This window comes from Bos taurus, chromosome 9 (genome assembly GCF_002263795.3).
Source record: "Bos taurus isolate L1 Dominette 01449 registration number 42190680 breed Hereford chromosome 9, ARS-UCD2.0, whole genome shotgun sequence".
In the NCBI taxonomy this organism is placed as follows: domain Eukaryota; kingdom Metazoa; phylum Chordata; class Mammalia; order Artiodactyla; family Bovidae; genus Bos; species Bos taurus.
Genome location: NC_037336.1, coordinates 24085597 through 24229775, shown reverse-complemented (window position 1 = coordinate 24229775; position 144179 = coordinate 24085597). Strand labels below are relative to the sequence as shown.

Sequence of the window (144179 nt, the reverse complement as noted above, 5' to 3'; positions counted from 1 at the left end):
TTTATCCATAAGATGAAATTACTGGGCTAGATATTCTCTAAGACCCCTTCCAATTCTAACATTCTCTGCATCTCCATCGTGTAACCACTTCACTGAACAACTCACTTAATTTTTTCCTTGCTGGCAAAGCAAGGTTTTAAAATGAGTCCTTTGACTGATACTTTGAGGGCGTGAGGGCTTCCCAGGTGGCTCTCGTGATAAAGAACTCGCCTCCAATGCAGGAAACATAAGAGATATGGGTTTGATCCCTGCTTCAGGAAGATCCCCTGGAAGAGGACACAGCAACTCACTCCAGTATTCTTGCCTGGAGAATTTCATGGACAGAGCAGCTTGACAGGCTATAGTCCATAGGGTGCCAAAGAGTCAGACAGGACTAAAGAGACAGCACACATGCCTGAGTCCCCGATCTTCCTTAACTTGCGTTTCTTTCATTTAAAAATGTATCCTTTATTTAGTATATGAAAGTGAAAGAAAGTGTTAGTCGCTCAGTCATTTCTGACTCTGCAACCCCATAGACTGTAGCCTGCCAGGTTCCTCTATCCATGGAATTCTCCAGGCAAGAATATTGGAGTGGATTGCCATTCCCTTCTCCAGGGGATCTTCCTGACTCAGGGATCGAACCCGGATCTTCTGCATTGCAGACAGATTCTTTACCACCCAATCCACCAGGGAAGCCCTATTTAGGATATATGTCATATTTAATTTGTAAAAATTCCCTATCTGAATCTTTGCCTGTTCTTTGAAAAGTACTAGCAGGTTAGACATTAAATGAAAAATGATCCAGATGGTAACGAATATATGTTGGGAAATTCAGGTGATATTTTCTCTTTTATTTACTCCATTGGTGTAGAATACTCAAAGTGTGCTTTAAGAGTTCTGCATTCTGCAGCAAAATTTCTAAAACATCTATAGAAATGTGGAGTTTGAATAAAGTTGAGATTCTACCTTAATCATTTCATTTTATAGGTGGAATAACCAAGGCCCAGAAACATAAAAGCAATAGAGTATTCAGTAAACACACGAACTTCGGAATGACACAGCCAAGACTAAATCTTGGCTCCTAATAGCAATGGTTTCTCAGACTCAGTCTTGGTCTGATTCTCAGATAATTATCTATAAAATGAGGATAATTTTAGTATCTACCTGATAGAGTGAGTAGTTGAGATGATTACATAATTTAACATATATAAAGCCATAGTGCCTGACCTAGGATGACTGCTCAATTAAAAGTTTTTGTTATTCCTACTATCACCTTCATTATCACAACACTGTTAGTATCCGCGGCAGCAGCCTTGTTATTCAGGGCTAGTCAGAGGCAAAGCTTGAACCTAGGTCTCATGAGTCCTATCTCAGTATTCTTTCACTTGAGTTTCAAGCTACTCCACAGAATTCTAAGTTAATAACATTGCATAAAACTGCTTTAAAAATGCCTTCTTCTTGGATACCTCTCTCAAAACTGGCAATTCTGTTTCAGTAAACATTACTATATATGTACTTTCCCCAATCCTGCCCTGACCATGGCCAATTAGGATGAATGTCCTGATAAAAAGCAATAACAAATAAATCTTCATCACAAATGCAAATAGCAATATTACAGAGCTGAGACAATGAAATGCATAATCACTGAGTGACAACATGAAGTTGACATTTTTCATCAGTCTGGCTGTCTGTGGCACAACTCTTCTCTAATTGTCCCACATTCTTCAGATGGTAGAATCTTTGCATAGAGATATATAGTTTTTAGAAAAGTTTTCAACTCATATCTTCCCATTTGAATCTCATTATTCCATTTTACAAGTGAGGATAGTGAAGCTAAGTGACTTGTATATTACCATATGTGAAATAGATCACCAGTCCAAGTTCGATGCATGAAACAGGGCACTCAAAGCTGGTGCACTGGGATGACCCTGAGAGATGGGATGGGGAGGGAGGTAGAGGGTGTTCAGGATGGGGGACACATGTACACCCATAGCTGATTCATGTCAATGTATGGCAAAACCCACTACAATATTGTAAAGTAATTAGCCTCCAATTAAAATAAATAAAATTTTTTTTAAAAAATGACTTGTTCTAGGTGATCCAGTTGGTAAGCAGCTGAGCCTTCACTGAAACCCTGAAATTCTGACCACAAGTGCATATATGCCCTTCAGTTAGAAAGTACTCTCCCTTTAGCTTGATTTCGTACATAGACAATGATTTGTCAGACCATCAAAACGAGAGGCTTCCCCAGTGGCTCAGCGGTACAGAATCTGCCGGCAATGCAGGAGCCACAGGAGACATGGGTGTGATCCCTGTGTTGGGAAGACTCCCTGGAGAAGGAAATGGCAACCCACTCCAGTATTCTTGCCTGGAGAATCCCATGGACAGAGGAGCCTGGCAGGCTACAGTCCATGGGGTCTCAAAGAGTTGAACATGACTGAAGCAATTTAGCATGCACACAAAATGGGATTTCTGTTTTCAGACCAGGTCTCAAGTATAGAGTTGCCAAGCATGTTCTTAGAGTAACTGAAAGATACTAGCATCCTACAAAATAAGTTAGTCCTAAACAGACAGAAATATTAGTATGGTTTTCTGAGGGGTTTGTAGCTGTACTCCTTCCAGACAGAACTAGATACCTGTGAAGATAAACTTATGAATCTTTCTCTAAAGCCTGGACACATACATAGTAACCTTTCCAATGAAAAGAAAAGAAACTTAACAGAGCAAGCAAGCAATGGCCATCTTTCTAAGTTGTTATCAAGACTTCCGTGCAACATCTGATTCTGCACTCTGTCACTGCCCAAAGCCAAGAAATAAAGAGACAGTGGGAGTCAAGTCCTTTGTAGAAATTAGTGGAGTTGTTGGGGGCTTTGTTCCCTTCCTTCTGCCAAATGGGATGGGACTCTGGCAGCAAAACTTTATAAATCGCGAAAACAGTTCTAAGGGCCAAGAAATTACTTCATAAGGGAGAGGGAAGGCGATGAAGAAGGAGATGCTGGATCCCTGGAGCAATCAACTTATGTGCTGCGATATGAAGTTTGATTATCTTTATCTGATTTTTATTACTTCAAATGCTATTGGTCACCAAATACCTTGCATTTTTAGGATCACTGATTCACTTTTTAGCCTGGTGACCTGTCTCTACATCCTGGGTATGTGTTCAGTTTTTCCCAAGCAGTTCAGTTTGCAATACCTCCACACTCCCTGAGGGTATTATCTTGTCTTTTGTTAACTGGCATTGATTTTCATTTTTTATTCTTTGATTCTAATTCATTTTTCAATATGAAGCTAAAATAATCACAGCAGGTTATCATGGGGAAAATGCTGAATTTAATGTAGGGAGGCTTGAATTGAGGTCCTGGTTTTGTTATTAATTGTATGACTGTGTTAAGCTTAATTGTATCAAGCTATCTTTAACCCTCAGGAGCTCAGTTTTCTCTTTCATTCAGGAAAAAAAAAAAAAGTTTCTTTCTAATTTCTAAGGCATTAGTACATTCTATAATTCTACAAATTTCTGAGTTCCAAACAATCCATAGAAATTTCTATGTAGCCAAACACTGAGGCAGTATTTCTAAGTAAAATACACTCTCCTCCCACTCCAGTAGGAGACTAGAATTTATAGGCTACAGCACATATAGCTAAGGCCACATTTTATTCTAAAATATATCTGTCTAGGTAAATTAAATAAGCAGATACAAAAGCAGTTAAGATTTTATGTATTTGTTCATATCTTGTTTTAACTTGTAACTTTAAAATACATATAATAATATGGAAATATTAACATTGAAGAATTAAAATAAGGAAAATTCAAGTTGAACAGAAGATCAAGACCATAATGGTAGACAGAAAACAGTGTGTGTGGATTGACAAGGTCTTTAATTGTTATTAACATTGATCTTCATGTCAGTCCTCACTCTATGTTTTCCCCTTGGGGCAACGAAGTTAATGTTCATTATTTCTGAAGTCAAACACATTTAAATATTTGTGGTCTTTCCTTACAAAATATCTATCTCATTCTGAAAAAACTCTGTCTCATACCATATTTCATAGGTCCCAGATCATATCTGAAGCACTCAGGATTGGACAATTTTACCTGTCTTATGAAAATAATGTGTTCTTGATGTTTTTTACAGTATATATATCTGATCCATACTTAAATAGGTTTTAAATCCAAGGTCTGGATCTTTATTGAAATGGTTTTCAAGATATACCTCCCAGTTATACATTACTATTTGATTCTTTCAACCCCACTGTCAACCCAGAATATACACACGGAGTAAAAGCTTGATGACCATCTGGTAGGGATCTTACAAAGAGTGTTCATGTTTTGGGCAGAGTCTGGCTTCTTTTCATAAAAGCTGGTGAAAAGTGGGTATGGACTTCAAGCCTGTGGACTAGTTCTCAGGAATGAGATAGAATCTTGGAGGCCTGGCTAGAAGAGATCTGTTTTGCAGAGTACTGGACAGCAGATATAAAACAAGGAGTAAGCACTAGTTTTATCACAAGGATTATCAGGCACTATTGGAAGAATTTTATTAAACAGAAGATCCAAGAAACAAATGTAAAGACACAGACAAGAAATAAGGCAAAACTCAGGACCTAAAGAGATCATGAGCAAGTCAGAAATCAGAGTGAATGCTGCCATAGAGTGAAATGTTTATGATAAATGCTATCTTGTCCACAAACAAATGAAGCAAGGCTGCCAGGACCTTTTTTGGGAGGGATAATGGTACAGGGGATGGTAAATAGATTAGTCAGCTTAAAAGAGCATTATGTTAGATATATACATATATATACTTCCACCTCCCCCAAGCCCCCACAGCTACCCAGTAGAGAAGACAAAAGTGTCAAACTCTCTTCAAACATTCTGGACCCTCCACAGCCACCTTAGTGCCATTTGCCCTAGGAAACTAAATGTAATAGGCCTTTCAGATCACTCAATAGTTTAAGTGCAAGATATCTAGAGGATAAGCACATTTTTGTCAAATTTTGTTTGAGGACAGAGTTCTCCACGAGCCTCTTCCATTCTTCCACATCTTGGGAGCAGAGGCAGTTTCTATTGTTCTTACAGACTATCTTTTCAAGGATATTTGTATAACAAAGAGCCTTTGGAAAATAAAGACAGGTTACACACCAGAGCAAAGGGCAGGTCTGTCCATTGTCCCGTAGAATAAAAAGTGTGTCCCTTTTCAGACTAAAGAGCAGGAATGGTTACTGTCCATTATAAAAGATTCGGGTTTCCTAATCTTAGGACCTTTCTCCTTTAATACAACTCACTGCATGGACAGGTATTACCTAATCTTTTGTACTGTCCAATAAGAATGGTGTGTGGGGAAACAGCACAAGAAAATGCTTGATACTCTGGCTTTGGTATTATTGATAATAAGGTCCTTTGTCTCAGAAGCAGGAATCCTGTGTCATCTGCCAGCATCTATGAAAGTATAGCAGGTTAGCTTAATTTGCAAGGAGTACAAAATCTCAAACAGAATAAAGATTAATTTAAAATAATTTGCTTATAAAAGAATTATCTCTGTTAACTGCCTCCAGGCGAAAAGTGATTCTTTACCATAAGCTCTGAAGAGTTTGAAAGCTTAAACTAACCACTGTATGTACTTTATGTGATAGTTATCTATTATATTTTATACACCAAAAATACTGGCTTTATATAACTTTACTTCAAGAGGCCTATGCATAACTACGGAAAAGAAACCCATTTATACCTAAAGAAACATTGAGTACATTCTATCTAATGTACTAAACAAGATTTCCTATTAATTGATAAAACTTAGATTTAAAAAGGGGCTTCCCTGGTGGCTCAGATGGTAAAGAATCTGCCTGCATGCAGGAGACCCGGGTTCAATCCCTGGGTTGGGAAGATTCCCTGGAGAAGAGAATGGCAACCTACTCCAGTATCCTTGCTTAAAGAATTCTTCTCCATGGAAAGAAGAGCCCAAATCCTATGACTTTTCCCCCTTGAGTTTCACCTCAGTTATTCTTGATCTCTACTCCAATTTGCACTGAATCTTTATTTATGTCTTTAATATATTCAGTACATTTGCAAGGCTCAAATGGTAATCATTTATAATTATACCAACCTGTTGTTTTCCAGTTATCACATCTACAACATTATTGGTCCAGGTCAGTCCTGTAAGCCTTTCCTTAAAAACTGGAGGAAAAATGAACTATATCTACGTGGCACTCTTTTCTTTTTTCTTTTAACATGGTACTCTTTACAAAGGTCCCTTGGAATTTTTTAACTCATTTTTTATATGTTTTTGGCATTATGGCTAGATTGGGTCAGTCATCCTGGAATATAGTTGGAGAAAGATACAGTGCAACCAGAGAGAATGAAGGATCGTACTATATAAATAGAAAGGAAGAAACAAAATGTAAGGAATTACAATGAATTTTGGTCAAAGAGGTCAGTAAATTCAAAAGGAGTCCAGGAGGGGAGGAGATAGAAGGAATGGAGGTAACGGGACAGGTTGTGTCCTGAGGCAAACATGTGAGTGCATCCCAAGCTTAGATTGTTTTATCACTTCCTTGTCCCAAACAATTCCATCCATACAAATGTACCACCCTATTCACTTCAGCAAAGCTTGCCAACACTCAGTAAGTTTCAGTTTAAACACATCACACAGATGTTTACATTCAGCAGAGAAATTTGAGAATTTTCATCAGGATATACAAAAATTGAGTCTGGAAGTCTGTGGTCTAAAAAGTCCTCCTACTTAAAGGCATTATGGCTAAAAAGGCTGTTGATGAGGGGACAGAAGGACTGAGAGGTTTTACAGACAATGGGAAATATCACACTCATCCCAACTACTTTGTGTTATGAATCAAGTCATCTTTCTAGCCACACCAAATTATCCAAGACCAGATTTCTGTGTTTCCTCGAATTTAGTGTCATAAAAAAAAGAGGAACTGTTTATTTCAAACACTACACAATGGAATTCATGGCTTTGGTTTTTTCAGGAATGCATGCTAGGACCCTGAGTAAGCAGGTCTCTTATTTCTATCAATGGAAGTTTTCCCCTAGAATATAAGTTCTAAATTGTCATTTCCCTTTTAGTTTCTAATTTTTCACTTTCTGCTATTTATGCAATAAAAGTCATTGATGACCTACTATATTTAAAGCATTTCACTCAGCACAGAGTACCCAATGATGAATAAAACAAAATCTTTGCCCTTAAGGAACTTAAAGTAGACAGTTATCTTTGGAAACAGACCATCATAGAAACAAACACATACTGCCTTGCCAACAAAAATATTTAGGTTGTGAGTTGGTTTAACTTGCCACATTTATTAAGTGATTTCACCTATCAGAATAAAATGCTTTATATTACATGTATTTACATGTATATAAAATTGTTACTATACTTTTATAAAGTTGGAAGTGACGCAAAATCACAAGTGGCTAGGCTCATTCTTGTCATGCATTTCTATTAAATAGTAAGGTAGTAGAAATACAAAAACTAGCTTGAATTAAAATATAGTAACAATAATGACTTGTGGTTTTTCTATAACCACTACAATCCCCAGTCTCCAGTCATGAATCCAGCATTTGGTCACTCTTTTTACCTGTGTAAAGGAGCAGCTGGGTCATTCTTATCTTATTGTGAATTCACTGCCATCATGAAGTTTGCTTTTTTTTGTTAAGTAAGTCCAAAGAAAGTAATCCAAGGAAAGTTTCAGATAGCATGGTCAGAACAGAGATAATACAGGCATTGAAGACCCATCCTATAGCCATCAATCAGCATCACATAGTCATCTGATAAACTTACTGTTTGGGTTTAGCCTTTTAGCAGCCACCTCTGCTTTTGCACACAAGACAATTACTACATTGACATCTATGGGCTTCCCAGGTGGCTCGGTGCTAAAAAGTCCGCTTGCCAATGCAGGAAATGCAGGTTCAATCCCTGGGTCAGAAAGATCCCCTGGAGGAAGAAATGGCAACCCATTCTGGCCTGGAGAATAACATGGACAGAGGAGCCTGGTGGGCTGCTGTCCATAGGGTCACGGAGAGTTGGACACAACTGAGAGACTCACCATGCACACAGAGGCTCTACAGAAACTGCAGCTAAGAAGTCTATATGAGATCTATTAGGAAACAAGGACAAAAATTGAATAATCATTTTCTCCAATGTCCTTCTATCCTAACACCCTCTGCATCAGAGAGTAAAGCCACCTTGCTGCTAAGTCGCTTCAGTCGTGTTCGACTCTGTGCGACCCCATAGACGGAAGCCCACCAGGCTCCCCCATCCCTGGGATTCTCCAGGCAAGAACACTGAGTGGATTGCCATTTCCTTCTCCAATGCACGAAAGTGAAAAGTGAAAGTGAGGCAAGAGTACTGGAGTGGGGTTCCATTGCCTTCTCTGAAAGCCACCTTATGTTCAGTCATATATGGTCTGTACTTAATATCTGGAGCAGCAGCCCTAGAGGAGGAGAGAATAAGCAACTAAAATCTAAACACAAAAATCTGCACTATTGATACTATGTACAAAATAGGTAACTAATGACAACCTATTGTATACTTTAGGGAACCCTACTCAATGCTCTGTGGTGACTTAAATGGGAAGGAAATTCAAAAAAGAGGGGATATATACATATAGCTGATCCATTTTGCTGTACAGTAGAAATTTAACAAAGGCTTCCCCAGTGGCTCAGTGGTTAAGAATCCACCTGCAATGCACAGCCCTCTTCTCTGTAATCCTCTTATGAATGTTCCAGTTTTGCCATTTTGGGTTAAAACTGTGAATGTATTCTACTAACTCGTCTTTCTTCCTCAACCTCACTTCTTATCAATGCTCCTGCCATGGTGATACCAGAGCAATGTTTCTAAAACACACATAGGTAATTCAGTATGAAACGGCTAGAAGTCTGATAAATCTCACCATTCACCACCTAAAAGAAATGAAAAGTTGAATACACTGGGAATTAAGACTGACAGTGAACTAACTCCAGACTTTAGGAAGCACTGGGGAAGAATCTTAAAAGGAAAGCTGATGGCACTATGGCACTGCCCACCACAAGGAGAGAAAAGAATACTTATTTGTTGAGTACCTCAGTTCAGTTCAGTTCAGTCTCTCAGTTGTGTCTGACTCTTTGCAACCGGATGGACTGCAGCATGCCAGGCATCCCTGTCCATCACCAACTCCCGGAGCTTGCTCAAACTCATGTCCATCAAGTCGGTGATGCCATCCGACCATTTCATCCTCTGTTGTTCCCTTTTCCTCCTGCCTTTCCCAGCATCAGGATTTTTTCAAATGAGTCACTTCTTCACATCAGGTGGCCAAAGTATTGAAGCTTCAGCATCCTTCCAATGAATATTCTGGACTGATTTCCTTTAGGATTAATTGGTTGGATCTCCTTGCAGTCCAAGGGACTCTCAAGAGTCTTCTCCAACACCACAGTTCAAAAGCATCAATTCTTCTGCACTCAGCTTTCTTTATAGTCCAACTCTCACATCCATACATGACTACTGGAAAAACTATAGCTTTGACTAGACAGACCTTTGTCACCAAAGTAATGTCTCTGCTTTTTAATATGCTGTCTAGGTTGGTCATAGCTTTTCTTCCAAGGAGCAAGTGTCTTTTAATTTCATGGTTGCGGTCACCATCTGCAGTGATTTTGGAGCCCAAAAAATAAAGTCTTTCACTGTTTCCATTGTTTCCCAATCTATTTGCCATGAAGTGATGGGATTGAATGCCATGATCTTAGTTTTCTGAATGTTGAGCTTTAAGCCAAATTTTTCACTCTCCTCTTTCATTTTCATCAAGCTCTTCAGTTCCTCTTCACTTTCTGCCGTAAAGGTGGTATCATCTGCATGTCTGAAGTTATTGATATTTCTCCCGGCAATCTTGATTCCAGCTTGTGCTTTATCCATCCTGGCATTTCGCATGATGTACTCGTCATATAAGTTAAATAAGCAGGGAGACAAAATACAGCCTTGACGCACTCCTTTCCCGATTTGGAACCAGTCTGTTGTTCCATGTCCAGTTCTAACTATTGGTTCTTGACCTGCATACAGATTTCTCATGCTTTCTCATACAGATTTCTTATATTGAGTACCTACCATGTGTCAAATCATCTAGTGGGTCTTTAGACAGGAATTCAATTCATCACAATCCACTGGATTTGAAGTGTACGAGTTGGACTGTGAAGAAAACTGAGTGCTGAAGAATTGATGCTTTTGAACTGTGGTGTTGGAGAAGACTCTTGAGAGTCCCTTGGACTGCAAGGAGATCTAACCAGTCCATTCTGAAGGAGATCAGCCCTAGTATTTCTTTGGAAGGAATGATGCTAAAGCTGAAACTCCAGTACTTTGGCCACCTCATGCAAAGGTGGACTCATTAGAAAAGACTCTGATGCTGGGAGGGATTGGGGGCAGGAGGAGAAGGGGACGACAGAGGATTAGATGACTGGATGGTATCACTGACTCAATGGACATGAGTCTGAGTGAACTCCGGGAGTTGGTGATGGACAGGGAGGCCTGGCATGCTGTGATTCATGGGGTCGCAAAGAGTCGGACACGACTGAGTGACTGAACTGAACTGAACTGATCCAAAAGGAAGACCTAAATATCCCTGGTGGTGTGTGCTAAGTTGCTTCCATCCTGTCGACTCTTTGCAACCCCCTGGACTGTAGACCACCAGGCTCCTCTGTCCATGCCATTCTCCAGGCAAGACTACTGAAGTGGGTTGCCATGCCCTCCTCCATGGGATCTTTCTGACCCAGGGATCAAAACTGCATCTCTTATGTCTCCTGGAAGGGAGGTTCTTTACCACTAGCCCCACCTGGGAAGCCCATCCCGAGTGGTAGGTGCAGGTTTTTGAAGTAGGCAAGGGGCTTCTTCCCACTTCCACTTCCCAAACCACCAGAGACCTCCCTTTCTACATCTTGGTCTAATCCCACAAACTCTAGAAAAGCTGGGTAGGGATAGAATGTAAACACAGTAGTAATGGCATACTTATTTCTAGAAAAGATAATTCTTACAAATAAGATATTCTTACATTTTAGACATAGGTACAGACAAGAGCATATTCAAAAGCAGAGCATTACTTTGTCAACAAAGGTCCATCTAGTCAAGGCTATGGTTTTTCCAGTAGTCATGTATGGATGTGAGAGTTGGACTGTGAAGAAAGCTGAGCGCTGAAGAATTGATGCTTTTGAACTGTGGTGTTGGAGAAGACTCTTGACAGTCCCTTGGACTGCAAGGAGATCCAACCAGTCCATCCTAAAGAAGATCAGTCCTGGGTGTTCATTGAAAGGACTGATGTTGAAGCTGAAACTCCAATATTTTGGCCACCTGATGCAAAGAGCTGACTCATCTGAAAAGACCCTGATGCTGGGAAAGATTGAGGGCAGGAGGGAAAGGGGACAACAGAGGATGAGATGGTTGGATGGCATCACCAACTCAGTGGACATGGGTTTGGGTAGACTCTGGCAGTTAGTAATGGACAGGGAGGTCTGGCATGCTGCGGTTCACGGGGTCGCAAAGAGTTGGACACCACTGAGCGACTGAACTGAACTGAACTGGACAAGATTTGTGTATACTGAAGATTGTAGTTTTTAATGTCCTCATGTGTTCAAAATGACATATAGCAGGCAGTGGAATATAAAGACAGATCAAATTTTTTATAGTGACACTAGATAAACAGTTGCAGTTAGTGAAAATTGAGAAAGAATTCCCTGTACTAACCAGCCATTAAGGCCAGAAGTCTGAGAAGTAGACTTAGCCATCACTAAAGTAAATCGACTCTGAAGCCCAAGGGCAATGTAGACAGCCAGTGTGTTAGCAAATACCAAGAGTAAATAAATAGAAAAATAAAACAAAAATAAAGAAAGCAAACTGGACTTCTGGAGAAAAATAAAAAGCAATGGCAACCTGGGAGAAGTTACATCAAGTTTAAGGCCCAGTGAAAGAAAGAGAACTTTGAAAAAATATATTTAAGATGTACATGTTTGGTACTTTCTTTAAGACTCAAGGACTTAGAACATTTATGAAACGGAGGAGAAATCCATAAGGGAGAGATGGAAAACCAGCAGAATATGAAAAACAAAGAAATAGGTAAGAAGAGATCACTTTCTTAAGCTAAAATGTAATAACAGAATTTAAATTCACATTGGAAGACATAAATTATGATATTAGCACTGTGAGAAGTCAAATCAGTGATGTCATATACATACCTGAAGCAGTCTTCCAAAATACTTTGAAAAAAATGAAGACTACATGGTGGTGTGTAGACAAAGTAACAAATATCTAAAACATGCAGAGAAACTTTCAAAGCACTTTACATGCATTCCGCTTTCTCAGTTCTCTCAACAACCCATTCCATAGTTATACACTTAGCAATTGAGAGAAACAATGACTAGCCCAAGATCACAAAGCAAATAGGGAAAGCCTTCCAACTGAGGCCATTTGACATCAAAGTCTGCTGTTTATTAGTTGGTATGCCATAATATCCAGGGGGAAAAAGTCACATAAAAAAGAGAATTTAACTGATAAGGGATTTGAAAAGTTATATGTGGACTTATTACCCATACAGATAAACCTAGACAAGAAATTTACATGATGACTACAAAGAAAAGGAATAGCTGATATAAATTTTTTTTCTGTAACAATAACTGGCAAAAAGATCTAAGGGAAAACTTCTTGTCTAATAATTTAATATTCAGACAAGTTAGTATTCATCTGTGAAGGCAACTGAAGACATTCAAAGGTTCAGAAGTGTTACCTTCCTTGTAACACTTATAAAAAAATATATTGACATGTTTAAGAACATCATACAATTGTGGCAAAAGTAAATTATAAAATAACAGGTATTATATGTCATTTTAAAATATATGTATCATTATAGACATATTCACTGAAAATATTTTAAAAGTTATATAACAAAATATTAACATATATGAAAGTGTTTTTTATCCTTGTGAATTTCCATATTTGTAGTTTATAATTGCTTGTGTCATAAAATAATAATAAATGTTGAAGTTTAAAAAGATTTCTGAAAGCTAAAAATCAAAACTTCGTAAGTAATCGTATTATTTAGAAAGATTGTAAATGCTGAACTCTGTTAAGGACAGGCAGGAAGTTAGCTGAGAGCAACAAGAGTTGGCCCCTTCAGCTAACTGTCCAAGAGCTACCTAATCCCACCAAGCAATTTGCAAGCCCCACCCTTAACATGCCCTTGCCAGCACTCCAAAAATAGTCAGAGAAGGCATAAAAACCAGACCCAACATCTTCACTGGCAGGACTTTCCCCACTCTAGCACATGCGCAAACCTCACACTATTCTGTACCAAAATAACCTTTGGTGGCCATTGGACTCATTCAGTTCAATTCAGTTCAGTCGCTCAGTCGTGTCTGACTCTTTGAGACCCCATGAATCGCAACACGCCGGGCCTCCCTGTCCATCACAAACTCCCGGAGTTCACTCAGACTCATGTCCATCGAGTCAATGATGCCATCCAGCCATCTCATCCTCTGTCGTCCCCTTCTCCTCCTGCCCCCAATCCCTCCCAGCATCAAGGTCTTTTCCAATGAGTCAAATCTTCGCATGAGGTGGCCAAAGTACTGGAGTTTCAGCTTTAGCATCATTCCTTCCAAAGAAATCCCAGGGCTGATCTCCTTCAGAATGGACTGATTGGATCTCCTTGCAGTCCAAGGGACTCTCAAGAGTCTTCTCCAACACCACAGTTCAAAAGCATCAGTTCTTCCGCACTCAGCCTTCTTCACAGTCCAACTCTCACATCCATACATGACCACAGGAAAAACCATAGCCTTGACTAGACGAACCTTTGTTGGCAAAGTAATGTCTGCTTTTGAATATGTTATCTAAGTTGGTCACAACTTTCCTTCCAAGGAGTAAGTGTCTTTTAATTTCATGGCTGCAGTCACCAACTGCAGTGATTTTGGAGCCCAGAAAAATAAAGTCTGACACTGTTTGCACTGTTTCCCCATCTATTTCCCATGAAGTGATGGGACCGCATTAACTGCTCATAATTATTCCATGAGTACATACATCTAATTATAACAGACTGAATTATGGGAAGGACATCCAGAGTAGAGCATCTTGTTGTATAACCTGCAGTGGTCAATCAAGGCTGTCAATCAACAAGCCCCTGGATTATGCAAATAACCTTGCCTTAACAACTCTGTACCCCAGCCCTCCAGCGCCATTTGACTCCCTTGGCGTGGTCTACCTCTCTCTTGCAGTGTTCTCTTTGTTCTTTCTCTGTGTCTGCTCAGTCACTTGGTCCTGTCCAACTCTTTGCAACCTATTCTTTCTTTCCTTATTGTTAATGAACTTACTTGCAAGGGCTAAGACTGTAGATTCTTCTTTGTGTCCTAAACAAGAACCAATGCCAGCAGGAAGAAGGGTCTTCAGACTGTCCTTCTGCTAACAGAATCAAACTGAAATATTTGATAATAAAACCTAATGAGAAACTACATGAAAAAATAGTAATTTGCTAATCATCTTACATAAAAGTCAGTATTTATGAAAAATAAGTACCTCAGTAGCAGGAAAGGCTGAAGAGTTAAATATTCCATAACACTTCATAACACATGTGGGCCCAAAAGCTATCAAGAGGAAAGAATAAAAGCAGGCACTTTTAGAAGAAGCCATTTTAGTGGCTGGGAAAACATGGGAAGCTATTTGTCTTCTTTAATTAGGCAAATATAAATTAAAAGAACAATGAAATTTTTTTCACATATGGGCTTGGCATAAAGACTTATATTATCCAGCACTGTTGAGTTTGAAAATTGTTGAAGTTGATCACAGTAAAAATATGTGCAGATGATGGAAGATGTGGGATTTGGGAGTAACAAGTAAAATTTACAATGTGCATGACATTCATCTCCAGCAATCTCACTCAGAACTTCTGTATCCCAGAGAAATATGTGAACATGGACACATAGCACGTAGAAGCACCTGCAAAATATTTATTGCAACATTATGTGTAACAGCGAAAAAATGGGAAGCATGTAAACATAAGTTAAAAGGGAATGGCTTAGACCTTTAGGTTCATCCATACTGTGGAATACTGTGTTTAAAGGAATGATATAGAACACGATGTACTGGCATACAACAATGTCCAAAAATCATGGCTTTATGAAAAGACCAAATCTCAGGAAAATGTATCCAAGATTATTTCATTTCTTACAAAACTCCACAGAGAGAAAAAATAAATAAAATATATATATATATATATGTATGTATTACCATCTGTTCTAAGTATATGAAAATGTTTACTAAAAATCTGGAAAAGTGGGCCTTCCTTGATGGCTCAGTGGTAAAAAATCCACCTGCCAATGCAGGAGACACCAAGTCGATCCCTGACCTGGGAAGAACCCACATGCCTCTGAGTAACTCAGCCCCAGCACCATGACTACTGAGCCTGTGCTCTAGAGCCCGTGAACGGCTGCTACTGAGCCTGCACGTAGCAACTGCTGAAGCCCACGTGCCTGAGAGCTCATGCTCCACTAGAGGAGAGACCACCACAGGGAGAAGCCCCACACCAAGACCAGAAAGTGGCCCCTGCTCATCACGACTAGACAAAAGCCTTCACAGCAACAAAGACTCAGGACAGACAAAAACAAGTAAATAAGTACACACAAAAAATTTTTTTAACTAAATGTTAAAAAAAGAAAGAACCCTTACAACTCAATAATAGAATAAATAGCCCAATTTTTTTAAAAATCTAGAAAATGAAAAAAAAACAGGAATTATTTTTTTAATTCCTACATTTTTATATTTCAATATAGGGCTTAATTTAAAACAAATATATATCTGTCAAAACCAGGATTTCCTATAAACAGAGGCTAAGTTAAAGATTAAGTCTTAATAGCTTCACTTGGGAAAAGAATGCAATCAGTGGCTCCAAGAATGAATGAGAGAAACCAGCAGAGGAGACAAGGAAGCAAGGAAGCAGAAACAACATGGGACTGGCACAACTTCACAGGAAAGCGTGGCTGGGGCCGTGTCCTGGCAGGCCACATGGAACGTCCGTTCGCACGCTGCAGTAGTTGGGGATGAGATGGGGGTGAACTAGAGAATCAGCTCTCTCTCATCTCCTCTTCCTCACTGGTCAACTATCCCTTCACAAGTTAACTCCTCTGTCCTGCTGGCTTGTATTAGTCATCACATCTGAAGAGTCTTTGGGAAAGGCATGTCTCATGCCCAATGCTCAGTGGAAAGCAGAACCAGTGGGAAGAGGAAAAGTTGTCGTGCATTTAGCCAGGTTGAGCCTGCTTTACCTGCTGCTGTAGTTCTCCTCCATCAGGTGCAGTAAAATCTGCCATCTTGCCAGGGGAATCTGCGACAACAAGTGATATTTGGGAACAAGGCAACACTATAGTGTAATGGTCAAAGATCTCCACTGAGCAAACAGCCAAGACCCCGGAAGTACATGGCATCAGGTGAATGTGAGAAGATGCAGGAATGTTTAATTCGACCACAGATACATTAATGATGTAAATATACTAATTACAGAAATAAAAATAAGTAACCTAAACAAATGAGTTATTAATATATGTTTACCTTCAATATAAGACACACTAATAAACTAAAGCATTTTTGAAAGTATTTTAATTCTACTAGTTAAGCAGGAGTAAAATTTAAAATGGGATGCTTACTTTCCAAATTCCTAGACAAGTCAAAACCAAAATATAACTCATCATTAGTAAAAGGAGACTCCAAGGGAGCACAAAAGTCAGGAAATATCAAACAGAATACTAAAAAAGAAAGATTTAAATTATGCTAAATGGTCAACCTCCCTATTAAAAGGCAAAAATACACAGTATTAAAGCAAACAAATCAATACCCAAATATTTATTGGAAAAACATTCCTCATCAGTTCTGAGACCTCTCAGAACACATGGATGAAAAGATATTTATTTTATTCAATGTAAAATATCTCCAACTGTCAATAGAAAAAGTTAGCCCCCAAATGAGTAGATGAATACAGATGTCTACGCATAAAATCTAATGGCCAGAACTAATTCAGAAGTTTGAATCTAAATGCTTTACTTATTTTTAATGGAATGTATCTTGTCTATAGTAGTAGAAACATGGTTACATTGCCTTGTTTTCTAATATGAAAAAAATCGTCATTTTACAAATCATGGAAACCACAGTGGCATGGAGATGTTTTGATGGGGTGAGGAGAGACAAAGCACAGGAAGAGTGCGAATCCTCAGGCTTATGGAGAAGATCGTTTGAGAGCTTGACTTCCCTATATGTTTTGCATTTTTAAAAGTCTTGGCATAAAGCTGAACAGAAGTATAAAGGCAACAAGAGAAATCTACCAGTAATAATTCAGATAAGATTTTTAAGAGAGTTCATTATGATTAAGATAAGTTCCTTATTTCTGTGCCTCTGCTCCAACATAACTTTTTTTCCCTATAAATATTTTACATATTTTTCTGCATTATTGTAAATGAAACTTAATCTTTTTTTCTTCCCTACTTCAAAGACTTTAAGTGGGTTTCCCAAAGCCATATCTAAATGTTTGAGATAATTGCTGCACTGCAGAAATTTACATATGTTGTCCAAGTCCTTACCATTTACCCTCAGGAAATTTTGCAGTTAAAAGATAGTTTTTTCTGTGTCATCATGCTATCCTTGATATAAGCTGCACCCCAAAACATAAAATATGAAGGATAAAAAACCATATATGCAGGACAAAAGCCAAGACTTATGACTCTAAGTAATGCATAGGTTACTATGAAGACTACTCTTCTGACACATTTTTTCCCAAGGAATGATCTTGGCACTGCCTCTTTATATATCTTTACAGATAAACACATTAGCCATGATGTGTTTAGTTCTAGATTCTGAACATTTTTATGATATTAGTGTCTTTCTTCCAAGATATTCAAGCACTAGCTTTATCAGTCATTCATTTTAAGAGTTTCAAAAAAGGCTTGGGTCCAGGACACACGAACACATCAGTTTGTCAGTTAATCTATACTTTTCAGCCATTAAAAAGAAATGAAGAAGGAGCAAAAGAAAGAAGGGAGATGATGACACAAATCTAAAATCCTGAAATATTGAGAGCAGTTCAATGCTATGACAACATCATAAAATTTATGTTCACTTTATCAATATTGGCCATACATACGTTATACTTTACCAGCAACTTATATCATTATCAACAGCATGAAGTGCCAGCCTGAAATCCAAGTCAGCTCTGAAACCAAGAGAAGAGAATGATACCAACCACCTTATGAGGGCAGAGAACCAGCTGTTCCTTAGTAGAGTCACAATGGCTTTAATACTCAAAAGATTCCTCTATCATTTAAAGGCACACCTTAAACTGCAAAAGGAATCATCAAAGAAGACACAGAAACTAAGCCTCTAAAATCATAGATGATACTATCTCTATTATGAAATTCTGTTCAGAGTTTTGATGTAAAGGGTAAAAATATGTTTTGTTTTCTGCCATATCAATAGTTTGATTTTTAAATGAAAACATCTTCCTTCTACAAGGAAGACCTAGAAATTAACCTGGAATATAAGTTATCACAAAGCCTCTGCAATCTATGTTAGACATTGCACACTCCATACTGCTCAGCCTTCTGGAATGCCAAAAAAAAAAAAATCAGTTGAACAAAACATCAATCCAAGGGACAGAACTCAAATACAGAATGCCATGAACTCCTACCAGAGCTCATCTTTGCAAATGGCATTTATCCTCTTTAATACTGTTTCAACCTGGCCTTTAACATCAATCTTTTTGACACTTCTGATTCTAGTATATGATATTACCATTAATATAAGATGTAATTTTCTAATACATATTTAAATGGAGATAAAGTTTTCATACCCTGGTCATCACACCAGTCCAGAAGAGGCACAAAGAACTGTGGCAGAAGGATGAGATAGGAATTAAAAAGAATAGATAAGAACTCTGCCTTCAGCCCTGCACTGAGCTCAGAGGTGAGGAGGCTTAAGTGAAAGACATTCAACATCAGGGTAGAAGGAAGAACACTCTGCCACACCCACTGATAAAGCCATAAATGTTCATGGTATGATAACGTGAAGGACATGATGATACACAAGGCCCTCAGGTCCAGAAATCTCAACCCTGCCACTCAATATTTTATCATCAGGGATTTATGCCTTTGCAATTACCAAGGGAGGGGATCCCACAGTGTAAGCTGATGGCCAACAGGAATGAAATGGTAGCCACTTGAAGAAAATACAGAAGAGCTAAAATACAGGATGAAAAGTTTGTGATGAAAAAGGCCACTGAGAGGGCAAGTAATTTTGCAAGTTACCGAAAAAAAAAAAGACAAATTCTACACGCATGACTCGTTTCCCTGGATAAAATTCCACTCCCTAGTAGAGGAAAATGACCAGTAAGAATAAAAACAAATAAAACATGTATTGAAAACCTAGTATATAAATGTCTTGTCATAACTGGGCTGTAAGGAAGAAACAAAATGTGGAAATCAAAACAGGAAGAAGAGAAGGAGGCATAATAACAGAAATCAAAGTTGCAATGATTAAGAAACTGTGAAGCAAAAGTCTATATGCATTTTGTACTAAATATAAGAATTTCTAATTTCACATCCAGTTCTACTTGGAGATGTGATCCTGTTATGATATGGAAATAAATTGGTATCTGATGAGAAAAATGCTGGCTACTCCTCATCCCTAAGGGCTACATTTACAAGAATGAACTACATGAAAATGTTTTGCAGATCTTAAAAGCATTCATACAAAATCTGCTTTGAGTAATACCAACTTATAGCTGCCAGAGAATAAAATCGAAACTATAATTTCTTAGAAATAAATATATAAAGTACACTAGAAAAAAGATATTCAAAATAATTTTTCCTCCCTTGATCCCTAAAGAGAGAATTTCCTAAAACTATTTCCTCAAAAAATATAGGAGCTGTCTCAGCATTCAAGGAGGAAGTGTGAAGAATTGCAATTAGTGATACTAAAATGGACTCCATGTCTCCTTATAAGTTTCTAAAACTAGGTGTGTTTTTTTTTATTAAGTAGCATTCTTTTTATTCATGTTTGAATAAATATTTGAGCATATCCTATGAGCAAGTCATGCTACTTAAAATGAAGAACATAATCAGAAAAGTTATGACCAACCTAGATAGCATACTCAAAAGCAGAGACATTACTTTGCAAACAAAGGTCCGTCTAGTCAAGGCTACGGTTTTTCCAGTGGTCATGTATGGATGTGAGAGTTGGACTGTGAAGAAGGCTGAGCACCGAAGAATTGATGCTTTTGAAATGTGGTGTTGGAGAAGACTCTTGAGAGTCCCTTGGACTGCAAGGAGATCCAACCAGTCCATTCTGAAGATCAGCCCTGGGATTTCTTTGGAGGGAATGATGCTGAAGCTGAAACTCCAGTACTTTGGCCACCTCACGTGAAGAGTTGAGTCATTGGAAAAGACTCTGATGCTGGGAGGGATTGGGGGCAGGAGGAGAAGGGGATGACAGAGGATGAGATGGCTGGATGGCATCACTGACTCGATGGACGTGAGTTTGAGTGAACTCCGGGAGTTGGTGATGGACAGGGAGGCCTGGCATGCTGCGATTCATGGGGTCGCAAAGAGTCAGACATGACTGAGCGACTGAACTGAACTGAATCAGATCTACACTTAAGGAGCTTTAAGATGTGCTGAAGATCCCTGGGTAGGGAAGATCCCATGGACTAGGAAATGGCACCTCACCCCATTATTCTTGCCTGGAAAATCCCATGGACAGAGGATCCTGGTGGGCTACAGTCCACGTGACCACAAAGAGTCGGACACAACTGAGCACAAAGAGGTAAGCCACATCCAAAAAACAATTATGAGGCAAGATAAAAAATGATAATGCCAGAAGAAAAATGAAAGCAAAATGCCAAGAAAGTTCAGAGGAAGCAGAAATCATTCCCATAATGTTGGAAGGTACAAGGTGTTTTTCATGGAGCACACATCAACTGAGTAGGGCCTTGAAGAACACATAGGATTTCTATAGTTGCAGAGAGCAGCTGGAGGAATTCCAGATGAAAAAAAAAAAGCCATAAAAGGAGAAAAGAGCCCAATAAGTGTTTAGGAGAAGAACATGTAGTCCAGTTATGTATGTTCAGTGATGGTCCAAGTATTTTAAGAACAAAACACTGGACATCCACAATTTATCTAGAAGTTCCTGGCTCCTTCTCAGATTTTCAAGGCAGGCTTTTATACAAATGGTAAACTATCTTCTGTTGAAATAATATCATAAAATTTAGATCTGGATCTTTCTAACTCAACGCTCTATTTTAGCAGAATTGGAAAACTGACTTTCCAAGAGGATAATGGCATCTCCAACTTCATATAGCTAATTAAAGGCAATGTTAAGACTCATAGTGGAGCTTATATTTTTATCTGGAAGGAAGAATTTCCCTGATTCATAAACACTTTCTCACTCCACTCTTTACCTCCCCATACATGCCAAAACATGCTTTGGTTCACAGGCTGACCCATGCAGTCTGTAACGAAGGACAGGATATTTTCTCTGTAAGATGCTACCTGGTTCGTATAGGGAGTCAGTCCCCACTTTGGCCTCATTAGCTCCAGGTTCTCATCACCTCCTGGACTGAACCTTTATTAACTAAGAGGACCAAACAACAATGTCACCAAAAAAAGGAATTTCTAAAAAGAACCAATAGCAGTTGAAATGCAGGAAGTATAACTTTCTTAGATTTGACTCCCTCTAGAGTATGTTGGAGGAAAAGACTTGATCCAGTGAATTATTTTTCAGTACATATTTTAAAACAGGAAAAGCTATTGATACAATATTCCCCTTCCCCCACAAAATCTACGAAGTTTCTTAAAGAAGAAAAGCCATAACAATTCCGTTATTCTTAATGGATAGAGCCAAAATGTTTCTGCTGAGTAAACTATTGATTTATATCTCTAACCTGCTGGTACCAGGACAAGAGATCTCTAAAGTCAAGTCATTAAATACTGGCTTTGTGATTTATAGTATTAAAATTCCAAATTCCCAATAATAGCTTTAGTGTGAGGCAGCTAGTGGTTTTTTCCAATGCGCTAGCATTTAATAAATGCTATCAAATAAACCTACCATGAAGCCTTTATTTCTACAAATTAAAGTTCACTAACCAAATTCAAATATATTCAGCTTTTTCACATGTATAATGAACATAGAGTTACTTGTAAATGTGAAAATGTTATGCATTTTATTATGGCAAGATATATATGTATTAGTTCCATGCTGCAAAAACAAAAATCAGGGACTTGCTTAATTCTCCTAATATCTTAACATTTGGATACCTTTAAGAAATTTCTTTCACCTGTTCTGCATTTTCAAACTCAAGTAGGCTTATTAAACAGAGAAATTTTCTCAAGGTCATTGAAACATTAAGTATCATACATTGATAACAATCGACATAACTATGAAACCCCTCAAAGGAATAATACTTACGCTGCTGCTGCTAAGTTGCTTCAGTCATGTCCGACTCTGTGCGACCCCATTGATGGAAGCCCACCAGGCTCCCCAGTCCCTGGGATTCTCCAGGCAAGAACACTGGAGTGGGTTGCTATATCCTTCTCCAATGCATGAAAGTGAAAAGTGAAAGGGAAGTCACTCAGTCATGTCTGACTCTTCGCGATCCCATGGACTGCAGCCTACCAGGCCGCTCCGTCCATGGGATTTTCCAGGCAAGAGTACTGGAGTGGGGTGCCATTGCCTTCTCCGATTCTTATGGTAGGATAATCAAATTACATCTAACCATTTTTGTTCTTTATAGCAGGATACCTACATAAAGTGCATCTATATATGTGTGTGTGTGTGTGCTTAGTCTCTTCAGTCCTGTCTGACTCTTTGTGACCATATGGACTATAGCTCACCAGGCTCCTCTGTCCATGGGATTCTCCAGGCAAGAATACTGGAGTGGTTGCCATTGCCTTTTCCAGGGGATCTTCCTGATTCAGGGATTGAACCCAGTCTCCTGCATTGCCAGACTGATTCTTTAAAACTGAGCCATCAAGGAAGCCTATTATGGATATAGATGGATATTTTAGTGACCTGTTTAGTGAACTTCTGCTATTCTAGGTTGGTAAATCCTATTTTAATTTTATTTTATTATCTACCAACCCAAAATTTAAATAGTGCATTTGAAGGGGCGGGGGGGGGCAGCACGCGTGCAGGGAGCGTGTGTGCAGCTTGCCAGATCTTAGTTCCCAGACCAGGGATCAAACCCAGGCCCAAACCCAGGCCCTGGTAGTGAAATGGAGAAGGCAGTGGCAACCCACTCCGGTACTCTTGCCTGGAAAATCCCATGAACGGAGGAGCCTGGTGGGCTGCAGTCCATGGTGTCGTTAGGAGTCGGACACGACTGAGCAACTTCATTTTCACTTTTCATTTTCATGCATTGGAGAAGGAAATGGCAACCCACTCCAGTGTTCTTGCCTGGAGAATTCCAGGGACGGGGGAGCCTGGTGGGCTGCCGTCTATGGGGTCACACAGAGTCGGACACGACTGAAGCGACTTAGCAGCAGCAGGTAGTGAAAGCATGGAGTCCCAAGCACTGGACTGCCAGGGAATTCCTGAAGAAACCATAAAATCTTAATTGGAAAATGCCTTAATATTCATCCGAATTTACTTAGAAATTCTACTCTGCAGGAAAACATATTCCACTTTAGGCAACTCTCATGATTCAAAGCAACCCTTAAGTTCTTCTCTCTCAACAAAGCTCCTATCAGTAAAGAAATCTCTTCTTAGGCCTTGGGTCTCTGGCTACTAGTTAGTAAAGTACTAGTTAGTAAAGTACTTTGGCCTGTCAACTAATATTAATAATTAACTTGATTGATTAATATACATTAAAGAGGCAGAGGAAAGTCATGCTGGTGGGAACCTGTACGAACTGGTTATTTATTTGATCACTACAGTACATTAAGAGTTCATTTTGACTTCATTGAATATTGCAAAGCAGATAACTGCTCACTTTCTGCAGGATTTAGAGGGGGAAAAAGTTTTTTTTGGTAAGTTGCAAAATGCAGTGACTAATCTTTATTATATTGTATTACACAGTTGTGTGATCACTCCTGATGTCAATAGACCATTTCCCATTCCACAGACTGGACTCACTTGACTTTCTGTTTATTTAAGTGACACTTTTGTTTGAAATTCTGGGTGCTTCTTATCCCTTTGAGTCACATACCGCATCTGGGAGCCTCTGCTCTGGCACTTTTTAGCACCTCATTAATTACTAATTGTAGCAAAGTCCTGCTGTTTTGCAACTCCTCTGCCTTTGTTGGGAAATCACAACCCCTTGCTAGGAGGAGAAGGCAGGACAATAGTTATCTGCAAAATGTCCAGTTTGGAAGCATATTACAAAGGCTAATTATCTTAAGGTCTTGTAACTTCCCTAGATATTCAAGCTTAGCAAGATAACTCATTGTGTCTCTGAAGTACCTTAAAACTTAGCGCCAGGGACACACCTAAGAAACCTTTGCATTCAGCTAACTGTTTTTAAGAAAAGTTAAATAATTATTAAAGCTCTAAGTGAGAAAAAGTGATGAAATAGAATAAGTCTCTGAGTTCACACATCTTTTAGAGGGAGAAGCCCAAAGCATAATATCCACAAACGTAAGAGAACCCCCAGTGGGTTCTCTTCCCTGTCCATTAGCACTTGTCTGAATCTCCCATTTGGCTTTCAATGTGTGCTCTGCTTCACAGTTGTTTATGTTTTGGGGCATACAAGTTCTGACCATCCCACTCCCCCTATTTCCAATAAATTTTAAGCCCTTCAGAGGCAGGAGTGGTATCCTTTAATATTCTTTTCATCTGCAGCACCTAGCAGAGTACTCTGCACATTTCTCTATGTAGGTATTTAAAATACACAGTATTTTCCTACTACAAAAATAAAACAAATAAAACCTAAATAGTTCCATAAATGAGTGCAAGGTCTTGAATGACAACTAACAATTTTATGAAGGATTCATCTTAGATATCAATTTGGTGCTGTATGTCAAGATGGTTGATGTATTGAACGAATGCAAGGATCATATCCACACCACTATTAGAAAAGTGTTGTTGCCCTTTGTGTCAGCAATAAAAAGACTACACATTTTTGAAATCAGTATTCCTCAACTTGGGGACAAAATAGTAAAAGAAATCCACAGAATAGCTTTCCACAGTACTGAAGAACGCCTACTCATTCCTTTCCTATTGACTCTGAAGACTCTCAATCATATTATCCATTCTGATTTGCTCTCTGTCTTCCCCTAAATACTCTGGTTATCTTCTCTGAAATGTTACCTTCAGCACCACCCCTTTCCCAAACAAAGAGATTCAGAATTGTTGAAAATCATTCACTGACCTAGGTGCACCAATGACTCTTGATTAAGATAAGGGGATGCAAACTGATTTGAGCCCCACCCACCTCCACCTCTGCTTCAGTTCATTTCAGCTCAGTTCAGTCGCTCAGTCCTGTCCGACTCTTTGTGACCCCATGGACTGCAGAACGCCAGGTTTTCCGGTCCATCACTAACTCCCGGAGTTTACGCAAACTCATGTCCATTGAGTAGGTGATGCCATCCAACGATCTCATCCTCTGTTGTCCCCTTCTCCTCCTGCCTTCAATCTTTCCCAGCATCAGGGTCTTTTCCAATGAGTCAGCTCTTCGCATCAGATGGCCAAAGTATTGAAATTTCAGCTTCAGCATCAGTCCTTCCAATGAATATTCAGGACTGATCTCCTTTAGGATGGACTGGTTGGATCTCTTTGCAGTCCAAGAGACTCTCAACGGTCTTCTCCAACATCACAGTTCAAAAGCATCAGTTCTTCAGTGCTCAGCTTTCTTTATAGTCCAACTCTCACATCCATACATGACTACTGGAAAAACCATAGCTTTGACTAGATGGACATTTGTTGGCAAAGTAATATCTCTGGTTTATAATAGGCTGTCTAGGTTGGTCATAGCTTTTCTTCCAAGGAGCACGCGTCTTTTAATTTCATGGCTGTAGTCACCATCTGCAGTGATTTTGGAGCCCAAGAAAATAAAGCCTCTCACTGTTTCCATTGTTTCCCCATCTATTTGCCATAAAGTGATGGGACTGGATGTCATGATCTTAGTTTTCTGAATGTTGAGTTTTAAGCCAGCTTTTTCACTCTCCTCTTTCACTTTCATCAAAAGGCTCTTTAGTTCTTGTTCACTTTCTGCCATAAGGGTGGGGTCACCTGCATATCTGAGGTTATTGATATTTCTCCCAGCAATCTTGATTCCAGCTTGTCCTTCATCCAGCCCAACATGTCACATGACGTACTTTGCATATAAGTTAAATAAGCAAGGTGACAGTATATAGCCTTGACTGACTTCCCCAATTTGGAACCAGTCTGTTGTCCCATGTACAGTACTAACTGTTGCTTCTTGACATGCATACAGATTTCTCAGGAGGCAGGTCAAGTGGTCTGGTATTCCCAACTCTTGAAGAATTTTCCACAGTTTATTGTGATCCACACAGTTAAAGGCTTTGGCATAGTCAATAAAGCAAATGTGAAAGAAAGTGAAGTCGCTCAGTCGTGTCCGACTCTTTGCGACCCCATGGACTGTAGCCCACCAGGCTCCTCAGTCCATGGAATTTTCCAGGCAAGAGTACTGGAGTGGGTTGCCATTTTCTTCTCCAGGGGATCTTCCCAACCCAGGGATCGAACCCAGGTCTCCCGCACTGCAGGCAGATGCTTTACCGTCTGAGCCACAGCAAAAGTAGATGTTTTTCTGGAACTCTTTTGCTTTTTCTATGATTCACAAGATGTTGGCAATTTGATCTCTGGCTCCTCTGCCTTTTCTAAATCCAGCTTGAACATCTGGAAGTTCATGGTTCACGTACTGCTGAAGCCTGGCTCAGAGAATTTTGAGCATTACTTTGCTAGCATGTGAGATGAGTGCAATTGTGTGGTAGTTTGAACATTCTTTGGCATTGCCTTTCTTTGGGATTGGAATGAAAATTGACCTTTTCTAGTCCTGTGGTCACCGCTGAGTTTTCCAAATTTGCTGACATATTGAATGCAGCACTTTCACAGCATCATCTTTTAGGATTTGAAATAGTTCAACTGGAACTCCATCACCTCCACTAGCTTTGTTCGTAGTGATGCTTTCTAAGGCCCACTTGACTTCACATTCCAGGATGTCTGGCTCTAGGTCAGTGATCACACCATCATGATTATCTGGGTCATGAAGATTTTTTTTGTATATCTCTGCTTAGACCCTATAAGATACTTTGAAACACATACCTTATCCTATATTCTCTCTTTCCCATGTTTACCTCCCTGCTTTGTGGGTCTGTCTTGTCATCTGGTAAAAGGATGTAGGGGCACTGACTAGAAGAAGGGCAATGCCAAAGAATGCTTGAACTACCACACAACTGCACTCATTTCACATGCTAGCAAGATTACGCTCAAAATCCTTCAAGCTAAGCTTCAGCAGTACATGAAACAAGAACTTACAGATGTAGCAGCTAGGTTTAGAAAAGGCAGAGGAACCAGAGATCAAATTGCCAACATTTGTTGGATCCTGGAGAAAGCAAGGGAATTCCAGAAAAATACCTACTTGTGCTTTATTGACTACACAAAAGTCTTTGACTGTGTGGATCACAAAAAAACTTCAGAAAATTCTTAAAGAGATAGGAATACCAGATCACCTTACCTGTCTCCAGTCAGTTGTTCCATATCTGGTTCTAACTGTATATGAGTCAAGAAGCAACAGTTAGAACTGGATGTGGAACAACTAACTGGTTCCAAATTGGGAAAGGAGTACAACAAAGCTGTATATTGTTACCCAGCTTGTTTAACTTCTATGCAGAATACATCATGCGAAATGTTGGGCTGGATGAAGCACAAGCTGGAATCAAGATTGCCAAGAGAAATATCAACAGCCTCAGATATGCAGATGATATCACTCTAATGGCAGAAAGTGAAGAGGAACTGAAGAACCTCTTGATGACAGTGAAAGAGGAGGGTGAAAAAGCTGGCTTACAACTAAACATTCAAAAAACTAAGATCATGACAGCCGGTCCCATCACTTCATGGCAAATAGAAGGAGAAAAAGTGGAAGCAGTGACAGATCTTATTTTCTTGGGCTCCAAAATAACTGTGGATGTGACTGCAGCCATGAAATTAAAAGACTCTTGCTCCTTGGAAGAAAAGCTAGACAAACCTAGACAGCATATTAAAAAGCAGAGACATTACTTTGCTGACAAAGTTCTTTATAGTCAAGGCTGTGGTTTTTCCAGTAGTCATGTACAGATGTGAGAGTTGACCATAAAGAAGGCTGAGTGCAGAAGAACTGAATTGTGCTTTTGAATTGTGGTGCTGGAGAGGACTCTTGAGGATTCCTTGGACTGCAAGGAGATCAAACCAGTCAATCCTAAAGGAAATCAACTTTGAATATTCACTGGAAAGACTGATGCTGAAGCTTCAATACTTTGTCCACCTGCTGTGATGATCCGACTCATTGGAAAAGACCCTGACACTGGGCAAGATTGAAGGCAAAAGAACAGGGGAGCAGTGGATGAGATGGTTAGATAGCATCACCGACTCAATGGACATGAATTTGAGCAAAGTTCGAGAGATAGTGACAGAAGTGCCTGGTGTACTGCAGTCCATGGGGTCACAAAGAGCTGGACATGACTTAGCAACTGAAAGAAGCACTGACTAGAACCTCCCGGGAAATGTTTCAATCATACAGATGCCTAGTCACCAGAGATTCTGATTTAACTATGTTGAAATAGAGCTCACTAATTAGTACTTTGAAAGCGTGTTAGTTGCTCAGTCATTTCTGACTCTTGGTGACCCCAGAGACTGTAGCTTGCTAGGCTCCTCTGACCATGGATTCTTCTGGCAAGAATACTTGAGTGTGTTGACATTCCCTCCTCCAGGAGATCTTCCCAATGCAGGGATAGAACTCAGGTTTCCTGGATTGCAGGCTGATTCTTTACTATCTGAGCTACCAGGGAAGTACCTTGAAAAGCTCCCTTAAATGACTATATTGGGAAGCAGCTTCTTAACCCTGAATGTGCATGCAAATCACCTAGGAAAATGGTTGAACTGATTCAGTAGACTGCTTCAGCAGATCTCAGGTGGGGCCTGAGATTTGGCATTTCTAATAAGGTGGACTCTGGGGTGCTGTCTGTGGACCACGTATGAGCAGAAAGGCCTATTAAATTGACATCTTCGGGAACAGAGTGAGAGCTAGAGCTAGGGCTTAGTCACCGCCTCTCCTTCCCTTCTCCCTCTCCCTACACACATCACTTATATATTTTAGATTCCAGTGGTGGGTAAGACTAATAGCATGGAGGGGAAGATTGAGAATAACCTGCCTCCATGGAAAAACAATTAGGTGAACGAATGTGACAACATGCCAGAGCGCTTTACATGGTTAGTGGAACTGAGCTCTCAGGAATTGCTGCTGAAAGGGAACCTGAGCATTCTGAAGGAGCGGGTGCACAGACTGGGACATTCAGTTAGTCTTAAAGGAGAGAGAGAAAAATTCAAGCCCAAGTGTTTCCTTTGAACAGTGAGAACATCAGCACCTGAACTACCCTCTCCCTATATCTTCATCAGGTTTGTTTCAAAATCTGGCTTAACACCCAAATCTTCAAACACTGACACGTTGACTGACTGACCTAGTGTTTCTCATTTCTCTGTAGTCCAAAGAGTAACCTTTTTCTAGGGATAAGAATATATCAAGAGCATAAGATTTTCATGGTTCTTATATTTCTTTATGTCTTCTTCATAACTAAATTATGAGTTCCTGTGGACCTATGTCCATAATTTCTTTGGTATAATTTTCACAAGAGTAATAAATTCATGTTTATTGCTCACATGGCAGACACAGTATTCTCACTAATCAGCAGTGGGAAAGCAGAATCCAAGTGACTTTTTTATACATGAACTAATTTGAAAATAAATGACAATTTCATCAGTACAAGTATAGGGTAATACATGGAATAAATACATGGCCTTATTTAACTGTGGAAGTTATACTTTTTTTTTCCTTAAGTGCAACTGAAAAAACAGGGCCACTTGTATAGCAAATTCATATTGGAATCCTATATTACAAAAACAAATATGGGCCTCAGGAAAATAAAAACAGAAATATTAGATCTCCCTTCTATTATATTCGGAATTCATCTGACCCTAGATTTTGCAAAAACAAGTAAATGAAAGTCTGTGAGGAATTATTCAAAGAATCAGAATTAAAGTGTTAAACCCAAAGAAATTGGTAAATTCGTACTATTTTCTGTATGAAGAGTTCTTCCTTTGGAAAAGGATGGTAATGAGGATCAATACAATTTCCAAAGAAGGTAGTAAAGGAGTGTTGGATAAATGGGAGTACACAAAAAAATGAACTAGTTAATGAATGTGCTGTTCTGACCCTATTGATGTGAAACAAAAAAATACAAATTTCTAAAATAGTGATGAATACTGAATTCTAAATGAAACTACATGCAGAATCTTGGTGTGGTCAAAAATATCCTAAAAATGAGAGGGATTGGGCTTTAGTCTCAGCTTTGCCAGTGTGATTTTGGGCAGGTCATCTAATCTTTCAGGTCTCAGTTTCCTCATCTATAAAACAAAATAATATACACTAGGTGATCTCTAGGAGCACTACCAGTTCTAGAACTCCATGAATTTTGCAAGTCAAATTAAACTGAAACTTACATTAAGAACTGGAAGTTTTACCAGCTTCTGGGCAGTTTTTGGTTTGTTTTTGAAATTGCAATTCAGGACAGAAACCTTATGCTGGCATAAGTGGCATTAGTGTTAGTCGCTCAGTCGTATCCGACTCTTTGCGACCCCATGGACCGCAGCCCTCCAGGCTCCCCTATCCATGGGATTTTCAAGGCAAGAATTCTTGAGTGGGTTGAATTCCTCCTCCAGGGGATCATCCCACCCAGGGATCTAACTTACCTCTCTTTTGTCTCCTACACTAGGAGGTGGATTCTTTATCACTAGCACCAGCTGGGAAGCCCATAAGCTGCATTAGAGTGAAGTAAAATTTGTTCTGTACTTTTTTAAGCTTGCAAAGAAGACTGGAAATCCCTCCCGCCAAGGTGTTTAACAGCAGTGCAGTCTCAGGGATTCCTTAAGCATTCTGCCTCAGGTTCTGGTGCCAACAGGTTTCCCTATTGTATTCCAGCTCTAAAGGCAGTCATAGCATGGTGCCCTGTATACACAATAATCCTGAAGCCCCTTAGGGCTTGGTGTTCCAAAGGGCCACAATCACAGTGAATGAGTGCACTTCAGAGGGCGGGAGTTGGAGCATCAGAGTGAAATATTTGCCAATATGAAAAATTAGAGTAACTACCACTCCCTTCAAATTCTCTAAAACGTGTATATAGCAAACATATCCTACTTCAGGGAATCAGCTATACAATCTTTCAGTTAATTTTGCCCATTATCAGTAAGAAACTATTGAATCTTACCTTGTAAATGATCCATTATTATTATTTTTATGGAAATTGCCTATTTTAATTCTCTAATTTATTCTCCTTCTGCACACTTATTTTCATTCACATATGCTAGGACCTATGTTGACTGAAGGAATAAAAATCTGACTTTAGGGAAATCTTAGTAGCCCACTAACTACAAAGATTTGTTTCTCTTTCCTGCTGCATGTCCAACACAGCCATCAATAGGTAGAGAGTAAGAGGGCTGGCCACCATAGTCCCCCAGGGACCTAGTCTGATGAAGGCTTCATTTTGTTAAAATTATTTTTAGGACAATCCATTGTGAAGACCTACAAGACCTTTTAGAACTAACACCCAAAAAAGATGTCCTTTTCATTATAGGGGACTGGAATGCAAAAGTAGGAAGTCAAGAAACACCGGGAGTAACAGGCAAATTTGGTCTTGGAATACGGAATGAAGCAGGGCAAAGACTAATAGAGTTTTGCCAAGAAAATGCACTGGTCATAACAAACACCCTCTTCCAACAACACAAGAGAAGACTCTATACACGGACATCACCATGTCATGATGTCACGGTCATGGTCAACACCGAAATCAGATTGATTATATTCTTTGCAGCCAAAGATGGAGAAGCTCTATACAGTCAGCAAAAACAAGACCAGGAGCTGACTGTGGCTCAGACCATGAACTCCTTATTGCCAAATTCAGACTGAAATTGAAGAAAGTAGGGAAAACCACTAGACCATTCAGGTATGACCTAAATCAAATCCCTTATGATTATACAGTGGAAGTGAGAAATAGATTTAAGGGCCTAGATCTGATAGAGTGCCTGATGAACTACGGAATGAGGTTCGTGACATTGTACAGGAGACAGGGATCAAGACCATTCCCATAGAAAAGAAATGCAAAAAAGCAAAATGGCTGTCTGGGGAGGCCTTACAAATAGCTGTGAAAAGAAGAGAAGCGAAAAGCAAAGGAGAAAAGGAAAGATATAAACATCTGAATGCAGAGTTCCAAAGAATAGCAAGAAGAGATAAGAAAGCCTTCTTCAGTGATCACTGCAAAGAAATAGAGGAAAACAACCGAATGGGAAAGACTAGGGATATCTTCAAGAAAATCAGAGATACCAAAGGAACATTTCATGCAAAGATGAGCTCAATAAAGGACAGAAATGGTATGGACCTAACAGAAGCAGAAGATATTAAGAATAGATGGCAAGAATACACAGAAGAACTTCACAAAAAAGATCTTCACGACCCAGATAGTCACGATGGTGTGATCACTGACCTAGAGCCAGACATCCTGGAATGTGAAGTCAAGTGGGCCTTAGAAAGCATCACTACGAACAAAGCTAGTGGAGGTGATGGAGTTCCAGTTGAACTATTTCAAATCCTGAAAGATGATGCAGTGAAAGTGTTGCACTCAATATGCCAGCAAATTTGGAAAACTCAGCAGTGGCCACAGGACTGGAAAAGGTCAGTTTTCATTCCAATCCCAAAGAAAGGCAATGCCAAAGAATGCTCAAGCTACCACACAAGTGCACTCATCTCACACGCTAGTAAAGTAATGCTCAAAATTCTCCAAGCCAGGCTTCAGCAATCTGTGAACCGTGAACTTCCTGATGTTCAAGCTGGTTTTAGAAAAGGCAGAGGAACCAGAGATCAAATTGCCAACATCTGCTGGATCATAGAAAAAGCAAGAGAGTTCCAAAAAAACATCTATTTCTGCTTTATTGACTATGCCAAAGCCTTTGACTGTGTGGATCACAATAAACTGTGGACAATTCTGAAAGAGATGGGAATACCAGAACACCTGATCTGCCTCTTGAGAAACCTATATGTAGGTCAGGAAGCAACAGTTAGAACTGGACATGGAACAACAGACTGGTTCCAAATAAGAAAAGGAGTTCGTCAAGGCTGTATATTGTCACCCTGTTTATTTAACTTATATGCAGAGTACATCATGAGAAATGCTGGACTGGAAGAAACACAAGCTGGAATCAAGATTGCCGGGAGAAATATCAATAACCTCAGGTGTGCAGATGACACCACCCTTATGGCAGAAAGTGAAGAGAAACTCAAAAGCCTCTTGATGAAAGTGAAAGTGGAGAGTGAAAAAGTTGGCTTAAAGCTCAACGTTCAGAAAACGAAGATCATGGCATCCAGTCCCACCACTTCATGGGAAATAGATGGGGAAACAGTGGAAACAGTGTCAGACTTTATTTTTCTGGGCTCCAAAATCACTACAGATGGTGACTGCAGTTATGAAATTAAAAGACGCTTACTCCTTGGAAGGAAAGTTATGACCAACCTAGATAGCATATTCAAAAACAGAGACATTACTTTGCCAACAAAGGTTCGTCTACTCAAGGCTATGGTTTTTCCTGTGGTCATGTATGGATGTGAGAGTTGGACTGTGAAGAAGGCTGAGCACTGAAGAATTGATGCTTTTGAACTGTGGTGTTGGAGAAGACTCTTGAGAGTCCCTTGGACTGCAAGGAGATCCAACCAGTCCATTCTGAAGGAGATCAGCCCTGGGATTTCTTTGGAAGGAATGATGCTAAAGCTGAAACTCCAGTACTTTGGCCACCTCATGCAAAGAGTTGACTCATTGGAAAAGACTCTGATGCTGGGAGGGATTGGGGGCAGGAGGAGAAGGGGAGGACAGAGGATGAGATGGCTGGATGGCATCTCTGACTCGATGGACGTGAGTCTGAGTGAACTCCGGGAGTTGGTGATGGACAGGGAGGCCTGGCGTGCTGTGATTCATGGGGTCGCAGAGAGTCGGACACAACTGAGCGACTGATCTGATCTCTGATTGTTTAATCTTTGACACAATCTTCTCCTATGATAAGGGAATTGCAAGAAGGTGTCTAACTTAAATTTTCATTAATGCTTCATTTGCTCACCTCCAGAAAACTAAGTTCATCCTTGAAACAGTCACATCTCCCCTCTGCTGCTTTTTCTTGCAGCTTCTGTTTCTGTCCTTATTTTTCAACCTCCCATAGTCACTGAGCATCCTTATTAGACACATCTCCCACACACTCACATTTCATAATGCCCTGCACACGCTGATCTTCCCTTGCCACATGTCAGAGATCTGTTAAGAAAAAACAACCTAATTAAAATAGTTCACCTGTTCTTAACTTTCTTGGGGGTATGTGCATTTAAACTTAATTTTTAATTATGATGATTTCAAGTAGTATACATAATGTTGTGAACAATTTCAGCAATGGGATTAAACAGGTGAAAAAAATATATAGTCATGAGCGCACATAAAGGAAAAGGTAAAGCAAGCTGTATATACTAATATAATTACTTGAGAGAGACATCCTCAGGTTATTACTTATCTATTAGAAGCTGAGCTGGCATCAAATTTCTAACTACTATACCACATGTCTTTAACAAAAACATGAAAGACACCATATTTTACATAAATTATGATGCTACTAAAAATATTAATTCTTATGACCACAGATGATGAAAATTCACCGTAAAGTCAGGCAAAATCACTGTGCCATTCTTAAGTCAGAGAATCAATGAATACTGAGGGAGTAAAGATCGTGGCTTCACCTTATTAAATTCCTTATGTTCCTGTGCACGAAAATGATAAGTCCATTTGTCAGTGTTGGTAGGCAAAAGAAAGGCTCTCAGGAAGAAGGCATTTAAACAGTAGTTCTTTTTAATGAAGAGCTCTCTATGCTGTATTCACAAATCTTAAGTCACACTTATCTTAGCCCATGAAACAAGAAAGAAAGGAAGGGAAATAACAGGCTCGAGTTACCTCCATATAGAGAAGCTCTTATGACTTCTCCCAAGACTACAATGCCCCAACAAGTTTTTCCTCCATGAGTTCCAAATGACAACAGCTCTCTACTTTTAGACTTAAGTCCAGAACTTTGTCCTACAAGTGTCCTGGAACTCTGTTGCTCTTGTTCAGTGGCTAGGTCGTGTCCAACTCTTTGCAACCCCATGGACTGCACCATGCCAGGCTTCCCTGCCCTCCACTAGCTCCCCCACCTGCCAAATGGGAAAAAGTCAAAAGCAGGCTAGCATCCACATGCCAGAACCACCAGCAAACCAGAAACTTTTCTATTCCTTATACAGGCTTTAAAATCCCTATACCTGGGGCATACCCCCCAGACCAATGTGAAATCAAAATATGTTTCTAGAAAGAAAGGCTTCTGTGAGGGAAGAGAAGAAGGAGACAGTGACAGAGCTAAGTCAATTCTTTATCACTAATGTGTGAATTAGACTTTGGTTTCAGAGTAGGGCGCTTCTAAAGCGGGGGAGGGTTAGATCAACCAGTGGATGAGACTCAGCAGGGGACGTTTGGGCAAGGTTGGGTGACCAACACTGTCTGAGAGAACATGTTGCAAAGAAATACTTGAATATGTATGGAATGGTGGAACGTGGGGGTGGGGCAGGAGAATGAGAGCAGCCAGACACCAAGCAAGACTGACTTTCATTTTTTGTTGTTGTTGGTTATTAGAAATATATTCAAAATACTTATAAGAAACTGGAGAAACGAAATGTCATTTTTCTCACATGAGTGGAATCCACCCACAGTGCAGCTATAATAAACCGGTCAAATCATTAACCCACAAAGACCCCTGCATAGGTATCAGCCATTAACAACACTCCCACATAGTCAATACTGAGCCACATTGAATTGCTGGAAGAGGAGGCCTGATACCACTTCAGGGGTATGGCCTCCTCCCTAGCAAGCAGGCAGCCAACCTTGACCACCGACCTTCACACAGCAAAAGAGAAGGAGAGCTTATCCCTCCACTCTGAGTTAGGGCCAGTCTAAGCAAGGGAAGGAATCCTTCCTTATCTGCATTAAGATTCACTATTAGTCCTTTAAATGTTGCCCATCTTAGACACAGAGCTTATCACACCCCACCTTCCCCCAAAGCATTGTTCCTCTTTCCTCTTCCCACAACACGGCACCAGCCTTATCACACAGCATTTATCTCCTGGAAGCTTTCATGGTGTATGTGGCTCTCTCCCTCACTAAGGGGCTTCCCGATGGCTCAGTAGAAAAGAATCTGCCTGCAAAGCAGGGAACTGCAGGAGACAGTGGCTCAAGTTTGATCCCTGGGTCAGGAAGATCCCCTGGAGAAAGGAATGGCAACCCACTCCAATACTCTTGCCTGGAGAATCCCATGGGCAGAGGAGCCTGGCAGGCTACAGTCCCTGGGGTCGCAAAGAGTCAGACACAACTGAAGCGACTTAGCACACACACTCCTTCACTGAGCGTTCTCTACTTGAGGGCAAGGTCCTAGTCTTCAGAGTTTTGTATCTCTAGAGCCAAGCATGGTGCTTACCATATGTTCAGTGAATGCTGAAATAAGGGTGACCAGTTGACCAAAACCAGCTACCTAAATGTATTGGGTAACAACCAATGTAAACCAGAAGCAACAGGTAAATATATAGATGGAGAGAGATTGTTTTTGTTCTATTGTTTTGCTTTTTAATAGAGTTGCTCAGATGAGATATTTCCTTAAAGCTTGTTGAACATGCCCTAATGTATCTCTCCATGCCATTTTATTTCTGTCATAAACCATCATATTGTTTCTAACCAGAATGCCAATACAACCTACACAGCCATCACTTCCACATTCTTGTCTTAAAGACCATGCATGAACCTCTGTCTCCTTGTCCAGCCTGGTGTCCTTCACAGGAGGCACCATCAACATACACTTGCGGAACAAATGAGTACCTGATTTACCTTTCCTGTGTAATCACCTTATTTCTGATGCCCAGTATAATTTTGTACATGAATTTCACTTTGCTCATTGCCATTCTGATTCTAGTTATTCACTCTGGTTTAACCCACAACTTTGCTCCAGAATCTGTTGTATGCCTGCTTGTTTACATCAGAAGCCTTCCTGGCTTGGAACCCTGCAACTTCCCCTATTATCTGCCCCTTTACCCATCTCAGTGTTAGTCAGAGTACATTCCTCTGGATAGGGCTGATGACATGGTAGAAAAAGCACTGACTAAGTCAGATGACCTAGTTTCCAGTCTCAGCTCTGACACTTATGTGTCACTTGGGGAGGGACCTTACAAGACTTTTTGAATAGGTGGTGTGTTTTTTTGTTTGTTTGTTTCTTTTTTTAAAAGGATTATTTATTTGGCTGCATCGGGTCTTAGTCATGGCATGCAGGAACATTTAATCACATCAGGTGAACTCTTAGTTGCAGTATGTGGGATCTAGTTCCCTGACCAGGGATCGAGCCTGGGCCCCCTGCATTGGGAGCACAGAGTCTCAACCACTGGACCACCAGGGAAGTCTGGAACCCCACAAGAATTTTTGGAACATACTTTTACAAAAAGGACTATTTATGATAGCACAAAGTAAAGGGAAACAACAGGAGATGTTAAGGCACCCAGGAACTAGCCATTTTAACTCCTAGGTAAATAAGCAGGGAGAGTCAATGGTGTTATTGAAACCTGGTTAAGAACTAGGGCCATAGAAATGGGGCTGCTTGACAGAGCTGTGGTCACCCCCATGGATACAGCCACTTCTAGAATGATGCTGAAGCTGAGAAGGAGCAGAATCACTCTTTCCTCCCATATTCTGATCTCCTCCTGGTGGTCCCATTGACCGAACTGAATCAGGAACCAGAGGAAGAAAGTTCTGGTGACTACTCCATAGAAATCAACAACTTGGGGGTCAGGGAGAGCAGAGAACATAGCTCTTGAGGGTGACATAACCAAAAAGTGTCTATATAAGTTTAGGCAAACGATTTTATCTTTCTGACTTTATGTTGTCTCATCTATGAAATCATGTGCTTTGAGGCTGTTTTGAGATAACACATTCAAGAGCAGTTGTTAACATGTTAACACATGCAAAAAAAGTTGTTCATTTAAATTATCATGTAGCCTTGCCCACGACATCTTATAGGATTTGAATGTCATTGACAGTAATCCTTCCACCTAAATCTGTGACCACTGCCACTCAAGCTTCACCGTTAACTTCCTGGAGCATTTCCTGGGACAAACGAGACATGGATATCAGTCCTCATCCAAAGACAGGAGTAGGAAAAAGAAAGGAATAACACAGAATAAAAGGAAAGGCCACACACTCAGTGAAATCCATGTGCCTTCCCCACTTACAATTCCTAAAAACAAAAAGAGATTGAGTAGTATCTCCATGAGGCACAGAAGTCCTTTTCCCTAATCTCTCTGGGCATGTGCCCAGAATCCAGGATTAAAATTTGTTCCTCTTTGTCCCCAAGTCTAGAGACATCTAGACAGATGAAACTAGTCCTGGATCTGACTTGCCAGGCCAGTCATCTAGGATTCTTGTAAGAGCTTAGGCATTTCCAGAAAATCAACACATTTACAGGCAGATTTCTAAATCTGGACCTATTCAGTTAAACATAATTCTGTGAGTGAAAGCTGTGATGTCACATAACTAGAAATAGCGTTGACATTTGCAATTACAAGCATGTCTTTCTTTTCTGGATATATTGCCATTATTTTCAGAGCTAAAAGGGACTCTGCAGATGATTGGATTCCCTCATTTTTCAGATAAAGAAACCTGAAACACAATCACAAATTCAGAACAAGGACTCACCTTGATCCCTAGATTTCTTGCCCTTCTTATCACAACACACAGCCTCTTTCTATTAATACTCTGTAGTCAAACAAAATTTTCTGAGGTAGTAAATAATTTATATTAAGTACTACCAGACATTCACTATTTAAATGAGCTCAGTAATCAACTGACTTGTGAAAGGTTTTTAAAAACAGGCACACCAGACAGTGAGTGTGCGCTCAATTGTGTCTGAGTCTTTGTGGCCCCAGGGGACTGTAGCCCACCAGCCTCCACTGTCCATGGAATTTTCCAGGCAAGAATACTGGAGGAGCATTGCCATTTCCTACTCCAGGGGATCTTTCTGACCCAGGGGTCGAACTGGAATCTCTCATATCTCCTGCATTGGCAGGCAGGTTCTTTACCACTGTGCCACCTGGGAAGCCCTTACACCAGATGGTGCTCACCACAACTTTCTAAGTGTCCCATAACTTCATCTGGGAGGAAGAACATTCTTTCTCATTGACAGAAAGTAATGCATCATGGGTCTTGATTTTCTCATGTTCTTAATGCTATATAACGATTTAATCATTTTTTAAATTGCTATAATAATTCTGTCTCCTCTGTTACTCTCTCTAAAAATAGTCATTTCCTTCATCTACTCATTTCAATAGCTTTTAAATACTGCTGTCTGCTCTCTGTTTCAGGAGTGACTTCCAGCTGCATCAGTTACACAGACCCCACCCGCAGTACCCTGCTTGACTTAACTCACTCAGATGCCTCCAGATCTGAGTAACTGGAGAGCTGAGCGTTTTCAGGGTCTGCATGTTAGCTTTGTGGTATAATGACTGATGTCAGCCCAAACTTTGCCAAACATCTCTCATCACTACCAGTGATGTCCCATTCCAAACTCTTGGGCTTGCTCTCTCTTTCTGCAGCACGCCTCCACCACCACCGCCACTCCCACCCCCTTCACATATTTGCAGTATGGATTCAACAATATGACAATCATTTTCTTTCCTTAAAGTGCCACTGCTGCAAGGGACAAAAATAACGTGTTACTGTTGTCACTGCCTGGTGGGGGAAGTAAAGAAAGGAGAGATGAGAAATTGCAGTAACTAGTCTGGATGTGTTTAACCCTCTATCTTTGTCCAAAACTCTTCTGTCCTCATGGTCTGACTCAAACTCCTGGTTATCTAAACTCCCTGGAACTTTAATGTTTTCTGGAGAAAAACAGACAGCAAGCAAAAATTGACTTCTAGGCTAAGCCTATGGCTTTTAACTTGTTTTAGGCTTGGGCCCTAGAATCCATCAGCAGCCACATGCTTTTGTGAGCATCGTTTCCTTGATTTAAAAAAAAAAAAAAAGGACTATGTTGCACAAAATAGGCCATGGCAAGCTTTCCATAAGCTGCAAGGACAGTGGAGGGGACGTAAGACTCAGCCAGGAAAGAAAATACGCATTTAATAGTATGATAACATGGATCAGGAGAAAGTTATTCTAACACATAGTGTCAAGAGAGAAAGAATACACTAGCCATTTATTTAATGTTTTCCTTATGTTTCCTCAGAGCAGCTCCTTGACAAGCTTTTCCTGCCCACTGCATCTTTTCTGGGATGGCTCAGGAACCGTAGCTTCTCACTGTTTGTTTATTTATTGACAGGGCCATTCCTGCCCTCATCCAAATGAACGTATGTCTGCACAACACACAGTGAAAAGTAAATGTCTTTCTTTGTGTTTATTTCCCTGAACTTGTTCGCCAAATTGCTTTTTTACATCCCCTTTTTGCAACCTCACCCCATCCGGCTCAAGTATCTAGGATTAGAAAAGCCCTCTCTGGAGTCCTTTTCAAAGGGAGCCTCCCACAGCCTTTAAATCCCCACGTTTTATGGTGCAGATATTCAGGATCTGAGGCATTAAGAAGGAAAGCAAGGCTGGCCCAGAGGGGCACAGAAAACTAGAGTAGCTTCTTCCTTGGACAATCAGTATTGGAATTGTCCTGTTATCTGCAACTTTTCTGGTTCAAAGTAACAGACTCAGTCATTTGGAACAGGACATTATGCAACAGATTAAGGAAGGGAGTGTGTGTGTGTGTGATGTATAGAAAATACAGCTCCACCATAGAAAGAGAAATGTTGCAAATGCCAATCTTTAAAATAAGCCCCAAAGGATAATCTTGATGGGTTGTTTTCTGCAGAATAAAGAAGCTAAAGAAAACTATTTCTACTTTCAAAATCCCCATACAGGTATGCAAAGTAATAGATGATATTTAATTAAGGAATTCACAAGGAAAGGCAAGTCTCTCAGATTCTAATTTTTAGCACCTTCACAGCAGAGTTTATTTCATGTTTCCTTCCTATTGCTTCCAGGCCATTTCATCTCCTTACTTTGGGGATGAATAACAGCTACATCTTCATAGACACACAACAATTTGAATGAAGCATTGCAAGCTTGTAAAATGTGATGAATAGAAGCAATCACTTTTTTTTTTCCTCCTCTCATTCATCAACATATAAATTAAGGCAAACCAGTAAGAAAGATTACAAATGGATAAAAGAAGGGAAAAGACAGATCTTACTGTTTTTCTGCAAGGCTTTAGCTATTTTCTAAACCTGAATTTTTGAGCATAAGCATTAGCAAGCTGTCTATGAATCAGGGACTTTTTCAAAGCCACCTCTAAGAAGCCTGGGGCTGTGTAAAGTTGTAAGGCCATAGAGCAGAACCCTGGAGACAGACTGAGTAATACAGCACAGAGGACAAATTTACATTAAAATCACTTCGGGGGCTTGTGACTTTCAGTTTCTTCAGTAAGTACTGGAAGCTCTTCCGACTTGTGGTACTGGAGAAAAGAGATGGGAAGCTACCACTGAGTAATAAGAGCCTGGGTGTACCCTGCTCTGAAGGGCCAGCCCTCAACTTTCCCACCTCGGACGGAGGTGGGGCGTAGGAGGGGGGCGAAGGTTCGGGAGAACAACGAACCTTATTTTCCACTGCCAAGGACCCCCTACTTGCACTGGGAACAGGAATAGCGGACCTTCTCCTCCTCCCCCAGCCCAAACCGGGAAAAAGCTTTCCCAAGATCATTCCCAATCCCCCAGATGAGAAACCAAATTGCACACGAGATCTTCTCGAGAAGATTGAGAGAGAGAGAGAACGGCTCAGAGCGAGGGCGAGCTGACTGTGGAGGGAACTGCCCGAGGGGAGGAGGAATCTTCCAGAGCCCCGGCAGAGACTCCCTTTAGGAGAAAGTCGCAGCACAGTTGAACTTCCAAACTGTGTGAGGGCACACACCTCTGAGTCCGACCCGCGTCGGGCAGGTAACGGGCGGTCCGGCTGACCGCCAGTGTCCACCGAAATTCCTCCGGACCACCCGCCCTGCGCCGGACCAACTGCAGCGACTTTTATTGAAAAGAAAGAAAGGAAAGGAGAGAAGCAACAGAGGAGGGGCTCGAGAAGACGGGGAAGGAGTCCGTAGCCAGAAACCCTCCAGCTATCTGCCCCGGAGGGCGAGGAGCGAGCTGCCGTGGGGCCGGGGTTGCGCGCGGGCTCCGGGAGCCGAGGCGCTAGGGAGCCGGGACGCTCGGCCCCCGGGAGGAGCGGAGCGCGCCCGGCCTCTGGCGGCGGAGACCCGCCCAACTCGGGAGTCGGCCCTGGGGGGCGGGGGGGGGGGCGGTGCGGGGAAGGGGGGCGAGGGGCGGGGTGGTCTCGCGGCCGCGGGACCTTCCACCTCCACACTCGCAGCCGGAGCGCGCCCACCTCTCCCCGCGAGAGCCGCCCTTCGGAGGGGTTCCACTGCGCTCGCAGTGCCTCCTCGGCTCCCCCCGCCCCGGGCTCGCGTTCTCCCGCCTTCTTCGCCGCGTCCAGAGATGCTCCGCCGCAGACCCGAGACCCCTTAGGCGCCTCTTCCCGTCCCTCTGCCAAATCGCGACGCCTGTACTTTTCCAGCTCCTTCTTTCACTCTTGAAATTGAAAGTTATTGAGGTCGCTCGGGGTTGTTGCTCCAGCAGTTTCCTTCCCCGCCCCCAAGCTCCCCCCGCCCCCCGCGGCCGTCCCCCTCCCCCTCCCTCGCCCTGTCCCTCCCTCGCGGCCTCCCTTCTTCCCTCCCTCCACCAGTGGAGCCGCTCCTGCTTGCGAACGGCAGAAGCAGCTCGGGGTCTCTCCGCCGCCCCTTGGCCATGGCCGCGGTGCCCACGGCGCCCGCTCCCCTCCGCTCCCGGGACCCCCGCCGCTGCCTCCGCCACCTCTAAAGCCCCAGGGGCCGCCACCGTCGCCACCGCCCGCCCGGATCCCGCGCAGCCGCGGCGCACCATGCTACCTGCGGCCACCCTGGCGAGGCCGCTCGCTGCTTCTGGAACCCTCACTCGCGGCATTGACAGCCACCGCACGGGAGCCCCCGCAGCTCAGGGCTCGGACAGTTTGAAAGTACAATAGTTGGTTTCCCTGACCACCCGACCCCGCTGCGTTTGCCATCCCGGCTCGCCTGTCGGATCTGAGTGGAGAAGTTGTCCGCAGCTGGGGTTAGCGCTTGCTCTCTCCATACGCCTAACACCTACGTGTATTTCTGAAACAGTCAATCTTAATTAACAATCAAAAGAAAAAAAAAAGGAGCAAAGGAAGGGAAACATTATTGGGTTACTATGCACTTGCGACTGATTTCTTGGTTTTTTATCATTTTGAACTTTATGGAATACATCGGCAGCCAAAACGCCTCCCGGGGAAGGCGCCAGCGAAGAAGTAAGTGCAGGCTTTTTTACGCATTTGCTCCCTCCCGCCGCGTTCACCTGTCGGGTCGCTTTTCCTTAACTTGAGTCGGCTCACAGCGGCGGCAGTCCTCCCACCCAACACCCCACGCCTGGAGAAGAGGTAACAGTTGAGGCTCCTGTGTTTCACGCCTTCTTTTCGGCCGCTCCTCTCTTGCCCCGCATCTTCCTGGGTGCCATAGTCCGGCGGACCCGGCGCTCCTGTGCCTCCCGCGCCCCCATAACCGCAGGTTAGCGGAAAAGTTCGCTCCTTCTTTAAGACCAGCTCAAGGGATGTGTGCTTTCCCCCCAAGACTGGGACAGGAGCCTCCAGCCCCCAGGCGTCGCGGACGCCCGGCTAGCGGGATGCCCCTGACCCACTGAGTGCCCGCCGGGGGAGGCGCGGCCGCGGCACCCGCTCACCTTGCGTCGCCACCTCGCGTGGGGAGACCTCGCGGGGTCCTCCCTCGGCGCAGGGGTCGCGAAGAGCTCTGTCGCCCCTCGGGAAACCGAGAGCCAGCGCCTGCGCGGCCGCTACCCTCAGCCACGCGCGAGTGGAGGTAGGGCGCGCCGGGCGCTCTGGGTTCGCTTGCCTACGCGCTGGCGGAGCCGCTCTGCGTACCCCTCCGGGGATCGCGAGAGATGCAGAGCCAGCCGCTGGGAGCCAAGGGTGCCAGGTTTCCAGTGACAATCTTGCCTGTCACCCAGGAGGGCTTTTACCGTCTCAGGCCCTTTCAAGTGGGTCCCCTGGGGGCAGACACATACCGAGGGTGGGGTTCCCCTAAAGACTCTGGCTCGCCTCCTCGCTTCCCCTTATCCTGACTCCAGTTACTCGGAAGGTTGGCTGGTGTAGCCTTCCTAGGACTGTGCCGTAGCTGGGATGAAACGGGTATCCCGAAGGGCACCCCCATCGCGGCTTGGTCTGTTTCAAGGTGGAGTCTTCCATAGATGAGGAGACAAACCCGATAAAGGCACCTCTCCTTGCTGCCGGGAAGGCTGGCGCGCTGGGCGCTCTGGCTTCTGTGCAGAAGTGGGGAGTCCCTTCTTCGCAGATAGAGCCGGAGCGACCCGGGCTCCAGTGTAGGGAGCGCTGGCGGGGACCCGGAGGGAAAAAGCTTCCCGGGGCGCAGAGAACGATGCTATTGCCTTGACCAACTCAGTCCGCCGCCGCCCGGGAGTCAATGACGCTTGGCGGCGCCTGCTCCGGCGCGCAGAGCCAGCTCCCAGCGCTGGCCCGCGAAGCCCCTCGGGGTAAGCGTGGGTAACAGCGCAGAAGACACAGCATGGGCTTGTGTGAGATGGAGATTTAGTAATCGCTTCTCCGCCGCTATTTGTGCCCTGTCCCTGGACGTGAGGGTCCCCTGAAAGCCCCCTTTGTGCCGCTTGCCTAAAGCAGACAAGGTCTGATTCACCTGAAAATTGTCTTTAAAAAACATAACTGAACCAAAGCGCCAGGGGCTCCTGCCCAGCCTCACTGCCTCTAGGATCGCGTAGCAAGGGGCAGGAGGGCCTAATCTAAACATGTCAGGGCATCCAATTTATTTTTCTTGGCCTCTGAATGGTTGTAGTCTTCAAAACTCTTCCACCTACCCTTCCACTCGAGCCTTGTGGCTGCCTCATGCGGCTGCCTCACAAAACAAATGGCTTGGGACTCGAGGCTTGCCCTGGTTCCTGGCAGTCCCCAGGTCACCTTTTTGCAAAGTCTGGCTCTAGGGCACTGAGTGTCTCCTGCAGGTCGATGGCGAGAAAGAGAGATGCTAGGCACAAGCGCAGCCTCCTGCCTTCCCATCCCATATTCCAGCCAGTACCCAACCCGGCGCCCGTGGCTCACACCCTCTTTCACGCTACCGAGGATCCCAGGGCCAGGAGCCCCACAATTGCAGGGGAAGGACAGGGTCTTGCATGTCTGTTAGAGTTGTCTCCGATTCCGGGGTGGGGGTTGGGGGAGGGCTGTTTGCGATGAAAGACACCGGCAAGAAAGCTGACCACCCATTGGTTCTCACTTCCCTGGTGAGGACAGCGGTGCAGGAAGCTGCCCAGTGGTGCTGCCGCAAGTCTTCTGGGAGCAGAGGGGGATGATGCACTCTGGGCTTGGACTGGAGAGGATTTACAGAGTCTAAAGACGAGCTGCTTTTTGATCTGCCTTCATCGTCTCAAGGCCAAGTCAAAGGCGCCCTCTTGTTGTGCAGCGGGGATGAGAGACGGAGTGGGTGAAACTGTGTTGAAATTCCGAATGTAATGTGGGTGTGAGGCGGGAGAGAATTCCCCTAGCAGGGGATGCTCCTTGCTCCTTCACGCTTGAGTCTTGCCTTTGCTACTGGGGTTTGCTGGTGCAATTATGGGAGAGGGGCGACCCCTTGCGTTCTCTGAGGAGACAGATTCTCTTGGCAGGTGTAGCATGGGGCTTGTTCGTTTATTTTGAGAATGGGGAAGGGGTAAGAGGGTAAAGAGAGAGATTTGTTCAAAAATCCAGAAATTCTAGGTCAGATTGCATGTTCACATACTCATTGTTTGGGAAATCTCTGAGGGGAAGAGTTTTCTCAAATAGGGAATGCGAAAAAGTTGTTTAAATGAAAAATAAGGTAGTAGAGGTATTCTAGAAAGAAAGTCTTTCTTCTTTATTCTTCAAGAGACAATTAAAGTATTTAAGGGTATCCATTTTGTCCTTAGAGTTAAATAGCTTCACTATCCTAAACTTTAAAATCTTAACTAATGATAGAAAATTGAGGTGCAAGAAATATTTTTCAAAAATTTTAAAGCGGTTTTGGGGGAAAATGTTTTGGTGGAAAAGTTTCTTGCAAAAAAAAATTTATTTGCAGTGTTAAATATTATCAAGTATAAGGAGCCATGACTAATCCTGAGATAAAGGAGATAAAGCTATATCAGTAATCCTGGTTTCCCTCAGGCAACTGGTATACCATTTATCTCTACTTTGTTGCAAACTAGTTTCTTGTTTCCTTTTATAAAAGAAACAGCATTTTAAACAGGAGTTTGATACTTTAAAAAATACTTATTGGGTTATGGATAAGGATCTACCTGCAGTGTAGGAGGTGTGGGTTCCAGCAGGGGTCAGGAAGGTCCCCTGAAGAAGGAAATGGCAACCCCACTCCAGTATTCTTGCCTGGAAAATCCCATAGACAGAGGAGTCCGGTGGGCTACAGTCCATAACGTGACAAGAGTCAGACACAACTTAGCAACTGAACCACCACCACCATGGCGTTATGGATGAAAAAATACCCAATAACTGTATTATCTACTTGGATTCATATACAGCTCCTAGAGTTGACTAAGTTGAATTTACTTAAGATGAACATGGAATGCAATCCTCATTCAACAGTCCTCAACCAGAAATGTTTTCAGAGGATGTTACATAAAGAATCCTTAATCCAGTTTTAAAATCATTTCCCACTCAGCCTTTGCTACTTGACAGAGTTAGCTTCTGAATTCTAGATTATCTGCTAATAAAAGTAAAGGTTGTGTTTGCCATAATAACCACAGTATCTTACAATTGCACCACACTTTAACTTGAGTTATTTGCTAGGGACCCTGTATAGCCACTTGAGGTATAGAGGCCAGTATTAATATACCCATTTTACAGGGAAAGAACCCAAGAAACAGAGGCTAAGTAATATATACAAAGCTGTAAAATACTGGATGGAACTTGTCTCCTGCTATTTATGCTATATGCTAATCCATGTCTGTGAGTAGATGTCAGGAGTATTAGATAATAAATCTGATTGTCTCCAAACCATCATTTATCCTGTGTTTGGAGAATAAGCTCTTATGGTTGACTGGACATTTTTGAACTGTTCTTTCTAATGTATTATATATTAATGATTGGTGTCAAAGAGTTAAATACCTGATAGTTTGCTAAGTATAATATACTATTTGGTTATTAGGAAGACATTGTGGGTTCATATTATGCCAGAATGCTATTGTGAGAAACATCAGATGCCATTACGGTATCCTTTTTATTTGATGCCATCTGTTAATTCATGTTTAATTGCTTGGGTTACAGACAGATCCAGGTTTTGACAAGCCATTGTATGCATCATAATTACCAAGCTCCCATTGCACAATCTATAAAATTTTTTAAAATATTTCATAAAGATGTTTGAAATAAAGGAGTAAGAACACAAGAGAAATTATTTTCATGGTGACGAACTGAAAAATGATGAATACAGTGGCCGCTGCTCATGATATCTTGGTTGTTGAGCCATTCTCTGAAATTATGATACACTCTTGATGATTATATAACTACCTGGGAAAACAGGTTAACTGTAAGACAGAAAAATCATTCATTCTGCTATACATTTTGTAATATTAACTTTAATGAAAGTGTGTCTGGTTTGGATACTGACTACAGTGCATTTTTTCCACTTGTCTACTTTGTCGCAGTCTACCTTGTTTTTGAGAGAAACACTGTTTAATGGATGGAGATACGAGTAAAATTTGCTAGAGAAAACATATTCTGCAACATATCATATGATATCTTCATGAATCAAAGCCCCAAATTCAGGCTCTTAAGTAAGCAGTGATGGCAACATCTAAATATAAGCAAAGATCTATTTTTGTGAATTCTAATTTAATCATTATTACACTATCAAAGTTGTTTCTTAAAATATCTCTTTGTCATACTATTTTAACCCTTTATCACTTCAGTAGAATGATTTTACTAAGAGCATTAAGAATGATAGTTTTGTCTTTTTAGTCCCAAGTTATTCTATGTAAAGTCATTGACAATATAGTAGGCATAAAATTGATCAATGTCATTAATTCAGCATTTTTTAAGCATGAAATATGAACGGCCTTTTAGCTTGTAAGTAAGTAAATAAGTTTCGTTCAATCGTTTCTCCATTAAATATTTCCTGGAATTTAATATTTTACAAATTAGGTCCCCAGAAAGTGATGAATGGGGAATTACAACATGTAGTTAATTTTGATTTTCAAATTATGGAGAAACTCTCGCCACACTACTGCAAAACAAGTTTATTAGTCATCTGATCACTTGAGGCTATTTTAATTAGAACAGAGATCTCCAGATTGCTACTATTTCAAATATTTCTAGTTAAATGGTTAATCTTTTTTTAAAAAAATGCAATCGTTCTTTTAAATTCTATGTATTATTGATAGAACACTGTATGCTGTCAGATCCCTACGTAGAGTTAAGACAACATGATCCCTCTGCAATTACAAGAATAAACTATCAAAAAATAAAACTATTCCACATACAACAGTTTTCTAAATCATCTTCCCCCTGCTTTATCTCTATGCAAATGTTTCATTTTGGACATTGTCCTAACCTCTCTTCCCACTTCCTCACTATTCACTCTCCCCAGCCCCCAAAATATTTTTTTCCAAGTAGTGAATTCTTGAAATGCCATCAGAGTGGGTATTGTGTTTCATGAAATGTAAGAATCAACTTTGGTTACCATTAGGAAAACATCATTCAGTTTTGAGAGCATGGTAAGGATCATGTAAGACAGTGTGTTGAAATTATATGTTTTACTTAGTTAGGACTTTTTCTTCTCTGAACAGCACATTGTACACTGGCATTCTTTTGAGAATGATCATTTGTAAAAATGTTGCATCATAAATTATATAGATTTTTTTTTGCCTTGCTTTTGATTTTGAGGAAAGATGTGGGTTGCTTTCTTGATTGTGAATTTTTTCGTAAGATTTAAAATGATTGGATTATCTTAAATTTACCATATGTTGGCCAACCTAGTAAGTTTGAAACGCTTTGTAACTATATCTTAGCAAACATATAGCATATAAACATATAAAGTATAAAATACATATCTGTAAAAGATGCTGTCCATTTTTTCTATTTATTTAGTTCTGTCCATCAGATGTTTCCCATTCAGGATTATTACTAGTATTCTGATTAAAGTAGTTATCCAACACTGCTGAAAAGAATGGAATGTTCCATTCTCAAGGATTGTGGGGTGCTGAAGATGCCATTGAGTATTAAGAAATCCCACTTTTCTGCTTCCAGGGTATCTCAGCAACATGAAACTTTTAAGCAAAAGACCTGAATTCTTTTTACCTAACTTCTCTTCCCACTTCCTCACTATTCACAATTATTCAAACCATAAAAAGTTTGAATAATTTAAAAAATTCATTTTAAAAAAGACATGTTTGCAGGTGCCTCTTATCTGATGAGAATGTTTCTGCCTTATTTGTAATCTTGGCGAAGGAGCTAGTTACCATCTGCTGTCACTAAAATTCTTCAGAAAGTTTTTAAAGAAAATTTAATGGTACTAAAGGATATGATTGCCTAATTAAATACATATTTAATAAGCTTTAACTATCTTTATGCTTTATGCCTTATGCAAGCATCCAACCCAGTCTTCAAATTACTACTTTATTAGGCTTCCCTCTGACCTTAATAATTTGGTGGATAACAGCAAACATACATAAATCCATGGTAGTGCCTGAGACCTAAGACATCACTGAGGGAGAATTCCAAGTGTGTTTTGGGAAAAGTAGACTGAGAAGTAGAAGTCCTGGGTGCTAGGTCCAGTGCTGCTTGTAATATCTGAATAACCCAGACAAGCCCTTATACCACACAAAGCTTCAGTTCCTCATCTGTGAAGTGAGGTGGTTGGTTAAAATTTTAGAGCTACATGATTCTTATAGTCTCTTCAACCTTTAATCTTTTGGTATAAGAGCATGAAGCATGAGCAGAAGTGGGGAGTTATTTCTTCTAAACTTAGCTATCTTATTTAACTCAGTTTAGTAGATGAAGAATATAAATGAATATAAGAAGTATCCATTTATTGTAAGTAAAATGTAAATTCATCATATAAAGATTAATAAGTAACTTATCAACATAGAGACTGAATTAATTATGATATCCCACACACCCCCCGCCCCCATCACAATTTCTAGTCCCAGAAGACCATAGCCGTAGCATCAGTCCACACACTCCATCTTCAGCAAGTTCATTGTGTCCTTAGATGTAAGAGTCACAGGGAACTGGTTTGGAATCCCAACCAGAGAGATGCTTCAGAACTCCCTTACATGTCAGGCTTTTAGAAGTGGCCTGTGCTGGGGGTGGAAGTGGCAATTGCAGTGGCCCAGGTTTAAGTTATAAGACCCTGTGTTATGATAGTAACTGAGCAGGAGAGTGCATATGAAGGAAAAGAGGAAGAGAGCCATATTTGTCACCACACTTTGGAGTATAAGGACTCAGGTCTGGTGAAAAGCAAGGCACTTCATCTGGGCTTCCCTCGTGGCTCAGCTGGTAAAGAATCTGCCTGCAATGTGGGAGACCTGGGTTCAATTCATGGGTTGGGAAGATTCCCCTGGATAAGGGAACACTACCCACTTCAGCATTCTGGCCTGGAGAATTCCATGGACTATATAGTCCATGGGGTTGCAAAGAGTCGGACACGACTGAGCCACTTTCACTTCACTTCACTTCACCTGTTTTAAGGAGCCTAGTATATCATTCTCAACTGTGGTTTCTCATTTTTATAGCCCTTTTTGTGCACATAAGAGAGCAGTCATTGGTATCAGGAGCTTTAATTTTACATTGCCAAGACTTCCAACTGAAAATCATACTTGAAAGTCTCATCAACTGTGGAACTGTATTAGTTTGCCACAGATCTTAGGAGACCTAAAAAAGTTTATAGTAAGGCAAGATGTTTCCTTAAAGTATAAAAGTGATTTTTTTATATCATTCCACTTGGATCTAGCATCTACTCATAGCATTCTACTTTCAAGCAGATTTTTCAAAGTACCCTCTCTTAAAATAAGAAATTCTCCAGTGGGCAAGAATGGAGGGAAGGATAGTTAGGGACTTTGGGATGGTAATGTACACACTGCTATATTTAAGATGGATAACCAACAAGGACCTACTGTATAGCACATGGAATTCTGCTCAATGTTACCTGGCAGCCTAGATGGGAGGGGAGTCTGGGGGAAAATGGATACATGTATATGTAAGGCTGAATTCCTTCATTGTTCACATGAAACTATCACAGCAGTGTTAATCGATTATATCCCAATAAAGAGTTTAAAAATAAAATAAAATAACACAAATTCTCAGAATGTATTGAAACGAAGGAATTCAGTCCATCTATATAGAACATGAACTACTTCTGCAACATGCCCACCAAGTAATTGTCTAGCCTCAGTTACAACCAGTTAGGGCTTCTCTGGTAGCTCAGAGGGTAAAGAATCTGCCTGCAATGCAGGAGACCTGGATTCGATCACTGGATTGGGAAGATCCCCTAGAGAAGGGGATGGCAACCCACTCCAGTGTTCTTGCCTGGAGAATCCCAAGGACAGAGGAGCTTGGTTGGCTACAGTCCATGGGGTCGCAGAGTCGGACATGACTGAGTGACTAGCACTACTACTCAATAACAACCGGATCCCATGCCTTTACTTGCTTCTCCTAGTCAAGTTGGGTCTTCTGTATCAGGAAGCAGGGTATATTTTCTAGCATGCCTGTTCTCCTTCTTCTGAGCAACTGACAGGGGCATGAGATTGAGATTTAGTTACCTTAAAACTTCCTTCTAAAATGAATACACAATAATTCAGTGCACCATATTCACTCCCAAAAATTGCCCTTCGAAAACTAGCTGGTAAGCACATTTATAATTATACCCCAATACAAAGCACATTCCTGAGAGTAAGTGGTAAAGCAGCCCCCATTTTATAACCACATAATACAAGCCACCACCACACAATATAAAATCACATAATTTGTGAAATGCTTATTTTAGAACACCATTTTCTTAACATATGCTTGATTATAAGAAAAGGAGCAGCTATTTTCCCACTGTTATGTACCCTCATACAATGGGACCTCACATATGTGAACACGGTCATCTCGTCAAAGGCTGTCCTGTAAGAAGAGGCAGAGTCAGTCACATTTAGATGATAGGAAAGAGGTGAAATGTTATGACAAAGTGTGTATAGATACCTCGTGGCAGCTGTAGTTTTATAGTTCTCAGAACCACTGTTATATTCACATGCATTCTATCTGAATGTGCATTTGTATTCATTTATTAAAGTGAGTAATGTGATGATGATGATTTAAATAGGTGCTGTGTTTTAATCACCCGTGGGTGCCAGACTCTGTACTTGATGTTTTTGCAAATATTATCTCACTGAGTGCTCACACTTAACCTATAAGACAGGTGCCAGTAGTCTCATATCAGTTGCCTGAGGTCACTTGAGTAAGATGTGGTACCTGGGATTCCAGCCCAGGACTGACTTCAAAACTCATGGCCTTCCTTGATTTTTTCATGTCACTTCAACTGTTGGGGTTGGAGTACTTGAAGCAATCATGGCGGGGGATGGGACAGGGGCTCTCAAACCCTACCCTATTTTTCTCTTTCCCTTACTCTCATTGCTTAGTATCTCTTCCTCCTCATTTAACAAACCACAAGCCTCCTTCAGACTTTTACTCCCGAGGTTGCTTCTGGTATTCTAATACTCTTTCCCACATCTCTTTCCTTTCTTGGTTGTTTTTCCTCTCCTTTCTTAAACCTGTCCTACTGATAGTTTTTAAACATAGAAAGTTGCTTAGAAGCAATAGAATAGCACAGTTGATATGAAGTACTTGAAGATTATTCTTCCCATCTATGGTGTGTAATTCAAGAGAAGACTGACTAAGGCATGAGAATGTGGGCAAAGTCTGTAATTTTGCAGTTAAATATCAAAATCCTTCTATGTAATTTATAACCACAATAGATACTTCACTGGCTAGTGTTTGTTATCCAGAAGAGTTATCTTTATGGTGCTTCATAAAGTCTTATTTATATTCCTTTTACCATGAGCATTAACAGTAACCTCCACCCCGAATTCTTGCTTTATGGGCCTTGGTACAGTGCTTTTCAACCCTAACTTCAAATTAGAATCACCTGGGGATCTTTAAAAAACAGTCAGGCTCCACCCTAGACCAGATACAACCATCTCTGGGGATGGGGACCTGGACATCTGCACTTTCAAAAGCAATCCTGGTGATGCTAAGATGCAGTCAAAACTGAGAAGTTCTATTGAAACCTTCATCTGAAGATAACACTGACAACTGAACAATTTGAAAACAATGCCAGTTACAGGAGAGCTAGACAAACAAAGTAGACTTGTGGGGATTATGATAAGAGATGAGATCTGTGTCACTGAACAGATAGTAGTTTTAAAATGTAAAGCATGTGTTTATCTGATAGCCCCAGATTGTTAATCAGGTGAGTCCTGTTTAAACTTGTGGCACTGACTGGTGCAGCCAAGATCATGTGATTTAGAATCGTCTTGTTCAGAGAGTCGGAGGAGAGATAGCAAAGTGCACGCAGTAGGATATGTGGGGAGTGTAACAGACACTGCTGTTGGTTTCCCTGACGGGAACCTTGCTGCCAAGAGAAGTGGATTCAGGAGTCAGGGTGCTTGCTGCTGAACTACAGCAGGGCTGAGGGAGGCAATAAATAGGATGGAAGATGAGGTATCAGCCGCACCAAAGATGTTTTTTTCAGAGCTACAGAATCATAAACAACTGTTTTCATGTATTACAAGATGATTGTGCCCTAGAGTCCTCTTTGTTTTCAGGAAAAGCGAAATGGTTAGGAAATAGCCTCTAATAAGAAATAAACATCTTTTTCTTTTATGATTTCTACAATTCCTGACTAACTCTAGATTGACTACTGGTGATCAATGAAACTACTATAAACCGTATAGTTTTAACTGCATCTTAATGGGTGACGTTTTGCAGTAAGTTGTTTATTCTTGAACTTGCTGTTCTTACTTCCCCCCTAATGTGCTCTTCTTCAAGTGGTTATCTTCATTAAATCTTGTTTATTATTCTTTTCTAGCCCACGAACGATGTTCAGACCTTGCCATAAACCAGGGAAAACTCCATGTAAAAGTGAAGTGGAAGTTTGGGCTTCCTGTCAGACTTAATTCTGCTTGTTAAGGGGGCTCCTTGGGAGAATTTGGGTTCCAGGGAGTCACTAGGCCAAATCCCAATAACCACAATTGCCAAAAGCAATTAGACTGAGGAAAGCCAGGCTTTGGGGGCAGAGGGTCATCACAGCACGCTTGAGCCATTGCTCCGTGGTCAGACCTAGTTACTTGTCCCTGGGGATTGGGAGCAATCATGAGTTACAGGCAGCAGGAAACCCACCAGAAAACAATGCTTTTCCACCAATTTTTTTCCTCAATAGGTTATTCACCCTACGCATGCACGAGATGGAAACATGCCGCCAGTATACGTGCCCAGGGCAAATCACGGTCATCTTATAAACCACCTTGTCTGCCTGCACGAGGGCAAACCACACATACAGAGCTCCAGCTGTCACCACTGCAAGCTCTCCTCCTCCCTTCCTGAGTAGATAAAAAGAACTCAAGGAATGCAGCCTGAGTCTTTGTATAAGAGGTGTCCGATTAGGATGGGGAGGGAAGGGAAAGGATCTTTGTAAACATCCTAAGGTCATTTTAGATATAATATTACTGAAGTAATATTTGGAAATAAGAAAATAGAAGTACATTAGACAGGATAGGAGGTCTAAAACCTCCTAGGAAAAGACCAAGAGCAAACTTAGGGATTCTTTTACTGAAAACAATACCATTTTGAGGTGTGTCGCTGTCAGTAGCTCAGTCAAAATTATTAAGAGCTAAGTGGTGCTCTAATTTTAAGCTCTCAATATGTTAGAAAGTAGAAGCTCTAGTGGTAAAGAACCCTCCTGACAATGCAGAAGATGTAAGAGAAGTTGGTTTGATCCCTGAGTCTGAAAGATCCCCTGGAGGAGGGCATGGAAACCCACTCCAGTACTCCTGCCTGGAGAATCCCATGAACAAAGGAGCCTGGAGGGCTAGAGTCCACAGGGTCACAAAGAGTCAGGCGTGCCTGAAGCAACTTAGCATGGGAGAAGATTGTTAAACCTCTCTATAGGAAAACATTCAAGTAGCACGTATGTATCTATCCTTAATAATCTCAGTGAAAGTTCACCTTTGAAACTATTGGCATTGCCTCAAATACCCAGAAAGGTTACTCTGTCACCTCGAGTGTTGGATCTTTAGTTGAACAAAGACACAGAGTCCCCACTGATCAGTGTCCTAAATGTGGTCTAAGTGTGACATTCTTTTATGATTCAGAATGATGTCAGTATATTTCAGTACTCCTATGATCTTAAACCTTAGACTCCTGTGACCTGAGTCTCTCTTTGTTTAAACATATGGATGGGTGATATTGCTTTTTTTAAACCCACAGAAAGGCAGGAAGTCACATTCTTATTCTTGCCAGCCTTCTGCGGAAACTGGCATTCTCCAGGTAGTACTGGGCAAGTAAACTCTGACCTCATGCCCTTTGCCAGAGTTAGCATGATCTGCTATCAATATGATAGCAGTTTAGTGAAATCATGTATTTGATTTTCTTTGGTCTTAAATTTGGCCATGAGCTGATTTAAGAATGGAAGAATCTTAACTTTTGGAAATTTAGCAGCAAAATGTGCTTACTTGTATCATACCTTTTGATGACATATAGTTTCTGCCATGAAATACAAAAGATATAGACTAATGTTGCCTGACTCTTGAGAGTCTTGAGAGACTCTTGAGAGTCCCTTGGACTGCAAGGAGATCCAACCAGTCCATCCTAAAGGAGATCAGTCCTGAGTGTTCATTGGAAGGACTGATGTTGAAGTTGAAACTCCAATACTTTGGCCACCTCATGCGAAGAGCTGACTCACTGGAAAAGACCCTGATGCTGGGAAGGATTGAGGATGAGATGGTTGGATGGCATCACTGACTCAATGGACATGAGTTTGAGTAAACTCTGAGAGTTGGTGATGGACAGGGAGGCCTGGTATGCTGCAGTCCGTGCAAAGAGTTGGACACAACTGAGTGACTGAACTGAACCTGAACCTGAATGTTGCCTGGCCACAAGCTAAAGGACCACACATTGAGCCACTTCCCTGGTGGTTCCGACAGTAAAGAATCTGCCTGCAATGTGGGAGACTTGGGTTCAATCCCTGGGTCGAGAAGACCCCCCGGAAAAGGGAATGGCCACCTACTCCAGTATTCTTGCCTGGAGAGCCCCGTGGACAGAGGAGCCTGGTGGGCTACAGTCCATGGAGTCACAAAGAGTCAGACACAACTGAGCAACTAATAGTTTGACTTTTCATTGAGTCCCTGAAGACTTGTCTGTTACAGATTTCAGTCTTATTTCCCAATGCGTGACCAATTTGTTGATCTAAGTTTAAAAGGACACTCATTACTATTAGGTAACAAGAAGTAAAGCCCAAAGGTAGTGTCCTTAAGCCCCTCTGGTCTAAGTTCACACACTCATTTGATGTCAATATTAAGATGTTAACTTGTAGCCCCCTCCACAAAGACTAATGTAATTTAAAATAGGCAGTGTCTCCTGTAGCATATTTCTAAGACATCCATCCAGCATTCCAGTTCTGTCCAGAGCTTGATGTAAATCCAAGCTTTTAACATAGATCAGTGGGATTCCCTTGGAAGCCAGCTAGACTTGCAGGATCATGTTGATGCATTCTTGGCCCCAGTATAATCAATGGCATGTGCCATTCTACCCAGCATGGAGCCTCCAGGAGCCAGCCCTAATTCGTATGTGTTTGCAGACTTGTGAGCATTATGTGCCCATTCAACATTTAATTTCTAATAGAATAAGGGAGATTTCCAGCAAGAGTAGCTCTAGACCGTTTCAGGCTACTTCTACTGTTTTCAGTACCCACGTGGACATCTCATTGACGTTCTCGAATTCATTGTCAACTGTTTGCCTTTGAATTTAATAAACTGCCCATACTATAATGGAGTGCTTACAAACCCAGCAAGCTTTGTGGAATCGTTTTTTAACCAAACTACTTCATTCATAGACTTTGGGGGCAGAAATACCCTCATTCATCAGATAAGAACATATTTCAAGTGAAAATTTCCGAGATTTTCCAGTGCAGGATATTTTCTCTGCCCTTTCTAGCCCAAACTTACTTCCTCAATCCACCCCTTAAATTCTAAACCATTACCAAGATGAGTCGAATAGCCTTAATTTTAGGCTCTTCCAAAGAAAAAACAAACACACAGACAGCGGAGTTAATTTATAAAACACTGTTAACATTTATCTTGGCATTTATCTTGGCAGGTTTCACTTCTCTCCTGTCTAACTCTTTCATGCTGACTCTCTCACTTAGCAATTCATGGAGGGAACAAGACATTTCTATATATTAAAGCACCTTGAGGGCCATTGCATAAAATGATTTCAATGTTTGTTCACACTTCCTGTACAAGATTCTTTCCTCATGTACAGTTTTGTTGCTGGGTCTCTGAAACCTAAACCATCCCTTTTACTTTAAACCTAAAGCCAATGGAGAGCCATTTTTACAAGAGCAATAAATGAAAGTGGCTGTTCAGATACTTCACTTGAATTGGTCTACACACTGAAGTACCTTTTTGTTAATACAAACCCCTCATGTTCCAGCAAGAAGCTTCCTGAAAATCTAGGACTGCTTAAGATTAGACAACCAAGGACCAGGAATCTCCCCTCCCCCTAACACCAGCTCCCTGCTCCTGGGAGTATGCCAGCAATTTTGCAGGATTCATTCTGACAACTGTTCTGGTGTAAATATTTAGAGAAATCATTTCCATTAGAGATGAAACAAAGTGTAAGTAAGTGTTCCCAAGTGATAGATCTTATTAATGTTTGCAACAACAAGCCTTATGCTATCTGATGCACAGATTCTGATATGGGACACTAGAGAAAAAGGTGAAGGGGAAAAAAAAAATCAAGACAAGAGTTCGATTGAACTCTATGTAACCTGAGCTGCAAAATATTATTTTAAGTTATCACCAGAGAGATGACATGTTTTAATGTATACAGAATGTAGGGGAAATGACTTCGATTAAATTGACAATAGTAAAACTTGGCTACTGGTGTTTTTAATGATTTAATAAAAAGTGAGGGCCAATTAAGATTTTTTGATCAACCCTGCCAGTCAAATACAGTTCTTAGCTATTTCTCCATATTCCCCAAAAAATGAAGTCATACATCTGAGATCCTATCTGGTGTAAGTTCTCATTTCTATATTACTCAAGAACTACTAAAAAGGATAATGGCTAGTCTCTAATGCTTATATCAAATATCACTTGTTGAAACAGGGTGGTACCCTAGCCTCAGTGGGTGGAAGAGCACTAGTCCACTTCTGTGCCGTCCTATTTGCGTAGCATGTTCAAGTGTTTTCTATACTAGGGGATTGCCCAGCTAAGTAACTGAAAGCACTGGAGGCTTCACTGACTGAATTTTAAGTCAATCCCACTATACTGATGATTACTGTGATACTTGATTAGAAAAGGTATTCATCCTTTATACCAATTATTGTTTCCACCTTCCCTTGATGATTTAAGGCCTACATTAAAATATAAAAAGCCAAGAATTTTAATTCAGTTTCTATATTGATAAGTCACAATCTAAGATTTCTTATTAGTATATGTAATTTTTTCTTCTTTTATAGGAGTAGGATTTTTCTTCACTTTCCATAGGATTTTTTTTCTGCTGAAACTCATTTTAGAAAAACAATGCTCTAAAAAGAATATTATTAAAATATCTACAGTGAGATTTTACTCCTCCTTGTTTTGAGTCTAACTTATTATGACAACCATTAGATGCTGAGTCTCCAGTTGGATCCCACTTGAATCCTGTATTTGTTGATGATTTAGCAAAGAAAATAAAAAGAGATTTAAGGAAGATGAAATGGAAACTTGATAAACTTCATTGAAGGAAAATATCTTTTTCCTTGGCTTTTTAGAATCTTGATCTTTGTGAGTTTGGACTATGGTTAGAGAAATGCCACACTAGAGGGTGGGTGAATTGATTTCTGATTAACGTTATGCTGTATAATTTAGACAAATCATTTAGTCTGTGATTCAGTTGCAGCCATTATAAAATCTGATTTTTAATGTTTCTTTTATTTGAAAGCAGGACACTGATCTTGAAGTCCCTGCGACAGTAAGATCAAAGAACTTTCCCTTTCCTCCTTGTAGCATTCTCTAAACTTAACAACTATTCATCAAAACTTCAAGAATATGGAGTTAGGGCTTGAATGCAGCAGAAGTTTCTCTTTGTACTTTCATGGGGTTTTTTAGATCATATTTTTAAAAACTAACAAATGGAAAAGAAGTTCTAATGGGGGAAAAGTTGAAATTAAACTTAGCCCTTATTAAAACAGCATAAATTTATTCATTTGTTCATTCAACAGTTATCTATCGAACATTTAGTACGTGATGAGGTTACAAAAGTGAGCAAACCACACGTGAAACCTGCCTTCGTAGCACATCACGGTGGTTAAGGAAAAAAGAAACATGAAACCAGAATTAAACAATATTTGGTTTACAGTAAATGAGAACTGTTAAGCACTCTAAGCTGTATAACTTTTCTTTTGTAAGGCTTGCATAAATACAACTGGAAATCAAAGTGTTTACAAATAAGCCGAATGAATATCCAGGTTTTTCTCTGGAAAATAAGGATAGTAGACATACTGTAAGGAAAACACAGGAAAGTCGAAGACAGATCAACAGAAAACACTGGAATTTATTGAGTCTCCTGGTATTTTCTTGTTTGAAAATTTATGACCGATGAATAGGAGTCATCATTTAGCATGACCTTTGTGACAATCATAGGAAGTTTGCCATGCAAACCATAAAAGTGGTTGGCATTGTTAGGTAAAGCTTGTAATGGAGCAGCATGGTTTAGCTGAGTGAATTTCTTTTTTTGGCACTGAACAATTTCTATAGTTGAACTTTCACATTAGTTCCTTAACTGGAATTACTTTTATCAAACAAACATTAAAATATTGTATGTTTAAACATAGTGCATTTTTGCTCATATCTCAGAGGCATTTTCCAAACCTTTTATGGTAACCTTTGACCACGACATGGAACATACAATCAGATCTATTAATACGTAAAGCACCAGTGTGGCAAGTGCATGTCAACAAGTTATTTGGATTTCTATGTAAGTCTGTTCGTGATCTTTCCTAACATCAATTGATAGCTCTAAGTCTGTCAGTTGCCAGAATTCAGATTCCCGAAAATCACATGACCCACTTCTTTTCTGTGTGTTATTACTAACTTGTGAAGGATTTTGAGTAAAGAGAGGTGACCCTCAGGCGTTTTATATGTGTTATCTCATGTAACCTTCACCTCAGTCTTGTACAATATCAATATATAGTTAACTATTTTAGAAATGAAGAAACTGAGGCTTAAACTAATTAGGAAACAGGTCAAAATGACATAGTCAGCAAGGGTAGAACTGAGTGTGTACCCAGATCTTCTAACCGGAAGCACTGTTTTCTCCATTACACTCTGCTTTTCATTAAGTCCATTAACCAAGAAGGCCAGAAGAGGTTTAAGTGAGGGAAATTCTCTTTCTGCTGCTGAGACAGAACTACTAACGCCTTCTTGGACAAGTGAGGTTGAAAGAGTACACTCGGCTAACTGGCAGAAACGGTTACTTGGGAAGCAGAACAGAAGCCTCTAAACTTGTTACAGCAGGGGCCTGATACGATCACAGCCACTCTTCTGAAAAGTCCACCGTCACTGCTCAACAGGAGTCAGAGTGGTGGCAGGAGATGGGAAGATGTGAGCTCTGTTCATAGCAAAGGGATTGGAGATGAGAATGGGGAGGGCGCTTGGCTCTCTGGCTCTAGCCCATGGGTGGTACCATTTACCGAAATTGAGAATACTAGAGAAAGAGCCATGTGGATTAGGTGTACAACGTGTTTTAATAGCTAGGAAGATTGGGGGAAATTATGTCTGTGGTATAATTCCCTTATGTAACTTAAGAGGAAAAAGAAAGGCCAGAGAAGTGAATTACTTGACCAAACTCACTTTGCAGTGGAGCCAAGAGTAGAAACAAGTCCTGTGGCCATTCTGTAACACCAAACACCGCACAGCAGATGGTTCCAAGGACTGATATTCCAGAGAAGTACTCTGTGGATCTTCCAGCAATCTGATTTCCTATTTGTTTAATTAATGGTCATTTCAAAGAAAATTATCTGTTCACTGGCTATTTATTTCACAATCTCTTCATTTTCTTACTCCAAGATCTAAACCTTAAAAAGTCCCTAGTATAACAAGACTCACAAGAGGACACACACACACAAAAAAAACTCAATTATACATATTCCCATAAAATAAACTTGTCAGTTTTCTCATCAAATGTATTCTTATTCTATTCCTGGGAATGGTAAGTTCAAATCTGGCCCTGAGATGGTAGAGTACCATCATGCCCATTTTTAACAACAACATATCAATATATTAGCTTGGCCAAAAATTTCATTCAAGTTTTTCCATAAGGTTATGGAACATCTTGCATCTTATGGAAAAACCGAGATGAACTTTTGGCCAACCTAATAATTTTGTATAACTTATAAGCACTTTTTCATATTTGTCTTGATTTTTTTCAATACCCTATGAAATGAGCAGAGCAGGTTTTACCGTCCTCACTTTACAGATAACTCTCAAAGATGTTAAGTGATCTGTATAAACATCATAAAGGTGGTAGGTGGCAAACCTCAGCCTTAGGTTTCTTACAGGGGAATATGTCTTTTGTTTTACTACAAGTTTATAGCCTTTCCTGCATTGGCAGAATCCTCTTTTATCTTCCTGTGAAATTACTACTATTAATAAAATTTTCTTTGAGTCTGACAACAAAGGCATATAAATTAGGGGAAATCTTTGTTATGGATGAGATTGTTCTTACTGGTCGATAAGGTGAATTGGTGGTTCTTTAAGGTCCTTTCCCATTGTAATACCCAAGCGTGAGCTCATCCTGGAAGGTGGGGTGTGGGGAAATTCTGAGGGAAAAGGGTACCCCAAAAGGGGGACCATTTTAAAGAATGAACAAAAATGCTTTTAAATCTAAGAATAAAATTCTAAACCCATGACTCCCTCAATAGTCCTTATAAGCTAAAAGAAACTAAAAATAAAGATTCATAGTAATATATTAATTTATAAAATTATTAAAGATAAAATGCTTTCCCATTTTGTTGTTTCATTGTCTATAATCATTTACTTTTGTTATATATAAGGTCATGAATTAGGACCTTGAAGTTAGCTTCCTGATTAAAATTGACTGAGAGCTTTCTGATGATACAGTATCCAAAGTAACTTGCTTACTGGGGGCATGATGGAAAATGAACCAATTTGGATCTCTTTTTGTTACTAAAGATTTTGGCTCTACAGTCTCAATGGAGAGTGACCACTTGTCATGGACCACAGGAACATTTCTTTGATCCAGTGAGGAAGATAGAATATCAGAGGTATAACAGTCAAGTGTCTGTGCTCCTACTCTGGGCAATATTAATGACTAACTTTCCAAGACCTGTCTCCACAATGACTAATCACAGGGAAATGAACATCAGGGAATGATCTCAAACCCTGGAAAATGTAATGGGATATCGATCCTGTAAGAAATTACACTTAGTGTCAGCATTTTAGCTCTCTTTGGTTTTGGAGAACTCTTAGATTCCATTCCTAAGTTCTCACATGCTCAGGTGTAGTGATTAAACTGCGGGATCACAAGCACTGTGATTCCCAGCTTTGTGTTCTGAACTCATATAGCCCAAGAACAACTTTTCCTAAAGTCCCATCACCTTTCAAAACCATGACGTATCCTTGTTATCGTCATGGTCAACTCCTTGGCCTGCTTCCTATGTTTAGTCTTAACTTTCTCTCCCCTCTATTTCTCTCCACAAATTTTACATTCCAGTCAAACCAAAAAAGAAAAACACAAACCCTGAAGAGTGCCACTAATCCTAGGAGATCCTTGTCAAGGCATCAAACTCCATAAACCTCAGCTTTTGCTTTTTGGGGTTTGAATTTTCTTTTTAATAAAATGAAGGGGGTTAGGGTATTATTCCTTATGGAATCTTGTGAACTGTTAATATGCCTTGTCCTGTGCTATGGCTTTGGGATACACAAAAAGAAATAAAACAAGTCCAAGCCCCAGGACCTCAAAAACAATCATTTTAACTTACTTTTCTCCCTCCCTCACTACCTGTCCTTCTGACTTGGTATCTGAATGCCCTTATCTCAGTTACCATGTTGTTTTATGCCTGGTCTCCCAAGTTAGAAACCCCCAACTCAACATGTGTTACTCCTTCATTTGCCCATTGAAAACTGATTATCAAACGCTGTCAGTCCTGCCCGTCTTCATTGGAAATAACTTTAAGATCTGTGCTTTCTTATTCATGCTGTAGTAATTGAGCAGAAAACAATGCCAGGTACAGACCAGAACGTCCTACTGACGCCCTCAACTTTAGTCTCCCTTCTCCAGTGCATCTCTTCTTCACCATCAGAGAGGATTCCCTTAAAACCAAATTAGAGCATGGTCTTAGATTTGCCCATAAACAGTTCGTCCAGATTACATTTATGATTAAATTCAGCCCCCACCCTCCCCCAGTTTCTCCTTATTTCTCTAAATCCAGCTCAAATGTAAGGTCTGCCAACTAGGTGTCTGCTTTCTGCCTGGTTTGTACACAGAATTCACCACGCTGGCTTAACCTAGTTTGTAATCTCTAGCCATACTGGAAACTCCTAGGTCTTAACTATCTTTCCATCCTAGGCACCAGGTATTGTCTGACAAACTGTCTTAAGGAAAACAGAAAGCATACTGAGTGTGGTCTATGATATTAGGTTGGTGCAAAAGTAATTTTGGTTTTGTATTGTTGAACTTTGCCATTTGATATTGGAATACGTTCTTAAAATGTGGTTATGTTCTGCATCATTTTAATGTGCATTTCTTGCTTTATGTTTTTTGCTAATGAATTATTACTTGCTATTTATTTTATAAGTATTTTGGACTATGGAAATGATGTTAGACAAAGAAATTCAAGCAGATTTCTTATTTGAGTTCAAAATGGATTCATAAAGCAGCAGAGACAACTTGCAACATCAGCAATTCATTTGGCCCAAAAGCTGCTACTGAACATACAATACAGAGGTGTGTCAAGAAGTTTTGCAAAGGAGATTAGAGCCTTGAAGATGAGGAGTGCAGTGGCCGGCCATTGAAAGTTGATAAAGACCAATTGAGAGGATCATTGAAGCTGATCCTCTTAAAACTACACCAGAAATTGCCAAAGAACTCAACATCAACCATTCTACATTTCTTTAGCATTTGAAGCAAACTGGAAAGGTGAAAAAGCTCAGTAAGTGGGTGCCTCATGCTGCTGCTGCTGCTGCTAAGTCGCTTCAGTCGTGTCCGACTCTGTGAGACCCCATAAACGGCAGCCCACCAGGCTCCCCCGACCCTGGGATTCTCCAAGCAAGAACACTGGAGTGGGTTGCCATTTCCTTCTCCAATGCATGAAAGTGAAAAGTGAAAGTGAAGTCGCTCAGTCGTGTCCAACCCTCAGCAACCCCATGAACTGCAGCCTTCCAGGCTCCTCCATCCATGGAATTTTCCAGGCAAGAGTACTGGAGTGGGGTGCCATTGCCTTCTCTGGGGTGCCTCATGAGCTGACCACAAATCAAAACAATAGTTGTTTTGAGGTGTCATCTTCTCTTATTCTACACAACAATGAACCATTTCTCAATTGGATTGTGACATGTGACAAAAAGTGAATTTTATACGACAACTGTTGATGACCAATTCAGTGGTTGGACTGAGAAGAAGGTCTAAAGCACTTCTTAAAGCCAAACTTGCACCAAAAAAGTTCATGGTCTCTGTTAGTTAGTCTGCTGCTTCTCTGATCCACTACAGCTTTCTGAATCCCAGTGATACCATTACATCTGAGAAGTATGCTCAGCAAATCAGTGAGATGCACTGAAAACTGCAACACCTGAGTTTGCCATTGGTCAACAGAAAGGGCCCAATTCTCTGCAACGGCTGACTGCATGTCACATAACTAGTGCTTCAAAAGTTGAATGAATTGGGCTACGAAGTTTCACCTCCTCCACCATATTCACCTGACCTCTTGCCAACTGACTACCACTTCAAGCATCTGGACAACTTTTTGCAGGGAAAATGCTTCTACAACCAAAAGGACTCAGAAAATGCTTTCCAAGAGCTCATCGACTCCCAAAGCATGGATTTTTATGCTATAGGAATAAACAAACTTATTTCTCATTGGCAAAAATGTGTTGATTGTAATGGTTCCTATTGGATTAATAAAAATGTGTTTGAGCCTAGTTATAATGATTTAAAATTCAGGGTCCAAAACCATAATTACTTTTGCTCCAACGTAGTAGTATGCTTCAAAGGGCCCCTAAAACACCCCGAAGAAAGATATTTAACTAATTAAGTTCATTTGATATGTTGGATTACTTGAGAAGTATTGTCAAATGAGGGCTTCCCTGGTGGTTCAGACGGTAAAGAATCTGCCTGCAGTGCAGGAGACCCAGCTTCAATCCCTGATTCAGGAAGACCCCCCTGGAGAAGAGAATGACAACCCACTCCAGTATTCTTGCTGGGAAAATCCTATGGACAGAGGAGCCTGGTGGGCTATAGTCCATGGAGTCACAAAGAGTTGGGCACTACTGAGCAACTAAGCACATGAACTTTGTGAAAGACAGATTTACGTTCACTGTGGAGAGACGTTTCAATATGTTCAATATGATAGGGTGCTATAAAATAATTATATTGTTTGCCCCCAGATATCATAAGATTTGTTTTACTAAACATGATTAAATAGACTTTTCTGGGAGAGCTGTTTGAACTAAATCCCTCTAAAGTTCCAAAGGTTTATGATTCTATAGCTGGAAGCTGGTTAACTTTATGGATGTCAGTGTTCTCATTTGAAATTTAAGAGAGAAGGAAGAGCTCTAAGATCCCTTTAAATTCACAGCTTTATATTCACCATTGTCCCAAATATTCTTTTTATATTCCTGTTATGAACATTCCTGTTCATAACATTCCTTCCCTTTCCATTTCTCTAAGTTATTCTCTTCCCTCAAGTCCCATAACTATTCCTAATTGCTCTCTGCAATCTTGAAATACCTCAACCATCAGTAATTGTGCCTACCTTTTAATGTCTGCTGTACTTCATTTCTAAACTATATATTTATAGCCCTCAGAATGTAAACAGACTATTTTACTGTGGCATTATAGAATTCTTGAGCCAGGGACCATGCTTTGTCTCTCAGTGCCTAGCAGAGAATTTCCAGTAATCACTGAATAAGTACCTAGTTGGGAGGATGGCCATGATATGATACTGAGAGTATGATATTAGTATCATCTGCATCACATTCACCTAGAGTGCTTGTTGTAAATGGAGCTACCTAAGCCCACCTCTTCATTCCCCAAATCACAGAGTTTTGGAGTGAAACCTATGTACCTGCATTATTAACAAGTACTCCAGGTCGTTTTCACACATAGCAAAGTTTAGTCTAGACATTAGTCTGGACATACTCTAGAACCTTCAGGTTCTCTGTTATCATTCTGGTACCACTTTCATGGCATGCCTGACCTCTTTCCATCTGTTTAAGCAGGTTCTTGTCTTCAGTGGGTTGCTAGAGTCCCAGAGGACTTCTTGCTCAGAATGTTGTGAAAGACCATCTTGGATATTCATTAAAAGCTGTGTCTGCAGTCCTGAAAAAGTAGCCCCTCTCTATGACTGTTAGTGAATCCTTGGCTCTTAAAGGTTCCCCAAATCTCCTGTCTCCTTGCTTGGAGGCTTTTGAAGAGTTATTATTGACCAAAAGCTCCCAGCTGCCTTGAATAAGAGTGGACATGATACAAGAATGTGGTTGGTACTTCTCAGGTAAAACAAAATGTCTTAACACTTATTGATCTGTAACAAGTGCCTATAAGAGTGGGCTTCCCAGGTGGCACTCGTGGTAAAGAAACTGTCTGCCAATGTAGGAGACATAAGAGACGTGGATTCCACCACTGGGTTGGGAAGATACCCCGGAGGAGGGAATGGCAAGTCACTCCAGTTTTCTTGCCTGGAGAAACCCATGGACAGAGGAGCCTGGTGGGCCACAGTCCATAGGGTTGCACAGGGTCGGACATGACTGAAGCAACTTAGCACGTATGCACACACACCTGTAACAGTGCTAGGTGCTTCCAAATGCTCTCACTTAATTCTCTCCTCCCACCCCCACCATGTCTATCAGGTAGATATTCTCAGGTTGCAGGTAAGGAAGCTGAGGTTCAGAGAGGTTACACATCCGTTGTCTATCTAAATAAATAATCAGACTGTGAGCTCTTTGACACAGATTATTGGTTTTATTCATCTTTGAATGTTCACCAACTCGCCCCATGTCTGGATGTTTAGAAAACTCAATCGTTTAAATGAACAGCTAGTTGAAGAGGTACATTCTGGTTTTCCAGCTAGTAAATGTCAGAACTCTGTTAAAGTCCCAAACCAGCTCTCCTCTTCCCAGTCCCTGTGCTCCTCTAGGAAGTGCAGAAGCCACATTTCTGACTGAGGCAGTGCCCTGGTGAGTGGTGCACATAAGTTCAAACACACATCCTACTCACAAAGGTGCGTGTCTGCACCTTCTGTTTTGTCAGCAATTTTGTGAACCTAGAGAAAAAAAAAATCCACTTTTTTTTTTTTCTGCTCAGGATTTCAGATGTCACACATAAAGCTGGATTTATTTAATGGTATACCCACTATTTGCACATCTTCTTGTGCCTGTTAAAATACCACAAGTCCCTCGCCTGCTGTTTGCTTATGCTAAGACTTCAGCATGAGATATGCTACTTGAGCATGCTATGTGGTGAGAAGATCCAAGTTTATTCCTAATATAACAAAGTGGAGTTTGTTTTTAACACAAACTGAAGTTTGTTTCATTCAAGAATGCAAACTTAGTAGTTATGGAATCACACCCATGCAGATTCATTACCATTAAACTATCACATTTTCTGTTTATGTTGATTTCTAATTAATTCTCTCCTAAAAAAAAAAAGGAATGGTTCAGCCAGACCAGAGCACATAATGATTCCCACTGTTGGATGAACACTGTTGGATCTGTCTCATGAAAAACGCTGCTATTACCACCCACTAACTCATCAACAGGTCCTGGCTCTCTACAGAATCTGGGTCTCCGTTACCCCCATCCAGGCCTTCTTGTCCTCTATTCACCTCCACTTGGGAACATAGCCACTTGGAGAAGGGGAAGCTCTCCCGCTCTTACCAACAGCTGGAGATGTTGATTCAGTACCTTATGTATTACACCCATAGCAGAGTGCATTAACTTTATGATAGATTTTCTGCTTGTAATTAAGGGGAAAAAATTCCACTATTTTGATTCTACAAATGCTTTTTGTTGCAGTTTCAGCATCAACTACAGCTATTGGTAGGTCACATGAAAACTAATATGGTTTTCACTGCATTTGAAGAATCAACTTTGGAATTAGTCCTTAGGTTATTTAATTCATTTAATGGGAGAAAAAAGAACATAATAGTGGGATTCTAAAAGGAAGGTTAGATCATAAGTGAAAACGATAATGTTGTTGTTCTAAATTAGACTGTGTCAGTATATGTCACTAATGGCAAGAATTCAGAAAAATACAAAAAAAAAAAAGATTATATGCAAGATTGCAGAATGCTTTACTTTTTTAGAGTTTGTTCTTATGACATCTTATATATTTCATAACATTTTTGTTTCTCCTCACCACTACCAAGGCCCCCTCCCCTCCCCCCGACACACACTCCAGTACAGTAGAATGAAAATTTAAAACCCCAAAGAAAACTAAAGTTACTGCTAGAGAGAGATGGGAGAAACAAAAATGAAATAACATCTTCCCAAGAGCAAAGTACAGGTAGAACAATGTACACGAGATTGGAATCTGAATGTAAATTCCTAAGTTATGTCTAGTTAGAACATTATCCTTTAATATAAAACTTAATAAGAAAACCTGTGTTTGTGGAATCCAAGATGTTGGTTCTGTTCTATAACCTATAAAATTAGCAAAAAATTAAAGTGGATGACTAAGTCAGGCAAAAATGTGTTCTTTCCTTTCCTTCTGATGTCTGCTTAGCAATGCAGAGTCTAAAGGGTCTTGGTAGACAATCCCAGCTATTTACTTTGGTCATTAAGGGTCTGTAGGATCTGGCTTTAACTTTAACCTCCTTTCCTAACCTTGTCTCATACCAGTCACAGCACTGCAGCCTCATTGGTTCCCCTTGACTATTCCTTGTGCCCTGTTCTTTCCCACAGCCTTTGTACTGACTGAGGCTCCACCTGGAGTGCTGGCCCTCAGGTTTTCCTGGCTGAGTCCTTCTCATCCTCCCAGTCTCAACTAAAGGGTAAACTTCTTAAAGGGGCCTTTCCTGACCACCGTATTTAAAGTAGATTCCCAGAGTTATTTTCTGCTTTATCCACCTGTTTACTTCCTTCACAACACTCATCACAATCTTTGACCATTTAATTTCTTTGTTGACTTGCTTATTAACTGATTAACATCATGAGATTGGGAACCAGCTGTCTTATTCGCTCCTATGTTTTCTGCACCATGTGTAGTGTGGGGCACATACAAGTTATCTGAAAATTTTGTTAAAACCCTTCACACTGATCTCCACTATATACATGTGTATATAATAGCATATATATGTATATATATATATATAATAACACATACGTGTATATAATGTATATATAACATGTAATATTATATGTAATATTTTATGTAGTATATATGTATTACATGTAATACTATATATACATATATACACACGATGCAACCCACTTTCATCTTTTATTTCTAGTTCTGATTCTATAGCCTGTGGATAGACAAAGCTCAGTCATTGGCCACCAACTTGGCATCTAGTTCCAAATATTCATCATATCTTAGATTTCGGGAAATCTATGTCTGCCATCACTTGCTAGCCATGTTCTTAATATTTTGAGCTGGCTTGATTTTAGTGGAAAGTCTAGCTAATTGCTACTTAATGTTAGGTCTGTTTTATTGCTGTGGTTTTATTTTAAAGTATTTATAGAATATAAATATTAGACTCCCTTCAGGAAATTATTATTCAGTAAGAGAAAGAGAAAGATCTTCCAAGTTTTCAAAGAAATAGTTTCCATTAAAAACAGTATGTTTCCCACATAATAATGGTGGAGTCCTAACTGGGCTATATTCAGCAGCTGGTGAATACATTCCTCTCTGAGATTGCTAGGAATTTTGTGAACCCATTGGTCTGGGCACAGACTTTCAGAGTATCAGAAGTTGATTCACTGGGATAAAAGATGTGGCAGACTCGATTGTTTTAACTGCTTCATGTCGGTTAATGTCTGTAATATTTATTTAATAACAGACCAAATAGGATGTGTGAGTGTCATGTGTTTAACACAAAAACGTGTACATTTGTATATTTACATAGCATAGGCAAATTTTAATTCATTTAATGATTAAAACATTGGTATACAAAAACATTAAAATCATCAGATGATACACAGTATTTCAACAATAGAGTATATGTGTGTATATATAAACATGTCACTCTTTCAACAAATTATTAGTCAAAAATAATAATGGATGACTATGCTAGACCTCTGTTCATCCAGATATCATTATTTAAGAATGTATACAAGTATGTATGCAAATATTGTATGTATACAATTGTATACATTGTATATATACAAATGTTTATGTATACCAGTATTGTTACTATATGTACAATAAGTAATCATATTTATTCAAGCAACTTTTGATATTTTGATGTTATACCTAATAGTCCCAAGTTACCCAAATGGTTCTAGAGATCTTAGCTATAGTCACTTCTGCCCTAAAAGATTTAACTTAGGAATAAATAAGAAACATTGACTCTCAATATTTTCTGGGGTTGAATCAATAAAATTTGAAAGAGACTGCCAAGTTATTCAAATTTTTAGTATTAGATTTTTCTTAAAGTGAATATTGCCAGACATTCCAGAGGAACCACAGAACATCTTTTTCTATGACCAAAACATTGCATTAAACTTAAAAATGATTCTATAACAATCAAGTCTCAAGATATGATAGAAACGTGCTGTTCTTACTTAGGCAGGAAAAAAGTCTACATTTTCTCTAAGTGAATTGATAACTCAAATAAATGGCACCTAGAGAACTTTGTGTGTGTGTGTGTGTGTGTGTGAGAGAGAGAGAGAGAGAGACTGAGCCTGTAGCGTGCCAGATCCTAGTTTCCCAACTGGGGATCAAACCCATGCCCACTGCATTGGGAATGCCAAGTCTGAAGCAGCAGACCACCAGGGAAGTCCCCTAGGGAAGCTTTTATTATATTATTTTGAATGATTTATTTCATAATTAATGAAGCATCCTCAAAATGTATGTGATATAAAATCTGATTTCTTTACTATATGTTCATAGCTGCAGTTAATTTAAAATCAATTATTGGGCTTCCTTAGTGGCTCAGATGGTAAAGAATCTGCCTGCAATGCAGGACACGTGGGTTCAATCCCTGGGTTGGGAAGATCCCCTGGAGAAGGGCAAGGCAACCCTCTCCAAGCTTCAGCAGCATGTGAACTGAGAACTTCCAGATGTACAAGCTGGATTTAGAAATGGCAGAGAAACCAGAGATCAAATTGCCAACATCTGTTGGATCATAAAAAAGCAAGAGAATTCCAGAAAAATATTGGCTTCATTGACTATGCCAAAGTATTTGACTATGTGGATCACAACAAACTATAGAAAATTCTTAAAGAGATGTAAATACTACACCAACTTACCTACCACGTGAGAAACCTGTATGCAGATCAAGAAAAAACAGTTAGAACCAAACATGGAAAACAGACTGGTTCAAAATTGGGAAAGGTGTGTGTCAAGGCTGTATATTGTCACTCTGCTTATTTAACTTATATGCAGAGTACATCATATGAAATGCCGGGCTGGATGACTCACAAGCTGGAATCAAGATTGCTGGGAGAAATATCAATAGCCTCAGATATGCAGAAGACACCACCCTTATGGCAGAAAGTTAAGAGGAACTAGAGAGCCTTTTGATGAAGTTAAAAAAGGAGAGGGAAAAAGCTGGCTTAAAACTCAGCATTCAAAAAATGAAGATCATGGCCTCTGGTTCCATTATTTCATGGCATATCAGTTTAGTTCAGATCAGTAGCTCAGTCAGGTCTGACTCTTTGCGACCACATGGACTGCAGCACACCAGGCCTCCCTGTCCATCACCAACTCCCGGAGTTTACGCAAACTCATGTCCATTGAGTCGGTGATGCCATCCAACCATCTCATCCTCTGTTGTCCCCTTCTCTTCCCACCTTCAATCATTCCCAGCATCAGGGTGTTTTCAAATGAGTCAGCTCTTATCATCAGGTGGCCAAAGTTTTGGAGTTTCAACTTCAACATCAGTCCTTCCAATGAATATTCAGGACTGAGTTCCTTTAGGACTGGTTGGATCTCCTTGTAGTCCAAGGGACTCCCAAGAGTCTTCTCCAACACCACAGTTCAAAAACATCAATTGTTCGGTGCTCAGCTTTCTTTATAGTCCAACTCTCACATCCACACATGACTACCGGAAAAACCATAGCCTTGACTAGATGGACCTTTGTTGACAAAGTAATGTCTCTGCTTTTCAATATGCTGTCTAGGTTGGTCATAACTTTTCCTCCAAGGAGTAAACATCTTTTAATTTCATGGCTGTAGTCATCATCTGCAGTGATTTTGGAGCCTTCATGGCATATAGAGGGCAAAAAATGAAAACAGTGAAAGACTATTTTCTTGGGCTCCAAAATCACTATGGATGGTGACTGCAACCATGAAATTCAGATGCTTGCTCCTTGGAGGAAAAGCTATGACAAACCTTGACAGCATATTAAAAAACAGAGACATTACTTTACCAGCAACAGTCTGTCTAGTCAAAGGTATGGTTTTTCCAGTAATCATGTATGGATGTGAGAGTTGGACCATAAAGAAGGCTGAGCACTGAAGAATTGATGCTTTTGAACTGTGGTGTTGGAGAAGACTCTTGAGAGTCCCTTGGACTGAAAGGAGATCCAACCAGTCCATCCTAAAGGAAATCAACTCTGAATATTCATTGGAAGGACTAATGCTGAAGCTCTAATACTTTGGCCACCTTATACAAAAAGCCTACTCATTGGAAAAGACCCTGATGCTGCAAAAGATTGAAGGGAGGAGGAGAAGGGGATGACAGAGGACCAGATGATTGGATGACATGACCAACTCAATGAACATGAGTTTGAGCAAGCTCTGGGAGATGGTGAAGGACAGGAAAACCTGGCATGCTGCAGTCCATGGGCTTGCAAAGTCAGACAGGACTGAGTAACTGAACATGAGCAACAACAATAATGGATTCCTTCTGCATAACAATTACAGTAGATTCCTTCTGCATAACAGTCAGATTAGTATTGCATTTGGGCTTTAGAAGGGAATTAAAGTAAGGCAACAGTTTCCATGGTGGCTCAGCAGTAAATAATCCACCTGCAATGCAGGAGTTGCAGGAGACACAGGTTTGGATCCCTGGGTTGGGAAGATCCCCTGGAGGAAGGCATGGCAACTCATTCCAGTATTCTTGCCTGGAGAAGCCCGTGGACAGAGGAGGCTGGTGGGCTACAGTCCATAGGGTCACGAAAAGTTGGGCACAACTAACGCTACTTAGCATGAACACACAAAGTTGGGAAAATCGTTGACTTACACTTAAATGGTTAAAGAAACAAACTTAGATTCCAATGTTGTAGTTGGTTTTGTATATCATAAACACTAATATAAAGATTGTGTATTTTTCAAATGCACAGTACCATTTAAAACTCCAAGTTCTAGATATTTTATTTAAAAAGTTGAATTGGCTCTCATGACAAGAGCATTTAGGAATGGTTGCATCGGTTATGCATCGTAAGTTTATGAAACAGAGAAACAGTAGGAAGGTTTGTTTAATAGCTAGAGAAATTGAAGTCACTTACACCGATAGTGTCGACAGTTCAGACACTGAAAATTGGTCTGTTATGCATTAAGATATATTCTTCATACTTAACTTTCATATACAAGTTAAGAAAAGATACTTTCTTCTTGCCCAGTTTTAGGAAAAGTCATACAAATTTCTCCATGTATTTGGTGCATCATAACCAGAAGGTCCCAATTTAGAGTTTCTATGAATTCTGCCCATTTTTCACTTTATATTTATCCACATTACACATCTAAAGTTTACTTATATGTAAATAGGTTGGTTTGCTGTTGTTTAGTCTCTGAGTCATGTCCAACTCTTTTGCAACCACATGGATTGTAGCCCACAGGCTCCTCTGTGCATGGGATTTCCCAGGCAAAAATACTAGAGTGGGTTACCATTTCACATCTCCAGGGGATCTTCCCAACCTAGGGATCGAACCCACGTCTCTTGTCTCCTGCATTAGCAAGTGGATTCTTCAGCACTGTGCCACCTGGGAAGTCCTAAATAGATTGGTTTCAAGTATCAAAGGTCTAAGTTCTACTCTTGGATCTAAACTCACTATTTGTCAAGTAGCATTTCATTGAGTCCTAGTCTGGGGTTCCAAAAGAAGTAATTGTGATAACTTCTGTCCTTACTGACAGTAATGTCCATGCTTATATTATTTGTTTATTTACTGATTGCACTGAGTCTTTGTTGCAGTGTCCAGGCTTCTCTAGTTATGGTGTATGGGCTCAGTAGTTGCAGTGTGGGATCTTAGTTCCTCTACCAGTGATCAAACTCAAGTCCCTTGCTTTGGAAGGCAGATTCTTAACCACTGGACCAGCTAGGGAGTCCCTCCGTGGCTAATTTAGCCTTCTGAGATGCATGCTTTGAAAGCAAAAGTGATATAGAAATACAAAGTATTACTGAAATTGTTGTTTAGTAGCTAAGTTGTGTCCAACTCTTTGCAATCCCATGGACTGTAGCCCACCAGGCTCATCTGTCCATGGGATTTCCCAGGCAAGAATAATGGAGTGGGTTTCCATTTCTTCCTCCAGGGGATCTTCCTGACCCAGGGATTGAATCCACATCTCCTGTATTGACAGGCAGATTCTTTTCCACTGAGCCACCAGGGAATCCCTGTTACTAAAATTAACTGATTATACATCTTTTTCTCTTCCTTATTTGGACTACTATTCCTTCTTTTGGCCTCTTTGGCCATCTCCCCCTTTCAAGATGTCTTCTCTAATTAAATGACTCCCACATTCATATCTAGGAACCATTGCAACATTAAGCTCCATCTACTAAGCATCGCTTTTTGGATATTTCACAAAATCTGCAAAATCAAGGACCCCAACCATGTTTATATTTGTAGACCTTCTTATTCTATGTACCTTGCTCTTCCCTCCAACTTCAGGCTTTTATTTAGCAGTCCCTTTCCATTCTGTTTACTGGCCAAAATGCAAAACACAAGTTATTTTACGTACTCAGTCCACATTCTCTTGGTCAACATTTTTGATTGATGCCGCCTCCCAAGTATCCTTGGAATATGAATCCCTCCCTCACCACATTACACTACTTCTGCTGTATTTGAAGCTTTCATCTGTCTTTTTACCTTGATCATTGCTTTAGTCTTCTAGTGTCCATGCCTGCATGCTGTCAAGGAAATTTCCCCTCTATAATAATACAGATGTGGTTATATCACTCACCAGGTTTAAGTCCTCCAAGTCTACAGAATAATTTCCTTGGGAGAGCCCACCAGGGGTTTTGTAATCTAGATCTATCCTGTGCTTCAAAATTGTCTTGATATGCCTTCTACTTCCATTCACTACTAGTTCAGCATCAGTTGCGTGGAACTTGTGCCAGTCTCCTTGATGGGAATTAACATGGTGTTCCCACCTCCGGCCCCACCATGGCCTCTTACATACTGCTAACTTTGATACATTTTCTAAGATTAAGTTCAAACGTGAGATGTTCTATGAAACGTCACCACCACCAATCCCTCCAGTGCTCGTATAAAATAATAATACAAAACATTGTTTGAAAAGGAATGATTCAGAAATAGAAAATGAAGGTATTACTAGAGTGGGGGGAAAATGAACAGCACAACAAGTAGAGTTCTATTTTCTCTCTTAGTATTATAAGACTTTAAGGCTGGAAGGGTTGTTACAGTCAATCCAGACCAAAGTTTTCTGTGGTTTCCATATAAAAAGTAAAAACTCTTCCCTTAAGATGAAGTTTGGGAAATTTGTATCTAGTTGTGTAATACCAACTGCATAACTTGAGTGATCCTTATACAAGGTTCAAGAAAGCAAAATGTCATGATTCTTAACTATAAAAGAATCTAGAATCATAGAATCTGAATTTTGTAGTCTCGATTTTTTTCTTACTTCCCACAGCATAATACTTAACCCCTCCTGAATAAATAAAGTTTGCCATTATTTGTAGCTGCCCATGTTCAAAATTCTCTGATTAAAAACAAACAGGTATTTTCTTTGCCAGTTAGAACAATTACATCTTTAATTTTTCAAAATTATGTTGTCAGAACCTTGAAAAAACAGATCAAAGTTGTAGGTATTAAACCTCACAATTATAAAATATCCTAAATGGTACACCAAAGTAATTAACACAGTGTGATAGTGGAAGGAAGAAAATTGGGGGAAAGAATGCTATTTTGTTAAAAGCTTTTGTCTCAAAAAGCAAAATATGGGGGAAAAAAGAGTAATTGTAGTACCATGTGTGAGTTGAGTGTGCTACATTTCATCAGTAAAGGTTTTAAAGAGGAGGTTGAGAGAGATCACTTTAGCACATTTCATCATTTGGGGCAAAATTGTTAATCCTGGGATGCATACAGAGGTCTCTCTTGCAGAAGTTTCCAGACATTCAAACCCAAATTTTTAAATAAAATTTATTTCAAGGTATATCCATTTTTGAGGCTCAGAACATGTAAATCATGTTTATTTTTTTAACTAATATATTTAACCTTATAATTGACAAAAGTTTCAAGGGGCTTAAACTTACAATTCTGTTCCTTCGAGCAACTGTGTCTCAGAAACAGAGACACATTGATGTGGACCAATCCAGTCCATCTTCATTTAAATTCAGTCTCTTGCTTCCCTGAGCTCAGAATGACTTTCTTTCAAACTGAGGTCTATTTTCCCATGGATGATTTTTATGAAAAGTTTTACAGGTTTTGACCTACAACTATCACTTTTTGAAATGGATCAGTTTGATTCCAAATGCATGGAGTTTTCACCCCCTTTCTTTTTTAGGGTCTTTCCCTGATTAAAATATGTACACATTTTCTGTAAGTCTCCAATACTGGAGTTACTGGCATGAAAAATGACTCTGTTCCTTGGAAGGCAGTATTCACTTACAAGTCCCCCAGGTCCTGTAATGTCTAAACCTCCTGTGCCACTTTATATGTCCGCCCCACCCCATGGAGGAGCATGTACAGGAAAAGCAGACTTCCCTTCCCCCACACATTTCCTCAGTTTATTTACAAAATGTCTTGGAATGAGAATGAGCTGCTTGTGGTTCCTGTGGCTGATTCAGGGATGGTTTCCTCCAGGCAGAGGATGCTGGTCAACTGAATGACCTCTCAGCAGCTAACCCGTGCGCCTCCGTGGTAAGGCTGATTGGGTTTATGTGTACTCCTTCTAACTAAGCCTGATAGGACTTGTTTTTGCAGTAAAGGACTTTGCAGTAATCAAACATCACTGTGAAGACAGACTTAATAATTGGAGGTCCCTCCCACCACCAACAGAAGAGAGAGAGACACAAGGATGCCTTTGCTCTCTTGTGCATCAGCCCTACTTCTCTTAGGGTCAGGATGATTCCCTTCTGCACTCCTAAAGGGACAATAAAGATGTTAATATTGTATTTGAATAGAGAATACATTAGAAGAAAAAATCATCCCAAACACTAGCTACATGAAAGATGCCCCTCAGTCAGCAAATTCCCTCTGCTCACAGACAGTGTCTATAACTAGTTAATAGTCATTTTAAAAATGTTTAAAGTTATGAAGATCTCAAGTAAACATGAATCTTCCAAATGTTTGCTTATATTTGTTCAGACTTGCTAATGAATAGTCTCACCACGTATGTTGGTGATTCTCAGAAATCTTGGAATTCTCAGGAACATGTGTAGTAGCAATCCTTAGGATGGACTGGTCATGTCCTCACCAAATGTAGATTTCACTTAAGTAAATGAAAGATGAGGGCACAAAAACTATGACTTCTCTCCTAACAGATCAAATATTGAACACAACTTATAATAAATATTATTTAATATTATAAATACTTTGTATGATCCATGTGGAACTACTGGTAAGGTAAATCACATTTTCACCATTATATAAATTTCAACTGGCAAATATCATGTGAGCAGAAATGATTCAGGAAAGCATTGGCAAGGAGTGAGGTGCTAAATAGCTACAGAGCTTCAGAGTCAATTTGGTTTGAATCAAAGAGTAAAATTGTGTTTTCTAATACACCAGAGTTTGAAAAAGATATCCTAGAAAGTAATGTTCCTTCTCCAATTAAGTCCCAGTCTATGTTGTCATCCTTATTTGAAGACATTAGATACATCCACCACATACATGAAAAGCAAAACTAATATGTACTGATTTCAAGGAAAGAGCACACAATTCTCATCTCCAATCTACTGGGACACTAGTTCAGTAAGGATACTTCCATTCAATTTATATTATCTATAAATATTTTGAGGCAGTATATTCTTATTTTTCAAATGCTCACATTTTTAAAACTTTGAAACTAAAAAATAATGTATGTATCTATTCAAGGGAAACACCAGATCACAGAAAAGAGAGGGAAAAATTCTGAACTCATTCACCCATTACCACCAAATTGCAAGCTAATAAAAGAACATGTGTATCCTGCCCAGAGAACGTCACTGAACTTCTATATTTATGATTTAACTGTTATTTTTGTCTTTCTACATTTGTCCCCCCAGTGCATCCTAACGTCAGTCAAGGCTGCCAAGGAGGCTGTGCAACATGTTCAGATTACAATGGATGTTTGTCATGTAAGCCCAAACTATTTTTTGTTCTGGAAAGAATTGGCATGAAGCAGATTGGAGTGTGTCTCTCTTCATGTCCAAGTGGATATTATGGAACCCGATATCCAGATATAAATAAGTGTACAAGTAAGTGCCTAAACAAAATTATGTTTTTATCTCATCCTTGGGGGATGGCATCAGTGACTCGATGGACATGAGTTTGAGCAACCTCTGGGAGTTGGTGATGGACAGGGAAGCCTGGCGTGCTGCAGTCCACAGGGTTGCAAAGAGTCAGACAGGACTGAGTGACTGAACTGAACTGACTGGGGGTACTTTCCAGATATGAAATGGCCTCTAGAATTTTTTTAATATTCAATGTTAAGTAAATGATAGTCTTTACCTGACAGTTAGACTAAACCATACTTGAACTTAGCCCTCAGGGCAGGAAAATTCTCACCACTCTGAAAAATATTCCAGTTTTGAGAGGTGTTTTTTGTTTTGTTTTGTTTTGTTTCATTGTAAAAAACAAAACTGAGAATGTGGTGATTATTCATTGAACCTGTATAAGAATATGGCAAGCACCAATGCCATCTGGGTTCCCACTGCTATCACGGAATCCAAGTATTTAATGACTGAAAGAAGTAATTCAGCTCTTCTTGCTTCAAGGATTCCATTACAACAACTGAAATATTGACTTATCAGTTGGAATTAAATGTTGGAAACTCTCAGATCACCTCTCATGTAGACCCTGAAAGTCTTCTCTCCACACTGTAGACTGAGGAACTTTTCAAAACACGAATTAGCACACAGCACTTCTCCAGCATACACCGCATGTGGCCCTGCTTTTCTCTCCAAATTCCCTCCTGTGACTGCCCCTCGATCACTTTGCACAAACTCCACCGGCCTGCTTACAGGATCCCCTCACTTCAAGGCTTTTGAAATCACTGTTCTACACTCCCTGCCTGGTAGTTTGGAAAGCTCTTTGCCCACACCTTCACTTGTTGGCTGGCTCTCTCCCTTCATTTAAGATGCTGCTCAGATGTCATCTTCTGAGAGAGGCATTCCATGGCTATCTTATCCAAAACAATCAACCTCTTCCCCTTACCTGGTGGCTCAGATGGTAAAGCATCTGTCTACAATGTGAGAAACCTGGGTTTGATCCCTGGGTGGGGAAGATTCCCTGGAGAAGGAACTGGCAACCCACTCCAGTACTCTTGCCTTGAAAATCCCATGGACGGAGGAGCTTGGTGCAGGCTACTATCCATGGGGTCACAAAGAGTTGGGCACAACTGAGTGACTTCACTTCACTTCACTTTCCCCTTACCTGTCATTTTGCATATCTTTTTCCTACCTTTTAGGTCTGTCTTAATTTTTTTCTACATCACTTGTCACTCTGGAATAAGTCTGAAACAGACTGCCTAGTTTCAAAGACCACTGTGTTCCATGGTCTTGAGTTAATGACACAATCTTTTTGAGCTATAGTTCCCTTATCTGTAAAATAAGAGATAATAGGGGCTTCCTCGCTGGGTTGTTTTAAGGTTTAAATGACTTAATATTGTAAAATACTTGTAGCAGTGTGTGATCCATGGTAATCACCATGTAAGGGTCAACTATCATTGTTGATCACATCTCCCGTCTTAGAATATAAGCATCATGAAGAACAGACCTTATCTCTCTTTTGTTTGCTGCTGTCAACGTATATCTAGAATGGTGCTTGGCACACAGTGGGCAATCAAATATTTGGTGAATGAACAAAGAAATCTCAAGAGCAGCACGAAGGCAATATCGTAGCACATTTCATGAAAGTTCTAATAAAACATTTTTACTATCATTTAGTAGAAGTAGACGTGCAGTCTTATAAACATTCTTGTCAAAATTTTTTCACAAGGCCAGAAGAACAACAATTTTGAAATCAATGACTGATGTGCATCAACTAAATGATTATGGAGGACTCTTGAATTCTGTTTGGCAAAATAGTTTGAGGCTGTGTGTTTAACACACAAGTTGCAGGTGCCAGTGTTGTAAGCGTACAGAACTGGACCCACAAAAAATAGTTAACTCACAATAATGGAAGTCTATTTCTCTTTTCTTTTTTTTTTGTTTTCAGAATGCAAAGCTGACTGTGATACCTGTTTCAACAAAAATTTCTGCACAAAGTGTAAAAGTGGATTTTACTTACACCTTGGAAAGTGCCTTGACAATTGCCCAGAAGGGTTGGAAGCCAATAACCACACCATGGAGTGCGTCAGTATTGGTGAGGACTTAGGAGATTTGAGAAACATCAGAGCTGATAACATCAGTCTCCGCTCAGAGTCCTGCCTCGCAAGAACCTGAGGGGTTCCTCTTAGAGGCTCACTCCCTCCTTTACAAAGATAACATCTTAATGGGCCTTACTCAGCATGTATTACAGTAAATTTAACACCTTGTGGGCGCCCCATTATTTCTTAGGAACTGTCAATAACTCTTTCAACTATTGTGATATAGACTTATTTTGTATCATTATTTAATGAAGTTTTACTTATAGCAATTTATAGGTATACACACACATACTTCCATATATATGTGTGTGTGTGTGTTACAAATTTAATCTTGAACTACATTTCCACCTTAGCTCAAGAGTTTCCATCTAGGTCTAATGTCAACCAGTGACCAAAGTTATTTTCCAAAAGGAGGAAACATATTCTCTGGATCCAGCCCATTAATACTCAGTAAATGGATCAAAGATTTAAAGAACTGGATATGATAAATCATATTTTTAAAAATCACACTTTTTTCTCTCACACTACTTTGCTGAAATTCTCTGCTTGCACAGGTATTCAGAGACAAGAAGAGGATTTTGGACTTACTCAAACTGACAGACGGACACAGTCCCAGGGTCTGATTAATTGCAGGCTGAGTTTCCTGGAGGGGAGGTTCCTCAGACAAGTTGTTTGTCTAAATAACGGATCACTGTCAAGCTATATTTTCCCTCTTTTAAATGGTGGGCAGCTACTACAGCTACGAGTTTGATGAACAGTTGGGGAGCAGATGCTCAACCAAATGGGGAAACAGCATACTAAATCTCAAAATCCCCTGGGCAAGGGCTGCAAGAACCTTTGATGCTGCAGTGATGCTGGCATATGCACACAAATGTCCCCTTGATTCAGTACGAGATAGTCTCCAGGACACCCCTGGGGTCCCCACAGACAGATCCATTAGAATCGAAAATACTGGAGTAATAGCTCTAAAGTGGCGCTTTAACCATTTCAGATCCATATGAGACTTTTATTTCTAAACAAAGTTTGTATAAGAATGAAACAAATGGATGAAATTTTAAAGATAATTTCAGAAGCATCTGGGAAACAACTTTCCTGAAACAGTTCATGGCTCAATTTGGTTGAGTCTTTATTTTTTTCCCTCTAGGCAATAAAAACAGAAAAATAACTTAGAAATAGAGTAAAAGGTACATGAGAAAGCACTTCACATTCATTTCTCTGTAGGTCCTGAGGGCTGATGATTAGAGGTAATAACTTCCAAACTGTGGAGAAAATAGGAAACAGTTCTGTGGAATATTCAAGGACAGAAGTTCAGAATGAGTTGTAGAAAGTTAGTGGTGTTGCTCTACCTAGGAAAGGGGTGAATGTTTAGACTTATCAGTTGTAGAAGGTGTAGCATCAGTCCTTCAGAGGCCATTCATCTTAAATGTGTTAAAGCTTTCCTATCAGAGAGAGCATTTAACATCTCAAACTGTGGGATTAGCTGTTAAAGCTTCCTGGTAATTTATGCAAAGTAATTTACATAAAGATTGGTAACACAATTAAATTTAAGAAATGTATATATTTTAGAATAGGGGTTAGCAATCTAAAAGCCATTTAGTGAATCTGGCTCCTTGACTAGATGGGTGTAAATCAGGGGTCCCCAATTTCTGGGATCTAATGCCTGATGATCTGAGGTGGCGCTGATGTAATAGGAATAGGAATAAAGTGCAAAAAAAAAAAAAAATGTAATGCACTTGAATCATCCCAAAACCATCCCCTAACCCCTGGTCCATGGGAAAATTGTCTTTCGTGCAATAGATCCCTGGTGCCAAAAAGGTTGGGGACTGCTGGAATTGACCTCTGACATAGGAATAGGCAAATCAACTGCTTTAGTTCTCAGCTGGCTTTTGTTGCTTGCTCCCTAAGGGATGCCTCCCATTGCGTGGTATCTGGCCTACAAGCAGTGTGTTGGCCATGCCCGTGAGTTTACCTCAGAATTTCATGAAAAATGATAACCTGCTTGATGATCACAAAGAACTGTTAAAGCTGTTCCTTTAACAAATCTGAAAACTAGAATCCAGTGAGCTGAAACAGTGATCCCAAGGACACAATGTGAGTTACTGTCAGTGCTATAATTAGTACCTCGACTCTAGCTCTCTAGGACAGAGGTTGAAGGCTATGTCTCTCCCTTTGCTAAAATCTAGACCGTATGACTTGTATCTTACCCAGATTTTCAATTGAGAGAGCCTGTCATAAACTGAGAAAACACTACCCTCATACAGAGCTAGTGTGAAAGACTTACGTCATAACATATCCACTTCTCATGGTTTGCAGGTCGAATTAAGCAAAAATGTCAAATGTACCCAATCTTTTAGTAGACCTATTACTTACACTTTGTGCTCCAAATATTTGCCTCTTTTCTGCACTGTCATTCTGCCATTGTCATTGCTCTTCTTAGAGAGCTGGTGTTCAAGTAGTCACAGAAGGAAAGTACCTAGCTTCAAACAGTGAGTAGTGAAGTAAATGGCCTTGCTACATTCCTTCTGGAGCTATGCAGTCAGACAACAAGAATGAGAAGTGAATAATGTTGTAAGACCACTACTAGTGAAACATTCAGTTGAACTTTTCTCCATTTCAAGAATCCCTTTTACAGCATTCCAGGCTGATGATCAACCACACCATGACCACTTCCGGGGACAAGGAGCTCATTACATTTTTGAGACACTTGTTTCATTAGTGAACAGTTAAACGTTTCCAATGTTAAGATTATTCTTAATGCAGAATATAGAAGAAAGGCAGAGTTGAGCAGTCCTGCTTTTTTCCTTAATTACCTCTTAACCAAATAGTGCCCCAGACCTACACTGTTCATTTAATGATCTGAATATTACTTAAATCACCCTTTTTGTTGTCTTTACATGTTCAACAAAGTTGCCATTTTTTCCAAAAATCTTTTTGCACACAAACATTAAAGGCTCATTTCTTATTCTCTCAATATTTTTTAACTATCTTATTGTATTAGAGCCCTTTATTGTCTGAACTCATTAGTTTTGAATATTTTTCCTCCTCCTTCTTCAATGGAATAATATAAGGCTGTCAGTAACATTTCATTTTTAGAACCATTCATCATCTGACTGAAGCTAACTATGTTGTAATTTTTAAAATCTGTTTCTCTGAAGTCTAGATATGCTTTTTCCTAGAGCATCTTTGCTCTTATAAAAAAGCACTAAAGTTTGGGTCATTTCCACATCATATAATTTTTTTTCTAATTTAGTACTCATAGTTCTGGCATTAAATGAATACTGGACAAAGTTACAGCTCACAAACTGGATTTATTTTTTCCATTTACTTTCTTGAAGGTATTTTTATTGGTGCGTACTAAAGCTCCCCTATGTTTTAATGACTAATATTGGGATCAGAGATATGACCTTAACTGGCAAGAGATTATGACATCATTAGGTGATTTGGTTGCTCTATTCTTTAGCCAATATTATAACAGTATAGCTGAGCATGAAGACTGTTTTGAAAGTGGCTCAATAAAGTTCATTTAAGTTCATAGAAACTTAAACTCACATCCATTTCCACTCAACTCTGTGTTGCACTCAGATATCTGAAAGTAACTGAAAAAAGCATGTGAAAAAAAATGTATTATGAATGGTTTTAAATTTCTAAAACATTTAAGTTATCTTTCTTGAGATTGTACGAAAAATAGTATTCTGCTCTGAAATAAGGATTCTTTACATCAGAAGCTAGCAAAAAAGGTTACTGGGAACTTGTTTTTGTAGAAAGAGAGTCTTCTATCATCTGAAAGGGTTACTGTTGCAAGTCATTTCAGTTGTTGTAAGTCAGGAAGTTTTATGAACATAAATATAAGAATATCACCTTGCAGGTACATATTTTTATAAGTGCAAAAATCTGTTATAGGAAAGACCTTGGAAAGCCAAGACTGAAAAGATTGAAACATACAGAAAAAGGGAAAAAATTCTACCAAAGAAGCTTTAGAAAAAGGATATCAATTCATCCGAGAAACAAGCCAGTCAAGTGAATTCTAGAAGCAGTTTATCAGCTGAAATTGACCTGGAATTCACTTAAAATAGACACTGCTATGCCTGATCTATACTAATTAATAATTGGCAATATTTCAGTATTGTAGCACTGTAGCAAAGGCAGTGAGTTGTAGGCCAAAGACCTGGATTCATCTTTTGCTTAACCATTGTCTCGTACAGAAGTTCTCAAAGTGTGTTCTCAGTACCTGCAAATCTGTATCACCTGTATCATAAAAATGCAAATTCTCAGGCCCCACACAAGACAACTGAATCAGAAACTCAGGGTTGGGACAGGTCCAACATTGTTTGTTTTAGCAAGCCCTCACTGAAGGTGATCCTGTTGCACAATGAACTTTGAGAATCAATTCTTGAGAATGACTAACCTAGCAAGCTATGGTCAGTCAGTTCAGTTCAGTTGCTCAGTCGTGTCTGACTCTGCAACCCTATGGACTGCAGCACGCCAGGCTTCCCTGTCCATCACCAACTCCTGGAGCTTGCTCTAACTCATGTTCATCGAGTCGGTGATGCCATCCAACCATCTAATCCTCTGTCATCCCCTTCTCCTCCTGCCTTCAATCTTTCCCAGCATCAGGGTCTTTTCCAAGAGGTCAGTTCTTCTCATCAGGTGGCCAAAGTATTGGAGTTTCAGCTTCAGCATCAGTCCTTCCAATGAATATTCAGGGTTGATTTCCTTTAGGATTGACTGGTTTGATCTCCTTGCAGTCCAAGGGACTCTCAAGAGTTTTCTCCAACACCACAGTTCAAAAACATCAATTCTTTGGTGCTCAGCTTTCTTTATAGTCCAACTCTCACATCCATACATGACTACTAAAAAAAACCATAGCTTTGACTAGACAGACCTTTGTTGGCAAAGTAATGTCCCTGCTTTTTAATATGCTTTCTAGGTTGATCATGGCTTTTCTTTCAAGGAGCAAGCATCTTTTAATTTCTTGGCTGCAGTAATCATCTGGTCAGGATCAATCAATAGTTGTAGCAGGGCTTCCCTGGTTGCTCAGTGGTAAAGAATCTTCCTGCCAATGCAGGAGATGCAGGTTTGATCCCTGATCCAGGAAGATCCCACGTACCATGGAACAACTAAACCCATGTGTCACAACTATTGAGCCTGTATCCTAGAGCCGGGAGCTGCAATTACTGAGTCCTCATGCCACAACTACTGAAGCCTGTGTGCCCTTAGAGCCCATGCTCCACAACTACAGTAGCTCCAGCTTGCCGAGACAAAAGAGAAAGCCCCCAAGCATCAACGAAGACCCAGCATCAGTTCAGTTCAGTTCAGTCGCTCAGTTGTGTCCGACTCTTTGCGACCCCATGAATCGCAGCACGCCAGGCCTCCCTGTCCATCACCAACTCCCGGAGTTCACCCAGACTCACATCCTTCTTGTCAGTGATGCCATCCAGCCATCTCATCCTCTGTCGTCCCCTTCTCCTCCTGCCCCCAATCCCTCCCAGCATCAGAGTCTTTTCCCATGAGTCAACTCTTCACATGAGGTAGCCAAAGTACTGGAGTTTCAGCTTTAGCATCATTCCTTCCAAAGAAATCCCAGGGCTGATCTCCTTCAGAATGGACTGGTTGAATCTCCTTGCAGTCCAAGGGAATTTCAAGAGTCTTCTCCAACACCACAGTTCAAAAGCATCAATTCTTCCCAGCATAGCCATAAACAAATACATAAATTGTAGCAGTGCTCTAGAAATTATAAAGCATTGGTTACTCATGAGTAATTACATTAATGCCTGAGTTAAAATCTACAGTGAAAAGTAAGCCCAATGCAAGAGTGAGTTTACCTGATAATATAAGGATTAAAAAGGGGAAAACATTCTATTCCTGCCTTTCCCTATTTCTTAAGTCATCTTGCCCAGTTTCGTCCTGCAGGATTTCTGCTCAGAATTTGGGCAAGTACTGATGGAAGCAAGTCTTTTTGTTTATTTAACAATTGTGAAACTGTGTGTGAGTGAACTGAGGCTGTTTCTGGTGGTCTGTTTCAGTGCACTGTGAGGCCAGTGAATGGAGCCCTTGGAGTCCATGCACAAAGAAAGGAAAAACATGCGGCTTCAAAAGAGGAACTGAAACACGGGTCCGAGAAATAATACAGCATCCATCAGCAAAGGGTAACCTGTGTCCCCCCACCAGTGAGGCAAGGAAGTGTACAGTGCAAAGGAAGAAATGTCCAAAGGGAGAACGAGGTACAGTCATACCAACAATATGTGCTCAGTTGGATCCACATGATTTGATGCAAATTTCACTATTTCTTAGGAAACATTTAGTATGATCACTCATGTCTAAAAAAGTCTAAAATGTGTACCAAAGAATATGTTGGCTGTAAAGTACAGAATCTTGAGATGGTGATTCTTAAAAATGGAGCTTGGTATCAGAACTTTTCACATAAGTGTGCTAAATGAATCCTGGAGAAGGAGCTGCATTATAATGCATCTATGTCTATATCTTCCTTTGGGGCCATTATCTTTCCTATCACGCATCTTCCTAGTACCTGGCAAACTCATGGGAAGCCTCAGAAATGCAAAGTCTAACAGCATTTGGTACACATATGAGAATGGTGAATACCAGCCACCAACGTACTCCTTTTTTCATTTCCTACAAATCAAAGTAGTGCAATTAGGTGTTAAGCTTTTATAGCAAAACATGTTTTAAAAGTTGTATATTTTATTAGCATAATACAAGCATTAATGACAATTTATCCCCAGATTTTTTCATATTACACTAACTTTATATATCAGATTATAGAACCTACCAAATCAATATTAAATAACTCTGTGTAAGGGCTTGTTCTGAAGTCTTGTTAGGGCTAAAGAAAACTCATGTATCATTTAATATGATGCTTTCTGGTGATTAAACATCTATCTAGAAGATTTGCAGCTGTTGACTTTTAAAATATAATTTTTCCATCTTTCTTGCTTATCCCCAGTACCACTGCCTACAAATATGCTATGTACCTATTAGTAGTAATCTGAGTCTATAAATGATCCTTTCAATTAATTAATTGAAAAAATTAATGCAGCCAAGCTATAGCTTGGCTGACTCTATAGTTGAACTTCCTTTGCTTATTTCATTCATTCATCATTTTATTGAATTTTTACTTTATAACCACACATAGAGCTAAGCACTTGGGATTCTCAACTAAATAGGGTACCATCTCTATTCTGAAGTTACACTCAGAGTCCAGTGGAGGGTTGAGATAAGTTTAAGCAGATAATCATAGTATCACATATGAAGGGAGACTTGGTGTGTGAAAACACTCAGTGGAAACACAGAAGAGAGTGCTGTGAAACTTTAACTTTGCTCATACAAGAAAGAACTTGGGTCACCCATCCTTTGCACTGTCTTCACTGTACCAAAAGACCAAGTTGATCATCATCAGGATGGGTACAGCCTGCCGTTGCCATTAGTAATCAAGTAGTTAATGTGACAAACTTCTTGAGTATGTGGATTATTTTAAAGGAAATTTCAAACTTTTGTAAATTTATAGGAGGTTTTGATTAAAAATTAGGTTTAAGGAATGAAAGTTGGCTAGTGAAAAAGGTCTTTCTGACATTTGTTACCAATTAATTTAAAACATCTTAGATTTTAAAAGTTGGATTTGGAAATCAAATATTTCATCACTCTTACTTGCTGGTAAGCTCCCATAGCCTTACATTTACTTATGTTTACTAAATTTTCTTGAAATTTAATGATTCACAGGTGGTCTTTGTTCATATTATTTTTTCCACAAAGATTCTACATTACTAATCAGTATTTAGTGTACTTTGCTTTTAAAATATAAGTGAAGAAAATCTCATCCAGTAGATAAATTATGATACTAATTACATTTTATTTCTTTTATTTGAGAAAGTAGTCTTCTAATATATTTTGCTAGCACTGACTTAAACATTGAAAAATGTTAGGTTTTAGACTAGCAGCAAGTAAAATAAATGCCATAAGAAGTTTAAAATAATAACCTGTAACATAAGCTTGACTTAAAGTTTCTTTCTGGTCTTTTTTTCCCTTCTAAGTAGGATACAATGACATTTTATGTTTACAATGAGAACTTTATACAACTAGAAAATTTTAGGTGCTTTATTCTTTTCCAAATTTGATAATCAATAAACTACCGAGTAGGAAGTGTGGATTACATGTATAATTAAATTCAAGATTCAGTTCCATTTTTATTTAATTTTCACTCTTTTTTTTTTAATTTTATTTTATTTTTAAACTTTACATAATTGTATTAGTTTTGCCAAATATCAAAATGAATCCACCACAGGTATACATGTGTTTATACGTCTGTCAAAAGTATTTTCTCAAGTAGCCTATCTAGAAAGTTAAGATAGGAAGGAAACCACTTTTCTCTTCTTTCCTTAACTTCTCTAATCTATTGATTTTCTTAACTTCTCCTAATAATAACTCAAATGTCAAATAAATATCTATTTGAATATGAAGAAACCAAATAGAAAAGTAATTATGACTTCTGAACTTGCCACTCTAGCAAAAATCACATCAAAATCATACTACTACCCAGAGCCTTCTCATTTATATTGTATATCTCAGAGCTATACAATAAAATGATAAATATAAACACAATAAAGTGATGAAGATACGATTTATCCTACCACTAGAAGAGCTGTTACTTGAGCTGCACCTAAATCCTTGTCGATTTACAAAATAACATCTTCTAGGTTCATGGCTGAGCATTTCCATATGAGTAAGCTAAAAGATAAGGCTTTATAAAACAAAATTTAGCCTGAAAATCTTGAATTTAAATTTATATCTATCATCCCTGCCTAAGAGGTTAACAATAGACAGAGGTAGATAATTCTTATTTGGAAAAGGTATGGAGCATGTGTTCAGGATTTTTTCTGCTGTGTTGTAATTGCCAAAGGCAAGGTCTCCAGGGAAGAATGATAAGATCCAGAAATGACTTTTCAAAATGTACACAAAGAAGAAGCTGAATAATAAGAACTAGATTTTAGTAACAGAGTGGATTACTCTTGTTGTAAAATGGATATTTATACACATGAAATTTTCACATATATATATATGAAAAGTTGGTTGCAAAATCTTACACATTTACACATTTTTCTTACTGATATTCTTCTCATGCTTAGAATAATTATCATAAATTAATCCAAGACGATGAATGTGTTTTCTGTAGCCCCAAATCTAAACTTTTCTCTGATACACTACTTGCTTGCACATTTAGGATTATTCCCTTTTACCTGACATGCAGCATTTTAATCACTCTTAACTTCTCCATCAATTATAAACTTTTATAAGAAGTTATTACTATTGCAGTAGTTTCTAGTTGAGTATATCTCAATTGAATTATATATATCTGAAATGTCACAGGTAAGTAACATGTATTTTAAGAGATTATGAGGGCTAACATAACATATACTAGTATCACATATGCCTTAAAACAATGTATTTGAAATAGAAATAAGCAAGGAGAAAATGCACTTTTAATGGTTTCCAAATTATACTTTTTAACTCTTTTGATATATTGGGTTAACCATCTTAGATAAGGGGAAGTGAAACAGAGCAGGGAAGTATATATATCTTTGCATTTGATGCAAAAGAGTGATTTTTTTGTTTGGAGTGGAAGGTAGATGCAAAGAAGGGAAGATCACCAAAATGTTTCCCATTCATATGTGAACGTGAACAAAGTCACTCAGTCGTGTTCGACTCTTTGCGACCCCATGGATTGTAGCCTACCAGGCTCCTCTGTCCATGGGATTTTCCAGGCAATAGTACTGGAGTGGATTGCCATTTCCTTCTCCAAGGGATCTTCCCAACCCAGGGATCGAACCTGGGTCTCCCGCATCGTAGACAGACGCTTTACTGTCTGAGCCACCAGGGAAGTCCTCACAAAACCATTCATATGTAGATTCCTTTAATTAACTGAAGAGAATTTCCGATAGATACTGGGTTTTGAACAAATTTACAAAGAATGAAAGAAATTTTGTCCTTTGGTGAATTGCATGAACAAGATCCTAATTAATTACATGTAGTACACGATCTTGGGATAGAAAGGAGAGAGAACAGAGTCATGGAAAAAATGGGGACAGGGTCTACTTTCTTGGTGTAAAGAAAGAAATAGCATCCTTCTTGGCAGAGGAGGAAAAAAGGAATCCATTAAAATATAAACAAATGAAAATATCCAGACATTTCCAGGGAAGAAACAAGCATGGGAATTATTGCATTATTTGAACGTACTGTAGGTCACCTTATGTGCCTTTCCAAAATTAAGTCCAGTTGTAAAATTCTACTAGGTTTTACATAGAAGAAAAGTGTTGTAAGTTAACTTACAAATTGTTATTAATCATGTTTTTAAATACCAGTATTATACACATGCATTATATTTATCATGAGCACTATATTTAAAATTACAGCAAATTTAGTTTTTTAAAAAGGAAGGAAATAAAAAGTGAATCTACTTTGTTCCCAGGTTTGTGCCCCTGTCCTCTGGTTTACTTCTTAAAATATTTGTAACAACCACCCCAGTGATGAAGAGTTGAGTTTTCTACAGGAAGGATTCATATTAAAAATTCATTCAGATTCAAAACAAGACATTTAGCCAAAATTTTTGGAACCGTTTTCAAAATCCAAATAGAAGGCTTCATTAGCTCAAAATTGTAGGATGCCAACTGGCTTGGAGAATTTCGGTGATGTCCTCTCACCACCTTCACCTCATGGAGGAAGACCAGCTGGCCTGCAGACACTCATCCTGTTTAAGCATTGGAGGGGGGGTGCTCTCTGCTCTTTCCCTGCACACAGTCAGTACACTGGCCCTTTGACATGTCAGAGAAAATTCCACAAAATAGAGAGCTGAGATAAGGATGGCATTAAAGACTGGTTTACAGCCAGTCGTGAGTCTGCTCCCCAGCGTATACATCTTCTTGTCACAGTTAGAGGCATCTAGTGGGGCAAGGCTGCTAAATAGTTTACAATGCACAAGACAGCCCCCCACATCAAAAATTATCTGCCAGTTTAGTCCATCCTAAAGGAGATCAGTCCTGGGTGTTCATTGGAAGGACTGATGTTGAAGCTGAAACTCTAATACTTTGGCCACCTGATGCAAAGAGCTGACTCATGTGAAAAGAGCCTGATGCTGGGAAAGATTAAGGGCAGGAGGAGAAGGGGATGACAGAGGATAAGATGGTTGGATGGCATCACCGACTCAATGGACATGGGTTTGGGTGGACTCCGGGAGTTGATGATGGGCAGGGAGGCCTGGTGTGCTGCGGTTCATGAGGTCACAAGTTGGACACGACTAAGCAACTGAACTGAACTGAACTGAACTATGCCAAAGAGGAGAAACCCTGGTGTAAACTCAACAGTTTCTCTTTGTGATCCTTCTTTAGGGTCTAGTCAGCCCCTTACCTAAATGGTTTTTTGTTGAGATTCTGTGAAGAACCAATGTAAGGTTTCATTCAACCAAGGCAAGGTTTCATTGCCACCAATGGAAACCTGTGCATGGTGCAAACCTTTGGTGACAAGAACAATTTGGTGGAACAGAGGGGAAGTTTTTGCCACCCAATTTCCCTGGTGGCTCAGACAATAAAGAATCTGCCTGCAATGCAGAAGAGCCAGGTTCAATCCCTGGATTTCGAAGAGCCTCTGGAAAAGGGAATGGCAACCCACTCCAGTATTCTTGCCTGGAGAATTCCATGGACAGAGGAGCCTGGTGGGCTACAAGTCCAGAGTCTAACACAACTGAGCGACTTTCACTTTGAATTTAAAATATTCCAGTACCATACAAAAATATTTAGCTATGTTTAAAGCCTCTAAGAAAAGTAATCTATTGCAAATATATAATGCCTTTCACTCTGAGATATGGTCCTTCATATAAATGTGTGGCCTTTCTCTTAAAGGCTAAACCCAGCTTTTCATCTAATGTCCCCAGTGGAGAGGGCTGTCATTTGTTTAGTAAATGTTTAGCTCATTTTTTTGGCTGCACTGGGTCTTTGTTGCTATACACGGCTTTCTCTAGTTGTGGCGAGTGGGGGCTGCCATCTAGTCGCAGTGCACTGGCTTCCTGTTATGATGGCTTCCCTTCTTGCGGAGAACAGGCTCTAGGAGCACAGGCTTCAGTGGTTGTAGCACGTGGGCTCTAGAGCTCCAGCTCAGTCACTGTGGTGCACGAGCTCAGGTGCCCCACGGTATGTGGGATCCTCCCAACCCAAGGATCAAACTCGTGTCCTCTGCACTGGCAGAAGGATTCCCAACCACTGGACCACCAATAAAGCCCCATAGCTGTCTCTTCACCAAGACTAATTATGTGACTATAGTCATCTTTGTTTTGTAATGCTTTCCTGTCTATTCGGTTAAACTACATGAAACTGCCATTTTCTTGCACATAAATGTGTGTGTGTTAGTCATGTCTGACTCTTTGCAACCCCATGGACTATAGCCTACCAGGCTTCTCTGTCCATGGGCTTCTCCAGGCAAGAATACTGGAGTGGGTTGCCATTCCCTTTTCCAGGGGATCTTCCAGACCCAGGGATCAAACCCGGGTCTCCTGCATTCTTTACCGTCTAAGCCACCAGGGACTAGCTCTTACTTTGCTTGTCAATAGTCAAATATTAACAATTTCATGGGCTTCCCTAGTGTCCCAGTTGGTAAAGAATCTGCCTGCAATGCAGGAGACCTGGGTTCAATTCCCAGTGGGGAAAATCCCCTGCAGAAGGAAATGGCAACCCACTCCAGTACTCTTGCCTGGAGAATTCCATGGACAGAGGAACCAGACAGGCTGCAGTCCATGGGATTGCAAAGAGTCAGACATGACTGTGCGACTTTCACTTTCACTAGAGTTTAACCTAATACTTCAAAATTTTATCTCTAAATTCTATAAATACTCAAACTAGACTTAGAGTACCATTGTTACTGACCAAAAGATTACAGTTTGTATATGCTATCACCAAATACAAATTTGGGGCTTTTAATATTAATACAAGTATGCCACTGTTACTGATTCCTAAAGACCCCATAAAAACGTGGCTCATCTTCCAGTCCATCTCAGTCACGTTCACACATGGCCTATGCACTGATTTATTTATTATGTATTTTTTCCTTCACTATGTTACGCAACGGTTACTCCACTTTGTTTCTTTCCTGCCAATTCCAGCCTAATCTTTGAAGCATCAAATCAACTTGCCAATTCCACAGCCATGTGTCCAAATGTATTATCCATATGGTTAAAAGAGTTTGCCTCTGTGATAGGCCCCAGTTTCTCTCATTGATTCCTCTGACGTTGACATTACAATGGCAGGATCTTTGCAGGCATTATCTGTTGCCCAGGTTTGTGGGGTGAAGACAATGCTAAGCTCGTTTATATATGTACAGTTTACTCCCCTCTGTAATAATGGAACTGAAGGGTCACATCCAGCACCTAGACAGATTTTGAAAAAAAGTGAAATGACAGGTATTAGGTTTCTTGCTTTGAACACAATTGCATTGTATATTCTTAATCTCTGTTAATGAAAAAGTTGAATACAATTGCATTGTATATTCTTAAACTTCTGTTAATGCAAAAGTTCTGCAGAAGGTAAGATGCCTTTCATTTCATGTTTTGCAATCCCAGGTACTATACTATTTTTTATAATTTAGCCAAGTTGTTATCTCATTAAAATTAATACCAAGTTTGTACCATTCCATTTTTGTAGGTTCTCTGAGATTTGAGGGCTATTCATAGTGGTCAAAATTCACAATGGACATGATTCACAGTGTGAAATACTTAAGTATTACTATTATCTGTGCAGTCTCTGCTGGTAGAAGAATCATTTTTAGGCTTCACCAGTGTGTTGGAACATACACTGCAGCATCTCTATTCTAAAATCGTTTTGATACTAACTCTTTATAATAAATTATTTTTGCAAATGCCTATATTTTCTGAGATTTCTTTTTTTGTGATTTTTATAAATATCTAATGCTTTCAACCCATTGGTATGTGTGACATAGTGCACATTGGTCAGGATGTTGACTCGAGTAGTAGCTGTAGTATACAAAGCCTTCTTCAGCCTCTAACCAGGCAGTGATCGTGCCATTGTTTACGTCTTGTGTGTTGGGATGAAACTGTTTCAGTTCATTTTTGCTCCATAAGAAATAACCCCCAAACATACAGGCTTAAAACAATAAATGTGGATGGGCAGTGTGGGCTGGGATCCACTGTGCAATTCTGGCTGGTTCCCTAATGTGGTAGACTGGTTGAGCACAGAGGAAACTGCTATTTCTATCATCCTCAAGGTGGCCAGGAATTCTATAATGTTCTAAGAGGAAGAGAAGCAGTCCTGTTGAGTATGTGCTGAGAACTGGCACAATTTTATTTCCACCATGTTTTGTTAGTCTATGCAAGTTACAAGGCGGGTCCTGATTCAAGAGTTAAAGAAATAGATATCCCCTCTTACAGGGAGAAGTCCCCAGAGTTACTTTGCGATTTGGTATGTATATACAGGGATGAGTAGAGAACTGTAACCGTTTTTTTCCATCTACCACAGAGGTCGTTCTCTTGTTTGTAGTTAGATGAGTGTGACTGCTCTTTTATTCAGCATTGTCTTCCTGTCTAAGGTAATGTCTCTTCCTTTGTAAAAACACACTCAACAGTTGATACAGGAGATAGTGTGTAGATTATTTCTATTATACTTTCTAGTTTGTAAAGGGAAGAGTAGGAATATTAATAACAATTTTTTAAAAGGCCAGTCAAGAAACCCTCATACACTCAACACATATCTATTAAAGCACCAGCTTATGCTTGGCACTTTCAGCACTTTTGGGGTTGGCCAAAAAGTTCATTCAGGTTTTTCCACACACTCTTAAGAAAAACCCGAATGAACGTTTTGGCCAACCCAATAGCAGTGGATAGGAAAGACAGAAGTCTCGGCTATCGTGAATCTCTTATTCTATTAAGTGTGTTTATGTGTGTGTGCTAAATCACTTCAGTCGTGTCCTACTCTTTGCGACCCCATGGACTGTAGCCCGCCAGGCTCCTCTGCCCATGGGATTCTCCAGGCAAGAATACTGGAGTAGGTTGCCATTTCCTCCTCCAGGGGATCTTCCCACCCAGGGATCGAACCCATGTCTCTTAACGTTTCCTCCACAGGAAGGTAGGGGGTTCTTTACCACTGAACCACTGGGGGAGCCCATCATGGTTTATATTGGGCCACAGAGCAAAGACCATCAATGCTCAGCTCGCATGTAGCATCCACTTGTGTGGACAGTTTTCATCGGGATTTGTTCTGTCAGTAGCTGCAGTTTCATTCGTTTGCATTTATAAAAACATTTGTTTATGCTGGCAAGAACGAACGATCTCTGCCTGCTTTTCTATTTGGTCTGCAGGCAAATCTTTTTCTCTGTGACCACCATGTCGATGTGCTAATGTGTGCTTGTGAGATGACTGAGTAGGGTTAAAGGTACAGCTTGTAGTTGTGGAACAGAGCTGCGTTAACGGGCTCTTCGGAGAAATGACCCTGAGACCTTGGCTTCGTGTGCAGCCTGTTCCAGCCAGCTGAGATCCCTGCCAATGAGGAGGGTTCCCTAGAGAGAGCCTCAGGGAGCATCAGCATAAATTTAAATTCTGGACCCCCAAGTATAGTTTCCAAAAGGGCTTTCTTGTCCTTTGCTAATTACAAAGTAAACATTTCTCCGGCAAAAAAGACACTTCCTCCTTTCATGCTCCTGTCCTCCTTCCCACCTCCCAAACACAGTCACTCCTTGAAACTGCTGGTGTTGCTGAAACCTCTTTGGCAAAGAAATCACCTCACATTTGAAGGCACAAAAGAATTATTCTTTCCATAGATTATTATCTTGTTCTCTTTTTTTATCTACTCCGGTAACTTCATAGAAGTGTTACAGACTAACTTTGTAGATTGTTAACGGCCTGACAGAAAAGACTAGTTACCTCTATCCACCCGCCTCCCAAGAGGCCAATACAACCAGGTTACAACGCCAAGCCAATACAACCAGGTTACAATGAAATTCCCTGACCTCACTGAAACAGAAACATTCTCAAACTTGTTTACGTTAAAACCCTATCATTTTTAGCATCATGAAACGGAAAGATCACTTGAATGGTTTCATTCTCGTACATTACTATCAAAGCAGACCCCACATAGATTATGGTGTACTTCTGTACTAATGGACAAACCCAAGCATAAAATTCTAGCGCAGTGGCTGGCACCTGTGGGCTATTATCGGTAACATGTGCAAAATGAGTATAAATTCTTCAGAACCCATTATTCTACTAGGTTTCTGCTCTCCTTCACATGTACTTCACTTTCCATTTTATTTTCTATTCGATTCGTTTTTCCTTTGGCTTAAAGCACCTCATTCTTCATGTCCTAAATCGGAAATGTTTTCTATCACTTTTCTTACTGTTTTTAAGTTTCTTTAAAAAATTATTTGCAAATGTTGTCATTATTAAGAGTAAAACAGTGTATGTCAGAGTATTTATCCTTCAGTGATAGTCCTTTTTCACCAAGCTCACTGTTACCCTCTGTGTACTCACTAGGATATTTAAAAATGACAGATTTCAAATTTTAAGCAAAAAGGAACCTATTGGCTGAAAACACAGCTTGCTCTAAGTGCTCAAACGGTATCATTGGATACATCTTCTTTCCTCCTTCTTGGCATTTCAATTCATCCTGCCTCTGTTTGTGTTTGTTTATTGGCATTGTTCTCCCCTGCTACAGGGAGTCTGTCTCTTCTCACAGGGAAAGCTTGGCTGGGGAAGCCCTAAGTCTACATCCAGGTTGCTCTCAGTCCAAAAGGATAGTAAGCTCTCTCTTTCAGCATCCATTCATCCAATCACATGGGAGATGCAAATTGACCCTGCTTGACTCATGTGTCTACCCTTGAACCCATCACTGTGGCAGAGGAAATGGAGTGCTGTGATTGGTCTGCCTCAGTCACACGCCCACTGTTGAAGCCAAGGGACACATGGGCCATTTGAGTGGCAGTTCCATGTAGAAATAAGAGTGCTAGGCTGAAGAAACAAAAATATTAGTTGCTCAGCGTGTTGTAGCCCTCCAGGCTCCTCTGCCCATGGAATTCTCCAGGCAAGAATACTGGAGTGGGTAGCCATTCCCTTCTCCAAGGGATCTTCCTGACCCAGGGATCGAACCCAGATCTCTTACACTGCAAGCAAATTCTTAACCATCTGAGCAACCAGGGAAGCCCAAAATTAAAAAGTTTGTACTCTTCTATAGGGTAATCCCTATCCAATATTATTTATGGAAAAAAAATGTTTAAGTAAAAAAGTGTAATCAAAGTTTTACTTCCTCTATTTTAGACTGGACAAGCGTGTCCAGCATAATGCAAATATTTTAACTGATTTTTTTTTTCTGATTTTTCTGGTTTGCTATAAACCTTTCTTTATAAGTAAATGGTCTCTCAAATGAATAGAAATAGAATCCACTATTCATATGAATGGTTTCTGGGATTGATTTGTGCAGGCTAAAGTAAAGACATGTCCATTTCCATTTCTAGCAGCTGAGTGTTCTGTGTGAAATTTACCACCAGTATGGGTAATGACCTTTTGCTTGATTATGCACCAGGCCACTGGAACTTTAAGATTAACTCAAACCTAATTACTGAACTCTTGTGTTTATACTGTGTATACACCATCCGGTCATAACTCTATCCTTTGTGAGCCCAAGCTGCCATAATTGAAAAATATGTTTTGTAAAAGCTTGTTTTGTTTATTTGTTGTTTCTGCTGGAAAAGCCAACTTTTGTAATTTTTGCAAGAGATCAAATTTAGGAAATGGTTTGTGAACAGAGTCCAATTATGTTTTCTATCTCAATGCAAAATGTACGTTTTTAAATGAGATATCCCTTTTACTCTTGTCTTATGTGACAACTAATGTCTGGAAACATGGTGGCACTCATTTTTCATTGCTTTTTTAAAAGTAATTAATTTTTTATTTATTTTTGGCTACCCTGGGTCTTCATTGCTGCAGGCAGGCTTTCTCTAGTTTCAGAGGCTAGGGGTTACTCCCTAGTTTTGATGCGTGGGCTTTTCATTGCAGTGGCTTTTCTTGTTAAAGAGCACAGGCTCTCAGTGCACAGGCTTCAGTAGCTGCAGTTCATGGGCTCTAAAGTTCAGGCTCAGTAATTGTGGTGTACAGACTTAGTTGCCCAGCAACAAGTGGAATCTTCCCAGACCAGGGATTGAACCCGTGTCCCCTGCCTTGGCAGGCAGCTACTTAACAACTGGACCACCAGGAAATACCTCACTGAATTTTTTCTTTTAAATAATATCACATTTTGGGCAAGAAAATATCAGTATACTGAATTCACACTTGGAAAACATGAGTAATTGATAATTCTGAAAATGAGTCATAGAAATGTATATATCTAATTAATTACAACCTGTGAACAAAAAGTATTATCCTAATTTATAGGAGAATGCTAATTAGATAGCTAATTATTTTTTTATGGACTGTAGACATATGAAATAGTGAAATATTCCTCAAAGTAATAAGTACAAACTGTTAATCTCTGATATTATGCTCCTCTGGTTTCCAACCAACTCTAAGCTCATAAACGAATTTTGTTTTGTTTCAGATTGGTTTGTTTCAATAGTTAAGATGCAGTTGACTAAAGTATTTCTTGGACAAACTGGTGGTGGATGCACACTTGTCCAGTTTTTCTAATTTTTCTTTGAAATGTGTAGGAAAAGGGAGTTTTCCTATTTAATTCCTCTCCCTAGGACCTTTGGCTTCCTCCCATCTTTCATGCCCTTGGTGTCCCTCCACTTGCTTTGTGTCCTGCCTTATCACCCTTTCCTTCCATTCGTGAGAGTTTCCTCCATTTTCAAAGGATTATCTGCTCATAGAATCATCATTTCTTCTTGCGTTCACAGCTGTCAAAGTAGTTTAATACACGCAGTGTCACCCGACTTAAGTAAAAGAGTGCTGAACTAGTTTGACAACCAAAACATCTCAGTTCAACTCTGGATTTGCTGTTTCTTTATTGTCTTTGGTTAATTTTCACAAAAGGATTATTTTTAATGTCAGTAAGTGTATACATGATATGGCATGTATAGATACCAGAATGGCATACTACCAATGTACCATCATAGTACACCTAGATAGCAAAATGTTTTCCTCTTCTTTGCTCTTAGTACTACAACAAAAATCTCTATAGTGTTAATGAACTGATGCATTTATTTTCTACCAGAGGTTAAAGAGGTGATCAGTGCAGTCGCTCAGTCTTGTCCGACTCTTTGCGACCACATGGACTGCAGCACATCAGGGCTCCCTGTCCATCACCAACTCCTGGAGCTTACTCAAACACATGTCCATCAAGTCAATGATGCCATCCAACCATCTCATCCTCTGTCACCCCCTTCTCCTCCCACCTTCAATCTTTCCCAGCATCAGGGTCTTTTCAAATGAGTCAGTTCTTCCCATCAGGTGGCCAAAGTATTGGAGCTTCAGCTTCAGCCTCAGTCCTTCCAATGAATATTCAGGACTGATTGCCTTTAGGATGGACTGGTTAGATCTCCTTCAGTCAAGGGACTCTTAAGAGTCTTTTCCAACACCACAGTGCAAAAGCATCAATTCTTCAGCACTCAGCTTTCTTTATAGTCCAACTCTCAGATCCATACATGACTACTGGAAAAATCATAGCTTTGACTAGACAGACCTTTGTTGACAAAGTAATGTCTCTGGTTTTTAATGGGCTGTCTAGGTTGGTCATAGATTTTCTTCTAAGGAGAAAGTTTCTTTTAATTTCATGGCTGCAGCCACCATCTGCAGTGATTTTGGAGCCCAAAAAGAAAGTCTCTCACTGTTTCTACTGTTTCCCTATCTATTTGCTATCAAATGATGGGACCAGATGCCATAATCTTAGTTTTATGAATGTAGAGTTTTAAACCAACTTTTTCACTCTCCTCTTTCACTTTCATCAAGAAGCTCTTTAGTTCTTGTTCACTTTCTGCCATAAGGGTGGTGTCATCTGCATATCTGAGGTTATTGATATTTCTCCGGACAATCTTGGTCCCAGCTTGTGCTTCTTCCAGCCCAGCATTTCGCATGATGTACACTGCATATAAGTTAAATAAGCAGAGCAACAATATACAGCCTTGACGTACTCCTTTCCTGATTTGGAACCAGTCTGTTTGTTGTTCCATGTACAGTTCTAACTGTTGCTTCTTGACCTGCATTCATATTTCTCAGGAGGCAGGTCAGCTGGTCTTGTATTCCCATCTCTTGAAGAATTTTCCTGTTTGTTGTGATCCACACAGTCAAAGGCTTTGGCATAGTCAATAAAGCAGAAGTAGATGTTTTTCTGGAACTCTCTTGCTTTTTCGATGATCCAGCGGATGTTGGCAATTTGATCTCTGGTTCCTATGCTTTTTCTAAATCCAGCTTGAACATCTGAAAATTCACAGTTCTCGTACTGTTGAAGTTTGGCTTGGAGAATTTTGAGCATTACTTTGCTAGCATGTGAGATGAGTGCAATTGTGCAGCAGTTTGAACACTCTTTGGCATTGCCTTTCTTTGGGATTGGAATGAAAACTGACCTTTTCAAGTCCTGTGGCCACTGCCGAGTTTTCCAGATTTCCTGGCATATTGAGTGCAAGACTTTCACAGCATCATCTTTTAGGATTTGAAATAGCTCAACTGGAATTCCATCACCTCCACTAGCTTTGTTCGTAGTTATGCTTCCTAAGGCCCACTTGACCACATTTCAGGATGTCTGGCTCTAGGTGAGTGATCACACCGTCGTGGTTATCTGGGTCATGAAGACCTTTTTTGTACAGTTCTTCTGTGTATTCTTGCCATCTCTTCTTAATAGCTTCTCTTCTGTTAGGTCCATACCATTTCTGTCCTTTATTGTGCCCATCTTTGCATGAAATGTTCCCTTGGTATCTCTAATTTTCTTGAAGAGATTTCTAGTCTTTCCCATTCTATTGTTTTCCTCTATTTCTTGGCATTGATCACTGAGGAAGGCTTTCTTATCTCTCCTAGCTATTCTTTGGAACTCTGCATTCAAATGGGTATATTTTTCCTTTTCTCCTCTGCTTTTCACTTCTCTTCTTTTCACAGCTATTTGTAAGGCCTCCTCAGACAACCATTTTGCCTTTTTGCATTTCTGTTTCTCGGGGATGGTCATTATCCCTGCCTTCTGTACAATGTCACAAACCTCTGTCCATAGTTCTTCAGGCACTCTGTCTATCAGATCTAATCCCTTGAATCTATTTGCCAGTTCCCCTGAACAATCATAAGGGATTGATTTAGGTCACACCTGGATGGTCTAGTTGTTTTGCCTACTTTCTTCAATTTAAGTCTGAATTTGGCAATAAGGAGTTCATGATCTGAGCCACAGTCAGCTCCTGGTCTTGTTTTTGCTGACTGTATAGAGCTTCTCCATCTTCGGCTGCAAAGAATATAATCAGTCTGATTTCGGTATTGACCATCTGATGATGTCCATGTGTAGTCTTCTCTTGTGTTGCTGGAAGAGGGTGTTTCCTATGACCAGTTATTTGTCCCTTGTTATATGTCCCGGGACATATTCTTGTTATTTGTTCCACCTAATCCCCTAGCACAATGCTTTTTTTCAGGATTTTTGTCATTTATTCTCCTTTTTTTAATTGCTAGATGCAGAATTGAAAGCACTAGGTTACAAACCAGCTTTAAATTGGCTAGGAGCTTAGGAGAACTACTCTGAACACTTTTTATATAAACTCTAAGGAGGTCAGATGTAGAAAAATCTCAGCTGCTGTACTTGGATCCCATGAGCCACTGACCATTTATAATTAATATTAATAAATGGCAGATGACAGATGTTTATTGCTTAACTAAAAATGTGTGTGCAATACTAAATTTAAAAAAATAAGTTAGTTTAAGACCCAAAGGACTTGAATATATGTATTTGGAATATTGAAAAGAGTAAAACTACCAACACATGATCCAGAATCTTCTAACTGCAAAAACCCAAAGTTCCATAGGAAACATAAAACTGTCTTTAATTCATGATATTAGATATTGGATTTGCCATGAAACTCTGTTCCTTTAAACTAAAAGGCCTTTTCACAAACCTACATTTCTCTGGAAAGGAGGCTTATGAATCATTAGTAAATCCTTAATTATTGATATTACAGTCTAAAACCAGATTGTTTAACATATTTAGCTTTTATAGTCGATTTTTTATTTAAAAAATTCAAATTCTGAGTTGGTTTAAATCTTAATATTCCATGGAGCCCCACTAAATTGCACAACAACTGGAAGAATTTTCTCACTGCTGGACACTAAAGGGTGGGGTAGTTCAGTTTCCTAGTTTCATTATGCCTCAGAACTTGATAAAATGATTAAAATGGAGATGAGACTTCTAGTTATTAATGAAGAAGTAATAATGGTTTTCCAGAGTAAGGCATCGGAGAAGGCAATGGCACCCCACTCCAGTACTCTTGCTTGGAAAATCCCATGGATGGAGGAGCCTGTTAGCCTGCAGTCCATGGGGTCACTAAGAGTAGGACACGACTGAGTGACTTCACTTTCACTTTTCACTTTCATGCATTGAAGAAGGCAATGGCAACCCACTCCAGTGTTCTTGCCTGGAGAATCCAAGGGACAGGGGAGCCCGGTGGGCTGCTGTCTATGGGGTCACACAGAGTTGGACATGACTGAAGTACTTAGCGGCAGGGTAATTATAGTGAGCCACAAATTACCATTTTCAAAAAGCCAAAGAAAATAATTTGCTTGGGTTGTATCCTTGCCTGCATGCATGCTAAATCACTTCAGTCGTGTCCAACTCTTTGAGATCCTAAGGACTATTCCTCTGTCCATGGATTCTCCAGGCAAGAAAGCTAGAAAATAATTTGGTTAGGTTGTATATCCTTGCTGTATATCCTTTACTCAAACCCAATAACCATATCCATTGACATATATTCTTTCTGATGGGGTTGTGATTTAACAATATGATTTGTCTAAATCTTGGCAGTTTGCATAATTATCTCATGTAGTTCTTTTAACTATTTCAGGTATCTCTGCATTTCTACTATCAACTCCATTTTAAAAATGAGGAAATTGAGACTTTGCATTTGAGTGCTTAGTCGCTCAGTCGTGTCTGACTCTTTTTGACCCTTTAAACTGTAGCCCACCAGGCTCCTCTGTCCATGGGATTTTTCAGGCAAGAATAGTGGAGTGGGTTGCATTTCCTTCTCCAGGGGATCTTCCCAATCCAGGGACTGAAACTGAGTCTCCTGAACCTCCTGCATTGCAGGCAGATTCTTTACCCACTGAGCCACCTGGGTGCAAGTGAGTCAATTCAGTTCAGTCGCTCAGTCGTGTCCAACTCTTTGCAACCCCATGAATCGCAGCACGCCAGGCCCCCCGTCCATCACCAACTCCCGGAGTTCACTCAGACTCACATCCATCGAGTCGGTGATGCCATCCAGCCATCTCATCCGCTGTCTTCCCCTTCTCCTCCTGCCCCCAATCCCTCCTAGCATCAGAGTCTTTTCCAATGAGTCAACTCTTCGCATGAGGTGGCCAAAGTATTGGAGTTTCAGGTTTAGCATCAGTCCTGCCAAAGAACACCCAGGACTGATCACCTTTAGAATGGACTGGTTGAATCTCCTTGCAGTCCAAGGGACTTTCAAGAGTCTTCTCCAACACCACAGTTCAAAAGCATCAATTCTTCAGTGCTCAGCTTTCTTCACAGTCCAACTCTCATATCCATACATGACTACTGGAAAAACCATAGCCTTGACTAGACGGACCTTTGTTGGCAAAGTAATGTCTCTGCTTTTGAATATGCTATCTAGGTTGGTCATAACTTTCCTTCCAAGGAGTAAGTGTCTTTTAATGTCATGGCTGCAGTCACCATCTGCAGTGATTTTGGAGCCCAAAAAAATAAAGTCTGACACTGTTTCCACTGTTTCCCCATCTATTTCCCATGAAGTGATGGGACCAGATGCATGTGAGTAGGTGACTATAAATCACACATAGTAAGCAATAGACATAGAACTCAAACTCAGACCTGACTCCAAGATCAGTGAGATTTCAAGTAACTGAGGCTGAAAAAAGTTTATAACAACCTTAAGAGTGTTAGCTAATAAATAGATGATTCAGGACTAGAATGTGGATATTTTGTCTGTTAATCCAATCTTCTTTCTATGCTATGTCTTTCAACATTTTTGCCACATGTTCAAGATGACCATTTATTTATATTTTTCCGACCTTTGAAAATTATACACACCAGACATGTGGTTGGCATTAGCTATTATTTCTTATTGTCATTTTATTGCTGGTAAAATTGAGAACCTTCTATTTCTACCATGAAATCTGCTAAATCTTTCCTGTTTTACAACCATTCTGTTGTTCAAAGAACAAACTTGAACTTAATGAGCAAATTGGCCTTTTGCCTCAAATCACACTGCTGTTTTAAAGTCAAACGTTTTTCACAAATTGCTAACATCGTATTCAAATGGAGTAAATGGTTATGTTCGCAGCATCACACTGTCTAAACAAAGACACTGTCTGTCAATAGTCTGTGACCTTCAGGCTCTAAGTGCCTTACATGCAGTTTTCATGGGGTTATGTTTAAACATGGAACCTAATAAAGATCCTCATTGGGGTTTTTAAAAGGTTATTAAAAATAATACCTCATCCAAGTACTATAAAATAACAAGACAAAATGAAATTCACAAAAACAAAAATGTATTTCAGAGGTTCAGATTTGCAACTCGGTTTACAAAATATATATGTCTCCTAAGTGTCGTGTGAATCAGTGAATACGCCAGACGTGGAGCAAAGTTCCCAGCCCAGGAGGCTTCCAAGCCTGAAGCAAGCTGTAAGAGGATAGAGTTCCAAGAGAGAACACAATGTGCATGTAGGAATAAAGCAGATGCGGCATGACTTTTGGTTTGTTCTTGGGAACTCACGACTGTATGGAAAAATCACATGCTGCTCTCAGTTGCTCTAGACATCTGCTGAAGGCACGTGAGATTGAGGGTAGGGCAATGGTGTAAAATTCCTCCTAGAATATAGTAGCTTAACTTTGAAACTGACTGTCACAGAAGAAGAGTTTATTTCTAACATTATAAATATATATATATAGCATGTTCCTCCAGGTAGGGAAAGAGAGAGCAGGAAGCTGTTTGTTTGCAAAAAGATGGGAGCATATAATTCCTCTAGTAGTTTTATTAGGTATCTATTTACAGACTTTAGTTTGGGCTGTCAAAGACCAGCCCACTTCTAATGGGGTGCATGTTTGTGATACCTTGCTCTTGGCAAAAGCTTAACAATTTAAAGAGGCTTTTAAATATTTTTTTTTCTTGTTTTATTTATTTATTTATTTATTTTTAATTTAATAATTTTAAAACATGTGTTCCCCATCCTGAACAATCCTCCCTCCTCCCTCCCCATACCATCCCTCTGGGTCGTCCCAGTGCACCAGCCCCAAGCATCCAGCATCGTGCGTTTTAGACATGAAATTGAGCTCACAAAATAAGCCTAATGGCAAGTTAGTCAGAAACACATGGATATGTTTCCTTTCAATTATATACAGATTTTCAGAATTAAGATGTGGTAAAACCTACTAGTGATCTATTAAGCCTTCTAGAGCACATGAAACATAATTAGACATCTTCGAATTCAAGGATGGCCTCATGGAAATAAGAATAAATTGGTGCTTGCCATTTTGGCCTCGCACATGTGTTTTTACAAATACTTCATTTAATATCATTTTTGAATGGTGGATATGCTCCCATCAGGAAAAGAACAAGAGGTGTGAAGAGAGCAAAAGAAACATGGGATGTTAAAAAAGCAGGGTAATAGATACATTATGAAATTGCTTCTTTGCTGGATTTTATTTTGTTGCTGCTGTCCTGTGGGAACATGAAGACCATGGCTTTACAAGTTGACCTCACTCCCACCATAGGGCTTCCCAGGTAATGCTAGTGGTAAGGAGCCTGCCCGTCAATGCAGGAGATGCAAGTTTGATCCCTGAGTGGAGAAGATGCCCCGGAGAAGGAAATGGCAACCCACTCCAGTACTCTTGCCTGGAGAATCCCATGGACTGAAGAGTCTGGCAGGCTACAGTCCACAGGGTCACAAAGAGTTGGATGCAACTTAGCACACACACACACACACACACACACACACACACCCATATTCTCTGGCACCATTAGAATGTAACTAGACTGAGCGACTTCACTTTCACTTTTCACTTTCATGCATTGGAGAAGGAAATGGCAACCCACTCCAGTGTTCTTGCCTGGAGAATCCCAAGGACAGGGGAGCCTGGTAGGCTGCCATCTATGGGGTCGCACAGAGTCGGACACGACTGAAGTGACTTAGCAGCAGCTGCAGCAGTCTTACTTCATTCTCCTCAAAAGTTAAGTATGCATGTGCTAAAAAGTAATTAAAATAATACATGTGGAGTCAAGAGAACTGGAAACGTAGTCACCAACTACATTTTTTTTAAACCAAGTCCATTGTATGATCTATTTGTATATATTATCAGCCATACAATAAAGTTCCATTTGAAGTACTCAGTAAAATTTTCCTAGACCAATTTGGAAGAATGTCTGATAGAAATAGTGTTTGGATTTACAAAGAAGCTTGCTCAGGGCAACTTTATCTTAACGCATTAAACTAGCCGGGGAATCATTATGAGTAACTTGTTTGTATCCCTGACTTTAGGTACAATTGCATGAAACTTTATTCAATTTTAAAACTCTTTAGTGAATAGATTTTGTAGCACATTTAAATACGAAAAGTAATAATTTTCCCAGGTTACCGAAATGGCCTCACTCTCATTATGTTCTATAATTCATTTTTCCTCTAGCATTTATTTTCCTAGTAGGAGTTATTTGTTGATTCGTGGTTTTACCCTTATAATTGACAGTGTCTCTTATCTTTGGGTATGCCCATTTGTTTTGGTTTGTTCATCTGTCTGACTTAGAAAATTGAGTCCTTTTACTGAAGAGAAAGTCCCAAAGCACAGTATTTAGTTTTGTTGGGGTTAGTGGAGGGTGGGGCAGAGGTTGCATCTGCTAAATACTGAAAACTCAGAAAATCCAAAGAAATAGCTTTCCTGATGTGAATTACAGAACATGTTTGAACGATATGCAGTTGTGACACTTTCCTCAAATGCATATGATTGACCTATTGTAGTCAAGTGGAAAATTGGTTAGGGGAGCTGGTTCAGTTATCAAATAATACTTCCTTGTAAGATGAAATTTTTTTTTTTTGTAAATGATATAAAAGACTGGAAAAGTTTATATTTTTTGATAATTTAAACACTTCTAAAACAACCATTTGTTTCAGTATTAATTTGCATAACAAATCCTCTTTCTCCCTGATGATATTGCAAAGGTCAATTTCAGCATATTTATCATAGTTTGTTCTGAACATAGATTCCAAATTCACATACTTAAGCTGAATTTTTTTTTTATTACTTAATTTCTTTTATCTCCATACTGGTCTCAATCTGAAAACTAATAGGAACAGATCTAGTATTAAACCCCGAATATTTGTAAATATGGTATTATTAAGACTGGCTTACCAAATTTTCTAATACTGGTGAGTGAAGACACTTCATTTTGAATGAGGGTATTATTAGCCGTATTCCCTCCAAGATTCATCTTAAATTTTTTGTTTTAAGCAGTGTGTATTTATAATCAAAAAGATCACTATTATTTTAAAACACAAAGTGCCCATTTGAAAATGATATGCTGTTGGATGCTTCGTAATGTTAAACAGATGCAGACATAAAGACAAAGGCAAACTCCAGAGTATTTTTGCAGCCATGAAACCACCATAAAAAGAGTGTTTGTGACCCCAATGTTACCTTAACATTGTCTTCAGCATTTCATATTTAATTATAATAGATTACTCACCAATATAATAAATATAGATTTATGAGATACTTTAATGTTCTTAAAACAAATGAAAAACCACCCAAGAGGAGCCTCACCAACCCTGAGGTTGTCCAGATTGCATTGGCTAAGATTAAGTAGAAGACTATTCATCTCCAAGGGTCATGCAATTAATCTCAGAGTGGGAGTTAAAGCAATGACTAAGCAGAAAAAGAAGCTGAAGTGCAAGCCTGTAACAAAAGAAATTGACGCTCCAGTGTCAGGGAACTTGTTATTTCCTTTTTCTGTGTGTGAATAGACCTAAATGCTCACTCCTAACTATCAGCTTCTTTGAGTCCTAAAGTCCCACTTGTTTTATTTTAGATCAGCTATTTTTCATGACTATTCTTAATATGGCCAAACACATGGAGGGAATAAGCCTTTAAAAGAACATAATGTGTTTTAATATCTAGGAAGTGGGGTGGGGGGGGGGAGCACTTTATCTTAGGAATCACCAGAAAGTAATTTAGGATGAATTTATAATAATCCAGGGTTTGGACAGTGAAAAACCTCAAGATACGTTATAAAAGAAGAAATATTCTACTCTAGGGTTTATATATTTATTTAATTTCAAGTAAAAGTCAAAGTTTCAGTTCAGTTCTGTAGCTCAGTAGTGTCTGACTCTTTGCGACCCCAGGGAATGCAGCACGCAAAAAAGTGTTCAACTTTATCTTCATTTAACTCAGGTGGCACTCGTTACAAGATATGAATTCCTTGTTGCTGAATTACAATACTCTTGATAATCCCTATGATTCTCCATGACAGCAGATTTTTACTTCTAATAAACACTACCTGCTTGCACCCCCCTCCACCCTACTAAGATTCTCAAACCTTACATTTTAAACCAAGACTTCTTTTGAACTTGTTCATTTCTTAATGGTAGAACCTTGCTCTAACTGGAGAGAGTTCTGACCCCAAAATTGGCCTGCCTTGGGGGTTTTTATTGTGATATGCCACGGCTGATGGCTCACAAAAGTTGACTGTTAAGTCTGCTGCTCACGTCAGTGTTCCCACTGGATATTTTGCTCATTCTTTGGGAATTTAGAAGAATAACAAATAACCAACAAATCATCAAAAGCTATAACATGTTACCCAATTCTTGGGAATAAGCCAGTGAGACTAAAATCTGCTTAAATTATCACGAATGTGAATTCCCAGCCTTTCAAGCTACCAGATTGTACCAAATGGTCACCAACAACAATTCCATATCTCAGCTGTACAGAAGAGGCACATTCATCTGGTATCTATCAACCATGAGGTCCTGCCTCCTTCTTAAACCCAGCTGGCCATCCAGCAGGCAGGACCTGTATATTTGCTCCGAGCAGAAGATAGTCCCCTGTCAAAAAGAGGACGTGGATACAGACATAATCTGAAATTAGTTTATGGTTGGCACCAAATATTCCATGCCAGTAATAAGTTCTGATCACAAGTACTGAACTCTATATTATATTAGAATTTCTGATAAGGTGTGAGGAGTAAGTCGGGAACTATAAAGATGAATAATCAGAGTTGGGTGAACAACTAAATTGGTTAAACAGGAACTGAAAAGAAGTTTTTAAAATGTAAATTAAGAAGATTTGCATCTACTTTCTCTCTCTTTTTTCTAATAACTTGAGTAAGACAGATGAAAGACAAAGGGAGAAAGGACTCACAGGAAGCCAAACTTTTTACAAATGTGTTTGTTTTTCCTCAAAAGTCAATTATTTAATGGCTGTCCAGGGAAAGGAGGGAGAGACAGCCAAATAGTGGTCTTAAAGTTTTGTTTTTGTTTCTTGGGGTTTGCTGAGTTTTTTTCAATGACTGAATAGAATAAGTTTTATTTCACTAGTATTAGTCTCACACTGTGGGTTACAGTCCTTTGACTCATTTCTGAAATAGAATGAAGTGTTTAATGAATCTGGCATTCATAGAATATTAATAGGTATTTACCTAACTGTTTCTCTAGGACTTTACATTCTGTGAAAGAGTCTATAGTTATCTTTAATTCAAATATTGAAATGTTAACTAATTTTATTTCACTGTATATATTTTTAAACAGTAGTTTATACATTAAGTCGACAAGTAGTGACTTTTGTAGAATTTGGGTTGAACAACAACTTTAAATGTTACAAAAACTCCTTGAGATTCTCTAAGATATATACACATGCTTAGTTACTAAACTCAGAATATATATCTTAAGGCAGCTTAAAATTGAGCCCTGTTTTCTCACATAATAATAAAAACGAAAGACAAGTAACATGATTAAATTTTGGGCAACTTAGTTTTTAGGTACCTCTTCAAAGATTTTCCTAAAATGATTGGAAGTCTAATAAATTAAAAATATTCTCCATGCTATAAATATGCTCAACTGTAAGTCAGAATAGGCTTCCCTAGTGGCTCAAACAGTAAAGAATCTGTCTACAATACAGGAGACCCAGGTTCAATCCCTGGATCAGGAAGATCCCCTGGAGAAGAGAATGACTACCCACTCCAGTATTCTTGCCGAGAAAACTTCATGGACAGAAGAGCCTGGTGGGCTAGAGTCCATGGGGTCACAAAGAGTCGGACATGACTGAGTGACTAACACTTCACAGAAGTCAGAATAAATAGTAGAATATCTCTTTCCTATGAATTTTCAAAGAAAGACATGCTGGGTTAAGGGTCAACATCAACATGAAACAACATTTATTGCCTTGTATTACATATTAAATATGATAGAATCATATTATTATATAATCTTAGACATTTCCAAAAGATATTTATCTTTAGTTAACTTATATAAATCAATAAAATATGTGGATATACAAAATATATATTGTTCTAGATTGTAACTAGATTTTTTCATAGTATGCTTCAAAAGTATGAAAATATTGCTGGGAAAGGAACATCTGTGACTTTTCACATCTAACTTTTCTTGATTATTTCTAAGAAAGCAGACTAAACATGCAGTTCTGACATAATGCAGCATCCCATTTTGATTTCTGGTTAGCTCAGAAGCCTTCATTTGGCTGAAAAAAGTCTCTGAAAAGGGCAAAACTTTCTGACCTCAGGAGGTTCTGATAGGAAGAAGTAAAGCAACGAACACTGTGAGTTCAGAAAACATTGGAATAAATTCCCTGAAGCTCTATAACCACACTGGTGAGGGCGCTTGGAGGAAGGCATAATTTCATTCTTAAAGAATCTCCCTGTTTTTACATTCTTTCGTTTCTCTTCAAGCTGATCTTGCAGATGATATACTCCAGATGAATTTCTGCTTAATAGGAATCCGTGTTCACAAATTGATGCAGAAAATGTATTCACCATACATGTAAAAATAAGATGGAAAGGACCCATCTTGTTTCACCACTTTGTCTTAAAATTAATCAGATAATTTTCAGGAGAGGCAAATTTTTGGTTCTCACAAGAACTAGATAAATATTAGAGGTTGTGAACTTTTTAAGAAATTAGTATTTCTGACATTTGGCTGCTTTTGATCTACTATTTTTCACTTGATCATCAGTAAATTCAGTTTCTCCAAATGTCCAGGAAAAAGGTTGCCAGAAAGAAATGTATGGTGCTCATGTTCTAAAAGTCTGTGTAGACAAGCGAGATGTTATTCAAAACCAAGATGATCCATTCAAGTTTCCTAGAGCATTTAAATAGCAAAACAATGGCCTTCAAAACCATTTTGGCATATATTTATGAGATTAAATATAAGAAAACCATTACAAAGTTTGGGCTCATAATAGTTTTCTATCACTACCAAAATTTAGTGTCTTAAACAACACAAATTTATCATCTTACAATTCTCTTATGTCAGAAGACCAATACATGCCTAATCAGTTTAAAATCAGGGTGTCCAAGGGGCAGTATCTCTTTCTAGAAGTGCTAAGGGAGAATTCATTTTCTTGCCTTTCCCAGCTTGTATAGATTGCCCACATTTCTTGACTCATGGCCTCTTACTCCATCTACAAAGCCACAAATGGCAGGTTGAGTCTTTAACCATACCATATCTCTGACTCTCTCTTCTGCCTCTGCCTTTTAAGTTCTTTTAAGGACTCATGAGGCCTTCCCCAGTGGCTCAGCAGTAAAGGATCCACCTGCAAAGCAGGAGATCCAGGTTCAATCCCTGGGTTGGGAAGATCCCCTGGAGAAGGGCATGGTAACCCACTCTAGTATTCTTGCCTGGAGAATCCCATGGACAGTGAAGACTGGCAGGCTACAATCCTCGGGGTCATGAAGAGTCGGACACGACTGAAGCGACCCAACATGCATACACAAAGACTTGTGAAATTCGACTACGCTTACCTAGATAATCCCAGATATTCTATCCATCTCAAAGTCACCTGAATAGCAACCTTAATTCCATCTACCTTGTAAAGCAGCATATTCATAGGCTCTAGCATTAGGACACGGACAGCTTTGGGAAGCTCTTATTCTGCCTGCCACTGAGCTGTTCCAGCAAAACAAGCCACACTACTTATAAATTTGAAGCCCCCCCCCCCCCAATTTACATAATGTTCTCTGAAGGGGCCCTGAATAAATGATTACCAAGCCAAGGACCAAACATTAACTGGCATTGCTCCTTTTTATGAAGTAAAGACTCACAGTGATGATTTCCTCCATAAGAAATTGTTGACAGATTCAGCTGTCTGCCCGGTTCTTTCATTACTCTATGTATCCCCTCTGACTATCCTCATTGATTTAAAAAAGAAATTAATCCTTCTCATAAACAGACTGTAGAAAATATGACTAAATCCATCATCTCTAACTCATCATGCATGTGTTGTGCATATTAATTAGAGGACAAACTGAAGCCTAGAAAATTGAAAACTGGATGTAACGGTACCATAATTAAGCCTTGCTTCCAGCTGGAGTGACGTGATGATGCCATTCCTCATATAGAACAGTTTTATTTACAGGATCACACCATCACCAAAAACAAAGATTCCTTTACTAAAAAGAATGTAAAGAAACTGACAAAGCAATATCATTGTGACAAAGGCAAAGTAAGTCTAAAAAATAAACCTGATGTCCTATAAGAAAATCTGTTTTCATGAATAGAATTGTCAAACTCTTCCATTGATTAAGTTTTGTGGTATTACTGCTTGCTCAGCTTTGCATGATTCTGGCATTGAACACTCTGTCTATTCATCTTTTCATTTGACTTTATGAGTTGAGTAACTGCTGTATTCCAGAAACCACCCTAGACGCAAGAAGCGAAAATGGCAAGGAGGATACATAAATCTGTATGAGACTCACTTGAGAGTTTACAATTTCGTGTGAGAGTTGGTTGTAAACAAATAGTGGTAAAATAGACAGATGGGTTGGGTGTTCTGGAAACAGAGGAGATCAAGTATAATTGGCTCTTGAAGAACAAGTAGAATTTTTCTAGCTAAAGAAGCTTTCTATTAAGGACCAGCATCTAAGGCACAAAAGCAAGAAAGAATATGGTGTGATCAGATAATCATGACACATGTGGTTTTAGCTAAATCAAATTGGGGAAAGAAATGACACTCTATAAAACAGACTGGAGTCAGATTCTGAAGGACCTTCTAAGCCACACACTCCCAACTTTGGAAGTACAGAAACCAGGGAGATTAAAAAAACAAGAGATCAACAGGAAGAGCAGAGCAGCCCTCTGTGCAATAAGAAGGTAACCTGACAGCAAGGTAGGAAACATCTGGAAGCAAAAAAAAAAAAAAAAATGCAATGTCCCTAGTTGTACAAAATTATACTCTAGAGATGGTAATAGGCTTGAACTAAATGAGAATGAAGAGACTGTAACAAGTTTGAGAGACATATAAGAAGTAAGATTTTATTTTAAATTTTACTAAAGCACATGGACTTGAGTCATAGTCCTAGACAGCATATTAAAAAGCAGAGACATCACTTTGCTGACAAGGTCGATATAGTCAAAGCTATGGTTTTTCCAGTAGTCATGTACAGATGTGAGAACTGGACCATAAAGATGAGTACCAAAGAATTGATGCTTTCGAACTGTGATGATGGAGAAGACTCTTGAGAATCCCTTGGACTGCAAGGAGATCCAACCAGTCAATCCTAAAGGAAATCAGTCCTGAATATTCATTGGAAGGACTGATGCTGAAGCTGAAACTCCAATACTGTGGCTATCTGATGCAAAGAGCTGACTCATTGGAAAAGACCCTGATGCTCAGAAAGATTGAAGGCAGGAGAAGGGGGTGACAGAGAATGAGGTGGTTGGATAGCATCACCGACCCAATGGACATGAATTTGAGCAAACTCCAGGAGATAGTGAAGGACAGGGAAGCCTGATGTACTGCCGTGCGTGGGGTTGCAGAGTCAGACACAACTGAACGACTGAACACCATGGACTTGAGTGGGTTAAGGACTTCCACCAAAAGTCTTAAAAAATTAAGTGCCCCTGAAGTTTTATGTTAGTCATATTAGAGCTTTTCTATTTTCAAAGATGACTTGGTTTACTCCACTCTTTTGTATTTTCATAGAGAGCACCACCACCATCATCATCATATTTTAGGAGTTATAACTTTATAAATAACATATATAATTATAATTTTTTCAATTTTCTAAGTACTTGTTCCTCACACCTACCCCAACTAGTGAGAAGAAGAGGAATTAACTGTTCATGTTTATAAATGAGGCAACTAAATTGCAGAAAGTGCTTCACTTAAGGTCACATAGCTGCTAAGGAACATAGCCAAATGTAAAATGCACATTTTCTGATACCCATTTCACATGTTTGACATTTAATTTAATACCACACATATTTTTAAGCTCATACATATTTTTAAATGAGGTCTTGAGAGTTTAAGTAACATCCCCGAAGGATAGACAATGACTAAATGGTTTGGCAGGGAATCAGACTAGGATCTGTCTAACTTCAAAGTCCAAGGTCATACAAGCTAGACTTCACTGCATCCCTACTCACCTTCTGGAGAATAACTAGAGAAGACTTCATGGACAAAGCAACCTTTGAAATGTGTCTTGAAGGATGTCTATAGGCAAGGAGTGATTTTCAAAACATTTAACAACTAGTACAGTAAAATATGTGATTAATCCATGTGTGAATCAAAAATGTTAAATATATTAGCATACCTAAAGAACACAAGTAGTTGTTATGTGTTGTAAGCAATAGGGAAAATCATCTATTAGAGCATTTGGTGAGCTCTGAAATATTTGCTGATTTTTAGAAATCACTGGTATTGTTTTCTATTAGGACAGAATCATCACTCACACCCAGACCTGTTCATACTCAGGGAAGCCTGCCCACAAGACAGCCTTTTGTGCTTCACTCCTCAAGGCTTCTGGAGCTAAAAGGGCCAATGGAGTCTTCAGGATCCCAAAATGTACTCGATTAAGAACACCTAGGGCTTCCCTGGTGGCTCAGCGGTAAAGAGTCAGCCTGCCCATGCAGAAGACACGGATTCAGTCCCTGGACTGGGAAGATCCCCTGGAGAAGGAAACAGCAACCAAATCAGTATTCTTGCCTGGAGAATCCCATGGACTAAGGAACCTGGTGGGCTACAGTCCATGGGGTCACAAAAGAGTCAGACACACCTTAGTGACTAAACAACAGCAAAAGGATGGCCAGGGTGTGATGAAAAGGAAGGATTCTCCTTCCTGTCCCTCTAGGCCCTAGCCCAGCAGAGACAAATCTGCCAATCTTACTCCTGCCTTCCTTAAATATTTGTACTCCTCAGCATTTTAAAAATTATTTTTAATATTTTATTAACATCATTAATACTTATTAATATCATTATTAATATTTATTATTAATAATATTTTGGCTGCGCTGGGTCTTTGCTGTATGCAGGCTCTCTCTAGCTGCAGTGAGCAGGGGTTACTCCCTAGTTGCAGGGCTCAGATTTCTCACTGCAGTGGCTTCTCTTGTTGTGGCACACAGGCTTTAGGCACTCAGGCTTCAGCTGTTGCGATGCATGGGCTTAGTTGCCCCGCAGCACATGGAAACTTCCCAGAGCAAGGATTGAACCCGTGTCCCCTGCATCAGCAGGCAAACTCCTTATCACTGGACCACCAGGGAAGTCCATATTCCTCAGCATTTTCAATCACCTCCTGACTACTACCCTTTTTCCTAAAAATCCCCTGGAGATAAGGCAAAGTTTTATATCAATCATTAGTCACATATTCCCCTTTCTTCTTTCAAGTGGTCTTCAGGGATACAAGAAAATTCTGTATTTTTCTCAGAAAATAAAAACCCAAAACATGAGATATTAAAAACTGTTTATTCCTTTAAAACATTTTTTGCTATTTCATTCAGCATTTTTATTTCCAGGACCTTCTTATTTGATTCTTAAATACTCAATTAAACAATAAATATTCATTTTCATGGAGATTGAGTAAGAGGGCGTTCATTCCTTCAGAAACTGTCACAGTTTCTTTCATTTTCAGGTCATTTGACTTAAGGCTTTCCAGGACTTTCTCTGGTTAATTGCATTGCACATCCCATTTGCTGCCCTTGCTACACCCTCTTCAACTGACAGTATCATCATATTATCAAATGGCCCCTCATTATAGTGGAATTCTACTGAATGCAGAATTTGGTGGATTACAACGAGAGCCACAGTCATTCAAAACTCAAGAGGAAATCAAGCTTCTGAGACTGTGTAGTACCAGTTCAAAAGATTGGGCCCAAGACTGGGCCAAGATAAGCCAGGGTCATTTTTCATTATTTTAGAAGAAGACTACATTCCCAGCTCCACCAAATAGCACTTCATTTATGCCTGCTATAGAAGATAATTTGAAGAAAAACTTATTTTGCCATCTTTCAACTTTTCACAGTCAGTTCCCTTCCCTTCCTCCTCTGTTTCCCCTCTCTGTCTCTCTCCCTAACCCCTCTTATTCTCCAGCCTCAAAAAATTTTTTGTTAGGCCCTGTTTCCCAGTTTGGGGCTGAGAGTTGGTCCACATTCTGAGTTTCAGTGAAACCTTAGAGCTTTCAAATCCCTAAAACTGTTCTGGAATTCAAGTTCCTCCTCACAGTAGAAGACAGTCGGATCCTCTGTAATCTCTCTGTGCATCCTGGACTTCTAAGGTCTCTTCTGAAGCAGCCTTGTGGATACTGCAGTTATTAATCATTGGTTTGGTCCCAAAGATGATCTTCTAGAGCCTGACAAATCAAAATTAGTTCCTTGAAACCATGATGTAGCTCTCTGGAGTGGGTTGTACTCACTTGAAACCAATACTGAAATGGAAGTGGCTAGCTGGCAGAAAAGTGACTGCGTTAGTCACTCAGTCATGCCTGACTCTTTGGGACCTCATGAACCGCAGCCTGCCAGGCTCCTCTGTCCGTGGAATTTTCCAGGCAAGAATTCTAGAGTGATTTGCCATTTGCTTCTCCAGGGGATCTTCCCGACCCCCAAGTCTCCTGTACTGCAAGCGGATTCTTTACTGACTAAGCTACCAGGGAAGCCCCTAACTGGCAGAGGACTCCAAAATGTCATTCATTAAGACAAGTTGTTCAAAATATTGGGTAATCACAGCATGCTTTGGAGAAGGAAATGGCAACCCACTCCAGTATTCTTGCCTGGAAAATCCCATGGACCGAGGAACCTGGCAGGCTTACAGTCTATGGGGTCACAGAGTCGGACACGACTGAGTGACTTCACTCACTCACTCACAGCATGCTTGCGTGTGTGAGAATAACACCAAAAGTATCTCTGTGCGTGCCTGCCCTTCCCTATCTCTCCTTCAATAGAATGACAGGCATTAAATCAAGAAAAAAAGAGCGTCATTCATATTTTCTCTTAGTTTTTCAACAAATATGTATTGAGTCACTGCTGTGTACCGGAGGCTTGTGACACAGAGCAAGGCGAAACTAGCACATTCTTCAGAGCAATGGTAGCAGCGCTTACCTGTGTACCCAGGCATGGAGGCCTCCCTATGGCTCCAGGTTCTCTGTGCATAGAATTATGCAAATGAATCAGGAACCCACTACTGGAAACCCCAACATTACCCACCCCACCCCACCCGAAATAACCCATTCTGTGACTTGCATTTCCTTTCCAAATATTTTTATAGGGAAGCAGAATTAAGGTTGAGTTTCTACAAGGTAAGTCCATCATATTTTCAGTTATTACTACTACAAAAAATAGAAATATAATTATATATATATATACACAAAATATAACTACTTTTACAATAAATAGAAATATAATTCAATATCATCATGTTGTATTACAAAAGGGCCTAGAAATATATAGGTCAGAATTCATTAGATTATATATATATATATATATATATATATATATATATAAAATACATATAATGTACACTTAGAAACCCGATCAAAACAATGGAAGGAAATGAACTAGTTAGTCATGAAGAAAGAAGAGAGAAATTGGGCTTCCCATGATAATGTTAACGTTAGGAGAGAAAGTCCACGTGTAAAAGAGTATTTGAAGAATGAATATAATTCTTTAAATTTTCCTGCATTAATCAGATGCATATTAGGGCACCATATTCTATTTTTCCTAAAACATTTTGAAAGTTTGAAAAGAAAAAAAGAAAGGGTACAAGTTAACTTAAGTTTAATTTAACATATGGAAAATGTTTGATAAGAAAAAAAGTCACGTATAATCTAGCAGAGTCTCTTAATTTTAAAGGTTTGAGTTTCTGAAGGACTCTTTTAATTGGCTAAATCCCCTTTTAGGCTTACTGAAAATTAAATTGGAAAACAGGCTTTCTGTCTTGAATTGGTATTTTTAAATCCACCAGAAAAATAGAACTTTTCCATCTGTGGTGGGAGAGGACCTATAAATAAATATGTGCATATATATTTATATATATACACAAACACACACACACATTTGTTGCACATGTGTCTACCCTCCTGACTATTTCCCCACCCTAACATGTACAGTGAAAAAAGAAGCACAACGAAAAACTGTAAAGTGAGATATGGTAAAATATCACTGTGAGTGAGTGAGTGTTAGTCGTCCAGTCATGTCCAACTCTTTGCAACCCCCCAGACTGTAGCCCGTCAGGCTCCCCTGTCCATGAGATTCTCTAGGCAAGAATACTGGAGTGGGTTGCCATTTCCTTCTCCAGGGGATCTTCCCAATGCACTGACCAAACTCAGGTCTCAAATCTTGCTTAATTATCAGACTGATATTTCTAGATGAGTAAACACTCAACTGCTAAAAACTTAAAGAAATTAAATTGTGTGTATTCCATTCAAGTATATGTAACCACTGTTGATGAAATAATTACAAGGTGCTATCTTGTTGGTTATGAAAATGAATGTGAAAAGTATCTCTAATCAAAAACAGATCTTTGCACCAACAGTGAGAGGAGAAGAACTAAAACAGCTTGCATTATCTACTAAAGGTGAAACATGCCCCATATGATCTTATTTGCATGAATGAAGAAAATTTATTTCTTACACATATTAATATAGTAAAGGCTACATGGGATTTTCTATGTTTTCCAAGCTAGTTAAGAAGTCAAGAGTTTAGCATCAAGTCTATAACAAAAAAGAAAAGTGAAAATATTTGAGGATGTAGGGAAGGTACATTAAAAAATTAGCCTTACGTAAGTAATCAATAAATTTCTGAAAACAGTAAATTATGACTACAAAAGAGTGTGACATCTTTACTAAAAATGTGGAGTAGCACATGCTAAATGAGACACTTGGTAGTTGTTTTTCCCCCTGTGATGTAATTCCAGATTAGAGTTACATTTTTTTCCCCCATAGAGCAGTAAAAAGCTTCAAAGGAAGGAAAGAGTGGGATGTGGTAGAATGAGAATTAGACAGCACAGTCAGCTGGTACATAAAATGATGAAAGAGACTAGAATAATATCAACATCTTGTATAATCAATCACTGCAAATGTGTCACCAAGTATGAGGCCATCTCCAACTGTCAATACGACCGTGTAGACAATCCGGGTAAGGGAGGAAGTACAGCATAGTCAAACACGCCTATCAACACTTCTTTTTTTGTCTCCGAAGAACAAAATTCTGAGACGAGACAAGTTCTTGGAGCAAATGGAAATTTATCCAAATGAAAATCAAACGATAAATGCCAAGAGAATATTCTTTCTTTGGATTTATTTCAGTTCTTTAATTTAACCAGCTGGAATGAATTTTCAAGTAGCATTCTGTTCAGCCTTTTGAAATGGAGGACTTTCCTGTTAATTGGAAAGTTATATTTCATCAAAGATGAAGACAGTGCTCTTGGCTTAGAGATTCTCTTTAAAAAAAAGCATTTGGTGGATATTTACCATAAAAAGATTTCAGAACCTGTATTTCAAGTATGAAAAACTGAACTGTGAGCCTACACACCTAGCTGGAGAAAAAGAAGAAAATTCAAATACCAGTGTTATCCTAAGCTCTACACAAAAATGCACTATCGCTCTGTTCTCTCTCGAGAGGAATATGCAAGGATGTAAAACAGTTTAAAATATCAAGTGTTAATTTTCAGAATCAAATGTTGATATAACTGAGGTTTCTGATCTTCTAAGGTAAATGAATTGGGTAAGTCAACATATTGAAGCATTTTTAATTGTTACTTTAACATGTTTTATGGGGACTGGGGTAACATGATTGTCAACTCAGAAAGATTTAAAGCAAGAAAATGAATATTCACTAGGAAAAAACATTTTTAAGGCTCAGATTTTCAAAGCGCTCTACACTTTGAGCATATTTTCAACTTATTGTTGACTAGTAACATTAAAATTGTTACATTTAAAATTTTAATGGACACAAATTAGGAAAACTAATTTATCACAAAAGTGAAAAAAATTTAAGTATAATGAAGTATTAAAGAATTAATTGTTTATATTTCTTAAAGGAATCACTCAAAATATGGTCTGAATGATAACTGTGTGTTCTGCTCTAAAATAATTTTGCAAGAAATCCTATCTGTAATACTATCTTACATACTTTAAGTTTGGCAATATGCATATGGTAGGAGTTTTCTAAGAGGCTATTCTACTGGGCATTTTTTTCATATTTAAATGGCTGCAATTGATTTTTTTAAGGATGATATGAAAAAAAACTGATGAAAACATTCCATAGACTTACATATATTCTCTACCTTGCTATATGAGGTGGTAGCCTGTTTAGCAGCCACCATGAGTTGAGGGTGGGCCCTGAGGAAGGAAGCAACGTAGAGAATGAGCGCTGCAACCAAGACAAACACATCACTTCATCCCTGATATAGTCATTAATACTTTGAGAAGGCGGATCTCAACTGAAAATTTCAGAGAGGACGCTTGACAATGCTACAAGGCAAGCTTCAACAGTTTTTGAAATAGCGGTACTAGCCACTGCTGCTGCTGCTAAGTCGCTTCAGTTGTGTCCAACTCTGTGCAACCCCATAGATGGCAGCCCACCAGGCTCCCCCACCCCTGGGATTCTCCAGGCAAGAACACTGGAGTGGGTTGCCATTGCCTTCTCCAATGCATGAAGGTGAAAAGTGAAAGTGAAGTCGCTCAGTCGTGTCTGACTCTTAGCGACCCCACGGACTGCAGCCTACCAGGCTCCTCCGTCCATGGGATTTTCCAGGCAAGAGTACTGGAGTGACATCACTATCTAAATTTCTGAAGATAAGCAATATACACATATCCTCATAAATTCACAAACAGTATGTTAAACAATCCAAAAATCATATCCAGAGTCAATTTTTTCTAAGGAGAGCCATAATAGTAATTTTACAAACTAGTCGTGAATTTCATGGTAGAAGTAATGAACCAAATTTAATTGATTTAAAGCTGAAATTTACCAACACATTCTTTGACAGCAAATGAAAATCAGAATGTTTATGTGCTTATCCAATAGATAAAATTGTATAAGACCCAAGATCTAGTTCTAAACACACTATGCAAACATGCTTAGATCAAGAAACTTTCGACACATAAATTGTACATGAATTAGTTTCCAAGAATTTTGTAATCTAACATAATGTGCTGGGTAGAATTTCAAAGTCAAGTTAAGAAATTTTGCACTAAAAAAAAAAAGTACACTGAAATTACTAATTTCAAATGAACTTCCAAACAAAAGTAGTTGATTCAAAAGAAATCAGCCCACATAAAAGAATATTAAATTTAAAATAGCTATATAATATAAATTGTAATGCCCTGTTATATTTTTTAAATATTGTAAAATAAAATACAGGAAACACTTTACTTTTATAATGGGTAAATTGTGCATATTGCAAATAGTAACACATTTAAAGGTTCTTTTTTCTCCTTGTACTTTTTAACTATTTTAATTTTTTTAATTTAAATTTATTTATTTTAATTAGAGGCTAATTACTTTACAATATTGTATTGGTTTTGCCATATATCAACATGAATCTGCCACGGGTGTACATGTGTTCCCAATCCTGAACCCCCCTCCCACTTCCCTCCCCATACCATCCCTCTGGGTCATCCCAGTGCACCAGCCCCAAGCATCCTGTATCCTGCATTGAACCTGGACTGGCGATTCGTTTCTTATATGATATTATACATGTTTCAATGCCATTCTCCCAAATCATCTCCCTCCTCTCTCCCACAGAGTCCAAAAGACTGTTCTATACATCTGTGTCTCTTTTGCTGTCTCACATACAGGGTTATCACTACCATCTTTCTAAATTCCATATATATGCGTTAGTATACTGTATTGGTGTTTTTCTTTCTGCCTTACTTCACTCTGTATAATTGGCTCCAGTTTCATCCACCTCATTAGAACTGCTTCAAATGTATTCTTTTTAATGGCTGAGTAATACTCCATTGTGTGTATGTACCACAGCTTTCTTATCCATTCATCTGCTGATGGACATCTAGGTTGCTTCCATGTCCTGGCCATTATAAACAGTGCTGCGATGAACACTGGGGTTTAATACTGATGACTTACAACAAGAAGGCATCGTAGTATGCATTATTCAATATCTTTAACAGTCCCTTTTGGACTCTAAGTTAATGCCCCTTTTGAGTGCAAAAAGTCTACAGGGTAGTGTTCTGGGCAACAGAAGCACTGTGATAGACTGGAGTTACCTTGGGAGAAAGGCTTATGAAAAGTTCAGTTGGGACATGGAGCCAGAATTCAAAATTTCAGATCCAAATCTTCAGTGAGTAATGAAACTACTTAAACAACTGGAGAGAAAAAAATCCATAAAGACCTGTTGACAACAATCAGTAAGAAACATATTTGCTTTGGCAAAAGCAAGTTCATTATGCTAAGATATTATGAAAACATAGATTCTAAAAAGTTGTTAATATTACTGTTTATGATGTCTGCCATAAAATGAAGTTATTGATAATAGAACTGCCTTCAAACCTCAGTGGGATTTTGAAATTTGAATTCATACAGTTTTTCTTCCCCTTTATTTGATATTAAATGTTAGCTAACTATAAAAATCTCTGATAAATTCTATTAGAATGTTAAAAGTATAATAGTAGTAGTTTTAAAGGTCAAATGAAGTTTATAAGTTACCTATGAATGATGAAATATATAAATGATTTCCAAATTACACGTATACAATACGTCACCTCTATATGATTGTGCTGCTGCTGCTGCTGCTGCTAAGTCACTTCAGTCGTGTCCGACTCTGTGCGACCCCATAGACGGCAGCCCACCAGGCTCCCGTGTCTCTGGGATTCTCCAGGCAAGAACACTGGAGTGGGTTGCCATTTCCTTCTCGAATGCATGAAAGTGAAAAGTGAAAGTGAAGTCGCTCAGTCGTGTCTGACTCTTAGAGACCCCATGGACTGCAGCCTTTCAGGCTCCTCTGTCCATGGGATTTTCCAGGCAAGAGTACTGGAGTGGGGTGCCATTGCAGAGGTGTGGAAATAATGAAAATTACTTGTAGCAATAAAACAGAAGCCCGTAACGCATGGTGTAAATGAACGGTGCTGACACGAAATATCTACTGCAAAGTACTCTTAGGTTCTGAAGAGCAGCTGGGTGATCAGGAAACTGGAATTTCAAGAGGTCAAGGGAGGTATGTTTTCATCTTTGCAAAACCTCTATGTCTTCTTGTGTTAGTTCACACCTGGACACTGTATTTTCTTTTTTGTTTTTTTGTCCTCATCAGTTTCAGTGTAAATAAAACAAGAATACAAGGATGTCATGTCACATTGTGCTCTGTCAAAATAGAATGTGAAGGCAGAGAAGCGCAGTAGTTTTCCTCATCTGAAAAGATATTTTCCTCATCTCTCCATGGAGGTGATAACAGAACTTATAGACACAGTACTTACTCTTAGAAGTATGGCTGGCACTTGGACGTGTTCATTAAATTTTAGTCATCTATCCTTACTCTTACTATTTCTAAAAATTGTTATTGTTTTTGTTTAGTCATTAAGTGGTGTTCAACTCTTTGAGACACTATGGACTGCAGAATGCCAGGCTTCCCTGTCCTTCACTATCTCCCAGAGTTTGCAGTTTTCATGTCCATTGAATCACTGATGCCATCCAACCATCTCATCCTCTGTTGCCCCCTTCTCCTCCTGCCCTCAGTCTTTCCCTGGATCAGGGTCTTTTAGAAAAAGCAAGGGATTTGCAGAAAAACATCTGTTTCATTGACTACGCTAAAATCTTTGACTGTGTTGATCACAACAAACAGTGGAAAATTCTTCAAGACATGGGAATACCAAACCACCTTACCTACCTCCTGTGAAACCTATATGCAGGTCAAGAAGCAACAGTTAAAACCAGGGATGGAACAACAGATTGGTTCAAAATTGGGAAAGGAGTACATCAAGGCTGTATATTGTCACTCTGCTTATTTAACTTATATGCAGAGTGTATTATGTGAAATGCTGACTGGATGAATCACAAGCTGGAACCAAGATTGCCAGGAGAAATATCAACAACCTCAGACATGTAGATGATACCACTCTAACGGCAGGAAGTGAAGAGGAACTAAAGAGCCCCTTGATGAAGGTGAAAAAGGAGAGTGAAAAAGGTGGCTTAAAACTCAACATTCAAAAAACTAAGATCATGGCACCTGTCCCATCACTTCATGGCAAATAGATAGGCAAAAAGTAGAAAGAGTGGCAGATTGTATTTCTAAAAATAGACAGCATAAGTCATCTTCATCTTGATTATTAAAACAGGATTACTAATTGGGAGTTTAAGGAGCAAAGAGAGGAGAGACATAATTAATCCAGCAGAGGAAAAGATTACAAGAATAGGGAAGATTTTTCTGAAGGTGTGACACGTAAGCACATAAGTCTGAGTTAGATCCAGGGACACTAGAGAATGCATTCTAGGGAAAGGCATCAGTGGGATTTGTAACCATTGTGGGTTATGGTGAGTGATGTGCAGGGGTGACTAGGAAGAGCAGGATGAGGACTTCAAAGTTGATGACTACTTAAGCAGGGGCCAGGTCACCAAGGATAAGCGCCCTGGGTGCCATGGTTGGAAGCTTGGGTTTATCTGCTTTAACCTCTGAAAATTTATAGTGAGTACATTATAGTCAGGACAGTCTTATTTCAGAATCCCCAAAAGAATGGGGCATAAATAGATTTTTTATTGTTGTTTAGTCTGTAAGTCATGTCTAACTCTTTCTGAACCCATGAACTGCAGTACACCAGGCTCTTCTGCCCTCCTCTATCTCGGAGTTTGCTCAAATTCATGTCCATTGAGTTACTGATGCTGTCTATCTCATCCTCTGCCACCCCCTTCTCCTTTTGCCTTCAATCTTTCCCAGCATCAGGATCTTTTCCAGTGAGTCAGCTCTTCACATCAGGTAGCCAAAGGATTGGAACTTCAGCTTCATCATCAGTCCTTCCAATGAATTTTCAGGACTGACTTCCTTTAGGATAGACTGGTTTGATCTCCTTGCAGTCCAAAGGACTCTCAAATCTTCTTTAGCACCACAGTTCAAAAGCATCAGTTTTTGGCACTCAGCTTTATGGTCCAAGTCTCACATCTGTACATGACTACTGCAAAAACCATAGCTTTGGCAGACAGACTTTTGTTGGCAAAGTGATGTCTCTGCTTTTTAAGATGCTATCTAGGTTCATCTTAGATTCCCTTCCAAGGAGCAAATGTCTTTCAATTTCATGACTGCAGTCACTGTCTGCAGTGACTTTTGGAGCCCAGGAAAAAAATATGTCACTGCTTCCACTTTTTCCCTTCTATTTACCACAAAATGATGGATGCCATCATCTTAGTTTTTTTAATGTTGAGTTCCAAGCCATTTTTTTCACTCTCCTCTTTCACTCTCATCAAGAGGCTCTTTAGTTTCTCTTCATTTTCTTCCATTAACAATGGATGAACACTTCTTATATTAACCCTTTTCAATTGGTAGCCAAAATGCTGTTTTAGTCTTAATATCTTTGCAAAAGTGTGCTCAAGATAATTTCTCAAATTACAGCATTTAGCAGAGCATGTAATGATACATCAAATTATTTTCCTGCAAATAATTACTCAGAAGCATCTTGGAAGTTAAACGGAAATACAGTTGAACTAATTCATGTATTAAACAATGGTTGACCCTTATACAACTTCAGAGGGTTAATCCATGTATAATTTATAGTCACCCTCCATATCTGTGGTTCCCCTACATCTGGGGATTTAACCAACCAGAAGCTGTAGTACTGTAGTATTATTGTTGAAAAATATCCATATATAAGTCAATCTGTGCAGTTCAAACCTGTGTTGTTCAAGGATCAACTATACAGAGTAGATAAAACAGGTAGCTTAAATTTCCATTTGGAGACATTGTCTGCCTATTTTAAGTATCCATTATACCATATTTGCACTGTATTTGAAATAAATTCCTAGGTTAAAATAATAGAAAGGAAATAAGTGTTTCTGTTCTGTTAAACAACAAAAACCCAAAAGGTTGTAATGCATTTCTCAAGTCAATTCTACTTGGTAAAAATATAGCTGAGAAGGAATTTAGCCTTGCTGACTTTCAGCTCTGTTCTACACCACTAGGTCAAGCTGTCCTGTGTTTATATAGCCCATAATTCAAAGACCTTTAAATATGTATTTACACAATAGATCATATTTGCTGAAGTCATACTGTAGCAATTTGCCCTCCTTTGCGAAATTTCTTCAGTGATGTCTTCACAAAAAAGGAAAAAAATTGGAATTTTCATCCTCTAAACATAAAATTCAGGTCCAATTCTAGATCCAAAAATCATCAGATTAACTCCTTTTTCACGTCATTTGTGCTCTTTTGAAAGTATTAAGTCTTGGCTTCTCAAATGAATTTCCTGCCGTACCCAATAAAGAGAACTACCTAGCAATGAATTTTGTACTTTTGATGTGATACTCATTTAACTGGCTTGATCGTAGATTCTGTGATATTTAGTCCTCAGTTCACAGAGTGTGGGATACACTTTTAGCGTTCTGAGAAAACTTAGTCTTGGAAGTTGAGCTACTTAAAGCTCAATAGCTCCCCTTAGTGGTGCCTTGCAAGAAATTCACCAAGAAGCCGCTTTTATAAAGATCGATACACAGATATATCTAAATACCCTGAAAATTGTGAACTGATATTCCTAATTTGAGTAATTCTCAATAAACAAATTCTATTTGTGATTCTAAAGAGAACGATTCTTTTATTCATAACCCTATTACATTTAAAAAGATAATTGAGCATTTTTTGTGGTTTTTATTTTTACTTGGAACTTAAAATATGTAATACACAATTTAGGAAATATTATTCAAGAGCATTTATTTTGTTCTTTTTTAATATATTTGTTTTTCAGTTCATACTTCTGTTTGAACATATTTTAAAAAGACAATCTGCAAGTAGTTTTTTATTTTGTATATAGGTGCCTGTTCCAAATGTACCTAATTAGAAAACTTGACTTAAAAATTAATAGTACAGTAAGTAAAAAAAAATATACCGGATATCCATGGGAAAGTATAAGAAATTAAATGATCAGTGCTGTGATATGAAATAAACTTTTTGAAAGCACATGTTTGAGACAATTGGACTTCTATTGATCTCTAGTTATGGTTCTTAAATGTAGCTGCACAGAAGAATAAACTGGGAATGAACATGTTGTTAACTCCTGGGCACATCATAAAACTGCTGACTCATAATCTCCAGGAGTGGCACTAGGAATCTATTTTTCAAAGTCATCTGTGCTTGGAAACCCAGTTTGCAGACGGCCCTAGGAGATCTTTACATAAGTGACAATATGGTATTTTATTCATGGGCTTCCCTGGTGTCTCAGATGGTAAAGAATCTGCCTGCATGTCCATCAGCAGATGAATGGATAAGACAGCTGTGGTACATATACACAATGGAGTATTACTCAGCCATTAAAAAGAATACATTTGAATCAGTTCTAATGAGGTGGATGAAACTGGAGCCGATTATACAGAGTGAAGTAAGGCAGAAAGAAAAACACCAATACAGTATACTAACGCATATATATGGAATTTAGAAAGATGGTAACTATAACCCTGTATGCGAGACAGCAAAAGAGACACAAATGTATAGAACAGTCTTTTGGACTCTGTGGGAGAGGGAGAGGGTGGGATGATTTGGGAGAATGGCATTGAAACATGTATAATATCATATAAGAAATGAATCGCCAGTCCAGGTTCGATGCAGGATACAGGATGCTTGGGGCTGGTGCACTGGGATGACCCAGAGGGATGGTACGGGGAGGGAGGTAGTAGGGGGGTTCAGGATTGGGAACACATGTACACCCGTGGTAGAGTCATGTTGATGTATGGCAAAGCCAATAGAATATTGTAAAGTAAAAAAAAAAAAAAATTTTTAGTAAAATAAAAATTACATGCAATTATTGGGTTGGCCAAAAAGTTCATTTGGGTTTTTCTACATCGTACAGAAAAAGCCAAATGAACTTTGTGGCCAACCTGATAATTAAACTAAATACACCAATAATAAATACTTAAAAAAAAAAAAAAAAAAAAGAATCCGCCTGCAATGAGGGAGACTTGGGGTTTGATCCCTGGGTTGGGTAGATCTCCTGGAGGAGGGCTTGGAAACCCACTCCAGTATTGTATTCATAGAAAATAACTTCAGAATCTCAAAAATGTCAATCGCCTACTCAATTATGATTTGCAACAAATATTGAATAATATGTGGCTATATGATCTTCACAGAGATTTAGGCTAAATTTTAGCTACTCTTTTAAAAGTCAAGGCTCAAAAATAAATACCAGTCATCACCATACTCACTTTATGGGTTCTTATTACTTTTAGAAGTGTTTCTGAAATAGAAAATAGCCTTTTCTAAACTAGAAATTTCTGCTTTGCTCTCAGATTCTGACACTTGCCCTTTTCCAGTTTTCAGTACCACTGGTCCTCAGAACAAATTCCCAAAATGGCAATCAAGTCCTGTCTGTCATTCCAGCTTCTCTGGGTAATATACTATATATAGACTCTGATCAAACCAAGGAAGTCTACTTCAGTTTCCCAGATTCACCATGGCCTTGCATGCCTTCATGCCATTGACATATTGTTCACTGCCTGCTGTGCCCTTTTTCCCTCATCAGCCTGGCAGACTCTCATTAATTCTTTAAAGCTCAGCTTAAACATCACCCCATCCAGGGAGTCTTTTTTGATCTCCATTGGCAGAGTTCAATGCTTTCCTTGCTCTGCAACCAGTAGATCTCATGCATGCTACTATTTTTGCATTAGTGTGCGACTTTATTTATTGTATCTGTCTCCATATCTCACTTGTATCTCCAGGTTTTAACACATTCCTTGGCAGGGATAGAGGCTTAATTCCTGTTTGTGTAATGAGTTAATAACATTAGCCTTCATCTCTCCCATGATTAATATGTACCATGGACTATGCTAAGTGCTTTACAAGCATCCTTAAAAAGTTTAGCAAGTGGTAATGATTATCCCCATTTTAAATATCAGACAATTAATCCCAAGAGATACCAACTTGTCAAAAGTCACACAACTAGCTGGTTGCGTCTAGAATTTGAACACCATGTTTTTCTGAGTAATGTAATATTTAATGTTCTTAAACGTTACACTTCTATGCAAGGACTAATTTCTTTTTGATGGTTTCTATCCAAACACTGCCCTCATAGCTGGGACATAGAAGCATGATGAACATTCTTTTAATCATTGGAGCACTCTACAACCCAATTCTGGTGCTCATGTGTGCATGCACACACATAATCAGTGAGTGACAAAGCACAAGTGTATATGTAAGACTGTGATAACTGGAATGCATAGTTTGCAAAATCACCAAAAAATGTATAAAATAACTCCTGCCCACATCAATGAAAAGTCAGCAGAATAGAAAAAGAAATTCCCTTTAATGAAAACGACAGAGGTTCCCAAATTGCATGTGATTTTTAATGGACTAGAGACACTCTTCTGCATTTTTATTTCTTGGACAAGAGGAAAATATATTACTTATGCAAAAGGATAGTTAGCATTTCCAACCACTAACACATGGCCTGTAAAAAATAATCATCTCATTTTTCTATTGTGCAATAGCCCCCTGTTAGGCAACAGCAACGTACAACGTGCTAGTTTCCTGTTCCTTTAGTAGAGCCTCCCCTTTCACTCACTGCCCAGACTAAATAGTTATTCCTTGGATAATAAAACTCTAATACTGAGTTTCAAGCTACTTCCAAGAATGTTTCTGCCTGTATTAAGAAAGAATCATATCAGTTTGCTAATAAGCAGAAATGCACTGTAAGTTGAATATGTTGTCACATGTAGCTAGCAAGCATATAAATCAATCCATGACCAAGAAAGAAACAATATATTTTTTATGGTTGGGATCACAGCTGTAAAATGTTGGACCGTCATCAAGAGAACAATGTCAAACACTGAACTTTTGGATGATTTCCATGAAAATAACATTTTGTTTAGGGTCAGTAGTTTTTATGGAACTTTGGAATGATTTTCACTGACAATATTTTTAGAGATGAACTTAAACACCTCCAAAACGCTCTTCAAATGGAAATATTATGTAATCTAACCTTTTCAGCCATGTTCTTTGGAAAATCAACCACATACCACAAAAACCAGCATCTCTCCCTTTCAGTTTGTACAGATTTATGAAAATTATAGTACACATGCAAGACAATAAATTAGCTTTTCAGTTTTCTCTTAGTTACTAAGTTCATATCAGCACTGAAAATGTGTAAAGCAGCATGAAAAATAAGAAAAAAAACACCCTGAATTTCTTCTATAGAAATCTTATCAATCCAGCAATAGTCTTTTAAGTGAAAAGAGTAGTGGAATTCATGAATCTGTATACGACTAGTCAGCCCTAGATGTAATACTCAACTCTAATATTTTTTGTTCTCTACATATCCCAAATAATTTGCCTGATATTTGATTTACGTGGTCTGAATTCTTATTTTTGTTTACTCTTCTTTTAAAGTCCAAAATTTGGAGATTTTTATGTTGAGCCCAACAAGGCAAGTTTTCACAACGTAACTGGAAGACTTTATAAATATAGTCTCAGACAAAGCTAGTTGTGGCATAAAATCGAAGGAGACGGTGTTGGCTGAGCATACATATGCAGTATTAATAATGTTGGTTCCTAGAATTCCATAACCAGAGCTCAAGAAAAGGAAAGCCAAACCACTGAATTCAATATTTGCAGCCTATTTCAGGACGTGAAAATATTTTGGTTCTCCCATGCAAATAATTTCTCGAAAATACTTTTGTTCAAAATGACTTTTTGTAGACTGAAACTAATTTCAGATTCTACATGACTCAGTATGTGGGGATACACCCAATCAGAATTTCTTCCACACCCAGGTATACTTGGTTCTTAGTTTTCACTTACTGTATTGATTTGAATCAGTAATTTCTCACTGGGATATGTGTGTTAATGGAGATTGCTAAACCATGCCCTCAAAATTACTTTACAATGTAGGTTGTATGTGTAAAATGTTAACATAATAATAAAATATAGCTGATATACTAATTTGAAATTTTAAAACAATTCATCTAATTTGGTGCCAGACTCGCTACTTTGATCAAATTGTGTGCTAAGTCATTTCAGTCGTGTCTGACTCTTTGTGACCCTGTGGACCGTAGCCTGACAGGCTTCTCTGTCCATGGGATTCTCCAGGCAAGAATACTGGAGTGGGCTGCCAGGCCATCCTCAGGGGATCTTTCTGACCCAGGGATCAAACCTGCTTCTCTTATGTCTCCTGCATTGGCAGGGGGGTCTTTACCACTAGCACCACCTAGGAAGCCCATTGATCAAATTACTCTCTCCTAAAACTGCCAACAGTTACCCAAGGCCAATAGAATGAAATTCATTTCTTCGTCCTGGTCCCAGTCTTTCTCTCACTATGCTTCCTACATCAAGACCTTTAAAGTTGTATTGATTCCACTTTTTAAAATGTTTCACACTGCATATCTGAATAAATCTGTGCTTCAAACCCTGTTCAAGGTCAAGATTCTCATGGAATCCAGTATATTTCAATAAACAACTACTCATTTGGTTGAGAGAGATAAAGTTCCTGCCCTCGTGGCTAATACCATAGGGTTATTGATAAGTCATAGTCACAGGTACCCCTGCATATAGAGAATTTTCAATAAAAATTATCTTCAACATATAAATATTTGTATTAAAATATAATTATCCTCAACCTTATTTGCATATTTGTTATGCAGATTAATTCTCTTCTAGTAGATGGCATGCAGATGTATCAGTTCAGTTCAGTTCAGTCACTCAGTCGTGTCCGACTCTTTGCCACCCTATGCACTGCAGCACACCAGGCTTCCCTGTTCTTCACCAACTCACAGAGCTTGCTCAAACTCATGTCCATCGAGTCGGTGATGCCATCCAACCATCTCACCCTCTGTCGTCCCCTTCTCCTCCCGCCTTCAATCTCTCCCAGCGTCAGGGTCTTTTCCAGTGAGTCAGTTCTTCCCATCAGGTGGCCAAAGTATTGGAGCTTCAGCTTCAGCATCAGTCCTTCCAGTGAATATTCAGGACTGATTTCCTTTTAATGGACTGGTTGGATCTCCTTGCAGTCCAAGGAACTCTCAAGAGTCTTGTCCAACACCACAGTTCAAAAGCATCAATTCTTTAGTGCTCAGCTTTCTTTATAGTCCAACTCTCACAACCATACATGACTACTGGAAAAACCATAGCTTTGACTAGATGGACCTTTGTCAGCAAAGTAATGTCTCTGCTTTTTAATATGCTGTCTAGGTTGGTCATAACTTTTCTTCCAAGGAGCAAGTGTCTTTTAATTTCGTGGCTGCACTCATCATCTGCAGTCATTTTGGAGCCCCCAAAAATAAAGTCTCTCTCTGTTTCCATTGTTTCCCCATCTATCTGCCATGAAGTGATGGGACTAGATGTCATCATCTTAGTTTTTTGAATTTTGAGTTTTAAGCCATCTTTTTCACTCTCCTCTTTAACTTTCACCAAGAGGCTCTTTAGTCCTTCACTTTCTGCCCATAGGGGTGGTGTCATCTGCATATCTGAGGTTATTGATATTTCTCCCAGCAATCTTGACTCCAGCTTGTGCTTCATCCAGCCCAGCATTTCTCATGATATACTCTACATATAAATAAACAGGGTGACAATATACAGCTTTGACGCACTCCTTTCCTGATTTGGAACCAGTCTGTTGTTCCATGTCTGGTTTTAACTGTTGCTTCTTGACCTGCATACAGATTTCTCAGGAGGCAGGTCAGGTGGTCTGGTGTTCCCATCTCTTGAAGAATTTTCCATGGTTTGTTGTGATCCACACAGTCAAAGGCTTTGGCGTAGTCAATAAAGCAAAAGTAGATGTTTTTCCTGGAACTTTCTTGCTTTTTCAATGATCCAACGGATGCTGGCAATTTGATCTCTGCCCTTTCTAAATCCAGCTTGAACATCTGGAAGTTCATGGTTCACGTACTGTTGAAGCGTGGCTTGGAGAATTTTGAGCATTACTTTGCTAGCGTGTGAGATGAGTGCAACTGTGCAGTAGTTTTAACCTTCTTTGACATTGCCTTTCTTTGGGACAGAATGCAAATAGGTAACTGCTACTTGGAAAATTTTGAAAACCAAATAGAACCTTTTGTAGGAGCCAGATAACATATACACATTAGTAAGTTTCTTGAAAGAAAGTAGTAATTTCTCAGTCTTGTCTGACTCTTTGCAACCCCATAGAATGTAGCCCGCCATGCTCTTCTATGCATGGAATTCTCCAGGCAAGAATACTGGAATGGGTTGCCATTCCCTTCTCCAGGGGATCTTCCTTACCTAGGGATCGAACCTGGGTCTTCTGCATTGCGTGCAGATTCTTTCACATCTGAGCCACCAGAAATCTATTCGAAAATTTATATTAATTATCCATCAATAGCTATCATGTAAAATTATCCTCATACCAAATTTACAGCAATAGAACCTTCTGGAATTCAGAACTATCAAATATTAATTACTTCATCATATGTTGCATGTGTTTCATGTTTGCATTGCTTAAAATATAGCACAACAGCCTTCATAAAACTAATTGAATGAATGATTTAAATAGTAGATAATTTCATATCTATGGGCATGGTATGCAACCTAAGAGAAATTCAACTTGCCTTTAAAAACTTTGAAAAATGAAATTGAACAGGACTGAATGCTTTTTAAAAGGTGTCTCCTTTCATTTCAGGAAGAAAAGGAAGGGAGAGAAAAAGAAAAAAACCTAATAAAGAAGAAAGTAAAGATGCAATACCTGATAACAAAGGTCTGGAGCCCAGCAGGGAAACTCCAGAGCAACGAGAAAACAAACAGCAGCAGAAGAAACGAAAGGTCCAAGATAAACAACAGAAGTCGGTATCCGTCAGCACTGTGCACTAGAAGGTCCCATGAGATTGTCGTAAACTCGTGATGCTGCTATCTCCACCAGATGCCCAGGACAGGTGCTCTAGCCATTAGGACCACAAATGGACAACATGTCAGTTACTGCTCAGTCTAAACAACATTCCAGATAGTTGCTATATTCTTCATACAAGCATAGTTAACAACAAAGAGCCAAAAGTCCAAAGAAGGGATGCTTTTGAATGGTTATCTTACGTGCTTCTGTGCATTTTTAAGAGACAAGAAATTTTGTACATAATCATCAATAGGCTAGAAGCTGTAACAACATAATGATGACAGCTGGAGAAGCAACATCTTCTCCCTATAAAATCATGTTTTCAAGCTATTGTTTAAAGAAGCAAATGATAGTTCTGCGAACTCAAAGATGCTGTGTCCCTTCAGAAGAAACCAGAGATCAGAGGAGGGAAACACCTTTCAAAGGACAGTGTTGTTTTGTCCAGGAAATCTAGGGAGTGCTCAGATATTAGGGCCTGGCGTTTGGAATCATAGGAATTATCACCACGGAAACAATTGTTTGAAGCTTAGTTCTCTTGCCCTCATTTGTCCTTCTGCAAGAAGCATGAGAGTGCACATATTTTCAGAATTAATATACTGTATGGGATTGGAGGAAGGCAAAATGTGGAAGAAACCATAGAGCTGGAGATGATTTTTGTTCTTTACAAAACTGGGAAGGGTTGCGATTACCTGGAACAGGTCTCCAGTCTATGTCCGCACTGTGTGGTTCAGCCTCTGCTACCCCTTGGGTTATATGTCTGTAAACGTGTACCTGTAACTTACTTCCAAAAACAAAATCATACTTATTAGAAGTAAATTCTGATTTCATAGAAAACAAAAACTAGAGCAAGGAAAATATAACATGTTTGCAAAGTCGTGTGTTTTCTTTCTCTCTCAACTGGGAGGGGGAAAAACAATCTTATTACCTGCTTAATTGTCCACATGAAACTAAAAGGGATACTACTTTCTAACAAAGTGTATCTAATAGGGGGGAAAGCCACCACAATAAATATATTTGTTGATAGTTTTTAAAGTTTTGTTCATTTTATTGTTTGTTTTATTTAAAAGTTGTTACTCTTAGATATTCCTGAAATAGGAAAGTGGATTGTGGATGGAATTCAGAACATATTACATTTCTCAGTGTTTGCTTTTGGAGTCCAGCCTTATCTGAGCTGATGGAAATTTGCTTATAATGTATTAGAAGATATTTATCCCATTTTCCTTATTGTGATTAAAAAATTCTAGTTATAGCTACAGGGGCCTCCCTAAATGATTTCATTACTCCCCCTTCTCTGCTTCAAAATTTGTATCTTTTCTTGTATATCGGTTCCTCCGGCATCTTGAACATTTGGCCTTTTCTTCTGCATGTTTTTTCAGTCTCTGGATCTCTTCGGGGAACTGAATCACCCTATCTGGAGGCTTCACCAGTATTTCAGAGAGGCCACAGCCAATCTGGGGCAAGAGGAGACAGGGGCCACAGAACCTCATGACCCACCATAACCTTCCTGTTGCAATGGAAGGACACACAGCTACCCGTTCACCCATCTTCCCAGCCCTCTAAAGAGCATGGCTTTCTGAAGAGCTGGCAATGAGTCTGGTTTCTAGCTGCCAATTTCTGGTCATTCTTTCTCCACAAACTGTACTCTTCATGTGGGCTGTTTGCCTTAATTCTCTTTTCCTCTTCCAAGATATAACATTTCTGAGTGATGTGTTCCTGCTTCTTACTCTGTATTTTCTTTTCTTGTCCATGTGAAATGTGTTATGTATAAAAATAATCCAATCTTCAACTACAAATTTATGTCACCAAGGAGAAACAAACATTTGCCTTACAGAGTTGTGTTAGGTGGAAGTATAGTCCCATCTTCTAGACCTTAGAGGTGGTTTCTATCACTGTCTTTGTCCTCAATCTTACCTAGTCAAGCCTATGTGGCCAAATATTGTGCACTTTCTATGTTTATCATTGTCTTCATCCTTCCAACAAGCAGTGACTGAGAAGGTCTACACCTGCATATACAATGCTGAAAAAAGGTTAAATAAACCAGGATATAACAACTGTGGTCAATGATTATCATGTCTTCCCAGGTGTTTTGACTCCAGACTTCTATACTCTGTGGTCCCCCAGACAATGGCAGATAATCTAAATCCCTGATGCAGCTCCTAATTACAAGTAGAATTATTACAAAGGAAAAAGAAATGAAAACCAGCATTATAGTCACGTACTGGGTGAAATATAAGTGAAGACAAAGAAAACATCAACTTTAACTGCAGTTCTTAATCCACCTGTAATTAGATCTTTAAGCATGTGAAATCATTATCATCTTCAAACTAGCAGCCTACTCAACTTTGGGAAAATCTCCTGTTTGACTTCTGATAAAATTCCTGTCTTAGTCACTGAAGGCATTAACTTTCTGCTATGATTCTGTCTCTAAGATCTGGTTAACTATTAATGGTGGCAGATGGCTGGTAAAGTCTAGATACAAAGAAAATCAAGGGAATGGAGCAATGTAAATCTGTGTTTGATCCACACACCTGTTCTGGTCTCCAAATTCTACTTTATAAGAGAAAGGAGGTCTTTTTTCTATCCAGTCATAGATAGCTGGCACTACTTAACAACTGGCAAACTACTTAACTGCTCTGAGTCCTCATTTCTTGTGTGCAGCATGAAAGAGGTGATCTGGAGATGCCCATTGGCAGGGAAGCCTGCGTCCTTTGTGATAGTTCAAGGTGATGTCCCTAATAACCCCTCACTAGCGACAGTGTCCTTCTGGGTTCCCCAACTTTGCTTTTCCAAAAAATGGAAATGTACAGGCTCTTAGATGAGAATTAGAAGTTTCACCACTCAATATAATAATTATTCTATACATAATTAATATCAAGAAAAAGAACTAATCCCACAAGCCACACATATAAATCAATTTTTGTCTTGATTAATATGTGATATCATCCATATAAGTGTGCTTAGTCCTTGAAATTATTACATTAACTTCTTATTCCTTGATTTCAAGGAATAAGTAATTCCTTGAAATTGTTACATTAATTTCAAGGAATAAGTAATTCCTTGATGTAATAATTTCAAGGAATAAGTATATCTGTGCGATTCAGTGGAAATGAAATGACTATTAGTAACCAAAATGTAAACACAGGTTTTGTCTTGGATCTTGTTAAAATTAAAAAATCACATATTCTTAAAAGTATGCATTTTTTTAAATAAATGAGCATAAAGACACTGAGGAACTGACTAGACTCTATCTCAGTCCAACTGCAACTATTTCTGGGCAAATTAGTGGGAGACAAGGCCTCTTTCTAAAGCTGATATGTTACTTCTTGTAACACAGAGTTAGTCTGGAAGCCAATATAAATTCATCCTCCACTAAAGAATAAGATTACCTAAAGATGGTGGTTGGATCAACTGAGACTTTTTCTGTTGCAAACAATAATATTTCACCTGCTTTTTTAACCTATTTATTTTTAATTGAAGCATAATTGCTTAACAGTATTGTGTTGATTTCTACCAAACATCAACATGAATCAGCCATAGGTTTCCCCATGTCCCGTCCCACTTGAACGTCCTTCTCACCTCCCTCCCCAACTAAGTTGTTACCAACCTAGTTCCCAACCACTCCAGGTTGTTCCCAAGCCTCTAACTTAGTAGATGTGTTATCATTTTTATTATATTCTTCTGGATTTATTAGAAAAAGAAACAAAACCCCAAAATTGTCTGTACCTCCTTCATGCTAACCAGTTATCCTTTGACTAAATTATATTATGTAATTATCTCCAAAGCACAGTGAGCAGGTTATTGATATATTTTTGTTAAAATGAGGAAACTAGAGCGCAGAGAAGCACCCAAAGTCACAGAAGCAGTAATCAATAAGCCTGGAAGTCACTTCAGCTCTGCCCTTGCTCCTTCCCCTACCTCATAACTCTTTGGAATTCCCTGGTTGACAGTGGTTAAGACTCCATGTTTCCACCGCTGAGGGCATGTGTTCGATCCCTAATCAGGGAGGTTGTATATTCTGTATAATGTGACCAAAAAAAAAAAAAAAATCATGTCTATTCTTAGTTCCAAAGAAGTTCATAAACGTATTATAGGAATATTTTCTTGTGATCTGAACTAGTAGCTCATAAAGAAGAAGCAGAAAAGTCAAATCACAGAAGCCTTAGCCCAGGATAAGACTCAACTCTGAATCTATACAAATACAAATGTGACTATTTGTATGAATGTGTGTTGGGGGCAGGGGTAGGATGGGGGCTCCAAAGAGTCTATGGGCTGGCTAGTAGGAGATTTGTTGGGAGGATTCAAGTGTGCTCAGAGGGAAATGGAAAATTGAGAATTATGTGCCCTCAGAAAAAGACCAGCATTCATATACAAAAGGAATGGCAAGTATGGCTCCTTGGGAAAGTCCTGGATTGCTATAGCTGTTCTTTATTACTGTGTGCTGCTATGTCGCCTCAATCGTGTCCGACTCTGCAACCCCATAGATGGCAGCCCACCAGGCTCCGCCATCCCTGGGATTCTCCAGGCAAGAACACTGGAGGGGTTGCCATTTCCTTCTCCAATGCATGAATGTGAAAAGTGAAAGTGAAGTCGTTCAGTCATGTCCGACTCTTAGCGACCCCATGGACTGCAGCCTACCAGGCTCCTCTGCCCATGGGATTTTCCTGGCAAGAGTACTGGAGTGGGGTGCCATCTCCTTCTCCTTATTACTGTGTAATGACTCTCAATTCGGTTCTCTTTCAGTGTAAGCAGGATATTGGCCAATTCTATTATCTTTTCCTTGAGTCCTTGTCAAGGGTTAAAATGACACGGGAAGAAGCATCAGCAGATCTTTTTCACTACTGGAACTGCCAAAACAACTTCCTTTAGATAATTCCTCACTTTCTCCTAGCTACTTCTGACATTCAATATCAGTGTTTCAGTTGTCACACATCTTTTCTTGCCCATCCTGTCCCTCTAGTAATTCAAAGAGCAGCATATCCATCACATAAGCAGGTTTTAAGAAATGAAGAAAAGAAAGAAGAAATAAATGGAGGGAAGTAAAGACGGAGGTAAAAAGAGTAACCATAGCTTTATTCATAGTCATTATTTATTTATTTGGCTGCACCAAGTCTGCTGCATGTAGGATCTGGTCACCTGCCCAGGGATCAAACCCAGGTCCTCTGCACTGACAGCACAGAGTCTTAGACACTGGACCACCAGGGAATTCCCCATAGTCGTGAAAATACACTTGTAAGAGAAACTCAACCAGTAAGAATATTTTATTAGCTGGGAAACTGGCAGCATGATAATTTCAGAAGACCGAATTTCATGACCATAAATAGTTTGAAAAATACCTTACACTTGTATATCTACAGTCTGTGCAATGAAAAAAATTGTTCAAAATGATGTTGAGACGATCAAAAGTATTGAATAACCTACTAAAGACTAAGTTTTACTTTTAAAATAGAAAATTAGCAAATCCTTATTGGAAAAGTTTTTGTACCATTAACATCAGTTACTATTTTAGTTATCCCTATCAAATTTCCATTATCACAAGTAGATTTTAAGCAAGAGACAGAGTTTTTCAACCCACTTAACAACCCATTAAAATGTTTGCAGAGACGCCTACTTTTATAATAAAATAAGTGCTTTGAAATTACAAAGCACAGTAAATATACAAGCTACTATTGTTGCTAGCCAGTCACTAGCTAAAGCAACAGATTGCCTTTCTCCATTCCTTACACTGTTGAGACACTGGAGACTATTTTTAGAGGAAATTATCCATATCCCTCCCAAGGAGGGATTAATAAAAGCACTCATTCCTGAGTTGACAGACCCCATATTTGAGAATGCAGCACGCAGTCTTTCCTTCTGGCTTATTTTTCTGTTGGGACTTCCCTGGTAGCTCAGTCGGTAAAAAATGCCTGCCATGCAGGAGACCCCGGTTGGATCCCTGGGTCAGGAAGATCCCCTGAAGAAGGAAATGGCAAACCACTCCAGTATCCTTGCCCAGAAATATCCAATGGAAAGAGAAGCCTGGTGGGCTGCAGTCCATGGGGTCGCAGAGTCAGACACTACTGAGCAACTTTCACTCTATTTTTTTTATAGCTGCTGTCATTGGAGCTACATCAAAAATGGGGAAGGGGACACCACTCCATTTTGTAAAATTTGTGGTGTCTAAACACAGTAACATAGTTCAGTTCAGTTCAGTTCAGTCGCTCAGTCGTGTCCGACTCTTTGCGACCCCATGAATCACAGCACGCCAGGCCTCCCTGTCCATCACCAACTCCTGGAGTTCACTCAAACTCAAGTCCTTCGAACAGTAACATAAGTCCCCACTGAATCTTAATTTTATATGGGAGACGTCTTTGAGTGCATTGATGCTACCCCGTGTGCTCTCTGTCCCTGGATCATCCACACTCTTGCCGAGTTCCAACCTCCCAAGAGGCAGAAAGTTCTTTAACAGCTCAGTCAACCATGACAGTCTCAAGGTTTGAAAAAAAGAAAATAGAAGAAAACTTAACAATTCCAGAAGAATGGGGGCCCTTAGCTTTACTCACGGACAGCTATGTACTATCTCATTGCTTCTCCCCTAGTTAAAGTCACTCAGTCGTGTCTGACTCTTTGCGATCCCATGGACTATACAGTCCATGGAATTCCCCAGGCCAGAATATCCCTTCCCCAGCGGATCTTCCCGACCTAGGAGTCAAACCGGGGTCTCTTGCATTGCAGGTAGATTCTTTACCAACTGAGCTATCAGGGAAGCCCTGCTTCTCCCCAAGAATGATATCCAAAAAAAAAAAAGCCACATTCCTAGCCTTAGGGCATGGGGCACTGGGCTCTTCCTGATGGCGATGTCAGTCATCCTGGACTGTGGCCTCTCCCCTTGCTTTGGTCCTATACTTTGCTTGATTGTTGGTTTTTTTTTTTTTTTTTTTGGTTGGCTAGTTTGAGAAGGAAACAAAAAAAAATGACCTAATGATTTAAAAATTAATCTTGGAATAAGTTGGAGAAGAAATAGTTTAATAAGTTCCTCTACTCAATGTAAAACTAAGGAAAGACATTATTTTGTACTTCTTAAAGCAGTAGTTTAATAAAATCAAAACAAAAAGAAACTAGGACTTCCCTGGCAGCCCAGTGGGGTTATGACTTCGTGCTTCCACTGCAAGGGGCTCGGATTGGATCCCCAGTTGGGGAAGATCCTGCTTGCCATGAGTCAAAAAGACACAGTACAAAAATAAAAATAAAAACTAGAAAAAAACAAAAATAAAAACACTTGGTATTTAACATCCTAGGGATTGTCTTTATGTGATAACTGTTTAGAAGCAGATCCTATTTATCACGAAGTTTGCCCCTACTCATCTTTTTCCCATAGAAAAAAAATGGTTATGACTCATAACAAGAACACACCATACACTACAGGAAAATAGATTATAGTTTTATCCAAACCAGCAGTGAGAATAATTTATGATTCCAGAAAAGACATAGACAAGCAGAATCAGTTTAGAAAAGTGAATCATTTTCATGCAAATGAATCCTAACTTTCTTGATTGCCATCCTAGTCTCATTTAAATGTTGACGTTTTTAGGGTGGGAGGGGGGAAATAAATTATTGTGGTAAACCAATATTTCCACTTGTTGACTGTGGAATATTTAAAGCATAGCTTAATATGCAACATGTGAAAGAAAAGGGTCAAGAGAATACAGCTTAATTGGAATCCATATGATCCAATCAAATCCAAAATGCTACTATTAATAGAAAGGAAGAGATCATTAGAATGTGCTATTCCATGTCTCCAGATTTTTCAAATTTATTATGAAAATTATCCTTTCCACATCAT

At 39.5% G+C, this 144179-nt stretch overlaps 1 protein-coding gene and 1 long non-coding RNA gene across 2 annotated transcripts; one reads left to right on the top strand and one right to left on the bottom strand.

The window, feature by feature from the left end:
- Window positions 1-14509: 14509 nt before the first annotated feature.
- On the bottom strand, window positions 14510-18213 carry LOC132346168 (uncharacterized). The gene is made up of 3 exons (XR_009495927.1): window positions 18106-18213; window positions 16241-16299; window positions 14510-14915 (listed from the first exon to the last, which is right to left on the bottom strand). It is a non-coding gene; the product is annotated as an uncharacterized lncRNA (long non-coding RNA).
- A 25045-nt stretch (window positions 18214-43258) lies between these two features.
- Window positions 43259-137386, top strand: RSPO3 (R-spondin 3). The gene is made up of 5 exons (NM_001076034.1): window positions 43259-43690; window positions 79467-79658; window positions 81619-81765; window positions 87793-87990; window positions 136157-137386. Exons 1-5 carry the CDS (start codon window positions 43594-43596, stop codon window positions 136342-136344), a joined length of 822 nt encoding a protein of 273 aa, NP_001069502.1. The 5' UTR covers window positions 43259-43593; the 3' UTR covers window positions 136345-137386.
- Window positions 137387-144179: the final 6793 nt, after the last annotated feature.

What these genes read in the sequence shown, in the direction of transcription:
- RSPO3 (NM_001076034.1), top strand. Translation starts at nt 43,594, where the DNA reads ATGCACTTGCGACTGATTTCTTGGTTTTTTATCATTTTGAACTTTATG. An exon ending in GGGAAGGCGCCAGCGAAGAA is followed by an intron (nt 43,691 to 79,466) that starts GTAAGTGCAGGC and finishes TTGTCCCCCCAG; the next exon opens with TGCATCCTAACGTCAGTCAA. An exon ending in CATGGAGTGCGTCAGTATTG is followed by an intron (nt 81,766 to 87,792) that starts GTGAGGACTTAG and finishes GGTCTGTTTCAG; the next exon opens with TGCACTGTGAGGCCAGTGAA.